The 115,788-nt window shown below is 39.7% G+C and overlaps 4 protein-coding genes, 1 long non-coding RNA gene and 1 pseudogene across 11 annotated transcripts; 3 read left to right on the forward strand and 3 right to left on the reverse strand.

Moving 5' to 3' along the window:
• Positions 1 to 11,747: 11,747 nt before the first annotated feature.
• LOC122008486 (putative E3 ubiquitin-protein ligase RING1a) lies at positions 11,748 to 22,691 on the forward strand. 3 transcript variants are annotated; one of them, XM_042564231.1, is made up of 10 exons: positions 11,748 to 11,964; positions 12,071 to 12,128; positions 13,439 to 13,497; positions 20,697 to 20,778; positions 20,911 to 21,031; positions 21,128 to 21,169; positions 21,255 to 21,785; positions 21,877 to 21,984; positions 22,078 to 22,275; positions 22,352 to 22,691. In XM_042564231.1, exons 1-10 carry the CDS (start codon positions 11,784 to 11,786, stop codon positions 22,382 to 22,384), a joined length of 1,413 nt encoding a protein of 470 aa, XP_042420165.1. In that variant the 5' UTR covers positions 11,748 to 11,783; the 3' UTR covers positions 22,385 to 22,691. The 3 variants fall into 3 exon arrangements, with proteins under 3 accessions (XP_042420165.1, XP_042420166.1, XP_042420167.1); XM_042564232.1 differs by having other exon boundaries at positions 11,748 to 11,961; XM_042564233.1 differs by lacking the exon at positions 13,439 to 13,497 and having other exon boundaries at positions 11,748 to 11,961.
• A 1,847-nt stretch (positions 22,692 to 24,538) lies between these two features.
• On the reverse strand, positions 24,539 to 27,257 carry LOC122008487 (probable protein phosphatase 2C 62). The gene is made up of 5 exons (XM_042564235.1): positions 27,035 to 27,257; positions 26,219 to 26,467; positions 25,831 to 26,107; positions 25,001 to 25,155; positions 24,539 to 24,861 (listed from the first exon to the last, which is right to left on the reverse strand). Exons 1-5 carry the CDS (start codon positions 27,065 to 27,067, stop codon positions 24,724 to 24,726), a joined length of 852 nt encoding a protein of 283 aa, XP_042420169.1. The 5' UTR covers positions 27,068 to 27,257; the 3' UTR covers positions 24,539 to 24,723.
• Positions 27,258 to 47,417: 20,160 nt separating this feature from the next.
• Positions 47,418 to 66,537, reverse strand: LOC122008488 (annotated as a pseudogene).
• Positions 66,538 to 88,901: 22,364 nt separating this feature from the next.
• Positions 88,902 to 92,239, forward strand: LOC122008489 (L-ascorbate oxidase homolog). Its single transcript, XM_042564236.1, has 9 exons — positions 88,902 to 89,442; positions 89,747 to 89,921; positions 90,019 to 90,128; positions 90,217 to 90,487; positions 90,569 to 90,668; positions 90,740 to 91,085; positions 91,160 to 91,525; positions 91,629 to 91,707; positions 91,868 to 92,239. The coding sequence occupies exons 1-9, from the start codon at positions 89,435 to 89,437 to the stop codon at positions 92,063 to 92,065; spliced, it is 1,653 nt and encodes a 550-aa protein (XP_042420170.1). The 5' UTR covers positions 88,902 to 89,434; the 3' UTR covers positions 92,066 to 92,239.
• Positions 92,240 to 92,415: 176 nt separating this feature from the next.
• LOC122008491 lies at positions 92,416 to 102,793 on the forward strand. 5 transcript variants are annotated; one of them, XR_006119301.1, is made up of 5 exons: positions 92,418 to 93,091; positions 93,191 to 93,311; positions 93,398 to 93,496; positions 94,138 to 95,098; positions 102,386 to 102,793. It is a non-coding gene; the product is annotated as an uncharacterized LOC122008491 (long non-coding RNA). The 5 variants fall into 5 exon arrangements; XR_006119300.1 differs by lacking the exon at positions 102,386 to 102,793 and adding an exon at positions 97,867 to 99,688; XR_006119303.1 differs by lacking the exon at positions 102,386 to 102,793 and having other exon boundaries at positions 92,419 to 93,091; positions 94,138 to 94,380; positions 94,467 to 95,156.
• Positions 102,794 to 103,117: 324 nt separating this feature from the next.
• Positions 103,118 to 110,917, reverse strand: LOC122008490 (probable tetraacyldisaccharide 4'-kinase, mitochondrial). Its single transcript, XM_042564237.1, has 8 exons — positions 110,575 to 110,917; positions 110,351 to 110,474; positions 109,309 to 109,542; positions 108,647 to 108,796; positions 105,945 to 106,154; positions 104,828 to 104,887; positions 103,557 to 103,637; positions 103,118 to 103,397 (listed from the first exon to the last, which is right to left on the reverse strand). Exons 1-8 carry the CDS (start codon positions 110,754 to 110,756, stop codon positions 103,242 to 103,244), a joined length of 1,197 nt encoding a protein of 398 aa, XP_042420171.1. The 5' UTR covers positions 110,757 to 110,917; the 3' UTR covers positions 103,118 to 103,241.
• Positions 110,918 to 115,788: the final 4,871 nt, after the last annotated feature.

Consider the following 115,788-nt stretch of genomic DNA (forward strand, 5'->3'; position numbering starts at 1 on the left):
ATACTGTAGTAGAAACTTTGACGGCTAGCTGCTACAACGTTGTAACAGCTACTTGGAATGTTAACTGCTACTGTAAAATACCGGAAAATGGGGAATAATGATAAGGAAATTTTTCGGAATTTTTGGAGATTTTTCAGAAATTTTTCGGAAATCGTATGGACGAGTTTACGGGGATAAAACGGGGCCCCGAGAAAGCCTATTTAAGCTACCCATTTAAGTGAGGAAAAGTTTATTTTCTTTTTCTTTTCCTAATTCTTTTTCCTTTTCTTTTCCATTTTTCCCCGTGTCCTCACCCGAACCTCGCCCGTGCCCTCTTCTTTCCCCGCCGATCTCATCTGCCCTAACCGCCGCAGATTCCCTCTTCCTCCCCCTCTCACGGCGCAACCCGGGCTCATCTTCCCCAGCCGACGCACAGTCGCCCCCGAGCCTAATCGCCTTTCCCCTTGCCGTGGCCTCGTCGCCGCAGACATCTCAGCCACCGCCGAGGTCGAGCCCTAGATTGGGGAAGGTCAGGAACGCGCCGACGCTCCTCTTCGACGCCGACCATCTTTTCCCTTCTTCCTAAGACACCGTCGGCCACAGGAGCCCTAGCACGGACCCTTTTTCCTCTTTCGAGCGCCGACAGCCGGCCATTCACCTTTGCCCTGGCTTGGATCGCGCTGCCCTCTCCTCCACTATGTCTTTGCCGCCCTCCGTGGCCTTCTTCCCGATATCTCTACTTCTGCCCTAGCGCTGGTGCCGCCACCTCTTCCTCTTGTTCACCGATCGCCAGCCGCCTCCTCTGTGCCAGCCACCGAGTGTCACTCGACCTCTTCTTCATAGGGTCAACGATCGAGTTTTTCCTCTTCCCCTCTAGGTATTTTCTAGTTTTTGTGCCCTAATCACTGCTTCCTGCCACCAGGTTCTGTCGAGCCACAACTAGCCTCTGTTTTGCTTGCTGCCACCACCGGAGAAGAGAAAATTAGGTACAGACTTTTTGTACACTTCAACCAGAGATGTGGGATTTGGTAAATTACTGCTAGAATTCCTAACTAGTTGTGTTTGGGATTTGTATGTGCCAACCGTTTCTGGTTTTCGGTAGCAGATTTCTAGTAGCAAGGTTTTCAGTTGTGTATCAACAGAGAATTCTTCGACCTTGGATCAACAGTAATACATCAGGTGAGTTTTAGAGGTGATTCCATTCTACATTGAATTTCATTACTAGTAATGGATTGTATCAGTTGATTAATTTATATTGGATTGATAAATGAGTGTGTTGGATTTCCCATTTGGATAAATTAATTGATGATCTAATTAGGGTTTAAAATTGGATTTGAACTTTTGTTAGCTTCTCGAGGATTTGATTTAGCTAATTAATCTATATGTAATTAGCTAAATCTGGATATCATGTACTACAGGGCTTTGATTCGAGACGGTATCTCGAAGAGGGATTTATCTCGTATTGGACCTTTTTTATTGGAGGCGGGTACCTCTTGACTTATCTTTTATGATATTGTCAATTGGATATGCATAGTATTTTATAGCTACAAGCAATGATCATGTTTGCCTTTGGTATGTCACGGTTTGATACCCATAGCATGTTCTATTTTGTCGCTTGTTATGTATCCATGTTTATACCTCGTGATTATTGCCATGAGTACCTTAGTTCCTAGAGTAAGTGGCATACCATGCTTTATTGAGTTTAGGACTAGATTCTGGATTTTTATTATCTGGCTTGTGTACCTATATTTTTATATCATATCTGATCTGTGTACCTATACCCTTTTGCTTTGATCCATGTATATTGTTGGTACATATTTTATGGAGGTGGATATATTCAGAACCTAGGTTGTTATACCATAGAGGACCTGTATACCCTAGATCTGTGGATTTGACTTACTAGTACTATGATTCACATTTTTATATATATATATGGATTTGGTTAAGGATATTGTCATGCTTAGTGGCATGCACCATTCGCATGATTGCATGTTGCGTGATAGGTTGTTCCATTATTGTAGAGCATATCATCAGTTTCATCACTGTTCGGTGCTCCGTTGGTCTGCTCATGGGCAGCGTGATGCAGCGTGGTAACACATCAGTTTTGCTCTGTTCGATGCTCCATTGGTCCGCTCATGGGTAGTGTGACGCAGCGTGAAAGCACATCAGGGATCCCTCCCCGTCATGATGTACCGAGAGATGAGAGCATTGCACTCCCCCATTTATTATTTGGGGTAGGAGTATGTGTGTACTCCGACAGCATCCCGTCCACTCGGCCACTCATCAGGAGTAGTGACGTCAGGGTGCACAATTGTCATAGCCCTACCCACTCGGTCTCACCATTGTGTGTGAGATGGCTGACTGGAGTCAGGGGTGACCATGACATTGACATCATACGCATTAATGCATTTATTACTTGTGCTTGCTGCATTTATTTGCTGCATTTAGTTGGATGCATATGTATGACATGCATACAGGATTTATAACACTCTCGGTTTGACGACCTTTTGTTCTGGATAGGAGTTCCTGGTGAGTACAGCTTTCTCAGTTACCTTTCAGTTTTGCATATTTCCTATATATGATTAAGAAGTTGTATTCCATGTTTATTGATGTTAGATATATCTTACTAGGCATGTCTATTGGTATTCGCTAAGTTGTTGAATTCACCCCTGTGGACACTATATTTTTCAGGTACCAGGTTGTTTATGGAGTCGCTTGGAGCATCTTGTCTGTTGGTCCCCGTGTCACATCAGAAGATCTGTCTTCGCTGTTGTCTATTTGTACTTTGGTATTTATGTAGCTAGCTTGTGTTTCAGTTTTGTTTCCGGAGTGTTATGTTGTTGTGTGGTGTAAGTCTAGCCGACTAACAGTGTTTTGTTTGTTTTGTATGGGCTTGTATTTATGTTTTTTTTTCCGCTGTGTTAGTTTTGATTTCAGTCGAGTGGGCTGATAAAAATATATATAACTGCGTGGTTGTTGTTATATTTGTCCAGCCGTGTAGGCTGAGATTATTAACTGCGTGATTGTATATATATTTCAGCCGTATGTGGCTGATATATATTGTGTTTGTAGAAATGCTTCAGATTGTCACCCATACAGGGGAGGTGCTGCCGAAATTTCTTCGGACAGGGACTTTCCCGGGGCTTGACAGCTACAAAGGTATAGCAGCTACTTTAAGGACTAGTTGCTACAATGTTGTAACAGCTACTTGGAATGTTAACTACTACAATGGTATAGCAGCTACTTGGAATGTTAACTGCTACAATGGTGCAGTAGAAACTTCAATGGCTAGCTTCTACAATATTGTTGGAACTACTTAAAATGTTAACTGCTATAATGGTGTAGCAGCTACTTCGACGAGTAGCTGCTACAACATTGCAGCAACTACTTCGATGGGTAGCTGCTACAATATTATAGGAGGAACTTGAAATGTCGGCTTCTACAATTTTATAGCAGCTAATTACTACAATGCTGTAGCAGCTACTTCGACAATTAGCTATTATATCGTTGCAGCGGCTACTTCCTTTGCTAGTTGCTACAATATTGTAGCAGCTACTTCGACACTCCAAACAACCTTTTCTTACTATGTTTTGGTTCTATAATTTGCATGAAATTTGCCAAACATTATTTTTCACAAACCATTCAATGTAAGTTTTTTAAATTTAAATTGTAATTCCTTCTAATCCTAATATATATTATCATGCACGGCTAGAGAAAGCAAAAATATATTGTGCAATTATTATTTTTTCCTCAACTGCCGAAGTTTTAACCCTTCAACTGGGCATGTGACAAATATTTCAAAAAAATTTCATTGAAAGTATATCGGTCCCCCATAGTCTCTCCGTCAATCAACCTCACCACGACGACTTGTTTCTCCTCCAAAGTTTCGCCTCCATTGTAAGTATTTCATAAAACTTTAGTGTTTTGATTCTTCTCCTCTTGTTTAGGTGTTTAAATTTTTAGGATTTTGATTCTTCTCTCAGTTGCTACAATGGTGTTTAATGATTATAGATTTTTGGATTGGAGATTTACTTGCAGTGAATAAAGGTTTTAAAAAATGGCTGTAATATTGTAGTAGCTACTTGACAGTAGGTGCTACAACCTAGTTAAACCCTAATAACTGATACAACATAGTTAAACCCTATAGTCCCTATTGGCTTTTCATTATTATAGTAGCTGCTTGACCCTAACTACTATAACATGATAAGTAGTCATGTTGTAGTAGCTACTAATCACATTGTAGTAGCTAGGAAAAATTATAGATATTGTTATGTATTATATTATCGTTAAAAAATAACAATGTAATGTATCATATTATGGTTGAAAACTAATAAGATTGTAATGAAGCCAAATGATTATCACTAACATCTGATGTATTTGTTTGATAGAATTAAATGACAAGCCAGAGAACTTCTGCTTCCCGTGCATATTGTAAGAAAGTGAATTGGAAAAGTAATTATCCTCACTTCAAGGGTTTTTTTATTATTACTACATATAAACAACCGACAGATAGAGTTGATGAATGGAAGCCCAATTGCTTGGGTTGTAACCATGTTTGAAATTGCATATATTCGAAGCTTTATACAAAATATGTTTGACAATTGGGACATTGAAGCCATATATTTCATCTTTCATAGTAAGGAGATTAGTTTCACATGGAAAAATGTTTCACTGACTCTAGCACTCTCAGACCAAGGCGACTAAGTAAATTTACAACAGCATACAGCCGCGACCCCACTAATTCATCAACACTTCAGTAATATGGAGTGTACACAGAAGGAACTAGAGAACAAGATGATCAACCTCAGCAAACAACCTTCATCTGCTGAATCTGATACTCTCTTTTACCAATTCTTAATATTGTATTTCTTTGTTTGTATTTTATTTACTACTACTAGCAATATCTAGATTACCACTACAATCACTAATTGATTGTGTAGATGATTTTGAGAATCTAGGTAAGTATAATTGGTGTAAGGTTGTATATGACTATATGAGCCCACAGGTAAGAGCCATTGGTGTGATGTTTTCATAGAGGATGAAGCCAAAGAGCCTTGAGGAAAACCAAACTCACATGCTCGAAGGGTTTGCACATCTCCTCACTGTAAGATCTTAAATTTAATGATAGATTCATATATTTTATGCATAAAATTTCATATTTAACCATTTTTATTGTTTTACAGGTGTGAATGCGTGAACATATTAGAATAATGGATCCTTACAGACAATATGCCCTTCCAAGAATATGCAGATAGAAATGGTCAGGCTCACGTGTGGAGACAATAAAATCTAAGATTGTAGAACTACTTACTGCCAAAATAATTATTGATTTAAGTCCATCAGATCTGGAGACACATTTGCTCTCAAATGATTCCCTAGAAGATGTTGTAGAGTATATAGATCAACAAATTGCTGATGGGTTCATATCATCAATTTTTAAGGAAAATCCTGAACAAGTTCTTGAGAAATTTCCTGAATAGGTAGCTGAAGCTCAGGAATATACTACAGAATGTGAGAAAGAGTCGTGTACAATTTACCAAGCAAGAGGGAAAAAAATTGGTCATTTGGAGTCTCTAGTTGAGGGCGACGTCCAGCTCATTGCAAAGATGGAGATCAGAATAGTGAGTTAATTGATGAGATTAACATCTGCGCCAGTGATTTAGAAACTACAATAGCTGCCAAGGATAAAATAATTAATGAAAATGATAGAATTATAATTGTAAAAGATAAAATTATAGCAGAACAAGAAAGAAAATCAAGGATCTTCAAAGTCAAGGCATTAGCTACTAATCAACCAATGATAAGGGCAAAGAGGATTGCTATAAAGAGAATTACACCACCACCTGTAAAAGAGATTGAGGAAGTGCACGTGACCAAAAGAATTAAAAAAAGTCAGTTTTCAAGATGAGTATGAGACATAGATGACCAAGGGACAAGGAGAGGAAAATATTGAGCATCCTGTTAAAGTTCAAGAAGCCCCTGTCTCATCTACGAAGGTAGCTACCACATCTTCATCATCTAAACTCTTGCATACGCTTGTCAAACACAAATCCAAAATCATGAAGGTATGGTTTAGGTTGGTTAAATGTTTTGTCTTTTATTCCTATATCACATATAATTACTCATGGAGAAAACTTTTGTCTATGTATTTATTTAGCAAGATAAGTCATATTTTAAGAAAAATAAAGATGATTTGGTGGTAGAGACATTATTGAAACTAAGTCAGCTAAAGTGTTCGTTGAGTTATACAATTACTGTAATGTAAATATACGATGGATTATGTTAATACTTCTATTGTGGATACAAGGATAAATTACATTGGAATTGTCTTCTTATTGTATTGCCAAACAAATATTTCATAACGTTGAATAAAATCAACTACGCATATTTAGAAGTTGTTATGACACATATAATTTCCATAACTACTCTAATTGTAGCAGCAATAGGCACTAGTGTTGTAAAATATAATTTATGAACATGTTTTATTTTTTTATTTATGCATGACTATGACAAAGCCAATATGGTCTAACGAAACAATTTCATTGAATATGACATCTTTCATGACTATTTTTTATTGGATCGTAGGCACAAATGGTGATTGCATAAATACATATTTTGCAATCATTGCAGAGAAAGCCAAACCTCTAGCATACCATATTGGCTATTTATATTTTGTGCTGCTGGTTTTGTTGTAAGTATAACACCAACTATATCCAGTTTTTTTCTTCATATATTCCTCTTTCAATGTTTGTATGTATACAGAGGATTTATTTGAAATGATATCATATGAGGCATTTAGTCTATCAGCAAACACTGATAATGACAAGCGAGTCACATATATATTCTGTCTATTAAATAACACAGACGATCACTGACACCTACCGATCATAGACCTCCAAGGTCACTATATGAATTATAACTCCCTTGGAGCCTTATAACTATACATTTCTAATTTTCAAAGTTCTATAAGTACCTATCATGCTGAAGAAATCAATGCATATAGGCTTTTAGCGTGTATTGCTTACAAACTTCATCTTAATGCAGGTGGGCCTTTTTTAAAATATGGACCAATCTTACTACGATATGTTGTATCCAGGGCTACATTCGTTAATGTCAAGAGATTTTGACATATCTACAATTCTGGGTCCAATACAAGTAAAATCATAAGTATATATATATCCATATTTTTTATACATCTTTATATTCCTGTTTACAATTAGATTATTAACAATGTGAAAACAAACTCTATCTTTCATGTTAGATTATGCATTTTTTGTTATGTGGTACTCCGAGAGTTTAATGTACCGAAGACCAACAAATATTGGACAAGCCGGAATGAGAGAATTAGTTTTCATGTTGGTCATAATATTTTTACTAGCAGACACTAGATTACTGAAAAGTTGGTGTAAATTTATTGTAAAACTGATGTCAATATAAGGTACCACATCATTTTTGCCAAGGTGGTGTAAATATTTTGTAAAACTACTGTAAATGTATTGTCAAGCTTTTACAAGGTATAGCAGCTACTCTCAAGTAGCTGCTACACAATGTAGCAGCTAATATCAAGTAGTTACTACATGGTGTTGCGGCTAATATCAAGTAGCTGCTACATGGTGTAGTAGCTACTTCCGAGTAATTGCTAACATTGTTGCAGCTACTATATTCATGTTATAGCAGCTAATCGACGGTAGCTGCTATAACGTGTAGCAATTTATCGGGAGTAGCTGCAACAAGGGACAAATACGTTACAGTTTAACAGATGTCACTACATCATGAAACTGACATTGTAATCGAAATGTATTCTTATTGAAAATATTTTGTGAAGTTAGTCTAAATGAATTGTAAAACTGTTGTAAAAGCTGGTTTAATCTATTGTAAACCACCTGTAAATGTATTATCAAGCTGTCTAGTGCACCTTGAAGCAGCTAGTTGGTAGTTGCTGCTACAACATGTAGCAGCTACTGTTGCACGTTGTAGCAGTTAGTCAACAGTTGCTGCTACACCGTATAGTAGCTACTCCTGAGTAATTGCTACAACGTGAAAGTGAGAGTCTAATTACCCTTCTGCCCATGTTTCCATGACCACTACTAACCCATGTAGCCATACTAAGTTTGTGAGTTGTCACTATCGCTTTGTCTATCAACCTCCCCGCGACGCCTAGTTTTCGCCTTCAAATCTTCACCTAGCAATTAGGGTTTACACTTTTAGGGTTTATAAGATTTTGAATCGGCTTTTAGAATATCGTAGTAATTACTTCTACAAGAATTTAAAAATTTTCTCTATATTATATTTTTTTTCCCCCTTATTATTCTTCATGTACCATTGAAAGTTTTAATTTTATTTTCAACTAAATATGTCATTTTCTAGCAACGGAAGAAACCTGTTTTGATAATCAACTATACATTCCCTAAGTTGCTTATGATCGAAAACCAAGAATTGGTATGGAATTTACATCAATGGAGGGGGCTTTTTCGTTCTATAACCAATATACACAAGAAGTCAGATTTAGTGCCAGAATAGGCAATAGTAAAAAAATTAAGAGGACAAATGAAGTTAGATAAAATCTCTGAATCGATCGACCTATCGATCCAGAGTCATTCTGTGCGATCGCGAGCTTCTCCCAATCGATCCACTGATCGATTGGGAGGAGGCTTGTCGCGGGGACTCACCCAATCGATCAGCCGGTCGATTGGGCATGAGCCAATCGATCGGCTGATCGATCCATCTCAAAGTTTTTGCCCAAAACCAAGTCCAAAGTCCCCTAAACCAACATCCGGTCAATCATGACCTGTTGGTACATCATGCCTAACATCCGGTCACCCTCAACCTGCTAGGACTCCCTCACCAAGTGTCCGATCAATCCCTTTGACCCACTTGGACTTTTCTTCTCGTGCCAAGTGTCCGGTCATCCTTGACCCACTTGGACTTATCTCCACCAAGTGTCCGATCAACCTTGATCCACCTGGATTTTCTGTGCTTGGCTTCACTCACCAGGACTTCCATTCTACCTAGATTCACTCACTAGGACTTCTCATATGCCTGGCTTCACTCACCAGGACTTTTCTTATTGTCTAGCTTCAATCACTAAGACTTTCACCTGGCTTCACTCACCAGGATTTTCTTCTGCCTAGCTTCACTCACTAGGTCTTTCACCTGGCTTCACTCACCAGGATTTTCTTCTGCCTAGCTTCACTCACTAGGACTTTGCACAATTGTCTGGCTTCACTCACCAGGACTTTCTAGTCTGCCTAACCTCCTAGTTAGAACTTTCACCTGGCTTCACTCACCAGGATTTTCCAATCAAGTCTCCAGTAAACCTTGACCTACTTGACTCTTCTTCACAATCTCCCCACATGAATAATTGCACCTACAATCTCCATGTCTTGTCTCCATGTATTGTCAAACATCAAAATCCAAACATCAAGACTCGAGCTTGATCCAATTCAAGCTCAGTCAACCAGGTCAACCTTGACCTAGGGAGTATTGCACCAACAAATGAAACATCTACCAGTTCACCTACCTTACAAGACACAACTAGTTGGTCTTGTCCAGTATGATATATCCATTTAAACAGATTTTGAGAAAATTAAAGAATAATATTTGTAACAAAGTAAGAGTTGAGATGTCAATATGCAATGCTTATTTGGTTGAAGAAATATATTCTTTCTACTCATATTATTTTATTGATAATGGAAAATCAGACATTACAAGTGTCCTCTAAATTCTGATGATACTAAGTTGATAGACCCAGAAATGCTTTTATTTTCAAGTTTCCTAATAAACCAATGGGTGCACTTGTTTCGAGATGGTTAAATCAACAAAAATATCATGCTAAAGAACTTATATACTCCTGAATTGTGATGAGGTCAAACCCTACATAAGGTGAGCTGACTGATATAATCAAATAATTATCCCCTTATGTTTGTTGGTATCTCAATTGTCTTAAAATTAACTTTCATGATAGCTTATATGGATAACAACTACAAATATAAAATCCATCAATCAGTGCAAGTGAGGTAGAGAAAAAGCTAGAGATGGAATTTGCATCATGGTTTCAAATTTATGTAAGTTAGAGAATAAATTATTTTTCATACATCATCCCACCTAATTTATTCATAACTACTTTTATAGATGAAGTATCATAGAATATCAAATGTGCAAGATAAAAGAATAATCAATCTTGCATCTAGATCCCTCCATAAGATAAGAGTATACTCTAGTTACCATGTAATGACTTCAAATTCCATATGGTACAATGGGATTCACATAGACTAACCTTTAATTTTGATGTTTCCGTAAAAGGATCTATTAACAATAATAATTCTGAGTTTAATTATTATGGAAGACTTAAAAAAAATTATGGAGATTGAATATCCTATCTTACCCATAAAAAGGTGTGTATTATTCAAATATTCTTGGTATGATCCAACTCTAAGACTAGGTACTAGAATACATTCAAACTACAATTTAGTTGAGGTTAATACAAACAAAAGCTTCAACAAGTGTGAACCTTTCATTTTTGTTGTACAAGCGAGTCAGGTTTTGATGATGGAATTTATTTGATGATGGAATTTATATTCCGTTGCTAAGTAATATTAGCGATAGACAATTTAAATCTGTCACTAGTCAACCACGGAACTAAAATTCCGTCATTTAATGACGTCAGTGACTAATTTTATGGTGACGTAAATAATCGGTTGCTATTCACAAATAGATTAACGACCAACTATTCCATCATTAATTGACTTTTTTCTGATAGTGTTCTAAGTATTTTACCATTGCATCACCCATGGAGACAATCAATGGATTCCTTTTTGTTCAAACATTAGATAAAATCACACGATGATTTGCAAACCATCAAATATGTTAGCCTTTTGCATTTCGAGATTGTGGCTTATTCGTAAGCTAGTAATTCATGTATCTTGTTGGTACAAAAGGAAGCGAAACCTTGAACATAGAACGACTTCTTTCTTTTCGACGGGTGAGTGTTAGTTTGCCGCCTTCCCACTTTCTAGCAATGCCATGTTCGTATTGTTAACGAGAAATTAGATCAACTTCGATGGTGTTTCCCTCCTCTAGCTTCTCAAGCTAGGCATGTAGCTACAACTCGAGGGACCATTTAGTGATTGTAAAAAGGCAAAGTTTGAATCGCCATTAACATCATCACCGCCGTTCTTGCCCTTTGATGCTTAGCTCAACTATAAGGAAAGTGCTTAAATATATTGAAGAAAGACTATCTTAATACTCGGCCTTGTATCATGTTATTTATATTAATAAAAATTATATAAATTAATATATTTTACAAAATATTTTTAGATGGTTTAAAATTAATTAAACTCTCTAAATTATTTTGCTATATGAAACCAAAAGAAAAACATTAGCTTTTAAAATAAATTTTCTTAGTGAATAGGTGTATATTAATAATTAAAATAAACAAGACTAGGCCATGCTTGGCCTGTGGGACGGTTGTGGCCCACAAGCCTAGGTCATGCTTGGCTAGTGGGCCGAGTCAAGTCCAATTTTAATTATTAATATTAAATGTATAATTATATTTTTTTTTTGTAATTTCAGTCAAAACTCCTTATGCTAATCAGTTATTTAATTCTAATCAGTCTATTTATAAATTTGATTATAAATGGATGGCGTATTTGTAAATTTGCACAAGAGAAACAATACATGAAAAATACGGGAAAATGTGTAGACATATACGTATGCATACGTATACATACTGAGAACGGGAGGTCGTATTTAGCTTGGGACGCCTCGCTTCTCTGCGCCTCTCTATCTCGTCACTTCCGATCGAAATGCCTGCCCAAAAGCGCCCGATGCCTCCTCCGCCGCCGCCGCCTCTGCCCTCCGATGACGCCCCTCCGGAGCCCCCTTCGCAGCTGCAGCAGCAGGAGGATGAGGAAGAGGAAGCCGTGGTAACGGCGGTTAAGGAGGAGGAGAAATCGCCCTCCAATCTGCCTCAGGAACAGGATGGTAGTGGTGGCCACGCCTCCTCCCGCCTTCTCTCTGTCAGATTTTTTATTTTGGTCGAGGAATCTCAACCTTGGGATGCCGCGCGGGCGGCGTTTGTTTGGCTACGCAGGTTGCGAGGGGGAAGGTGGCGACAGCGAGTCGGAAGATGATGAGGACTACGCGGATGAGTAAGTGCCTCTTTTCCTTGTCGTTTAGTTATCTCGTTCTCTCTTTGGTTTCGTGGATTCGGGATGGTCTTGGTGGCGTTCGCTTTTTGACCCGTCGCCGGCGAACGCTTGCCAGCTCAGTAGATCTGATCTCGTCAAGGGATTTGTCTTCCATTCGATCGTGTTACCTTCATGTTCTCTGACGATATTTGGTTATGGTTGCGACTAGGCGGGCATCGTTAGTTTGAGCTAGCAGAGTTGGGAATTGGAACCTTGATGCTTACGTGTATGCTAAAGAGTAAAAATGTTTACGATAATACGCCAATTGTTATTGGTTATCTGTGACTGATGATTCTTGCACATCCAAGTATCGAATGCGACCTTCTCCTTGTTACTTGCAGCAGCCCCAACGTTAGCTCGCTCCTGGTTGTCCCGTAACCCCTGTAAATTGCTATAATGCTGTGAACTTCAACCTTAGAAAAGGGAGATGCGCAAAAAGGTAGCTAGGTAGGTTGAATTCCTTGACAATATACTTGTTATAAGAATTGAAGCGCTGTAATCAATAATCTAAAATCCCTTGGCATCATATACAGGTAACAGGTAGCTAATCTGAGTAATTCTTATATCACTTCCTAACTCTGTGGGGCAATCCATCACTTCAAATTACAAGATATAGAAAAGAGAAACAAATGCTTGACCTGAGTTTACTTGTGCAGCCTATGTATGTATTGGTATCTTTTGGATGTCAATTTTAAGGTTATTACAATTGTTGACACTCTTAGATCATTCTGATGGTCTGTGGAGGTCTTTTTAGATTCCCTCTCTTTGTAGCATTATCTGGCATTGAATGTGATCAATTCAGTTATATCTATCTGGGTTGAGTTTGTGGAGCAGATTACTCGACTTAGATTCTTTTCCTGAACTAATGCTGAATTTTGAAACAATGTGTTCAAATCCATAAGTGTACAAAAGTAATTGTATATTCTTGTTTGGAGTCTATAGATTGACCTCGTTCAAATCCATGATCTATCTTACAATTTTGACAAAGGTTTTTCAGCTTCAATTCAAAATGATGCTTAAAATTTTTATCAACAAATTTATAAATCCATTCATCTACAAAGAATTCCTGCCTTGTGCTGATCGTGTACCTTTTCCCTTGACTGAATTTGGCGATACTTTCTCATTCAAACTTTAATTTAGTAAAAATTTTCATCTTAACTTTATTTTCTTTCCGTGTTGTCTTTACTTCTCCTTCAGAGGTTGGTATGCTTTAGCATTTAAAGAAAATATGCTGCCTACATGGAATATGATTCTGGCCCCTTGGTTTACAGATTTGTCGTAGTGAAATTAGCAGACATACGCAAAGAGGTACAATGCCCTATCTGTTTAGGTATGCCCGCTTGATCCAAAGTTTAATAGTGGTACATGTCACCTTGATTGTTGATTGCTTCAGGGAAATTCTAGCTTTTAAGATTTTATCTGCATGTTATACTACTTATGTAGTTGCCTTTAGCTTCATAATTAACATACATTTTCAATTCAAAATCTTCATATTTATTTTCTAGTAACTTGAAAAATATCCCAATGTTGCATATTCGGTAGTTAAAGATGAAACAAATTAGATTATGTGGAATATTACGTTAAGTTTATGCTTCTGAACTCTCTCCTATTTATTTCTGCATGTTCTCTTTGGCTATTTGTTAAGAATGTAAATATACTAAGTTTGTTCCTTTCATAGTGCTCGAGCTTTTGTGATAAGTGATTAGCCAATCACTTTCACATGGTATCGAAGCAGGAGCTTCGTGCACAAATTCACCCATGTCAACAAAAAACTCATTGGTTGGTCTACAATACTAATTGAATTGAAGAGGTGCAACAGCTACTTTTATTTGGAAAGTGAGTTAAATTTTAAATGCAGTCAATAAAACTGCATGGTGCATATTAACAAATTACTTAACACTATTCTCTTATAGATTAAAAAAGGGGGCAGCCCGGTGCATGAAGCTCCTGCCATGCATGGTCCCAGGGAAGGATTCATTGTACGCAGCCTTACCTTGCTTTTTGTAAGAGGTTGTTTCTAGGATTCGAACTGTGACCTTTTGATCAAATAGCAACAACTTTACCGTTGCGCCAAGGCTCCCCTTCAAAAAAATTCACATCTATAATATAAAGATTATGTAAAAAAGAAAATGCAAATACAAGAACTTTTCCATTACTGCATTTATGCAGTTAAGTTTTTTGATGGGTTAGACAAAGGGTTTAAGTTAGATTTGTTGATTTATTTAATATGTGTGTGAAATTGTGTAAGATCTACTATGTATACAGTTGACTTGGCATGGCCAAGGTGATTGATGGCTTGATGGCTCAAGGTCCATAGAGATCAAAGAAGAATGACACGAGATTGTAGGATGAGGTTTGTGGAGATTAGAGGATGGTATGGCCATGGTTTAAAGTGTCGTGCCGAGACGGTCGAAACGGGCGAAACATCTTGTTCCGCCTGGTGATCGACACCGGCACGACCTCGGCACCAGACCCACGACAGCTGGAACATGTTGCGTGGCCCCGTGGCCATAGTGAAGGGGTCGCTCAACCTCGCAACAGCAGCGGAGGGGTCGCATAACCCTTCTACTGCTGCCTCGGAGGCATCGCGCCACCCTATAGCCACTATAGAGGGGTCTCATGACTACCGCAGTCGCGCCAAAGGAGGCACGCAATCCCCGCAACCTTGGCTGCAGGGTTGCGCAACCCCGCGGTAGTGTCGAAGTCACGCGAGCTCACAGTGGTGTCAAATTTCGGATTTTTTTTAATTAAACTTAGATTAATTATTTTAATCAACTTCTAGCTATGATGGAGATAATATAAAGAGGTTTTATTAAACCCTAATAAAATTATCTAATTAATTTTATATTTCTTTTATTTTAATTTAGAAAATGTAATAAAATTTTTATTTATTTATTTATCTATTTTCACATCTTTTTCTTTTTTTAAGATTATTTTTTATATATTTTTTAAAATATTTATGTTAAATATTTTATTTTTTAATTAATATATTTTATATTTAAAAAATACTGAAACTATATCGACACGGCACGATACGGTACTGAAACGGTATCGTTCCGGTCCAAGACCAAAACCTCGGCACGGGTTGAAATTTTAAACCTTAGGTGTGGCCATTTGAAAGACCGCAAGACGAGGTCTGTGGAGATTAGAGAAGGATGATGCGGACATTTGAGGGATTATAAGACAAGGTCCATGGAGATTGAAAAAGGATGACATAAGCATCCAAGGGATCGCGGGATAAGGAGCATCAGAGCAGTATAGAGCTGAAGGAAGAACTATGTAAGCGAAGGCATGAAGGATGACACGAAGAGGAGCTAGGAGCTCAGTGCATATGAAAGATGAGTAACTTGATGGGAGAAGACCTTAAGACTTGGAAAGATTCCATGAGAGATGCGAGTGGAGTGACTTGTGTACATGGGACAAGGATAGATGACAATTTAAGCAAACTCGACCATAGATATAATCGAAGTTAGGGTTGTCAATCGTATGATGGTTGGAGATTTGATAAATGATGATGAAAAAACTCGATACCCTAAGTGTTTCGGGGTATTGTAATTTGCCAGGTGGACTGATGATCCAATTAGTTTGTGGTATTGTGGTTGGAATAGTTGATTGACAATTAACTCTCATGTGACTCATCATTCGGCAAACTCATAGAATGTTTGCTAGTCGACTGAATAGTCGTAGGATAGGATAGTTGACTGGGCAATCAATTGATGGTCATGGACTGATTCAAATGAAGCTGAAGATGGAAGAAGCAACGATAGGATTCAGATAAGATGTTGGGATCAATTGACTAATGATAAGCCAACAGTCAACTAATGGCTGTCACATCAGCACGATAATAGAAAAGTTTAAATTCAATAAGAAGGCTATAAAAGGAGTTGAGGTAGCTGCAAAAGTAGCAATTCTCTATTTTCTAGCATAAAATTATTTATTTGTTCTTATATTTTGCAAATCTTGCACCCTAATATTTAAGAGGTTTTTCCACTTTCGGTGCTTAACTGAAGAGGAGAAAGAAAGATAGTGACATTTGAGAGTGATCCACCTAAAGCATCATAGACCGTGGATGGAGGAACCTTGGGAGGTTGCCAATCCATGTTAAATCATTGCGTATCTGTGTGCTTTTATTGTGTTCTTTACTTTCTGTTGTGTTTTTTCTATAGAACACTAACATTGTAGATAAGTGGTGTTCACCCCATTTACCACATCGGCACCTGATCTAACAACCGGGATTGAGCTTCCATGAGCAACTATGATGAATCTTCCATCAGCCCAACACAACATCTGCACCTAGCTTGAAACTATATTTCAAACCATGGTCATACCAGATCAAATATTGATCAAATTGGCATGATTTTTTTTACAAGATCATTTTACAACCAATACGGGAATCATATTGATGTACTGTACTAGTCAAACTGCTATGCTTACTGATTTGAAAAAACATGTAATATTTATGCAAAAAATCATAAATTAACAGGCAACATTAACAATCTTTTAGGAAGCATAATCATCATGTATTTTCTCAACTCATCAAATTCCTCACTCTTCATATTTAGCAATTCTTTTTTACTCATTCTAATGTAGGAAACAAATGAATATTGTTGATACTTGATATAACTCTCTTTCTTGTAAGGCTTTTGCAACCATGCAGTCTTGTTCCAAACCATTGACAAAATATCTTTATGATTATCACATTTTTTAGTTAATTGATCTCTTCCCTTCCCATTTTATCAAATTTTTATATATGGATTAATCTAGAGATAAACTTAACAGGTCAGCTTCTCCTTTACTTTGTTCCTATGGACATTAAGTTAGATTAAAATTGATGCAAGAGGATCTGAAGATTTTTATTATTATTTTTGGTAATTTTAATTCTTTTGGTATTTTAGGTCTTTTAGGTATTTTTGGTAATTTTATCTTTTGTATTTTTATATTTTGAGTCCGTTTAGAAATTTTAGAATTGTGAGTCTATTAATATTTTTTTCTTTCTTTTAGAGTTTCTTGTCTTTTTTTGCAAGTTAGGAATTGTAGTCCATATATGAAATTTCTTTTATTTATTTGGGTTTCAGGGTTTGTAGTCTTGCAGGCTATATAGAATTGTCCTCAAATATTAAATAAAATTTTCTTTTGCGAAAAAATGGCAGTGGTTCTCTTCTTGTCTTCTCCTCAATTCCCCCTTCTCTTCAGTCTGCAGTATAATCGCTATCCTGCCCGGTGTTAGTATCAGAACAGTCAAGTTCCGATTGAGAAAGTCGAGCGTCGAATCCAATGGAAGGTCGTTGTGGTCATGATCATAGATGTGCCAGGTAGGTTCCGGTTGAGGAAGCCTCATACCGTAGTCGTAGCGCCCAAGATGAGATTGAGAATTTACTAATGCAAAGTCATAAATTTAACCCAACGTGTAGCGGTGGCGACGCAAAATTTTAAAGATCACGAGGTACATGGTCGAAAAGATTGATATGGAGACCTCGGATTTCGAATTGATCTACCCGAATTTTCTGGTACGTCACAAACATAATTTTATTGATTGGATCAATAAAGTGGAGCGGTTCTTCGATTATAAGTAAATTCTGGATCAGATGAAGGTGAAGCTGATTACCATCAGACTCAAGGGTCGAGCATCATCGTGATAGGAGCACTTACGATATTCACGAGACAGACAAGACAAAACCAAGATCAAGGATTGGGAGAAGATGAAAAGTCAATTTCTTCTCTTCGATTATACTCAAACTTTGTTCAAGGAGGATTAGACTTCACTATGGAGGGTGATAACTTCAACGCCCGAGGTGACCTGGACGGATTTGAAGATGATTTAGAAGAGGAAATTGAACTAGAAGAAGTTGATGAACCTAACATGCTGCAAGTGGTGGAAGATGCTGTAATTGAAGAGGAATCTCGATCTCAAATTGGAGACGAGACTGAGGTTATTAGCGAGTCGGTATATGACGATTATGGAGCGGACAAAGTGCTTGATTATGATCATTTATTCATTCCATATTCATATTCTGTCCAACAAGGTAATTCTGAACCTTTTATCAAATTATATCAAGCAATTGATTGTAGATCATCTGAGGAAGACCTAGAAGCAAGACTGAAGAGATTTGCGAATTGATTTATAATGATGATGGAGTTGACGAGGTGCATCAACTATTTTCAGACTGTGCTGAATTTATCCCAGAAGATCTTCCTCCTGGAGTACCCTTGCGATAGTTGTTACCAGCATTGTCGTCATTCTTTGAAAGCAAGATATTGCATGGGATTTGCACTAGTGATTTCAAAGATTTTTACAACTTAAATTTGTCGGGAAAGGTGAGTATATGCTTGGTGATTAAAAACAATCATAGTGAGTTTGGTAATCTCAAGATAAGACATTGAACCAATGAATATACCTAATTTCAAAATTTTAATGAACGATGTCAACAGAGTTCTAGTACAACTATATTCGTCATTTGGATTGACAAGGATTTTCAAAGTCTAACAATTGCTAGTAAATTTTGCCGATTTGGTATCAGATAATCTTCCTCTTGGGCTACCACCTGAAACTACTCTAAACTCGATGACGAGTTCTTTCAACCCACAGTGATTGTGCAGGAGGATCCCAAGATTTTTATCATTATTTTTGATAAGTTTAATTCTTTTGATATTTAAGGTACTTTTTGATATTTTATGTATTTTTGGTAATTTCTATCTTTTTATATTTTGAGTCCGTTTAGGAATTTTATGATTGTGAGTTTGTTAATAATTTTTCTTTTCTTTTAGAATTTTTTTTCTTTCTTTACAAGTTAGGAATTGTAATTCATATATTAGAATTTCTTTCCTTTATTTGGGTTATGCAGTTTATATAAACCTCTGTTTAGCTTATTGAGGAATTATCTTCGAATATTAAATAAAATTTTCTTTTTCAAAAAAAATCTAGAGGACGATGATTTCTCTTCTTGTCTTCTCCTCAATTCTTCCATTCTCTTTAGTTGTAGGATAATCGCTATCCCGACGTCAGAAATAATAAATTGGCTCATCACTACCGGTTGAAAATCAGAAAAATACATGAAGTAAATGAAACCATATATGCTACTCACTAAAAGAAACAAGAATGAGAAAAAAAATATAACAAAACCCAGAGAGGTAAATTATGTGAAGGCGGATGTTGTGAAAAAGGGATTAATAGGACAAAGTGAGGATATAGATGGTTAGTGAACTTTTGGCCAGTCTAATCCATCCAAGAATGCAATAGAAAGTTGATTGGAAATAAAGTATTGTTCATCTATTCAGCAATAGATGAGTTGAATCAATTCGAGTGGAAGCATTAGAGGTAAATCAAACAAAACTCTATTCAATATAATTAAAAACAATTAAATGGATTTGGTTAGTTTTTTTTTTTTTTTTTGATAAAAGGTAAATATGTATATGGAGCGAAAGGGATATACAGCAACCTATGGCACATGGCTACCACTTATCATGTCCGGGCAAATACCAAATCGGAGTGGAATGTCCATAAGGCTGCCTAATGATATAGAAAGCACACAAGGAGTGGCACTTGTACATAGAAAGCACTATGTACATAGAAATTGATTTGGTTAGTGGCCTTGCATGAAAGGGAGCATTGGCGCAATCCTAAAGTTATTGCCGTGTAATCTAGAGGTCACGGGTTTGAGTCTCAAACACAACCTCTTGCAAAGCAGAGTAAAACTGCGTACAATAGATCCTTTTTTGAGATCCCATATTGGTGGAAGATTTGTGCATCAGGCTGCCCTTTTGTTAGTAGCCTTTCATAGAGCTTTGTTGTCCCTGGGGCAAACATGGTTGGATGATTTTGATGTTGGTAACCCTTATGGCTTCTTGTTATTAGGGATGTAAATGAACCAAACGGTTCGCGAGCTATTCGGAGCTCGATTCGGTAAAAAACTCGTTCGAGTTCGTTCGTTTATTTTATCGAGCCGAGCTCGAGCTCGATTTCGAGCTCGACAGTTTTATCGAGCCGAGCTCGAGCTTAAGGATATTCGGCTCGTGAGCTCGCGAACATGTTCGTTTATAGGCTCGCGAGCCAAAAAAATGAGCCTTAAATTGAGCCTTAAAACGAGCCTTAAACGAGCTCTAAAACGAGCCAAAAAAATGAGTTCTAAAACGAACCTTAAAATGAGCTAAAAAACGAGCTCTAAAACGAGCTCTAAATGAGCCCGAAAACGAGTCCGAGCTCGCTTAACGAGTTAGGCTCGTTAACTTTGATAATCGAGCTAATAACGAGCCGAGCTCGAACTGTTCGCGAGCCTGATAATTCTAAAACGAGCCGAGCTCGAGCCTTGTGATAAAAGCTCGATTCGAGCTCGAGCCAAGCTCAAGCTCGAATATAACTTAAACGAGCCGAGCTCGAGCCTGATACTGTTCGGCTCGTTTACATCCCTACTTCTTATCCTTAAGTGTGTTTCTGCTTCTTCTTATCGTGACAATGAATGTTTCCACACATTCCTACAGTCCCTCTGATGAGAAGTTTGTCCTTCAGATTTACTGAAGTCTTTTATTTTCCAGGTATAATCAGGAAAACGAGGACGGTCATGGAATGCTTGCACCGGTTTTGCAGGGTATGCATCGACAAATCAATGCGGCTGGGGTATGCTTCAAAAATTGTTTACTTTTTGAGCTTATACTGGAGTAAAATCCACTCTAACTGGTTCTGAACTAATATACCTAGCTTGGATGGTTCTTGCACTCAAACTAAGTTGAGATGATCTTATTCATTCAGGAACAATGAATGTCCAGCATGTCGTACTCATTGTGCGAGTCGACGATCTTTAAGAGATGATCCAAATTATGATGCGCTGATTGCAGCTTTGTACCCAGATATTGATAAATATGAGGAAGAGGTAAGTGATTCTGACTTTTGTTTGTACATCAGGTACTTTATGCAGTTCCCTTTTGCTGAGAATGGTTACTTCACTCTGTCAAACCTTTGGCTTTAGGAGCTATCTTTTCACGAAGAAGAGATGTACCGGAACAAGAAGGTACATTCTTATTGGAAGAGACTATGGCAAAGTTATTAATTTTTTAAGCTCCATACCTTATAGTTGACTTTTTTTCCCGTGACAGCTACAAGAATCCATAGCTGAGATATTTCGACGACAATCTGAGGCTGTTGGTAAGAGAAAATCAACAGCAAAATCCACAGCTGCAGCTTTTGTTAGAAGATCACAGGGAAGTTATCGCAACTATGGGAGAGGTGGTAGCTGCGGTCGTGATGTTACAGCTGCAAGCTCAGATGATGATGATGACGAAGCAAATGCAAATGATATAGTAAACAATGATTCATCTGCAGATGAGCCCTCTCCTGATAGAAGGCCCAAAAAAAGACGCAAGAGGTGGAGCACGCCACGATCCTCCCCTGCCAAAATCAATGCGGGTGCTGGCAGCGATGATAATGTTGATAATGAAGCTAACAGAGAACACATTGGAACATCTTTGCAAGCAGGGAGCAGAGATATTCTTGCATGGGGTAAGAATGGCGCACGTAGCCAAACTAGACATGGTAATATGAGCGGCTTAAATGGTCGGATGATCAAGGGTGGGCGAATAACCAAATTGGTGGACTATCTCCGAAGTCTAGATGACAATGACGATGAGGTACAATAACAGTAAGAACACTATCATTTTTCTTGTACCTTAGGTTGTGAATTTCTCAAAAGCTATATCTTTATCTAAATTCTTTTTTTAGCTCGATGTGTATCTGACCTTGGTTCCTTTGGACAAAGAGAGAGTACCAAATTTGGAACAGCTGAATCTTTGTTGTCGACCGACATTATCAATTAGACACCTCTGCAACGTGAGTTTCTGTTTCTCCTCTACCATTTCGATACCTGAAATACTTGTGTAATTCTTGATATGGAAGACGATAATTGTGGGTTCTTGTGTGCAGTATATTGCTCTTCAGACATCAATTCCATCTGAAGAAGTTCAGATATATACGAGAATACCGGAACGTGTAGCCTCTGCAACCAACCAATCGAGTTCCATGGATACAGCTAGTAGCGAACTATTTTCAGGCTTGCAAAAGTTAGAAGCGCAAGAATCACTTTTAACCTTGTACAATTCCTTCCTCATCAAAGGGGAGTTGGTGAGTTATTGCAACTGACAGTCGATTAGTTTCTCATGATGTAACTCCACTTCTTAAGTCCATCTTCACCGTTCAGGTTTTGATCTACCATACGGGAATACAAACATAGAAAGGGCTCACCAGTTCTTCATTTATTTCCTGAATTCAACGGCATCCAATCTAATCCCTTGGGATGTATATATTATACAGACAAGATTTCAGGAGGATTTGCCTTCGCTCATGGAAATTGCTTCAGGATTTCATCAAAGATGGGTGAAAGTAGGTCTTGTTAGTGTTCAAGAATTAACATGATCCTACCGATTACCTTCAAAGGTCTTCAAAATTGTCTTGTAAAAGGAATCTCTACTTTCAATTGGTATTCTTCACTTTGTTACAAAACATTTTCTGAGAATGATTCTCGACGAGTTGTTTCGCTATTGAATCTGTGTTGCTCTTCACAGTTGTGATTTAACAGTCTATGGAAGAAATATTGCATAGAGTTCGACGATAATGAGATATAGCTGATTTGTAATTTGTTGCAATTCGAATTGTCGTTATGGTGGTTGTTATTTTACCATAGATCCTTATTGTCCAAGTAGTTGACTTTTCATATAATAATTTAGTTAAAAAAAAAATTTACCCTTTCAAATTGGAAATGCCCCCTTTGTCATGAAAATCTTCTTTCTAGAGATGACAATGCGGAACATAAGGGAGTCGTCTCCATGATCTTTCCTTAGCTGTGAGCGGTTCAAACTCGGATCGACTATAAACATTGCATATCCGGATACAAAATGCAAAAGCTAAAACCTCGATCGATAGATCTAGTTCGCTTCTCCAAATGTACCATCCGATCTAGCTTCTATTTTAATATACAAATCTTAGCGATATCTAATCATTTGCTATTCATTTGTTCTTAGTTTGCTCAATGCAAACCAAACATACTTTTCCATAACATCTCATCCATTTACAAGAAGGTTGATGCGGCAGATATATAAGTGGTTCCCAGTTAGAATCAGAAAGTAAATCTTCTGGTTAATAGGATAGTCAAAGTCAAAGATAAGTCAACCCAAGAGAATGATTAATTGAGACATCAAATATCACCATTCGATCGGATCTCCAACTCATGGGGTCCTCCTCTATTATAACGTCCCAATCATATCTCTGATTCACGAGGCTCTATTCCCCTACATCTTCCCAATCTGATTTCCGACTCCCGAAGTTAAGCACCCTTCAACTCCCTATAAGATGGACATGTATATTAACAGATCCATCAACCTATGGGTCTTCCAACTCAGAAGCTCATTTCATAATTATTGTTGCACTTGAAATTATCATGGCATGTGGGACCATGTCTTTGTACAGAATACGAGATATAAATAACGTATGAGTGATGGGATTGTAAAATACAATAAAAATACACGAATTTGATATATCTCTTATTCTAATGTGACATTTAATTGATAAGGGGATTACAAAAGTATTATAAAAGGGTCCCTCCCCCATAGACGCAAGTGTTTTTTTTTTTTTACCTCCAACTCATCTCATATTCTTTTACCGTCCATCTTCTTGTATTTTTCTTCACTTCACTGATTTGAGCGTTGGAGTCGTTACACTAGAGACCCTTGATTTACTTCCTAATATTACTTCTTCTCGGTTCTACATGCTCTCCTGGTTCAAGGTCTTTTTCTGATAAACTTTGAAACTAACTCACGGTTCAATTTCATTGATTTCAGATAAGATCAAAGGTTAAGCTTGATTGATTTCAGATTGGATCAAAAAGTTAAATTGGGTCGATTTTCAGTATCAAAGGTCGAGAGTGATAAGATGAGCCATCCAATGGATCGAAAGAGAGAGACGAAATCCAATGTGTCAAAAAAGAGAAAAGAGAAAAGAAAGATCGAAAGAGAGAAGCGAAAAGAAAGGAAGATTATTGATTGAATACTAAACCAAAGTGAAGATGATTTTTTGGAAGAATATTAGTTAAGGGCAATTTGCCAAAATACACCACTAATAATTTTAAATTATCAAAAGCTGTCCTTATAATTATTTTTTTACTTAAAAAATATTTCTATTTCTAAAGTATGCTTGATTATGTAAAGCAAACTATTTTACAAAATAGCTCAGGAATAGATTTTAGATCAAAATTATTTTTTTAATAAAAAATAAACTATCTTACTTTTATTTCTGGGAAACAGATTTTGACCATTATAACCTTCATATCAAACATTTCTACTTTCTTGTATCTAAAAATTTCATTTAAAAAAAAAATCATTTACAAATATTATTTTAATAACAATAAATATCACTGGCATATAGTATCTTCATCTACAATATTCTACAATCCATCATTTTACATGCCATTTTTGTTTAACTTATTGCAGAAAATCAAGCCAAACCAGCAAACACAAACTAAATTCAACGAGAGTATTTGTATAGAACTGAAACATTATTTTTATTTTTTTTTTACTTTTAGTTGAATTTAACTACAATGCAAGAAATATCATCTTTGCTCTTCCTTGCAACAGCTTCTTCTGTCAAATTCTTGGCAGCTGTTTGAGGATCCTTTGCCTCTTTGATGAAATCCACTGCCTCTTGGTTCGACATAACCTGGTGAAACAAAACATTAAAAAGATTTTTATTCTGTCAATCTTTTGAAGGAGATGATGTTCTTGATTCTACATAACCAATATGAAGCACATACATTATGATTAAAGTCACTAAGAATCATTTTGGTTGAGTTCATTACCTTCCATAAGCCATCACTAGCCAGGATTAGAAACTCTGTATCATCGTCTACAGTTTCGTCGACAACGTGGGGTTCCGAACTCAGGTGCTTCTTCAAGCTCCCATCTCCGAATGCTCTCGTCACAGCCAGCTGCCCATCCACACGCGGTACGTCTCCTGAAACCGTATATTTATCTTTTTAAGGATAATACACTCTTTGATTCCAAAGTAAACAAGAAATTTCTCATACGCAAAGTCTAGAGCTCTTAACATTCGCTCAAATGAACTTATGGTTCATGACGAAGAAATTTAGTTAGGATATATATTTTACAAAACCTAATATAACTGATCAGCTGGAGATGCAGATGCAGCAGCGAACTAACAGGCTAGCACTAAAAGTATCAACTTCTTATGCAAAACTAGTTTATTTTAGTAAGTAAACAAATCATTAAACTAAAAGCAGCAAAATCTGAGTACTTTCCTTTTTCAAACTTCATTGTTTAATAATCTACAAGCAAAAATATAGTAACAGAACTTACAGTTCTATACACCTCTATTCAGTGCGTAAATAACAAAAAACACACTTTCCGTCTTCTCCACATTGATTGTCATTCTTCTCTCTCTTAATAAGTTTCCTTTCCTCAACGAATAGTACATGTTAGTGATCTCTTAATTATTGTCCATTGATCTTAACAATGTTAAATTTTTGGTTACCTAATATACCCTTAATCGAGCCAAAGGTAATGGGATCATGTATCTATAAAAGTAATTCAGAAATTTCAGAAGTATAAAAATCTGCAATATTTCTCAAGTAAATCTTCAACAACTAAATAAAAATAAAGCACAGCTTACCAGGAATGTTCGACACAAAACCACCCTTTTCTTCGACCATTTCTCGGTCCATGCTCGGTTCGTGATCAACAGAAAGTTGTATAGCTACTCCATTCTTGGAAAGAACTGCACGTGAATCTCCAACATTCGCCACCACAAGCCTCGAACCATTGATTAATATAGCAGTGACTGCAGTAGAACCACCTCTACCCAATTCAGCAGTTTTCTCCAATATCTTGTTGTCGGTTCTATCATAAGCTTTCCTTATTGCAGTTTCTATATCACTGAAAAATTCAGGCTGCATGGAACATAACTTTTACAAGACGTTATTAAAACTTTCTTGTTATGAACAACAAATTTGCAAAATCTCCAAATGTCTATGCGCAACAACGACAAAGAAACAAATTACCTCCTTCAGTATGTTCTCGAAAAGATGAGCACGTAGGTAATCAGCAACTGAATGGCCCAAATGGCCATCAAAAACTGCAAATAGACCCAATTCATTGTGATTGACTTTCTTAAATTCTGCCACTAGATAATCCTCCATTGGATGACTCGATTTCCCTTTCACCAAGTGATAGCCATGCCTGATGCTTCTTCCTGAGACTTTACACTTGCCCTTGCCGGTATCTGAGGATGATGCAAACCCGGCCTTGGCCTGAGAGAATCACATCCCCTTTATGTAAACCACACTTGCAACAACAAAAACTTTAAAACCTCCGAATGAAATGCAATGATAAAAATGTTTTTCATAGGAAAATTTTCAGGTGCCTCCTCAAGAATCTAAATTGCAAAGTTTTGTACTACAAAACTGGAGTATAATGCCAAACTATATTTTTTCAAAGACACAAACATGAATTTTAAGCCTTTTAAACAAGTTTTCAATGCTATTGGGCAGAAAATAGTTGCCTTTTCTTCAAACCTCAATTTACAACTCTCTTCGGACTTACTACAAACAACTAGAGAACAGCATCTATCAGATTAGTATCAACAAAGAATCGAATCATACTCTCATTTCCTAAAGCCCAACGACCTAGATCTCCACGAAATACACACGCATTCAATGCAAAAGCTTAAGGGGGGAAAAAGCTAAAAAGAGGGACACGATCAGATCAGAAATGATGCGTAAACCAAATAGGAGACCATCGATCACTGCTCTAGACAAAGCAATCAAATTTGCGATAACCAAAAGAAGAAGAAGAAGAAGAAGAAGAAGAAAAGGAACCTTTATCTTGTGCAAGATCTCCTTCCCTGTCATTGTTGCCGGCAGCGGCTTGCCAACGCTCCCGAGCGCGATTTCTTCAACAAAAAGAAGGAAAGATGGAAGCTTTGATGCGGCGATGTCAATAATAAAGTGTATTGAAGATGCCCTTTCTGATCTCTAGGGCTCGAGATGAGAGCGATGTGACGAAGAACCGATCGGATGGTTGGTGCGAGGGCGGTGGCCGCAATTGGTGAACACAGGTGTCAAAAATCTCCGGCGACCGTCGGATTGCCAGTTCCGTTCGAGACACCATTCACCATTCGGACAGATTTTCGTACAAATTATGGGGCCCTCGCTTATCCAAATTGTTTTTTTTAAGTAATGAAATTAAGAACCTGAATAATATATATATTTTTTTAAATAAATAATAAATTAATATTTAAAATTGAGTTACTTGAGTTAAAAAAATCTTGGAATGAGCTTTAAAATATGGTTAATTTGATTTTTCGTCAAATTAATTAAAAATTTTAACAATAATATATTTCAATTTCATTAACTTTTAAATTTTGGACTATAATTAGAGATTATATAAAATCACAAATTATCCCTCATTTAAATCTCTAATGATTATGATAATCACAAAAGGAGGATTGAATCGGTTTAATCGAATTAGAGATTTTAAAATGGACATCGAATCTAATCAATTATTTTTTAAAAAAACTAATTTTTTAAATTAACTGAACCTAGTTAGTTAATTCGATTTAATCAAACTTTTACTTGCCTTTAATTCCATCTATTTTTCTGTTACTAATAGATTATCACTAACTAGAAAAAAAATGTTAATCCTAATCTTAACTCAGAATTTCCTTATCTTCCAAACATGCTTTTATTTACTATGTTCTCTTTCAACATCCCTATCTCTCAATGTCTATTCAATACAATAACAAGTCTTTTTAATGCTTGTTCTATCGCTCTCACGTGCTACGTCGACGTCTCCATCTGTTGCTTTAGAATGTCATGCTCTGCCGCCTCCATCCACCGCCCTTTCTCCCACGTTGAAATCTCCATCTACTCTTATTCTTGTCACGTTGGAATCTCCATCTACTCCTATTACCAAATCCATAAATACTCTATCAGCAGGGGCGAAGCTAGGATTAGATAACGAGGGAGGCCAATAACGAACTGAGAAAGATCAAGGACACTAAGAAACTTCAACAGGTCGTAAAAGACCATAAAAACTATTGAAACCTTCAACATACATAAAGAAAGATCAAGAACTGTACCATCTTCCCTTTGTGCGAAGATCAAACGTCCAAATAATAGAAGAAAGAAAAGGGAGTTATTAGATATGGAATGAAAATACCAACCGACGACCACCTCTAAAAGAGCGAACGAGCTCAAGGTACATAGCCAGTGGCCCCAAACCCTAACTTGATTCATAGTCCTCGCCTTAATGCGGAGGATGACGCTTCTACCGAGTCTCTTATACAACAAACATGATCAAACCCGATAATAATTCAAAAACTTGACGGATCATTTGCAAAGCATTACCATTTAGTAGGACGAGGACTCAAGGAGGGATGGCAGAGCAGTACAAGACACCAGCGACCTAGCAAGACCACTTTGGTCGGCAATGTGACTGGTTCATCGCCAACGAGGTGAGCATATTTCTGAGGACGTTTTCCTCGTCCTCATAGCTAAAGTATAAAAAAAACTAGTCATTGAAAAAGCAAGTTGATCTCAAGATTAATAAGATACAAAAAAAAAATGAAGCCAAGGTAGAGCAATTAGAATGAGCAAAAATTCAGTTAAACTGAATTAACAAACCGAATTTAAAAGTTTAGTTCAGTTATTTCAAAAATTTTGATTTTTTTGTTAAAAAAGTATCATTTATTTAGGTTAATTCAGTCATTTTGCAATTATCACAATTGTTAGAGATTTGGATGACGGATAATATCCAACTTCATTCTCAAAGTTGTCACTAGTAATGATAAGCAAGCACATGTTCTCAAAGTCACCAACTTAAAAGTTAATTGGAAAAATGTATCAACAACAACAACCAAGTCTTATTCTACTAGATGAAGTCAACTATATGGATTCATTTACATCATTAAGCTCTATCCCCTACTATATTATCATCTATATTTTAAATAAAATTTATTTTGTTTTATTATTGCTAACCAAATTCCTTTTTGGTCTTCCTCTTCCTCATTTGATTTGCGTGTTTGACATAATTTCACATCACTTAACTCGAGCATTTATTGGTCATCTAAGTACATACCAATATCATCTCAAATATGTCTCTTAGAGTTTTTCCTCAATATATGCAACTCTGACTTTCTCTCTAATGCTCTTATATCTTATTTTGTCCATCCTCGTATGTTTACACATTGATCTTAACATTCTCATCTCTACAACTCTCATCTTTTGCTTATGTGCTCAAGTCATAATCCAACATTCAACTTCATATAATATAGCAAGTCTAACTGTAATTTTATAAAACTTTTCTTTAAGTTTTAGAGGTATTTTTGTTGCTCTCCTCTATTTCAATCATCCTACTTGTATTATATGTAAGACATCTCTATCAATCTCTCCATCATTTTATAAAAATAATTCTAAATATTTAAAGCTATTAATTTCAGATAACTCGTCATCTTCTATCTTAATAATTGTCGTATTAGATCTAATATTGTTAAACTTAAATTCCATATATTATATTTTAATTCTACTAAATCTAAAACTTTTCTCTTATAATGTTTTTCACCACGATTCTAGTTTAACATTTACTCTTTCACATGTTTCATCTACCAAAATAATATCATTTACAAACAACATGAATCACGGTACTATATCTTGAATGTGTACAGTGAGTTTGTCCATAATTAGTGTAAAAAGATAAGAACTTAGAGCTTATCATTGATGCAACCCTATCTTTATTGGAAATATTTTAGTTACTCCGTCTAAAATTTTTACTTTAGTCGTTACATCATCATACATATACTTAATTAATTCAATGTAGGTTATGCTAACACCTCTCTTTTCTAGAATTCTCTATATAATTTCTCTTGGAACTCTATCATAAGCTTTTTCTAAATCAATGAATATCATGTGTAGACCTTCTTTTTACTTCTGATAATTTTCAATTAATTGTTTAAGAAGATGTATAGCTTTTATTGTCAACCTTCCAAGCATGAACCCAAATTGATTTTCAATCACTGTGGTCTCCTTTCTTAATTTATTTTCTATTACTCTTTCCCAAAGTTTCATGGTATGACCCATTAATTTAATATCTCTATAATTTATACAATTTTGTACGTCTCCCTTGTTCTTATATAAGGGAACTAGAGTACTTACCTTCCATTAATCGAATATTTTTTTATATTTTCAATATCATGTTAAATAATTTTGTAAGTTACCTTGTTTCCCTAGGCACTTTTATACCTCTATCGGAATATCATCTAATCCAACAGCTTTTTCATTGTACACCCCATTTAAAGCTTGTTCTACTTTTGAAGTTTGAATTCTATTATAAAAATTTATATTTCTATACTTATTTAATTTACTTAAATTATCTAAGTTACCTTCATTAAAAAGTTGATAAAAATATCTCTTCTACCGCTCTTTTATTTTTCCATCATTTACTAGTACCCTATGACATTCATCTTTAACACATTTTATTTGGATAATATTTCTTATCTTCCTTTCTCTCGCTTTAACTATTTTATAAATGTCTCTTTCCCCTTCTTTTATATTTAGTTTTTGATATATAATCATTCAAAAATTTTATTTTTTTTCTTCGTTCACTATTTTCTTAGCATTTTTCTTGGCAATTGTATATTTTCTTAAGTTTTCCTCATTCTTACAAATATATAATTCCTTATAAGTTGTTCATTTTTTTTACTTTCTCTTGTACTTTCTCATTCTACCACCAAGATTTCTTACTTAGCGGTGCATGTCCCTTTGACTCATCGAGTACACTCTTAGCTACTATTTTCAACTTTGATATCATCTTATCCCATGTCATATTGGAGTCATCGTATATTTCACCTAATGCTTGTACTCCTACCTTCTCCTTAAATATATTTTGCTTCCTATCATTTAACTTCCACCACTTAATTTTAGGAGTTATATATATTTTCTTTCTATTGATACTATACTTGAGGTGTATATCAAATACTACTAACATATGTTGGGTAGTTAAGTTTTCTCTAGGGATGACCTTGCAATCTTTACAAATCTTTCTATCCCTTTTTCTAACCATAAGAAAATCAATTAGTGATTTATTATTCCTACTTTTGAACGTGACCAAGTGTTCTTCACTCATCTTAAAAAATATATTAGCTAATATAAGGTCATATGTTATCGTAATATACAATATAATTTTCCTTCTTAATTTTTCGTTCCAAACTCATAACTCCCATGTACCCTCTCATATTCCTCATTTTTCACTTCGGCATGCTCATTTAGATCACCTCCTATTAAAATCATTTCATTTAGTAGAATGTTTTATATTACTTCATTTAGGTCATCCCAAAATCTTAATTTGGTAGCTTCATTTAATCCTATTTGCGGTGCATATATGCTAATTATGTTCATAGTTTCTTTTGTTACTCTTATCTTAAGGGTTATAATTCTATCTCATTTTCTAACTGCTCCTACAACTTCATCCTTTAACGAATTATTTACAATAGTACCCACTTCATTTCTTATTTTACTTTTTTCTATGTACCATAACTTAAAATCTAAGTTCTCTATCATCTTTGCCTTCTCGCCAACACATTTTATTTCTTGTACATATAGATACTAATTTTTATCTTAATCATCGTATCTACTACCTTCAGAGGCGAATCCAACAATAATACGTTCCTTTTGGGGAACAACTTAGCATTGACATAATAGTTTAATAGATCCATTTATTGAACATTTGTCATAGTTTAACGTTGGTTGATAACCTAACACATTTCTCCTTTATCTGGGCTTAGAGACTGACCATGACTGATTTATCATGGACAAAATTAATTCGATTAATTCAATAAAAATTAAATTAATCAATATTTTACCAATCCAGTTTGTTTAATTTTATTAAAAAGTTTCATTTTGGTTAGTTTAAAAAAAATATTCATTTAATTTTGATAAAAAATCGATCGCTCAACCCGGAATTCGATTTAATTGAACTTTTACTCGCCTTTAATTCCATCTATTTTTTTTTGTTACTAATAGATTATCACTAACTAGAAAAAAAAAATGTTAATCCTAATCCTAACTCAGAATTTCCTTATCTTCCAAACATGCTCTTATTTACTATCTCTTTCAACATCCCTATCTCTCATTGTCTATTCAATACAATAACAAGTCTTTTTAATGCTTGTTCTATCGCTCTCTCGTACTACGTCGGTGTCTCCATCTGTCGCTTTAGAATGTCATGCTCTGCCGCCTCTATCCACCGCCCTTTCTCCCACGTTGAAATCTCCGTCTACTCTTATTCTTGTCACGTTGGAATCTCCATCTACTCCTATTCCCAAATCCATGAAGACTCTATCAGCAAGGGTGAAGCTAGGATTAGATAACAAGGGAGGCCAATAACGAACTTGAGAAAGATCAAGGACACTAAGAAACTTCAACAGGTCGTAAAAGACCATAAAAATTATTGAAACCTTCCACGAAGAAAGATCAAGGATTGTACCATCTTCCCTTTGTGAGAAAATCAACCGTCCAAATAATAGAAGAAAGAGAAGGGAGCTATCAGATATGGAATGAAAATATCGATCGGCGACCACCTCTAATAGAGCGAACGAGCTCAAGGTACATAGCTAGTGGCCCCAAACCCTAACTTGATTCACAGTCCTTGCCTTAATGCGGAGGATGATTGCTTCTACCGAGTCTCTTATACAGCAAACATGATCAAACCCAATAATAATTCAAAAACTTGACGGATCATTTGCAAAGCATTATCATTTAGTAGGACGAGGACTCAAGGAGGGATGGCAAAGCAGTACAAGGCACCAGCGACCTAGCAAGACCACTTTGGTCAGCAATGTGACCGGTTCGTCGCCGACGAGGCGAGCATATTTCTGAGGGTGTTTTCCTCGTCCTCATAGCTCAAGTATAAAAAAAAAACTAGTCATTGAAAAAGGAAGTTGATCTCAAGATTAATAAGATACAAAAAAAAAAAGATGAAGTCAAGGTAGAGCAATTAGAATGAGCAAAAATTCAGTTAAACTGAATTAACAAACCGAATTTAAAAGTTTAGTTCAGTTATTTCAAAATTTTTGATTTTTTTGTTAAAAAAGTATCAATTATTTCTGTTAATTCAGTCATTTTGCAACTATCACAATGGTTAGAGATTTGGATGACAGATAATATCCAACTTCATTCTCAAAGTTGTCACTAGTAATGATAAGCAAGCACATGTTCTCATAGTCACCAACTTAAAAGTTAATTGGAAAAATGTATCAACAACAACAACTAAGCATTATTCTACTAGGTGAAGTCAACTATATGAATTTATTTATATCATTGAGCTCTATCCCCTACTATCTTATCATCTATATTTTAAATCAATTTTATTTTATTTTATTATTGCTAACCAAATTCCTTTTTGGTCTTCCTCTTCCTCATTTGATTTGCGTGTTTGACATAATTTCACATCACTTAACTCAAGCATTTATTGGTCATCTAAGTACATACTCGTACCATCTCAAATATGTCTCTTAGAGGTTTTCCTCAATATATGCAACTCTGACTTTCTCTCTAATGCTCTTATATCTTATTTTGTCCATCCTCGTATGTCTACACATTGATCTTAACATTCTCATCTCTGCAACTCTCATCTTCTGCTCATGTGCTCGAGTCATAGCCCAACATTCAACTTCATATAATATAGCAAGTTTAACTGTAATTTTATAAAATTTTTCTTTAAGTTTTATAGGTACTTTACGATCACATAAAATACTTGCTGCTCTCCTCTATTTCAATCATCCTACTTGTATTATAGGCAAGACATCTCTCTCAATCCCTCCATCATTTTATAAAAATAATTCTAAATATTTAAAGCTATTAATTTCAGATAACTCGTCATCTTCTATCTTAATAATTGTCTTATTAGATCTAATATTGTTAAACATAAATTCCATATATTATGTTTTTATTCTACTAAATCTAAAACTTTTCTCTTATAATGTTTTTCACCAAGATTCTAGTTTAACATTTACTCTTTCACATGTTTCATCTACCAAAATAATATCCTCTACAAACAACATGCATCACGGTACTATGTCGTGAATGTGTACAGTGAATTTGTCCATAATTAGTGTAAAAAGATAAGAACTTAGAGTTTATCATTGATGCAACCCTATCTTTATTGGAAATATTTTAGTTACTCCGTCTAAAATTTTTACTTTAGTCGTTACACCATCATACATATACTTAATTAATTCAATGTAGATTATGCTAACACCTCTCTTTTCTAGAATTCTCTATATAATTTCTCTTGGTACTCTATCATAAGTGATCCTGTCCGAAAGCTGAATCAACGGACGCTGGGCACGTGGCGCTCTCCGGCTACTGACGTGGGTCTTCGAATGCTGGTGCGAACTTCCGGCGATCCTGCAAAGAAGTCGAGCCGGGAAGGGGTTCCCGGCGGCGACCCTCCGACGCTCAAGTCAGGCAAGCTAACAGTGAAGAAGTGGCTCCGAAAGTTGTAGAACGCGTACCTTCGGCGAAGTATAAGGCTCCTTATATCGAGTGGTGAAAGAGCTCACGCACACCTACCGAGGCAAATACGTGTCCTTAGCCCATACTTCGGTATGTGTTTGTCAGAAAGCTTACCTGACACCATACTGCTACAGTCCAGGCACGTCTTCGATGGGACAGCAGAACACCTTGCCGCCAGATTTGGAGTATGACCTAGTCATAGGACTTGACAGCTGTCATAAGAGGTTCCTTGTCCTTCTCTCCCTACTCCATGCCAGGGCGTCCGGCCGGCCGGCACTCATCTCCCGTCCGGTCAGCCGGCATTCATCTCACGTCCGGCCCTCCATATGCATCGGTATGCTGGGGAGATCCTCGATAAGGTGCTATGTGGGGACTGCTAGCAGTATGTTACCTTATGTCTACGGCCGGGCATAACTTCCGCTCGGCCCTTCGTTACTGTTCAATCGAGCGCCGGAACCCCGACTCCTATCGGGGCGCCTTTTGCCATCGGTTATTCACCGGTCGGTCGGCCGGGAGGTCGGCCCATCCTTCTCCGGTCGACCACCTGGCCCTTTGACTTCCACGTGGAGTTGACCCCTCAAAATGGGGGTCCCCTGTTCTAACCGCCGGATCACTTGCCTCCCCCTCAAGTCTAGTCGAAGGAGGCGAAGTCCGACTGACTGGATTGCCGATCTGACTGAGTAACATGAGTAAGCTCTCCTATCATCCTCTTTCTTTTGTTCTAACTAATTTATTCTTTGTTTCTGCAGCCGAAGTTATGTGGCGCGCAAAGGCTACCGAGCGGCTGAAACTACGAGCCGCTGAGATCGAGGCGGCCAAGAATAGGGAGATTGCCGAGCGGAGCTTGGACTCAGCTGGTCCGGCCAGCGGAGAGGGTGAGGGGACTCAGAGTGTCCCCGAAGCCTTAGACGCTTCTGCCTCTCTCGGCGAGGCTGCGGGCGATATAGAGCCTTCTACTCAACTCGGGGTAGAGGGTCGTTCGGCTGACGAAGCCCCCCTAGCAACTCGGAAGCGCAGACGGCCAGAACCAACCTCTCAACCAACTCCATCTGATGAACCGCAATCCGAGCGGGGCGATAAAGCTCCAGTGCTGTCCGGGACGGTCTCTATAGAGAGTACCCCCACGCCGCGCGGCTCTCCTAGGGCTACCTCTGAGGTGTCGCCCGCCAGTCCTCCTCGAACCATGCGTCGCCTTAGGCGATTGGGCGACCTTCCTTCCTCAAGTGGTGAGCCGTCCGGTAAAGCAGCTGCGCCCCAGGGTGATCCGAGCGGCCCGAGATTGATAAAAACTATCCTGCGCCTTCCGTCGGAGGAATATATGGCGGCTGCTGATCGGCCAGTGGTCCCCGAGCAGCAGATCACCCTCACGGGTCCTCTTGCCAAAGCCTGGGAGGATGCTCGGCTCCGAATTACAATGATGACTCCCGGTTAGCTAGGCGACAACAATCTACAACAGGCGACCAGGGTATGTTCTTTGCCATGTTAGTTATTTGGATTTAGTTTCTAACTTGCTCCTATCCGTTTGCAGAATTGGATGGAGCAGATTGTAATCAGCAATTGCCTGGCCGAACTGGAGGACGAGCTGAAAAAGCTCAAAGCCGCGGGAGATAGCAGACAGTCAACGGCCGCTCTGGAGAAGGCAAAAAAGCTACTGGAAGCCGAACGGGGTAAGTCTTCCGGCTTGTCGAGCGAAGTGGCTCGACTCGAGGCTTTGGTCAAGCAGCGGGACAAAGAGATAAAGATCGCGACCACCCGGAAGCGCCAAGCCATCGACGACATGGATATGATGAAGGTAGAGAACCGGGGGCTAGAGCAGCGAGTGAAGGAATTAGACGCCCTTCTCAAGACTGAACGGGAGGGTCGCTCGGCCGACCAGGTTAAAGCGGAAGGGGCTTTGAAAGATCTTCAGGCGGCCCTTGACGCTTCCGAAGCCACTCTTAAAGAATATCAAGATGGGGAGCCCGGTCAATCGGCGGAAGCGCGCAAAGCATTCGTCCGCTCGGATGAATTTGGCGAAAAGTTCAGCGACAAGCTGTCCTTAACTTTTGAAGAGGCGATCAAAGTGGCAGTGGAATATCTGAAGACCAAAAGCCACATACCTGTCGAGTTGTCCGTCCCCCCCGAAGATTTGGCGGCAATGATGGGCTCCATCCCCGACTCTCTCTTTAACTTTGATGATAGTGAATGAGGGGTTTATGTAATTTCTCTAAGTGTGTAATCTTTTGTATGCCTGCCGTTCGGGACGAATATTATAAATTTTGTTTGTCCTCTGTTCTGTGCAAATGAATTCTCTTCTTTTGTTATTTGTTGGTTCGACCAGCATCAAATCTTTAACTTTTGCCTCAGTCCTAATTTTCTTGCGCCAAGTATATTTTATAAGGGAGCCGCTCGGCCACACGCTGCCTTTATTCTCGCCTTATCGGCAGGCCCGATCAGAGGTCGGCCTTTACAACAGAGCAGGACCTTGCAGAAAGTTATCCGTCCGGAGGATTTATAGACTTCGGTTGCTTGCCTTTTAACGTCGAATTTTACCGTCAGCGCCTGACGACCTTCCGCTCGGCAGGTTTATAGACGCCGGCTCGTCTCTCGATTTTTAACGTCGGAGCTCGACGGTCTTCCGCTCGGCGGGTTTATAGACGCCGGCTCGTCTCTCGATATTTAACGTCGGAGCTCGACGGTCTTCCGCTCGGCGGGTTTATAGACGCCGGCTCGTCTCTCGATTTTTAACGTCGGAGCTTGACGGTCTTCCGCTCGGCAGATTTATAGACGCCGGCTCGTCTCTCGATTTTTAACGTCGGAGCTCAACGGTCTTCCGCTCGGAGGGTTTATAGACGCCGGCTCGTCTCTCGATTTTTAACGTCGGAGCTCGACGGTCTTCCGCTCGGAGGGTTTATAAACGCCGGCTCGTCTCTCGATTTTTAACGTCGGAGCTCGACGGCCTTTTAAGGCTAACTTTGAAACGGCCATTCGGCGAAGATATTTGCCCTTTAATCATTTTTTGCTTCTTGCATTACAAGTACATAGGCGGCCCAAAATATATACAAAAATGAGTTACATCAGTGCACCTTTCACCCAGCTCGATAAGGCTGGAGATGATTCGCGCTCCATGGCCTATCCAGTTGCCGCCCGTCTTCATCCTCCAAATAATAAGCGCCCGAGCGAAGCTTTTCGATGATTTTGAAGGGGCTCGCCCAAGGAGCTTCTAGCTTGCCGACGTCACCGACCGGCTTTACTTTCTTCCAGACAAGATCGCCGACCTGGAATGATCTGGGGATTACGCGCCGGTTGTAATTCTGCTTCATTCTTTGACGGTACGCCATCAGCCGGACGGACGCCTTGGCTCTTTCTTCTTCGACCAAATCCAGCTCCATGTTCCTCCGCTCGGCGTTGTCATCATCATAATTCTGGATCCGAGCGGACTCGACGCCAACTTCGACAGGAATAACCGCTTCGCCGCCATACACCAGATGGAAGGGCGTGATGCCAGTTCCTTCCTTCGGGGTCGTTCGGATGGCCCATAAGACACCTGGCACTTCATCCACCCAGCTATCTCCCATATGGTCAAGCCGAGCCCGCAAAATGCGAAGAATTTTCCGATTGGCTACTTCGGCTTGACCATTGCTTTGGGGATATGCCACGGACGTGAAGTGTTGTTCGATGTCGTAGCTTTTGCACCAATCTTCGAGCAATTTTCCTGTGAACTGCCGCCCGTTGTCGGAAATAAGTCGACGGGGGATGCCGAACCGACAGATGATGTTCTGCCAGATAAACTTCTTGACCATCTGCTCGGTGATCTTGGCTAGCGGCTCGGCCTCCACCCATTTGGAAAAATAATCGACTGCCACTAGTAAAAATTCCCGCTGCCCGGTCGCCATAGGGAATGGACCCACAATATTCATTCCCCATTGGTCGAAGGGACAGGACACAGTGGCTGCTTTCATTTCTTCTGCCGGTCGGTGTGAGAAATTATGATACTTCTGGCAAGAAAGGCACGTCGCGACGGTCCGAGCGGCGTCTGTTTGCAGGGTTGGCCAGAAGTATCCGACCAGTAGTATCTTTTTAGCCAGTGATCGCCCGCCCGAATGTCCTCCGCATGATCCTTGGTGCACTTCTTGGAGGATGTACGCCGCGTCTTCCGAGCTCACGCATTTCAACAACAGGCGGGAGAAAGCCTTCTTGTAGAGTTGATCTCCAATAAGTGTGAACCGACCGGCCCTTCTCCTGAGAAGTTGGGCTTCATGGTGATCGGATGGCGTAGCTCCCGAGCGGAGAAACTCCATGATGGGTGTCCTCCAATCACTTGGGAATGTGAGGGCTTCCATCCGGTCGACGTGCGCCACCAAAGATACTTGTTCGATTGGCGACTGGGTGACGAACGGCGTTATTGCACTTGCAAGTTTGGCTAACTCATCGGCTGCTTGATTTTTCGCTCGGGGTATCTTTTGAATGATGACCTCTCTGAAATTGGCTCTGAGCTTCTCAAAGGCTTCAGCATAAAGTTTGAGCCGAGCGTTGTTAATCTCAAAAGTACCAGAGAGCTGCTGAGCAGCCAACTGAGAATCTGAATGTATAGTCACCCGTCCGGCTCCCACATGTCGAGCTGCCTGCAAGCCGGCTATGAGGGCTTCATACTCAGCTTCATTGTTTATAGCTCTATAATCCAGTCGGACGAATAAGTGCATCTTTTCTTCTTGGGGAGAGAGCAGCAGTACTCCAATCCCGCTTCCGAGCCGAGTGGATGATCCGTCCACAAATATTTTCCACATAGCTTCTGGCTCTGAATTCTGCACCTTAGTCACAAAATCTGCTAAGGACTGCACTTTGATTGCCGAGCGGGGTTAATATTGAATGTCGAATTCACTCAACTCCGTTGTCCACTTAATAAGTCGTCCGGACGCTTCTGGATTCAATAATACTCGTCCGAGTGGGCTATTAGTTTTGACAATGATGGTATGCGCCAGGAAGTATGGACGAAGGCGCCGAGCGGCGAGGACCAGAGCGAAGGCTAACTTCTCGAGCCCAATGTAGCGAGATTCAGCATCTTTTAAAATATGGCTCAGAAAATATACAGGCTCTTCTCCGCTCGCCCTCACTAATGCCGAGCCGACTGCTTGCTCATTTGAAGATAAATAGATACAAAGAGGCTCACCTACGGCTGGTTTGGCTAGCACAGGCAGAGAATTCAGATATGGCTTCAGTTCTTCGAACGCCCGATCGCATTCTTCGTCCCAGTGGAATTTAGTGGCCTTGCGCAATATTTTGAAAAAGGGCAGGCTCCGGTCGGCGGTCTTGGAGATGAATCTGGACAGAGCAGTTATCTGACCGGTCAAACGCTGCACTTCCCTCAGATTTCTTGGAGGCGACATATCTTGTAGAGCTTTCACCTTGCTGGGATTTGCTTCGATACCCCGCTCGGTCACTATGTAACCCAAGAAACGCCCTCCTTTTGCTCCGAACAGACACTTCTGGGGGTTTAGCTTGACTCCATATTTCCGTAGCGTTCGGAAAGTTTCCTCCATGTCTTCGAAGAGATCAGCCGCTCGGACGGACTTGATAAGAATGTCGTTCACGTATACTTCCAGATTTCGCCCGATCTGCTCCTTGAGCACTTTGTTCATCAGCCGCTGATATGTAGCTCCCGTGTTCTTCAATCCGAACGGCATCACATTATAGCAATAGGTACCGTCGGCTGTAACGAATCTGACTTTTTTTTTATCTTCACGGGCGAGCGGCACCTGATGATAGCTTTGGTAAGCGTCAAGCATACATATCAGCTCGCAGCCTACGGTGGAGTCCACTAGCTGATCGATCCGCGGCAGAGGATAAAAATCTTTCGGGCAAGCTTTGTTGAGATACCGAAAATCTATGCACACTCTCCACTTGTTGCCCGGCTTGGAGACTAATACTACGTTCACCAGCCAGCTCGGGAATTGAACCTCGCGTATATGGCCGGCCTCCAAAAGCTTCTCAACTTCCGCCCGGATGATGACATTCTGTTCGGCGTTGAAATCCCTTTTTCTCTGCTTCACCGGCCGAGCGTCCAGTCGGACATGTAGCTCGTGCTGCGCTATGCTCGGCGAAATTCCGAGCAGCTCGTACGTTGACCAGACGACAGTTTCTCCGGAGGCATTTGATCACTTCCTGTTTCAGGCCTGCCTCCAGGTCGGACGCAACGAGCGTTGTGGCCTCCGATCGGGTCGGATGAATTTGCACTTCTTCTTTTTCTTCATAAACTAAAGAGGGAGGCTTTTCAGTTATAGCGTTCACCTCGATCCGTGGCGACTTCCGAGCGGAATTGGCTTCTGCTCGGACTATCTCGACGTAGCATCGCCGAGCTGCTAGTTGATCTCCCCGTACTTCTCCCACTTTGTCTTCGACGGGGAACTTGATCTTCTGGTGGAAGGTAGAGACGGCCGCTCGGAACTTGTTGAGCGTCGGTCGTCCCAAAATGACGTTGTATGATGAGGGAGAGTCGACCACCACGAAGTTTGCGGTCCGTGTCCTCCTGAGCGGCTCTTCTCCCAGTGAGATAGCCAGCCGGATTTGTCCGACCGGTAGGACTTCATTGCCCGTAGACCCGTAGAGGGGGGTTGTCATGGGCAGCAGCTCGGCGCAGTCAATTTGTAGTTGATCGAACGCCTTTTTGAATATAATGTTGACCGAACTTCCTGTGTCAATAAAAACGTGATGAATAATGTAGTTGACTATTACCGCTTTGATGAGCATAGCGTCGTCGTGGGGCACTTCAACTCCTTCCAAGTCCCTGGGCCCGAAACTGATTTCGGGTCCACTCGCCCGCTCTCGGCTACAGCCGACTGCATGGATCTGGAGCTGCCGGACGCTCGCCTTTCTTGCTCGGTTGGAGTCTCCTCCGGTCGGCCCACCAGCTATGATGTTGATCTCGCCTCGGGAAGTATTGCTTCTATTTTCTTCTTCCCGAGTGGACAGTCGAGGACGTTCCCTAGACATCCGGAGATTCTTCCGCCTCAGAGAGTGATGCCGCTCGGGAGTCTGTTGTTGTCGTCTGTCAGCTACCGTCCGATCGGCTTCACGAGGCCTCTGTCGCCTGTCGGCTGATAGCGATCGACAACCGCCGCCTCTGGGAACGGGGTGGGCGATTAGAGGAAGACTACGGCAATCCCTGGTGTTATGTGTGTCCGTCCGGTGGAAGGAGCAGAACATTGGGGTCCATCTCTTCTTTGGCTTGGGCCGCGCGGCAGCTACCTCTTGCACGTGGGACCTAGCATGGGAGGAGCAGATTGCTTCGGCCCTTTCGTTCGGCAGGAGGAGCCCGCTCGGCTGGAGTTTCTTTTTTCCGGGCCGCTTGCGCTTCCTCCACGTTGATGTATTCGTTGGCCCGGTGTAGCATGTGGTCATAGTCTCGGGGCGGCTTTCGAATGAGTGATCGGAAGAAATCTCCATCCACGAGGCCTTGTGTGAAGGCATTCATCATGGTCTCCGAGGTGGTCGTTGGAATGTCCATGGCCACTCTGTTGAACCGCTGGATGTAGGCTCGGAGCGATTCGCGGGCTTCCTGTTTGATGGCAAACAGACTAACACTGGTTTTTTGATAGCGCCGACTGCTTGCGAAGTGGTGGAGGAAGGTCGTACGGAAGTCTTTAAAGCTTGTAATGGATCTGTCCGGCAGCCTCCGAAACCACCGTTGAGCCGATCCAGAGAGGGTGGTCAGAAAAACTCGACACTTCACTCCATCTGTATATTGGTGAAGGGTAGCCGTATTGTTAAATTTACCCAAGTGATCATCCGGGTCGGTGGTTCCATTGTATTCACCGATCGCCAGGGGCACATAGTGCTTGGGCAGAGGGTCTCATAGAATAGCCTCTGAAAATTGGCAGTTAATCCGCTCGGGCGATGCGTCCACTCGGGGGGCTTTCCCTTTTCTGCTATCTCGTCTTGGCATTTCATCCGAAGATAATCCCCGATCTCGATTAGTTGTTGCGGCTTCAGGAGTGCGGAATAGAGCTCGATGGAATGGAACCGTGGCCTGTGGTGCTTCCGCTCGGCCACCTGATGCTGATGTGGCTTGCTGCTCAGGCCGCTCGGCTGGTGCCTTCTGTTTTTGTTCCACAAGCTTAGCGGCCCTCAACTCGATCAGAGCGTCAAGTTCCTCCGTGGAAAGCGTCACCGTGTGCTGTCGTCCAGCCTCGTCCATTGTTTCCGATCGGATGCAGGAGCGTTCCCACAGATGGCGTCAAATTGATCATGTCCGAAAGCTGAATCAACGGGCGCTGGGCACGTGGCCCTCTCCGGCTGCTGACGTGGGTCTTCGAATGCTGGTGCGAACTTCCGGCGATCCTGCAAAGAAGTCAGGCCGGGAAGGGGTTCCCGGCGGCGACCCTCCGACGCTCAAGTCAGGCAAGCTAACAGTGAAGAAGTGGCTCCGAAAGTTGTAGAACGCGTACCTTCGGCGAAGTATAAGGCTCCTTATATAGAGCGGTGAAAGAGCTCACGCACACCTACCGAGGCAAATACGTGTCCTTAGCCGATACTTCGGTATGTGTTTGTCAGAAAGTTTACCTGACACCATACTGCTACAGTCCAGGCACGTCTTCGATGGGACAGCAGAACACCTTGCCGCCAGATTTGGAGTATGGCTTAGTCATAGGACTTGACAGCTGTCATAAGAGGTTCCTTGTCCTTCTCTCCCTACTCCATGCCAGGGCGTCCGGCCGGCCAGCACTCATCTCCCGTCCGGCCAGCCGGCACTCATCTCACGTCCGGCCCTCCATATGCATCGGTATGCTGGGGAGATCCTCGATAAGGTGCTATGTGGGGACTGCTAGCAGTATGTTACCTTATGTCTACGGCCGGGCATGACTTCTGCTCGGCCCTTCGTTACTGTTCAATCGAGCGCCGGAACCCCGACTCCTATCGGGGCGCCTTTTGCCATCGGTTATTCACCGGTCGGCCGACCGGGAGGTCGGCCCATCCTTCTCCGGTCGGCCACCTGGCCCTTTGACTTCCACGTGGCGTTGACCCCTCAAAATGGGGGTCCCCTGTTCTAACCGCCGGATCAATAAGCTTTTTCTAAGTCAATGAATATCATGTGTTGACCTTATTTTTACTTCTGAAAATTTCAATTAGTTGTTTAAGAAGATGTATAGCTTCTATTGTCGACCTTCCAAGCATGAACCCAAATTGATTTTCAATCACTGTGATCTCCTTTCTTAATTTATTTTATATTACTCTTTCCCAAAGTTTCATGGTATGACCCATTAATTTAATATCTCTATAGTTTGAACAATTTTGTGTGTCTCCCTTGTTCTTATATAAGAGAACTAGAGTACTTACCTTCCATTGATCAGATATTTTTTTATATTTTCAATATCATGCTAAATAATTTTGTAAGTTACCTTGTTTCCCTAAGCACTTCTATATCTCTATTGGAATAGCATCTAGTCCTACAGCTTTTTCATTGTACATCTCATTTAAAACTTGTTTTACTTCTGAAGTTTGAATTCTATTATAAAAATTTATATTTCTATACTTATTTAATTTACTTAAATTATCTAAGTTAAGTTGGTCACCTCAACCTTCATTAAAAAATTGATAAAAATATCTCTTCTACCGCTCTTTTATTTTTCCATCATTTACTAGTACCCTATGTCATTCATCTTTAACATATTTTATTTGGATAATATGTCTTATCTTCCTTTCTCTCATTTTAACTATTTTATAAATGTCTCTTTCCCCTTCTTTTATATTTAGTTTTTGATATATAATCGTTCAAAAATTTTATTTTTTTTTCTTCGTTCACTATTTTCTTAGCATTTTTCTTGGCAATTGTATATTTTGTTAAGTTTTCCTTATCTTACAAATATATAATTCATTATAAGTTGTTCATTTTTTTTTTACTTTCTCTTGTACTTTCTCATTCTACCACCAAGATTTCTTACTTAGCAGTGCATGTCCCTTTGACTCATCGAGTACACTCTTAGCTACTATTTTCAACTTTGATATCATCCTATCCCATGTCATATTGGAGTCATCGTATATTTCACCTAATGCTTGTACTCCTACCTTCTCCTTAAATATATTTTGCTTCCTATCATTTAACGTCCACCACTTAATTTTAAGAGTTATATATATTTTCTTTCTATTGATACTATGCTTGAGGTGTATATCAAATACTACTAACCTATGTTGGGTAGTTAAGTTTTCTCTAGGGATGACCTTGCAATCTTTATAAATCTTTCTATCCCTCTTTCAAACCATAAGAAAGTCAATTAGTGATTTATTATTCTTACTTTTGAACGTGACCAAGTGTTCTTCACTTATCTTAAAAAATATATTAGCTAATATAAGGTCATATACTATCGTAATATACAATATAGTTTTCCTTCTTGATTTTTCATTCCAAACTCATAACTCCCATGTACCCTCTCATATTCCTCATTTTTCACTTCGGCATGCTCATTTAGATTACCTCCTATTAAAATCATTTCATTTGGCAGAATGTTTTATATTACTTCATTTAGGTCATCCCAAAATGTTAATTTGGTAGTTTCATTTAATCCTATTTACGGTGCATATATGCTAATTATGTTCCTAGTTTCTTTTGTCACTATTATCTTAAGGCTTATAATTCTATCTCATTTTCTAACTGCTCCTACAACTTCATCCTTTAACGAATTATTTACAATAGTACCCACTTCATTTCTTATTTTACTTTTTTCGCCGACCCATTTTATTTCTTGTACATATAAAATACTAATTTTATCCTAATCATCGTATCTACTACCTCCAGAGGCAAATCCAGCATTTAGGGGGGGAGGGGGCATCGGCGGTCCCCCCCCCCCCCTACCGACGATGAAACCCCTAGTATTATGGGGTTCCGCCGGTGGAGATAGAGGATACCACCCCTTGTTTAGTGTAAAAATCGTCTCTCCATGCTTGAATTCCTGGATCTGCCCTCCATTGATTTACTAATAAAGGTTTCTATATTCTATGTTCCAAATCTTAGACTATTAGTTTTCATAGAATATTTTTTTTTATCTAGCCTATGGTGTGAAAACTCTGGTCCATTTAACACTACACCTAAGTTTTCATGAAGATGTAGCAGTCCTTGCCGATATGTTATAGTCATGCCCTACAATGCAAACTCTTACGTATTTAGCTCTACATCCGAGTTCTGGAGATGTAACAGTACTTATTGAGACATTACAGTCGGACTCAATAATACGCTCCTTTTGGGGAACAACTTAGCATTGACATAATAGTTTAATAGATCCATTTATTGAACATTTGTCATAGTTTAACGTTGGTTGATAACCTAACACAACTCTTCTCCTTTATCTGAGCTTAGAGACTGACCATGATTGATTTATCATGGGCAAAATTAATTTGATTAATTCAATAAATATTAAATTAATCAATATTTTACCAATTCAGTTTGTTTAATTTTTATTGAAAAGTTTCATTTTGGTTAGTTAAAAAAAAATAATTTATTTAATTTTGATAAAAAAATCGATCGCTCAACCCGGAAACGAGGTATAAAATCAATGAAAAAAATCATATTTTTCACACATCAGATTCAATATTTAAAAATAATATTTCATACGTTACTATTCGTTTCGCCTCGTAAATGTATAATTTAATGGTCACAGCTGGTATTAGGGCATCCGTATTTATATATTATATTAATATATTTGTTTTCATTTTAAAATTAACATTCGTTATTTATGAATTTCATTATTTACTCATTCATGTTTATTTTTATTTTACATTAAATAAATATAATTTTAATTTTATTTACATAATTTAAATTATTATTATTTAAAATAAATAATAACAATAATTTTAAATATATTTATTTGATCAGTGTCATTTATTTAAAATTAAAATATTATTTGTTAATTTTTTATTTAAAATTTAAACTTTTTAATTTTTTTAATAAACCCATGTGCATATATATATATACACGCACCAAGTGAGATTTTTTTAATATAGATAAAATTTTATTTTATTATTTTTTTATAAATAAAAGCTTTGAACGCGTTTAATTGCTTGAACACGTACATAATTCATTTTAATACCAAAACTGTTTTATATAACACCTCATAACTAATACCAACGTAAAGGCTTAGTTAGTGATAAATGATTTAGCTAGCCGCGTGCTTACTTAATTTACAAGATCTGGATCTGGACACAATTCACGATGGGAATGGATCAGCTTTTTCCCACGTGGGACATACACATACAGGAATCTTATCCGTTTACTATTTCTGTCCTTAAATTCAACTAAAAGATAATTCATTCTGATTTTAAAAAACTCCTCTTATTTGTGTTATTTCAAAAGAATACTTAAATTTTTAAAAATATTAAAAATATCCTTGTTACATAATTTAAATTAAACAGCCTGAAGGTACAAAACTCCCGTCCCGTCAGTATGAAATTCAAAACAAAATCCGACTACATCGAGTTTATTATTGTATAGAGCCTTATGTTATAAGGCAATGGGTTGATTAAAGGACTTGAATTTGTAACTACAAGATCAATTTAAATAAAGCGCATACCAATGAAGATTTAGGGATAAATATTATAAGAAATATATTGAACATATACATATTTGTATAAGAACTCACCATGGACACATAACCGAGGTTAGAACATGAGTGAAGTTTATTGGAGTAAAATTGAATCCGTCACCTAGTCCTTCACGACCACACACTTTTTAAAATGAGATAAATCATATAGAATATTTGTTCTAACACAACGGCCCATTATTTAAAGGAGATGGAGCACCAGCAAAATTTATTGAACATTTAGAGAATTGTGGCCTGAGGGATTGAAAGAAACATCAATCTACTTATGTGTATTGCAAGATGATCACTTAGATGGTCATCGGATGCATTTTTCCACCGCTGTTAAAAGGGAGAAAAGTTCATCAACGGATAGATCAACAAATGGATCTTATCGATGGTGCGACTCTCTAATAAATCTTTTGTTAGCCTTCACATATCCAAGTCAGCTGAATCTATATATTGAATCATCCTTCATCCTTCAAAATGATCCAGTCATGTCAAAAACTAATGGATAACCTCAACCATGAAAGAAAAAAAACGACCACCGACAATCATACCATGTAAGTCACGCACAGTTTGTCCCCTCGGATGAATCTAGTGGTTAGCGCATGAAGTGTTGTCATAATGAGGTCTGAGGTTCGAATCTCGACAAAGTCGAGATAAATACCACCCTTATGTGCTAGTCACTATTTCAAAGATCAGTAGCCGCCCATGATTTACCTCCTCCGTGTTTACCTTGAGACGGGTTGACGGGGATGCTGAGGGCGAACGTATTCATCTTTTGCCACAATATAAGTCACGCGCACTTGCATCAAATTCGTATTGGGCAACAGCGAACGATGCGATACCTCTTCTACAATTTTTCCTCAGGAAGGCATGGAAGTAGTTTATAACCAACTTCTTTATCAACCATGATTCCTTTCTTGCCCTGATATCGCCGTGCCCAAGGAGATAACTAAGCCTGATTCTTTCGCCTTGTGTATGAAGGCGAGCTCCCGGTCAAGGTTGAACAAGCTGTGCATCTGGTAGAGCCACATCATGTGGCTCATCGAAAGAAGTACTCACTTTTGAGCTTGCCTCTTCAATGGGGCCATAACCAGCCAAGAGTGGCACGCTGAGAGAGTAAACACTATCATTGGGAGCTACAAGAATGTTTGCGCACAAGCCTGCTTTATCGAGATCTGTCAGACCGTTCCTGGCCTTCTCCACGTATAAACTTCTCCAGGCTTTCAATCAAAATCTGTTCAAACGTTTGATGATTTTCCTTGTGCACATCCTTGTATCCATATCTGCATTGAGCAAATAAAACTGTGATACAAGAATACAATGATGAATTGTGGGGGTACAATTGTTGATCTGGACGCAAAGTACTAAAAGAAAATAAACGATATGGTTAAAATGGGATAAGGCAATAGTAGTCTCAGTACAAAATGGTTAATTTCCATGATGCAACTCAAAATTCAATCGTTGTTTCTTACCGAGCAATGCAACGGAACATGCTATAGCTCTTGGGGCAGACCCGCCTAAATAGGAACCTTTCAGTCTGTGGCACAACAGGAACTGCGACATACTTTATGCATCATCGAGTGGATTGCCAGCAAGGTGGTCAAGAAATGACCAAAGATTGCAGGGACCCCTCTAACCAGCTCGTTATATACTAAGCCAATTCCAGGGGCTCTAATAGTACCCAGGTTGCAACCGAGATCCAACATCAAATCCATTGATAGCTTGTGTTTCACTTCGGTTTCATACTTAAGCTTGCTGCCATAATTCCATATGTATAATATCATAAATAATACGGCTACACTGCCCTAAACCGAAGAGAAGAAAAGCAATTCCAACCCCAGAAAGAAGGTTGAGAAGCATAATACAATCACAATATTGATCTGCCATATCAGAAGCATAATAATAGCTCACTAAGATTGTGGTCATGTTCATTACACCAAGCTCAGCGATGCCTGCAGAATAATACAACATTAGAAACGGCAAGCAAATAAAACAGAAATATCTGGAATGCTGATTGCTAACAGAAGAATAAAATAATATTTGAAATAGAAAGGAGTTAAGAGACATTACAGACTAAAAAATTGGGACACACACACAACTTTGCAAGGCATATTTTATGGTGAAGTTTCACGAATTAAAGTTTCATTATGCATCAGAGAAAAATGTCAATAGAACAATATAGTTAGCTTAGTGTAGGATATCGTATCATTGTTCTGATAGCACAAAACAAGATTGCGAGGTATGATATGCTAGAATATGAGTTGAGATGAATATTATATTACAGGTCATTTGTTATTTGGCCATGTGGATTGTGTATTTTTTCTGAAGTTACATCCAAGTTCCAACAGTAAGTCTGTTTGGAACCACCAGAAATGGCCCTTCGTTCTATCAACTGAGTGCAAACGTACAACCATGCTCCAGTTATCAAACATGTAAGTACACATTATATATATAACTAGCTAGCTAGCTAGATACAGGAGGAAGCAATGCCTTTACAATCTGCAAGTGAATAATTAACTAGTAATATCATATTGTCAATCCAATTGCATAAAAACTTTATCAATGATTTCCATTTTGTTATAGGATTGCAGCATGAAAACCAAGTCAATGAAAAGATCACTTCAAACAAAAAGGCAAAGGGAAAAAAATGAGAACCATATGCATTGCCGATCTCATATATGCTCCCAAAGGTAACAACGAAATGCCACACAGGAGACCAACAAAAACCAGTTTATCACTGGAATCTATATTTGGCCCATGAACTCCCGAGATGTGTGTATGATTTTAAGTCGGGGAAAACAACCAAGAGCTAATGATTGTTTGATGCACAAAAAAGTTGCTGTTGTCATTGTCCGACTTGCAATTAGTGCAGCTATAGTTGCTATAATGCATATAGGCCAAAAAACTTCACCAGCAAATGCATATTGTTAATCTAGTCATGAACTACAATTTATGAAAACATAAAATATAAAGAAACAATATGTAAATAAGTACATGACAACGCAGAGTTTTGGACAAAAAGTGATTTTTCAATGCAAAAGCATATTAGGTATACTGTATTCAGGACAGAAAAAGCTTTAATTTCTCAGACTTTTGTTTGGTCACTATTTTTTTTTATAAATAAAATTTGAGGAAAAGTACATGAATGAAAGTTTTAGACCTCCCCATAACAAGTACTGCTATATTCAGTGTTAAACAAAAAACATTTGGGTAACTATGTTCCGCAACAATCTCCTACTGGTTCTCAAGCAACGTGCCATAGTAAATGCCAAACCAAATTCAAGAAATGGTGGGATCTTGAACTACTTCCCTAAACCCCAGAAATCTTACTAACTTTTGTGGTCCTTATCAAATTGTTGCTGTGAAGATCACCCATGTTGAGGATTTAACTTATTAATCTCTCACAAAGCAGGGAGATTGGAGTCATTGGACTTTGTTAAACATCAATTTGATGGTTAAAGCACTCAACCCACTAGCAAGCTCACATATCAAATCCATCTAGGGTGTAATTAGAGAAGTAAAAAAGAAGTCACAAGAACTATTTTTGTAAAATAACTTTTCCCTTCAACATTACAAAAGAAGTATACATCACCCCCCAACTCTTTCTTTTTTGACTTTTTTCTATAGAGAACTCATAAATGTTTTCATGAATTTCTTCTAGAACATAGTTTTGATGTCATTCTTGGTTTTTTTGGTTTTTTTTTGGTGATTAATTAAAAAAACAAGCAAGATGATTGAAATGGAGGACAACATTGGGTGTTTCATGTAACCATAAAGTACCTCTAAAACTTAAAGGAAAATTCTACAAAACCACAATTAGAACTGCTATGTTATATGGAGTTAAATGTTAGGCTATGACACGAGCACATAAGCAAAATATGAGAGTTGCAGAGATGAGGATTTAAGGTGAATATATGGACATATGAGAATGGACAGAATAAGAAATGAGAGCATTAGAGAGAAAGTCGAAGTTGCATCTATTGAGGGAAAACTCCGTGAGACATGTTTAAGATGATACGGGCATGTACATAGATGACCAATAAATGCTTCAATTAGGCAATGTGAAACTATGACAAACACGTATATCAAACGAGGAAGAGAAATACCAAAAAAGACTTGGTTAGCAACAATAAAATAAGATAAAATTTATTTAAGTATAGATGATGATCTAGTAAGAGATAGAGCTCAATGGTGTAAAAGGATCCATATAGCTGACCCCACCTAGTGGGATAAGGCTTGGTTGTTGTTATTGTTGCTGTTGTAATTCTGTACTTCAATTTTAATTTCAATGTTGTTCTCCAATTTTTTATGTTTGAATATTCCTAAGATCATGCCAATATCTTGACTGGTTGATTTTATTTTCAACACTTTCCAACACTCCCCCTCAAACTAGTTTGAAGATATTTTTCATAGGCAGCTTGTCAATCAAATACTCGAATTGTTTTGATGACAATCCTTTAGTGAGTATCTCTGCAACCTATTCGGTAGTTGAAATGTAGGGCATACAAATCAAACCATTATCAACATGCTTCGTTTTGTCATGAAGAACCGGATTGCGTGCAATGGAGATGGTTGCTTTATTGTCACAATATATTTTCATAGGCAATGAATATGAGACTCCCAATTCTTCCAATAATCTCTTGATCCATATTTGTCTCACAAACACCAAGAGCAAGAGCACGAAACTTAGCCTTGACACTACTTCTAGCCACGACAGGTTGTTTCTTGCTACGCCATGTAACCAAATTACCCCCAACAAATGTACAATAGCCGGAAGTTGATTTCAATCAGTGACCCTTCCAGCTCAGTCTGCATCGATGTAAGCTTCGACTTGAAGATGTCCATGTTTTCTAAACAATAGACCTTTTCCTAGAGTTCCCTTCAAATACCTTAAAATTCTATAAGCTACATCGAAGTGGGTTGGACCTGGAGAGTGCATAAACTGACTTACAAAGCTAACTGCAAAAACTATATCAGGGTGAGTATGCGAAAGGTAGATAAGCCTCCCAACTAGCCGTTGGTACTGATCTCTTCTACAAACTTCTTTAGGTTTGGCTAGTTGGAGCTTAATATTAGATTCCATGGGTGTCTCAACTGCCCTGCAACCTAGTGGACCTGTTTCCTTGAGAAGGTCTAGAACATATTTCCTTTGTGTAACAAATATACCCTCTTTGGATCATACGAACTACATACCAAGGGAGTATTTAAATACTCCTAGTTCCTTGATCTCGAATTAATTGGCAAGCACTTCTTTCAATCTTCTAAGTTCAACATGATCATCTCCAGTTAAGATTATGTCATCCACATAGACGATCAGGATGGTAATCTTCCCTTCTTTAGAGTCTGAAAAATATGATGTGATCCACTTCACTTTAGCAATACCCTTGACTTTTAACAGCCTTCCTAAATCGCTCAAACCAAGCTTTTGATGACTGCTTAAGTCCATAAAGAGATTTCTTTAAGCAGCATACTCTATCTCTGCCATATTTTTCCTTGAATCCCAGCAACTCCATGAACACTTCCTCTTCTAAGTTTCCATTTAAGAAGACATTATTCACATCTAATTGGTATAAAGGTCAATCAAAATGTACTGCCAAAGAGATAAGAACTCGGATTGAATTTATTTTTGCAACTGGCGCAAAAGTTTCCAGATAATCGACTCCATGTGTCTGTGTAAATCCCTTAGCTATGAGTCTAGCTTTGTACCTTTCTACACTACCATCAGCTTTGCACTTAAGGGTAAACATCCATTTGCAGCCCACTATTTTCTTTCCAATTAGTAAGTCAACAACCTCCCAAGTGTCATTTCTTCGAAGAGTATTCATCTCTTCTAGAACTGTTAACTTCTAATCCGGGTGATCTAGAGCTTCCTGGATGTTTTTTGGCACAAATAGGTGAGTAATATTTAAGACAAAGGCCCTATACTTGTTGGAAAGCTTATGATACGACAAATATTTGGCATTAGGATGATTAGTACAGGTTCGAACACCTTTCCTAATGGTAATAGGTATATTATTGTCAACACAAAACATGGTTGCTGGAGCAGAAGAATTACCTATAGAATTTTGAGTGTTCAATTCACCCGACTCCGAAAGTGATGATTGAACTTGCACATAGATAGTTGAATGATCCTCACCCTTTTGACGAAAACGTTTCCCGCTAAAAACACGAAACTCAGGCAAATGATTAGGAATCTTTGGTAGTATTTCTCCTCCTGTCTATAAACCACCTACACTTGGCACCAATAAACTAAGGTTTTCTTTATTTTTCATTAGTTAAAACTCGTGGCTCTTGGTCTATTTCAGAATTTTGGTTGAATTCTGGAAAAAACACATTTGGCATAGGTACAGATGTGCGCTAAAATTGATCTTCACTCTTTTCTATCTCCCCTGAAAGATCATTTCTTTTTTCCAAAAAATGACATCCATACTAACTAAATTTTTTTGTCTTTGGATTCAAACATTTGTTTTCTTTTTTATTAGAAGCATAGCCAAGAAAAATGCACTTTTCAGCCCTAGGATCGAACTTTGAACGCAAGTGATTTGTATATGGACAAAAATAGTACAACCAAATACCTTTAATGCTAAATTATAAACGATTCTATTTTCAGAAAAAATATTTTTCAAACTCTGCAGAGGTGTTATATAATTTAAGATACGTGTTGGCATCCTGATAACTTGTTGTTAGAACTGCATCCCCCATAAATATTTTAAAACATCAATAGAGAACATTAGTGCTCAAGCAACTTCAAGTAAATGTAGGTTTTTTCTTTCAGCTAGTTCATTTTGTTGAGGAGTAACACGACAAATGAATTGGTGTTCAATGCTTTCCCTTTTAAAAAGGTCCCCAAACATTCGTTGAAGTATTCAGTACCATTATCAGTTTAAAGAATGCTTATTTTGGTTTGAATTTTCAACCATAGTGTGCAAATCTTTAAATAATTTTTCAACTTTAGATTTTTCACTCATCAAATAAATCCAACAAAGTCAAGTATAATCGTTAATAAAAGTAACAAACTATTTTTTATTCCAGATGATGTAGCAATTTTTGAGGGACCTCAAACATCACTGTGAATCAAATAAAATGGTCTTGATGCACGATAAGGCCTTGATTTATATGAAACTCGATGACTTTTTGATAAATGACAAAGATCACAATGAAAGAAAGTGCAATCCAATTTCATAAATAAATTAGGAAACAAATGTTTTAAATATGGAAAACTAGGATGTCCTAGTCTATAATGCCAAAGCATAATTTTTTCACAAACAAAGGTAGAATTAGAACTACCACTTAAGTCATGAGCTTGTTTGTTGCATGAAGAGTTGGCATCGAAATAGTAGAGGTCTCGTAATATCCTAGCACTGCCAATCATCATCCCAAATAGATTGCCAGAAAGTTTAGGAACATGAAGGACGAAATTCAATTCAATTTTTTCTGAAATTTGACTGAACCTGTCCCTGAAATAGGTGAAAAACTTCCTTCTGCAATTCTAACTTTTCTATGGCCAGAGCAAGGAAAATAAGACTCGAATAAATGGGATGGATTTGTCATATGATCTAATGCACCCGAATCAATGATCCAATGTGTGAAATTGAAGCCGTTGGATAGGGCTTTGGAAGTATTACTTGGTTGTGCAAGAGAACCACTAGGAATACCAAATGTCGGATTAGATTTAAGCAACTTCAAGAGTTGATCTACCTGCTCTTTGGTGAAGAAATTGGCCTCGACTTCATTTGCTAAAGCAGTCCAGAGCTGTTTTTGTCACCAGGTTTGCTGCCCTTTAAATTTGCTGATTTCCCATGAAGTTCAAGGAAGTATCTCGAGTATGGCATGGTTCGAGTATGGCATGGTTTATTGCAGTAACCACACCAAACTCGAGGTTTTCCTCCATATTTCCACTGATTACTGTTTGACCAAGTAGCGTTAGCATTAGCACCAGTTAATTCCGAGCTTTCAAGGGATCCACCAGTACCCTTTTTGCCCAACATGACATTTCGACGACTTTCCTCATGTCGTACTTCAGAAAATACCTCTCCAATGGATAAAAGGGGTTGTCTGCCAATTATTCTACTCCTTCATCAAATTCAACATTTAATCTTGCCAAAAATTTATAAATCCTATTATTATCAACCATCTTTCGATGATGAATGTAATCTTCAATACTTTTCCATTTATAATCATCAATAAACAGATCCAAATCCTGCCATAGGCCTTTCAGGATATTGACGTATCTCGTCACACTATCTCCCCCTTGCCAAATCTCTCCAAGACGCAACTGCAACTTATAAACTTGTGACTGGTTGCCAAGATCAGAATACAGCTAACAAATATTATCCCAAAGTTCTTTGGAAGTGGGGTAACCAATGTTTTAAATCGCGTAGCATTGGTTCATAGTGTTTTTGTCTTGTCATCGCGTAGCGTAAATAGCGAAGCATATAGGGCAAGCTTTTCGTGCATGTCAATTTTTAAATTTTAAAAATAAAATATACTTATATAAGTAAAATAAAAATAACATAACCAAAAATTAATCATAATAATTCATTACATGCTAAAATAATAAAATATCTAAGAACAACAATTTAAAAAGTCTTATAACCAAAACAACAATTTAAAAAGTCATATAATTGAAACATCATAACCTAAAAACAATCAGTATCATCCAACTCTATATCACTATCATTATCAATAGTGTCTATGGTTGGAAAATTTCCACTATCAAAAGTTGTTGGAGTTACTCCACCATAATTTTCAACATTAAGATGATTATCTTCCTCATCAACAAGACTCAACCTTGCTTGTTTGCCTTGGCTTCCACCGATTATATAATAGACACGACATTTAAGAATCAATTATAAGTGAAGTAGATATAAGTAAATAATTTGCATATGCTTACTTGAATTTTCAACAACTTTTTTATTTGAATTCGTAGGAGGAACTTCAACTATATTCTCAACATCTTCAACTCGCTTACTGAGTCAAAAAGACTTTCAAAGATAGCCGACGACACACTCACAATAGGATCACTTTCAAATAATTCATCATCTTCAACCCATTTAGTAGTTACGGGGAGGACAGGACCTTCTTTCTCAGTTATCCAGCCATCTTCCGAGTCAATTTCATTAACTACAATGGGATTCATCTTGTCTCTCCTCCTAATGCTTCTCTCTCAAAGCTTGAAGTTATATTTCACAAACACCAACGTATTTAACTTCGCATGTTCAAGTCTTCTCTTTTTTGTATGAATCTAATATTGCAAAGAAGAAAACCCATATAAAAAATTAAACAATGATATGAAAATTATAAAATAATTATAATTCAAGTAGAGTTAGAATATTCACCGATTCAAAAATGTTCCAATTTCTTTCACATCCCGAAGCATTACAAGTGAGACAAAGCACTCGAAATTGCAAATGTAGTAAACTTGGGTGTCTTACTTCCAAAACATTCCCACCACGAGGCTAATAACATAAAGAAAATGAAAATTACAAGAATGTATATATAATTTTAAAATATGAATGCTAGTATAAAAGGTTAAAAACTGAAAAGAGTATGTAAAGAAGTAATTAATTTTACCCAAAGTCTGCAACATTCTTCCTCATTTTGCTATTGGAGTTCCAAATTCTCCTTCAACTTTGTTATACAAGTTTAATTGGATGTCAACTTTAAGACAATCATTGGAAGACAACATCTTATCCATGCAAGCATACAATCCATCTCTAACTTCATCACAATCAGAAAGTCTTTCTTCATAATGCAATTGCGGGTTCAAATAGTACTCGGCCGCATGTAGAGGATGATGAAGCTGTGGAGTCCATCGTGAATTAATTTTTTTCCAAATGGGCTTGTATTTTCTGTCAACTCCCTCACAATTAAATTTTATTGTCTCTTTTGCCTTATCCATAAGTTCATAAATATATTCCATGGCCAACACACTTACAAGAGGAACAACACTCTTAACACAAAATGCAACATGTGGCTAAAGGTTGGGATTATTAACAACAATTCTCTTCACGACCTTTCCTGAGTTGTTTGAGATAGTGGTGAACTAATCCATTCTTCGAAAGCAAACATGTGTTCAAGTGGTTTTTTAACCTTATACATACTCTGAAGAGTGAGAAATGATAATAGCAGGACGGAGAATTTCTTTACCATTTGTATATTTTCTCATCAAAGAAAGTATAGTCTCATGACCATAAAGGAACTTCACAACCATCTTAACATGCTCCAATGTCAGAAAAAATCTTCAACTTTGCGATATCCTCCAACATTAGATCAATGCAATGTGCTACACAAGGTGTCCACCAAATTCTGTGTCTAGTCTCCATAATTTTTTTCCCCACTTTAATGCAATTCGAAGCATTATCCGTGACAATTTGAATCACATTTTCCACTCCCACCTCATCAACAATATCATCAAGATACTAAAGATCAATTCTCCATTTTTAATAGAAGTTGATGCATCAATAGATTTCAAAAAGAAAGTGCCCGGCAGAACTATTTACCAAAAAATTGATCAAACTTCTACTCTTCCCATCCGTCCAACTATCGGACATAATAGTGCATCAATATTTTTTTCATGCATTTTTATGCTCCTCATATATTAGGTTGAATCACCAACCTTAGCCTTAAGTATCCAAGTTCTTAACTCATGCATTGAAGGAGGCTTGAACCCTCTTCCGTATTCCGCAATACCCTCAACCATAGGCAACCAATAAGGATCATTCACAACATTAAACGGAAGTGCGGTAGAGTAAATAAAATGACCAACTCTACGCTTCACATCAACAAACAAATCTTTTTTGTATGTTGATTAAGGGTTGTTTGTCTAGGTTCCAAACTAACAAACCTATAAAGAGTACCTTTACCTTTTGATTCACCACTATCAGAAAATCCAATTGAATTTCCCCCTTCACTTCCAAGTCTAACTTTTAATGATAGTGTATTCATACTCTAGGGACCCTCACCAATCTCTCGTAACAATTTGGTTTATTTGCTTTTAGATGTTCTAATTTTGTCAAGTGATTCTCTAATTTCTTGCTTAATATCATCCGAAACACAAACACAAGGTGCAACCCGTTTATGAGTTTGAGCTAAATGTTCCTTTAAGCAAGTAATCCCTTCATTCAATATATGGTGACAAAATTTGCACCAAACATATTTTCACCCCTCCTTTTAATACAATACTTCCAACCAATATCTTTTTTATCTTTTTTTTGACAAATTTGTAGATATTGCAAATTCCAAATATACAATCAAAATCCTAGAAAAACAAAAGAAAAAAATCAGAACAATTAATTAATTAATTGACACTGTTTGATTATAAAAATTTAAAGCGAAAGAAAAACGAAAAGGCATGATTGATTATACAGTGCAAGTGAAAGAAAAAAACTTCTGAGTGTTGATTATAAAAACTTCACCGAACAAATCAATCAAACAAAAACCAATCGAAGAAAACGAAAAGGAAGGAGAAAACCTCACCTCTAGTCGTCGTCCCTCACCGCTCATCCCTCGCTGCTCTCGCCCCTCGTTGTTCCTCACCTCTCGCCGTCCCTCGTCGCTCGCAGCCCGTCGCCTCTGCCTTTGCCCTAGTTGCTCGAAGCTTGGGACTTAGCGGCCTAAGCTATCGCACGTTATGAGCCGCTAAGTAAGATAGCATACGCTATCGACGCTATTGTCCCGAATAGCATGGGCTATTTGGGACAATCACTAATCAGCGAACACTATGTAGCATTCGCTGATCGTAGCGCACGATAGTGTCCTGCATAGCACGCTATTCACTGCTATTTAAAACATTGGGGGTAACACATATAGTTGGCACTAATGTCTTCTTCCATAGAATTGACCAACCAAGCCATTACTATGGAATTCTCTGCATCCCAAGTTGTAAAGGTTGGATCTATTTTTGCAGGTGCTTTGGTTTCATTGGTGAGATATCCGATCTTTCTCCTCCCTCGGTTGTACATCCTAATTGATTGAGACCACCTCAAAAAATTACCTTCATTGTGTCGAATTGTGGTGATTTGAACATGATGAAACTCAACATGAGAATTCTTGGTTTCAGTGGTTTTAAAAGTCACAATAGGAGAGGAATCGAGAACTTCAAACATGGTGAAAGAAAGAAAATATGTCGGCTCTAGGGTTTAAAAAAAAAGATGAGAAGTAGCTCTAATACCAAAAAGATTGATGTATTTTTACATGCCCTGTATTTAAAGATATACAAAGGAACTAAAAAAGGAAATAGCTAATTACAATTAATTAACTTTGCTAAAAGCTACATATTGAATATTCCTAAGATCGTACCAATATCTTGACTGATTAATTTTATTTTCAGTACTTTCCAACAATTTCTCCACTTGGAAAATTTTTCACAAATAGCGTGTGATCAACTTGAGCCTGGAAGTAGCTATCTCTTTTAAGAACTTTAGAAAATCTGTCAAACCAAGCTCTAAGGTGATTGTTTGAGCCCATACAAGGCTCTCCTTAGTTTGCAAAAAAAAAAATTTGTAGTATCTATCTCAAAACATCCATGTAAACTTCTATCACACGATCTCCATTAAGAAAGCCATTCTTCACATCTAGCAGAATCAAGGGGCAATCTAAGTTAGCAACTATAGACAGTAATATCCGAATGGTATTGAGTTTTGCAACCAGTGCAAAGGTCTCTTGATAGTCAATCCCATAGGACTAGGTGTAACCTTTTGCCATTAGTCAAGCCTTGTATCTATTTATGCTTCCATCTGAGTTCTGCTTGATTGAAAAAATCCACTTACATCCCACAGTCCTTTTTCCTTAAGGTAGCTTAGATAGTGTCCAAGCCTCATTCTTTTCCAGGACTATGTATTCCTCTAGGATTGTCTTGTGCCATTCATGAACTTTTAGAGCTTCATACACAAAACTAGGAATACTGATCTTATCAAGTGATGTCACAATTGCTTGGTACCATGAAGATAAACGTGAGTAGGACATATAGTTGTGCATTGAATGAAGAGTACAAGATCTAGTACTTTTCTGTGTGCAATAAGCTGGTCCAATGTGAAATCTGTCCGTAGAATTAGTCCTATTAGATACTGCTACTTTTCAGGTTCAACTTGGCCTCGAGTTGACTCATGATATGACTGAATTTCGTGAAAAGACGCAAGATGTTTTCTCCGTACATAGACTTTCACTGTGTCATGGAAAGGTGGGGTTTTCTGTTGTGGTTCTGAGATAGGTGGGACATGTGATTGTAATGATGATGGAGAGAAAGGAGTGGATGGGGATGATGGAGTTGATGGAGGATGGGTGATGATGGTAAGATTGAGGAAGGGCTCTGTTCAAAAAGGGACTCCCAATCCCAATCATAATGCTGCAATTTAATTTTGTTCTCCCCCTAAATTGTGGTATTGGAGTAGTATGGAATGTGTTCAAAAACATGTGACATCCATAGAGTGATAAAATTTTTGGGTGATTCGAGAGAAGCACTTATAACCCTTTTTGTTGGCTGAATATCCCAAGAAAATGCACTTAGGTGCGCATGAATCAAACTTTCCCTGATATTGAATGTGGATGTGGACAAATGCAATACATCCAACAAGTTTCAGAGGGATGCTGGAGACAAGTCTGAGTGTAAGATACATATTTTGTAGAAAATGAAATGGAGTGTTGAATTTAAGAACCCAAGAAGGGAGACAATTAATAAGATAGGTAGATGTTAGGACTACTTCCCCTAAAATTTGGTTGGAACGTGAGCTTGGAAGAGTAAGGAATGGACTACCTCAAATATATGACGATTTTTCCGTTCAGCTACATCATTTTGGTGGGGTGTATCAATAGTCAACACATGAACTTTGTTCGACTATGCCATTGGATTGGAGATAGGAGCTAAGGCTGGAATTAAAGAAGTCTTCAGCATTATCTGTTTTGAGAATTTGTATGTCAGCCTAGGTCTTGATCATGACATGAAAATTCTGAACGATTTGTGTGGTCCCAAATTTTTCTTTCATAAGAAAAGTCCAACACAATCTGGTGTGATCATCAACAAAAAGTAAGAACCATCTAGAGCTAATAAGACTTGGATTTTTGAATGGTCCCCAAATGTGTTGATGAATAAGAGAGAAAGGTTGTGCTGGTTAATATTGACGAGGTGCGCAAGTGTCTGGTATGTTTAGCATAATGACATACATCACATTGCAAGAAATCAGGACTTTTATTGATAAATAATGAAGGAAAAAAAATGTTTTAAGTACATGAAATTTGGATGTCCTAATCGATAGTGTCACATCATAATTTCACTTTCATTATTGGATAGACTACTAGACCTAAAACTATGGATTGGCTGGCAGTTGAGCTCAGACTGGCTAGATATAGGAGAGGATTCAAGAAGGCCTACATAAAGTTTAGCACAAGCAATCATCTTCCCAGTGCTCAAGTCTTGAAAAACACAACAATCACCAAAGAACTTAGTTTCACAATTAAGGTCTCAGTTGAGCCTACCAACCGACATAATATTACAAGCAAGTCCAGGCACAAAAAGCATAGAATTGAGATTGACATTGCTTGAAGTTTTAACTATTCCCGCTCCAGCCACTTTGGTATAGGTGTCATTTGCTATACGCACCATTAGATGTTTGTCACATAATGTAAATGTTGAAAATAACATTCTGTCACCTATCATATGTTCAGATGCTCCTAAATCGATAATCAAAGAAAAGGACTTGCTTGTGTGCATTGTCATGGGATTGCTCATCAACGAGTTGGAATTTAAACTCTTAGACAAATTGGAAATAACTTTTGGAGCATATCTAGCTGCTCTTTGGAGAAAGGAGAACTCACAAATTTTGAATTTTCAACAGACACTTGATGTGCTTCTCAGCTAGGAGGCTTCTAATTGATCGATTTTCCATGGAGTTGCAAGCATTGTTCTTTGAGATGGTCGGGCTTTCGGTAGTGATTGCATCAAGGCTTGTTCTTCCATGGTCAACTGTCATATGCATTTCAAGGCTCACCAACGTTGTGGTTTGTAGTGATGGGAAAGAGACTGCCTTCTGGAGAAGAAGGCATGACGTGGGACATGCTAGAGGAAGTTCTTACCGTGTCTCGAACTGAAAAATCAGAGTCAGCCATAATCCTGTCATGCCTGAAAGTCGGCTTTGTTTGTTGTCGGTGACGTCGGAATGGAGGTCAACGTTGCTACTGCCGGAAGAATTTGTCTTGCGGCTAGAGGAAGAACCAGCTGCTAGGGTTTCTGCGGCTAGGGTTTTTGCGGCTAGGGTTTCGGCTCTGATACTATATAGTTTGACCGGGAAAAATAATCTCTTTCATAGGATATCCTCCTTATATACAAAATAAATCCCTTGAAATTTGGGATATGATTGTATGAGCTAATTACAATCCATCTAGGAAATAGATTGCAAAATAAATTCCTACAAAATAGGGATAAAATAACAAGTTGCCTAGTTTGAATTTTAACAAAATCACTTTACAATTTAGAGGAAGAATTTGAGATATGACAATAAGGAAATAACACAAATACAAGAAATAGATTGATCTAGCTTACGCGGGATGGATGAAAAGAAGACCCACTCATTTTGAGTTAAATTTTCCAAAAGCGATGCACCCTGACCAAGGTATCCCAAGAGAAGGCATGGTAGGACGAGAAATACAAAAGTGAACTGCAATTAGGAGCCAAAGTCTTAGAGCATGTAGACATGGAAATTTCAACTTTTAACAATAGTAAAAGGCAACAAAATATGGGAGCAAAAATAATTCACTTTCTTAGTGCTTTACCTGGACAGATCTAATCGAGAAATAGCAAAGGTCAGCAAACATTGCCTCAGAACCTGAAAATGCAATGTCAATCACTCTGTGGAGCTGGTACCAAAAGTAGTTTGAAAGGCACACAAATATTATGGTGAAGAAAATTTGTAATTCTATTTATCCATTACTTAATCTTCATAATATCCCACCTGTTGGAGTGTGCTAAAAAGATTCAACAGATGTGCCATGTCAGTTACTATTTCATACAATATGAATATCAGACTAGGTCCTTAAGACTCTATCAACAAACAAGAAATGGCAATCTTACCAAATATAGATCCATCCTCTTTCATAACAATTTCTTATTATTCTGGGATTTTAGCTTAGGTTCACTTCCATTGTGTGTTGAATGCTACACAAAGTTTCTTTCATTTTTCTCATGGTGTGGACGATTCTATGCTGATTCTTTGAAAATTTAATGTATTACAAGCTCTCCTCATTTGTAATAATTCAATATATTACAAAGGAATGGCATTGGTCGTGATGGAGATGAACTGGTAGTAGTCACTGATAGCCACTTGCCACATGGACAGAAATATATTAGCATTATACAATTGATTATGACAAGTAATGCAACTTCTCCCTAGGTGTAGTGACAATGCGATGATACTCTTAAGTAATTGCACATATCAAGAACAGTTTATGGTCAGGAGTCCATCAAAACAGTGATAATTTGTCTGAATGTGGCAACTGGTAATCAGATCAAGACAAAATCATAATTATCAAAGGAACCGGAAAACTTAAGCATTTGACTGCTTAAAACGTAAATCAGTTTCACCCAACAAAGATCAAACGTCTTTGCATGGATGACAAATTCAACTATACAGGTAAAACAAAAAGTGGCCACACATATTTTGGATCCTGAGGTTACCAGTTATTACACTTTAGAAAAAAATGTTTGTGAAAGGATACAGCATAATGGATACGTGAATAAGTATTAGCAATTGGTCATTAAACTCTGACAGATGAAATGTTGAACTAATAATTTGATACTTTTTTGGTCTAATATAGGTTTACTTTGATATGAAAAATTACACAAGTACACAACACATGTGATAAGTACGATAAACACGATAAAGATTGACTTCTAAACATTTGTTATACCAAAAAGAAGTAAGCATGTTTTCAAGATGTAATTGGATGAAAAAAATTGTAATTCTAATAACCGAATAAAAGAACACCAATTTCAATGTTTCTTTGGAGGAAATTATCAATAATAATGCTTCTTACCTGTTACACAAAGAAGACAACCCCCCAAAGACAACCATGCTTCAGTTGGATTTCTTTTATAGTAGTTGTATATATAAAGAGGATTAAATGTTCTAAGAACAAATGTTCCATACTTTAAAAGTTATAAATTCCAATGCCTCCAAGTGAGCAAAACCATTTGAATAATGCTGGACCCACAGCAAACCCAACTTTGCTTGTTCTAGATCTCTGAACACTGAACAAGATCTTAAGAGATGCAATTGAGATCATCATCACTTCTTCTGTGAGCATAATAAAGTTAAAAGATTAAGTATTACAAGTAATAATAACAAAAATTTAAGTAGACAATGCAGTAGAAATTAAATAAAAGGAAAAAAACACATTGTATTCAAGAAAACAATTCAGATAGGCTTATTTCACCTAAGAATTTTCATCTTTCATGCACCAATTTTTTAAGAAAAAAACAGTGTCAAAAGAGACTGATACATGAGTTAGTTGTTATGACATTCTTTACTTGGTTATGGCAGGTTAAGGATACAAATTGGACTGTCCAACCGTCTGGCTGGCCATATCTAACAAAGAAAAATTTGAACTTATAGACCACACCACAAGTTCATAACTCATGATAGAAAATTATATATACAGTGAGAGAAAGATAAATATATATCTCAAACAAGATATCATGCAAGTTTCAACACCAGATGTCCATTAGAGCAAATAGAACTCACATCTCATCATTTAACAAGCCAAAACTCTCAGAATAGATGTGACCATCAGGATAATAGCAAGATGCCAGTAGATTACCTTGCTCAACGCTAGATATTCCAACTTTCAACCCATTGAAAGCTGACATCACTGTAAAATATATATAAAAAAAGATTATTGTAAAACAAATGAGTGATGGAAAGTACTTAAAGTTACTAGTCATGCGAAGTAATTCCTGATCCATTCTTATAAATTATATGGAATGGTTTCAAGGAAAATAATCACAACCTGACATTGCTGGGGTGACAACACCATCAGCAATCATCATAGAAGTACCAAACAGAACCAAAACTAACAGCAGCTTTTTTAACATTATTGACTTTTCAAGATGCTCCTTGATTTTCAAAGATCTTTCTAGCTCTGGTGATGGCACCTTTAGCCTGAAACTTGATATATGAACATCAGAAGGCAATTGATTTGGAAGAAGACTAGCCTTCACACTCCTGCAAATCAAAGAATATAATGCAAATGTTCCTCCTGCAAAAGGACCAGCATAATGAGAAGGCACTCAAATAATATACAATGAAAGACATTGACAAACCAAGCATATATAACACTTTGCATACCTTCACCATCATCATTAGCCCAAAGGACAACTAAGATATATTTCACAAGCGACACCAAGATCAAAGTATATAAAACAAGAGGGAGTGCTCCTAGAGCATCTTCCTTCTGAACAAGAGGATACTTATTGAACATGACATCAAAAGTGTACAATGGGCTTGTCCCGACATCCCCAAATACAACTCCAAGTGTCTGAAGAGCAAGCACTATGTGTCTTCCCAGACTAGCATCCTATTCAATAGAGAACAACACATTTAGAAAGCCATTATGTTCAAAAAAAAAATACACAGTCCAAAAAGGGGTTCTTTTTCTAATATAACCCCATGATTCCATACATCAATTGCTTGGTTAGTCAGAGAATCTACTTTAAATCCATATACGATTTTGGCAATAAAAAGTTTCAATATCGACATCAACGATACTCAGCACTCACCTGTAGGATATTTACCAAGCAAGTCAGAGTGATAACTTAGAGAAAGATAGCATTTTGGACACCAGTACGCACCTCAAAGTTATGTCTATGAACTCCGTGGATCTCGAGAGCTTCAACGTCGAAGCAATCGATCCGGGGGCCGGTTCGGATCAGACTCTGTTCCACATTGTCCTCGTTCTCATCCGACTCGAAGCTCATTCTGTGCGACGAATCGTCATCTCCCTCGTTCGAGTCGTCCTCCTCGACGCAGGCGACCAAACGCGATTCGGTGGAGTCTATCTTGCTCAGGTACCCCTTGCCCGTTCCCTCCCTCCGCCATCGACTTCCTCACCAGCGAACCGAAACAACGGCCAAGGCCGATTCCTAATTCATTGCAAATCCTAGAAAGGTCGTCAAGAGCCGATCAGAGCAGATCGAGCGACGGCGCATAGGAAGAAGAGATCAGAAATCGAAAAGCGAGAGTGAGGGGGAGAGCAAAGAGTTCGAGACACCGAGAGGTCGGAAATTTTCCATTTTTACCACCGGATATTATAAAGGAAAATGATATCCTCGGAAAAAAAAATTAAGGATAGACATATAAAATGATAGGATCGAAAAAAATAAAATGGTGGGTTATAACTTTTAGTTCAGATCCTCAGTCCTCATTTCTCTTTATCCCCATGTTTCATTATCGATCGAATAGATCAGATTAAATTTCAAGGCATCATGGTATCTTTAAAATATATGCAGTATCCTCGTGATATGTAAAGCATCCTTCAGATTTAATCTAATCGGTCTGATCGACAATGGGGCATAGAGACAAAGAAAAATAAGGATAAAAGATCTGAACTGCATAACTTTACATGTTTATCCTTAAACTTTACACATTTTATCAAACACGTAGATAAAATTTTAAAATTATGCAAGTTACTTTTAAAATGATCAAATTTGATATTCACTTTCTATTTTACCCTTAATTAATCTTCTAATAAAAAAATTTATCGAATCAATTTTATGTATGAAAACCAGTCAATAAATTTTTTATGTCGAATAGATTTTTCAAATATCAATTTAACCGAATATAGTGAGAACAATAATTTTCTTAATACGAATTAATTTTTGAATTAAATTTATATTTGAGAACATGAATATAATCAAAGGAAGTAGATAAATACATAGCATCTAATTTTATATCAATCCGAAGATATTTGGTCCATTAATTAATTTTACCTAAAATTAATTAAATAGATTTGGATTGACATAAAACTAACTTATATGTATTTATCTAATTTTTTTTATTATATTCACACTCTCAAATACAGATTTGATTATATATATATTAATAGCCATTATTTTTAAATATGAATTTATTTTTAAAATATATTCATATTTAAAATGTAAAATACGGTACCCCAAATAAAGATTTAATAATAAGGTTTAATAAACGAATAACCTTAACGGAATTTTTAGAAATTTTTAAAAATTTTCTGGAATCGGAGCTCGTATGGCGTATGATCCGGTGATAAGGACGGGGGACCCTCGTTGGCGGAAAGTCAACGACACGTGGAGGTCAAAGATCAAGAGATGCAACCCGGAGACTCGACCGACCGAACTGGGAGGGTCGACCGGCATTAACCGACCGTAATGAGATGGCCGACCGGCGGTAATCCCCCGAGCCAAATGAATGACAACCCGACTAGGGGTCGGGTTTCCGATGCTCAAAGGTAGAAAGGTTTCAAGGCCGACCGGCATGTCCGTTCGACCGGGGCACAAGGCAACAGAGGCAGGAGCAATCTCATCCGAGCATACGACCGGAAGTCCTCCCGGTCGGATCGATGCTTACAACCGGCGACAGAAGTGATACGCCTGCCGAGCGGCTGACCCGCTCGGCCCTGGAATAGTTGGCGACCGAGCCGTACACAGGATCATACGGTGGAAGCTTCCACCGTCACATCCGGGATATGCTCGGGCGATTGCGGAATGACGCCAGAGGTACTTTTCTAACACAGGCTCGTTAAGGTATGTTTGGGGAAGCGTGCACGCATCGGGAAGCGTGCACGCATCGGGAAGCGTGCCCGCGCTTCCCCGGGGTCCTATATAAGGACCCCCAGACGTCGACGAAGAGATGGGCAAATCTTTACTGTAGCCACATTACGCTGCCTCTCTCGTTGCCTGACTTGAGCGTCGGAGGGCCGTCGTTGGGAAACCCCTCCCGGCTCGGCTTCTTTACAGGTTCGCCGGAGATCTACACCACCAGTCGAAGACAGCAGAGCGTGCCACGTCCCCAACGTCCGTCGACTCAGCACTCGGACAGGATCAAATTGGCGACGTCTGTGGGAACGTACCTGAATCTGAGCCAAGAAGATGGAAGAAACTGGACGTCAACTTCTGGTAACGCTCTCTCCCGAGAAGCTCGAAGCACTCGTCCAAGCACGAGCAGCAAAAATCGTGGAGCAGCACCAGAAAGCTTAGGCCGAGCGGGCAGCGCAGCAGGCGACATCAGCCTTGGGGGGCCGGGCACCACCCGAAGACCGGCAGGAACAGCTCTCAATATGGGGGCAAAATAAGGGACCGACCGGCACCCAGATGAGGGCGCCACCCGCCCCGATACCTTTTCATCGGGCTCTGTTCTAGACGCCCTCGGAGGTAGCACAAGCTAATCAAGACAGAGGATCTTCATTGGACGAAGCACCCATCCGGGATGTCAAAAAAGGAAAGGCGCCCTGAACGGACGCGTCGCCCGAGCGGATCAACCGGCAGTTCTCAGAGGCCATTCTTCGCGATCCACTGCCGAGGCATTATGTGCCCCCTGCGATCGGGGAGTACAACGGGACAACCGACCCAGACGACCACCTGGGTAAGTTCGACAGCACCGCCACTCTACATCAATACACGGATGGTGTGAAATGCCGAGTGTTCCTCACCACGCTTTCGGGATCGGCGCATCGGTGGTTTCGGAGGCTGCCGAACGAATCCATCACAAGTTTTAAGGAATTCCGAACGGCGTTCCTCCATCATTTTGCAAGCAGCAGGCGCCACCAGAAGACAAGCGTCAATCTGTTTGCCATCAAGCAAGGCGCGAGGGAGCCGCTCCGAGCGTACATCCAGCGCTTCAACCAGGTGGCCATGGACATTCCAACGGTCACCTCGGAAACAATGATGAACGCGTTCACGCAAGGGCTCGTGGACGGTGACTTCTTCCGCTCGCTCATCCGGAAGCCTCCCCGGGACTACGACCACATGCTGCATAAGGCCAACGAATACATCAATGTGGAGGAAGCCCAGGCGGCAAGAAGAAAAGAAGCCTTGAGTGACCAACCAGCTTCCGCCGAGCAGAAGCAACCCATCAGTCACCAGCTACCCAGAGGACCGAGAGCCGAAGCCGCCCGTCCTCATCAGCACACTCGGTCGCACGCCGTCCAGCAAGTCGCGGCTGATCGGCCCAAGCCCAGGGGGAAGGTATGGACCCCGATGTTTTGTTCACTCCATTAGTCGGCTACTCACAACACCCGCGACTGTCAGAGCCTCCCCCCCCCATCGCTCATCCCGCGCCAAGGAGCTACCGTCGCCGATCGCCTTCACTAGACCGGCAACATCGACAACGGAGCCCCGTTCAAAGAATAGAAAGGAGATCCCCCGAGCGGCAGCACCGTCAGCAACCCGGAGTCCACCATCGGGCGTCGCATGAGCGACCAAGACCTTCCGCTCGGGAGGAGGAAAATAGGGACAACGCATCTCGGGGCAAGATCAACATCATCGCCGGAGGCCCGACCGACGGAGATTCCAATAGATCCAGAAAGGCACACGCAAGGCAGCTGAGGATCCACGTGGTCGGCTGCAGCCAGGAAAGGGCAAGCGGACCCGAGATCAGCTTCAGGCCTAGGGACCTCGAAGGAGTTGAAGTCCCACACGATGACGCCCTGATCATTCGAGCGGTAATAGTCAACTATACTATTCACCGCATTTTCATTGACACAGGCAGCTCGGTCAATATAATATTCAAGAAAGCCTTCGACCAACTACAAATAGACCGATCTGAACTACTGCCAATGACGACCCCCCTCTACGGGTTCACTGGGAACGAAGTCTTGCCGGTCGGCCAAGTCCGGCTAGCTATCTCGTTGGGCGAGGAGCCGCTCAAAAGGACAAGGACCACCACGTTCATCGTGGTTGATGCTCCTTCTGCATATAACGTTATCTTGGGACGACAGCGCTCAACGAGTTCCGGGCGGTCGTCTCTACCTTCTGCCAGAAGATCAAGTTCCCGGTGGAAGATCAAGTAAGGGAGGTGCGGGGAGACCAACTGGCAGCTCGGAGATGCTATGTGGAGATGGTCCGAGCCGAATCCAAGTCCGCTCGGAAAGTGCCGCGAGTCGAGGTAAATACTATAACCGAGAAATAGAGCTTTCAGACGGGCTAACCCGTGGCGGGGCGGGTCGGGGCGGGGCGGGCCAACCCGCCAACTTGACGGGTTGGAAAATTTCCAACCCAGCCCATTCTAAGGCGGGTTGCAGGTTTGGCGGGCCAACTCGTGGGCCCATCAAAAATTTTTAAAAAAATTAAAAAATATTTCATATCTTTAACATTTTACTTCAAAAAAGTTTTCTACAATTAAATGTATACATAACATGTATTTTAAATATAAATGAACACAAACAGTACTTATGTTGAATGAAAAGTAATATTTTTATTTCAAAATTATAACAAAGAAAGATAATAAATTGACCTAAAACTTAGTTTACATATGTTTTTCAATCCGCGGGCCAACCCAAGCCCGAGCGGGTCGACGACCCGCGCGGGTCGCAAGCCTAGGCGTGTCGGCCCACAGCGGACTTGGGTTGATAAAATTCCAACCCAACCCGCTTAAATTATTTGGCGGGGTGGACCAACCCAACGGGCTCAACCCAAATTGACGGCTCTACAGAGAAACCACCTTCTTTGGTTTATGAAGAAAAAGAGGAGGTGCGGATTGACTATTCCTGACCGGAGGCCATCACCTTCATAGCATCCGATCTGGAGGAGAAGCGGAAGGAGAAGTTGATCAAATGCCTACGGCGAAATGCGACGTCTTCGCTTGGTCGACCCATGAGCTGCCAGGGGTCTCGCCAAGCATAGCGCAGCATGAACTTCACGTCCGGCCGGGCCGATGAAGGAAAGGAAAAGGGACTTCAGCGCGGAGCAGAATATAATCATCCGGGCGGAGATAGAAAAGCTTCTGGAGGCCGGCCACATAAGGGAAGTACAATTCCCGAGTTGGCTTGCAAATGTGGTTCTGGTCTCCAAGCCGGGCAACAAGTGGAGAGTCTGCATCGATTTCCGGGACTTGAACAAGGCATGCCCGAAAGACTTCTACCCCCTGCCCCAGATCGATCAACTGGTGGACTCCACGGCCGGGTGCGAGCTGATATGCATGCTGGATGCATACCAAGGCTACCATCAAGTGTCGCTCGCCCGAGAAGATCAGGAGAAGGTCAGCTTCGTCACGACAGACGGCACCTACTGCTACAATGTAATGTCGTTCGGGTTGAAAAATGCAGGAGCCACCTACCAGCGTCTAATGAACAAGGTATTCAGGGAGCAGATCGGACGCAACTTGGAAGTGTACGTGGACGACATACTTATCAAGTCCTTCCAGGCGGCCGATCTCTATGCGGATATGGAGGAGACCTTCCAAACATTAAGAAGATACGGAGTCAAGCTTAATCCTCAGAAGTGCATGTTCGGAGCAAAAGGCGGGCGCTTCCTGGGTTACATTGTGACCGAGCGGGGCATAGAGGCGAACCCCAGCAAGATAAAGGCATTACAAGACATGCCGCCTCCCAGAAATCTTCGAGAGGTACAGCGTCTCTCCGGTCGGATAACGGTGCTGTCAAGGTTTATCTCTAAGACCACCGATCGGAGCCTTCCATTCTTCAAGATTCTCCGTAAAGCTACCAAGTTTCAATGGGACGAGGAGTGCGATCGGGCATTAGAGGAACTGAAGACTTACCTGACTTCCTTGCCCGTGTTGGCGAAGCCGACTGTAGGTGAGCCACTCCGCATTTATTTATCATCAACTGAGCATGTTGTGGGCTCAGCATTAGTAAGGCCGAGCGGTGAAGAACAACCAGTGTACTTTTTAAGTCATATCTTAAAGGATGCTGAGTCTCGCTACACCGGTCTCGAGAAGTTGGCTTTCGCCTTGGTCCTTGCCGCTCGGAGGTTGCGCCCTTACTTTTTGGCGCACACCATTATTGTGATAACGAACAGCCCGTTGGCAAGGGTACTTCTGAACCATGAAGCATCCGAACGGCTCATCAAGTGGACAACCGAACTTAGCGAATTTGACATCCAATATCAACCCCACTCGGCGATCAAGGCACAGTCCTTGGCAGATTTCGTGACCGAGGTACAAAAGCCCGAGCCCGAAGCTACATGGAAAATATATGTGGACGGGTCGTCCACTCGACTCGGAAGCGGAATTGGGTTCCTGCTACTTTCGCCTCAGGGAGAGCGAATGCATTTGTCCGTCCGGCTGGACTATCGGGCAACAAATAATGAGGTAGAGTACGAAGTCCTCATAGCCGGGCTGCAAGCCGCACGGCATGTTGGAGCCTGCCGGGTGGTGATTCACTCAGATTCCCAACTAGCCGCTCAACAACTCATGGGTGCCTTCGAGATAAACAATGCAAGACTCAGGTTGTACGCAGAGGCCTTTGAGAAACTCAAAACCAGTTTCACCGAGGTGGTGGTCCAGAAGATACCCCGAGCGAAGAACCAGGCGGCAGATGAGTTAGCCAAACTCGCAAGCTCGATATCGCCGGTCGTCATCCAGCAACCAATCGAGCAAGTATCTTTGGTAGCGCACGTGGACCGGATGGAAGGCTTCACATTCCCGAGCGATTGGAGATAAACAGCCATCATGGAGTTTCTACGCTCAGGTGCCACGTCATCCGATCGGGAGGAAGCCCAACTGCTGAGGAGGAGAGCGGGTCGGTTCACTTTCATCGGAGATCAGCTTTACAAAAAGGCTTTCTGTCGACCGCTGTTAAAGTGCGTCAGCTCAGAGGACGCAGAATACATTCTCCAAGAGGTACACCAAGGATCTTGCGGAGATCATCCGGGCGGTCGGCCCTTGGCTAGGAAGATCCTGCTGGCTGGATACTTTTGGCCCACTCTCCACGAGGATGCCGCTCGGACTGTCGCAACATGTCTTTCTTGTCAAAAGTACCATAGTTGTTCTCATAGGCCGACGGAATAAATGAAAGCATCCACAGTGTCCTGCCCATTCGACCAGTGGGGCATGGATATCGTAGGACCTTTCCCTATGGCGACCGGACAACGGAAGTTCCTGTTGATGGCAGTTGATTACTTCTCCAAGTGGGTGGAGGCTGAGCCATTGGCCAAGATAACCGAGTACATGGTCAAGAAATTCATCTGGCAAAACATCATCTGTCGGTTCGGCATTCTGCGTCGACTCGTGTCGGACGACGGACGACAGTTCGTCGGAAAGCAGCTCGAGAAATGGTGCAAGGGATATGGCATTGAGCAGCACTTCACGTCTGTGGCGTATCCCCAAAGCAATGGTCAAGCCGAAGTAGCCAACCGGGAGATACTCCGAATTCTTCTGGCTCGGCTCGACCACATGAGAGGAAACTAGATGGACGAGCTGCCGAGAGTCTTATGGGCCATCCGCACGACCCCTAAGGAGGGAACGGGAGTAACACCGTCCCACCTGGTGTATGGAGGCGAGGCGGTCATCTCAGTCGAAGTCGGCGTAGCGTCCGACCGGATCCAGAACTACGACGATGATAATTCCGAGCGGAGGCAGCTTGAATTGGACTTGATCGACGAGGAGCAAGCCAAAGCGTCCGTCCGGCTGATGGCCTACAGGCAGAGAATGAAACAGAACTACAACCGCCGCGTGATTCCCTGAGCATTCCAGGTGGGCGACTTGGTCTGGAAGAAAGTGAAGTCGGTCGGGGACGTAGGCAAGCTGGAGGCGCCCTGGGCAGGACCATTCAAAGTCGTCGAGAAGCTCCGATCGGGGGCCTACTACTTGGAGGATGAGGATGGACGATGGCTAGAGAGACCATGGAGCGCAAACTACCTCCAGCCCTATCAGGTCGGATGAAAGGTGTGCCGATGTAATGTATTTCATGAATATTCCGTTCGGATGTTTCATTTGGTTGCAGGAATGAAAGATATAAGAACAAAGCAAAGGAATGATCATGGTGCACCAAGCGGGTAGCTGCATGATGCCGTAGCCAAGACCCCGTGCTGTTCGGTCGGGCGTATATTATCCGAGACATATGCTCGATGGCGAAGACCCCATGTCGTTCGGCCGGGCGTATATTATCCGAGTCATATGCTCGATGGCGAAGACCCCGTGTCGTTCGACCGGGCGTATATTATCCGAGCCATATGCTCGATGGCGAAGACCCCGTGTCGTTCGGCCGGGTGTATATTATCCGAGCCATAGGCTCATTATTGAAGACCGTCGAGCAGCGACGTTAAATCTTAGAGTCGAACCGGCGACTATAAACCCTCCGTCCTGAAGACCGTCGAGCTCCGACGTTATACCCTAGAGTCGAACCGGCGACTATAAACCCCCCGGTCGGAAGACCGTCGAGCTCCGACGTAAAACCCTAGAGTCGAACCGGCGACTGTAAACCCCCCGGCTTGAAGACCGTCGAGTTCCGACGTTAAACCCTAGAATCGAACCGGCGATTATAAATCCCCCGGCTTGAAGACCGTCGAGCGACGACGTTAAACCCTAGAATCGAACCGGAAACTATAAACCCCCCGGCTTGAAGACCGTCGAGCAGCGACGTTAAATCTTAGAGTCGAACCGGCGACTATAAACCCCCCGGCTTGAAGACCGTCGAGTAGCGACATTAAATCTTAGAGTCGAATCGGCGACTATAAACCCTCCGGCTTGAAGACCGTCGAGCAGCGACGTTAAATCTTAGAGTCGAACCGACGACTATAAACCCTCCGGCCTGAAAACCGTCAAGCAGCGACGTTAAATCTTAGAGTCAAACCGGCGACTATAAACCCTCCGGCCTGAAGACCGTCGAGCAGCAACGTTAAATCTCAGAGTCGAACCGGCAACTATAAACCCCCCGGTCGGAAGACCGTCGAGCTCCGACGTTAAACCCTAGAGTCAAACCGACGACTATAAACCCCCCGGTCGGAAGACTATCGAGCTCCGACGTTAAACCCTAAAGTCGAACCGGCGACTATAAACCCCCCGGCTTGAAAACCGTCGAGCAGCGACGTTAAATCTTAGAGTTGAACCGGCGACTATAAACCCTCCGGCTTGAAGACCGTCGAGCAGCGACGTTAAATCTTAGAGTCGAAATGGCGGCTATAAACCCCCCGGTCGAAAGACCGTCGAGCACCGACGTTAAACCCTAGAGTCGAACCGGCGACTATAAACCCTCCGGTCGGGAAAAGATAATAAAATGGTCGACCTATGAGTCGAGAGGCCGATCGACCAAGTTACCAAAGGTACTTCGTGAACATCTAGCGGGGATTCCATTTAAAGAAGTGGGGGTGTTCAGGCGAGCGACCTAGTTACAGAGAATACTTCGTGAAAAATTCCTTTGGAAAGCAAGGCAGGGCGAGAAACGATTAATGAGAAGAAAATGGGGGAGACGCGAAGGGCAGTAGTTCGCGCTCCAATCGGAAGACACAAGTATTGACAAAAAAAGAGTAAGCTAATAAAAAGACGGCATATCTGCATTAAAATTCAGGCCCTTAGAGCCGATCGGAAGGGTTACAAAAAACACTACTCAAGGAAATCATAAACACTCCTCACTCCAAGGGCTCGAAGATGGACTCTGGAACAGCAGCTTCCAGCAGGCCGGCCATGTCTCGAGGAGGAATAGAGGTATCCTCAGGGAGATGACCCTTGACCTTCAGGTAGACAGTTGTCGCCCGGATGGCCTCTTCGAAGGACAGAACTAGCCGATCACTAAACTTGTCACCAAATGCGTCCGATCGAAGGTAGTTCTGTTTCAACACCTTGAAGCGGTCAAGTTCTCCGTCCTGGTATTCCTTTAGCGCCGCTCGGGAGGCGTCGAGAGCTCCTTGGAGATCTTTCTTATCTGCCTGAAGTTTAGCTTCAGTGGCAGATCGGCTCTCTTGCTCAGCAGATAGCAGATCGGTCAATTTTGTAACGCGCTGCTCCAGCGCTTGGACCTGCACCTTCATCGCGTCCAGATCAGCAACGACCCTATTTTTTCTGTTGGTGGCCACAGTGATCTGGTGGTCATGGGACTTGACTTGGACTTCTAGTCCAGCTACTCTGGTTTTCAGGCCGGAAGACTTGTGCCACTCGGTCGCTAGCAGTTTTTCTGTATTGGTCAGCTCGGACCTAAGCGTAGCATACGAGGGCCCCTCAGCTGGCGCCCCTCCAGAAATTTGGAGTTTCTTCAACTCCTCCTCCAGTTCGGCTAGACGATTGCTGACCGCAATGTTCTCCACCCATTGCTACGTTCAGATGGGATAATGTCAGGAACCTGGTGAAGTTGTCATACTAGCATGTTAAGAAACATACCTCAGTGGCTTGCTGCATATGACTGTCCGCTAGCTGACCGGGAGTCATCAGGGCAACTCGAGCCCTCACATCTTCCCACGTCTTGGCAAGCGACCCTCGGATGGTAACTTGATGCTCGGGAGCAGTGGGTCGATCCACCGCCAAAAGGAACTCCTCGGTAGGAAGATAGAGGACGAACTTGATCACTCGACGACCGCTCAGATCGGATTGGGAAGAGACGGCTCGGGTGGATGACTCGTCGAGCGGCGCAGAAATAATGTCCGAGCGTTTGAGCCGAAGGCGAACCCGGGGCAAAGAACTAACGGGTTACGCCCCAATTAAAGCTGCTGGCTAGTCGAGCTGGGAGGGAGTCCGATCAGACGAGATGGCCTCATATGCGGCGGGTAGCGGGTTGATTGCCTCTAAGGGGGCGTCGACTGGCCCAATCACCGGCTTCGCATGCGCAATGGTCGTCCGACGTCACTTGCGTATTATCAATGGGGAATCGCCTGCCGACCGCTCCGCCTCCTCTGACGTAGGTTGTTGACCGGCCGAAGAGATAGCATCCCCGGCCGCTCCAGTTGCAGGGACCTGAGCGGCAGACTCTCGGGCCTCAGTGGGAGTTCCTCCGCTTTCGCCCTCATGCGAGCCGACCGGCTCGATGCCTCGATCGGCCATCTCCTTGGCCACCACCGCTTCCATTTCGGCAGCTTTCAACTTCAGTCGATCAGCAACCTTGGCGCGCCACATGATGTCAGCTGCATAACAGAAGAATAAATCAGTTAGACCAAAAGGAAAAAGGACAAGGGAAGTGCTTACCCATGCTGCTCGGAAGCTTCGTTCGGATCGGGCTCAAGCCGAATATGTACAACACCCCCTCGTGAAGTAGCTTGTTGATGTTGAACCTCTGGCCGGCTAATAGATTGGCTGCATGAAGATAATCCGGCTGACTCTTATATCTACCGAGGTCCGGAGGGCTCGGCACAGTGGTCTGCCATTGGGTGCGAAAGGATGACAGTTCGGGAAAGCGAAGGTAAAAATAACTTTCCTTCCAGTGTTTGTTCGAGGTCGGCATCTTATCGAAGAAGACGAGGCCGATCCGCGACGAGGCCGATCCGCGATTGGAAGAGGAAAGTACCCCACTCGGACTGTTTGGGATAGTAGAAGTAATGGAAAATTCTGGGGACTAAGGGGATGCCGTGTAGCTTGAAAAGGATTACTACGCCGCACAGCAACCTAAAAGAGTTGGGGACAAGTTGGTCGAGCAGGATGCGGAAATAATTACAAACCTCACGGATAAAGGGATGTAGAGGGAAGCGCAGACCGACCACAAATTGGTCACGAAAGAAGCAAACGGTGCCAGTCGGCAGATTGTGGGGCCGATCGGAAGAGGTGACCAAAGCTAGTCTATGGTCAGGAGGAAGTTCGAATTCGTTAAGGAAGCGTCCCGCGTCAGTCTCGTCAAACCGGCTTACCATGGTCATATACCATAGGCCGAGAGAAGGATCCGAAGGCTGCGAGGTGCTAGCCATCGCCAGAACAGTATCAAGGAAGAAAGGACCGAGGAAAGAAGAATGAAAAGGTTGACGAAGGAGATCGAAACTATATTGAACGGATGCAAAGACCACCAGAAGGGAGAAAACGGAAGAAAGTAGAGATGGGAGAAGGCTTACTGGGAACGAAGCGTGAAGGAAGAGGTTGAAAGTTCGTCGGAGCACCGAGACAAGCGAGTGTCGGGAAGCTGGGCACGAGAGGAAGCACCAAAAGCACGAAGGCAGGAACGATGGAAGGAAAATTTGCGTCGGCGCTTCATAAACCCCGGGCTCAGTCCGCCATAACCGTCCGATCCAGGTCATCGAAACAAACGTTAGCATCGGACCGTCAGATTTGAACCGACGCCTATCCAATCGAAGCTGATGCCCTCGCCGTACGATGACGGCAGACTTGCCAAGTGGCAATCAGCGATTGGGCGGCATTTAATGAGCGCCATTACTCGCGCGTGGGCAGCTTAATGAGGATTGGCACGAATTTCGAGGAGACCCGACGACTCCGACCGCCCCCAAAACAGTAGCGCAACAAGCAACGAATGGAGACTAAAACTACAAGGCATAGTCATCAACTCATTGGTCGGCCAAGCGAAGATATACTTTTGGGAGTGGCAAAGCGGTGTTACTCCAGCCGACCGGGTGTCCAGTCAGTCGGACTTAGCGCCTCCTTCGACTAGACTTGAGGGAGAGACATGTGATCCGGTGATAAGGACGGGGGACCCTCGTCGGCGGAAAGTCAACGACACGTGGAGGTCAAAGATCAAGAGATGCAACCCGGAGACCCGACCGACCGAACTGGGAGGGTCGACCGGCATCGACCGACAGTAATGAGATGCCCGACCGGCGGCAATCCCCCGAGCCAAATGAATGACAACCCGACTAGGGGTCGGGTTTCCGATGCTCAAAGGTAGAAATGTTTCAAGGCCGACCAACATGTTCGTTCGACCGGGGCACAAGGCAACAGAGGCAGGAGCAATCTCATCCGAGCATACGACCGGAAGTCCTCCCGGTCTGACCGATGCTTACAACCGGCGACAGAAGTGATACGCCTGCCGAGCGGCTGACCCGCTCGGCCCTGGAACAGACAGGAATTGCAAGAGGACAAAGGAGACAGTGGATAACATCATCCTCAAGACGTCTGCCACTGACAGGCAGTAGAGTTGGCGACCGAGCCGTACACAGGATCATACGGTGGAAGCTTCCACCGTCACATCCGGGATATGCTCGGGCGATTGCGGAATGACGCCAGAGGTACTTTTCTAACACAGGCTCGTTAAGGTATGTTTGGGGAAGCGTGCACGCATCGAGAAGCGTGCACGCGCTTCCCCGGGGTCCTATATAAGGACCCCCAGACGTCGATGAAGAGATGGACAAATCTTTACTGTAGCCACATTACGCTGCTTCTCTCGTTGCCTGACTTGAGCGTCGGAGGGTCGTCGTCGGGAAACCCCTCCCGGCTCGGCTTCTTTACAGGTTCGCCGGAGATCTACACCACCAGTCGGAGACAGCAGAGCGTGCCACGCCCCCAGCGTCCGTCGACTCAGCGCTCGGACAGGATCAACGTATTTGGAGGGGATGCATTTATAGGGTTGGGAAAAACCCGTTTGGAATACCCAAAGATGAGAGTTTGAGAAATCAACTTAGGGTTTAATTAAATAAAACCTAAGTTAATTCCTTTTATTTACTTCTCCTCACGACTCCTCGCGCGCGCTGAACCCTTCCCCTCTCCCGAGCTCGCCACCGCTGCCCGTTCTCCTTTTGTCCTCTCTTCTCCCTTACTCGTGCCCTAAGCCTCTCGTCAATGCCGCCTCTCCCTCGCGGGACGCCAAGCCACCGCCGTCCCTCACCCGACCCCGTCTCCACCTCTTCCTCTGCCCAAGCGCCGGCCAAGCCTCTTTCTCCCCTCTTTTGGTCGTGGACACCAGGAGCTCGTCGGGAAAATCGAACATCCTGTTGGTGCAATCGACCTAGGTTTTGATGTGTGTGTCAAAGAGTTTAAGTTAGGCTTTCATATGTATTTGATATGTGTTTGAGTCTTGCAGGACTTGGTGGAACACATGAGAACTTGGTGCAGCCAAGTGTGGGAAGCTCATCCAAGGGCTCGGATCGTTGAGTCGGTAAAGGGTGGTGTGGAAGACATCCGAGGGACCGCAGGACGAGGAGCAATGGAGTGGAGCAGAGGGAAGTGGACTTCAAGGCAGCGTGAAGGATGGCACGGAGAGGAGCCACGGGCTCAGGTGCATCTGAGGGACGAAGGCCGAGGAAGAGGACTTCAAAGGTGACTCCGGAAAGGATGAGAGGAGTGAATGTACTGGGACCAGTCGACTGGTAATGGAACCAGTCGACTGATCCCAATTCACAGAATGCACAGAATGGTTCTGTGCTTGTCGGCTACGAGCATCAGTCGACTGGTCCTGAGACCAGTCGACTGGTCCTGAGACCAGTCGACTGGTACATCGACTGGTGCTTGGACCAGTCGACTGGTGTCGGGGTTTGAGTTGATTTGTGATCAACTCTCTCCTCTTATTTAAGGGGAGCTTTGGGGCATTGAGGAGGTTACTGATGCTTGTAGTTTAACTCTTATTCTGTGCCCAAAGCTCCCAAGTCAATTCTCTTCCTCCTAATTCTAACTCCATCTTGTAAAGAGGAAGAGTGCCCTTGTGAGAGGTTTGCTCCACTGAGAAGGAGAAGCTTTAGCCGGAGATTGCCGGGGACTGATCCACCAAAGGATCAAGGGCTCGTCCACCTCAAGGACACGTCGTGGAGTAGGAGCAAGCAATCTCCGAACCACGTTACATCGAGCGTGTTAGCGTTTGCATTCTTGTTTGTTTCATTGCCTTAGTTTTAGTATATTCCGCTGTGAACTAACCCTTGTGTAGAGAAGAAATCGATTTGGGGGTGGCCTAGCTATCTAACCCCCCTTCAAGCCGGCCATCGATCCTCCAACACATCCGATTTGTGCCTTAGCATCGGTCGTCTCCTCCTCTGTCTTGTTGGAGGATCGGTGGCCGGCTTGAAGGGGGGTTGGATAGACGGCACCCCCAAAAACTCGCTTCCTACGTATTCGTTAGTGCGCAAGCGGAAATACAAATACTAATTACGAATACGAAAGCTAAAGACAAAGAAAAGAACAAGCAAACCAATACACGTCGATGTAACGTGGTTCGGAGATGATGCTCCTACTCCACGGCTGTCCGTAAGGTGGACGATCCCGATCCTTCGGTGGATTAGCCCCCGGCAAACTCCGGCTACTCAAGCAACTCCTTGTGGGTGGAGAAACCTCACCACAACACCAACCAAGAACACTTGGACACAAGAGACCTTGAGCACTTTGGTGACTACTAATTAGGCTTTAACCAAGTCTAATTTCGTCGCCTTGGCCGGCCATCCCAAGCTCCTTCTTATAGAGCTTGGGGAAATCACCTTTGATTTGCTACCGATCGTCCATGCACCACGGTCGGTGGTGCCACCAACCAAGACTCTATCACCGACCGGTCCCATGACCACCGACCGATCCCAACCATTTCGCATGTACATGCTCACCACCGACCGGTCCGGGACCGACCGGTACAACCCTAAACTTAGGGTTCCCATCCCGAGTACATTTCACTGCTCGGACCCTCACGACTCACTTGACTCTTCTTTGCAGCTTTGACCTCTTGCCTTCAAGCCTACTTCCTTTGGCTCTCGTCCCTCGGATGCATCCAAGCTCGCGGCTTGTCTCCAATGCCATCCTTCGCGTATGCCTCGAAGTCGCTTCCCTCGGCCCTTGTCCTTGCTGCCTTGTCCACGATCCCTCAGATGCATTCAAGCCCGCGGCTTGTCCTCAATGCCATCCTTCATCGGACCCGAAGCCGTCAACCTGAGTCAAATGTGTCACCTGCAGTCCTGCACAACTCAAGTACACATATCAAATAACGAGGGTAAACCTAACTTAAACCCTTTGCCCAAACACCAAAACACATGGTCCCACGAACCATTGGGATTTCTCCAACAATCTCCCCCTTTTTGGTGTTTGGCAATACGTTTAAGTTAGGGAAAACAAATAGCAAATAAACATGCTAATACAATGGACTTACGATGCCAAGGCTACACACTTGGACTTACTCCGCCGAATGGACTTACGTTACCAAGGCTACACACTTGGCAACCGCCGAATGGACTTACGTTGCCAAGGCTACACACTTGGCAACCGCCGAATGGACTTACGTTGCCAAGGCTACACACTTGGCAACCGCCGAATGGACTTACGTTGCCAAGGCTACACACTTGGCAACCGCCGAAACAATGCACCAAGCATTGGAACCATCCCAAGGCTCCCCCTACACCTACGCTCCCCATTGAGCTAGGATTTTACTACAGGGCTTTTTAAGAACCTATCCCAAGGCTCCCCCTACGCAAAGGCACTTAAGGTTTTCCCAATTTAAACCTTACTTCTCCCCCTTTGCCTAACATCCAAAAAGTTCTCCAACAATATCCCAATTGTTGAAAACTTATCATCTAACTGACCCTAAACTCATGTATTAATCCCCCTTGGATCCCATACATCTAACCGAGTTGACATGGTCACATACCAATGCTGAAAACAGTTTCAGACTGGTATCAGTCGACTGCCCCAAGTGCCAGTCGACTGCCCCTCTTCGACAGAACCTTACAGAAACATTCTGTGGTCGAAAAACACTGTTACCAGTCGACTGGTACCCTATTTCTGAAAAAAATCAGCCTTTTCAGGCCAACTTCAGAAATGCACCAATAATTCCCTAGACCTCCAAAAATTCCCAAATTTTGTGGAGAGGTCTATTGTACCAGTGTCTACTTGGGAAAAATACATTACAAAATGTATCTATCACCAATCCCAAGATTGACACAAAATCCAAAACTAGCTAAATGGTTCAATTGAACCTTGACCTAAAGTCCTAGTTTTGCCTTCCTTTTGATGTATTTGCCCATACTAACCCACAATGCATCCCTAGCATTGGTTTATATGGCATCTATACATCCAAAACCAATTATCATGCTATATGACCCCAAATGTCATATTTCTTGCATGAAACACAATCCATGTGTGCCAAATCCCTAGGTTTGAGACTCAAATCCATCTCCAAACCATTTGACACACTCCATGGCTCCTCTAGACTCCCAAGTAGAACCCACCTGAGATCCATTGGCCATGGGTCCCAAATTGACTCTTGGAGCTCCCCCTAGAGCTCTTTACCTTAGTCACCTCCCTAGGTGACTCATCTATTGTGACCAACCCACAATGATGTCCCTTAGAAGATCTCCTTATCTTCTTGACCTTGGACACACCATCCTTGCCATAATCATATGCAACCCTAGCATATTTATTTTTATTGGCCTTGGATGACTCTCCCTTGCTTTTATCATGTGCCACCTTAGCACATGGACTCTCATTGACCTTGGAGACACTAGATCGGTATTCCAAACCCGATCTATCATTGTTGGGTTTTTGACTCCCCAACACCATACTTAATCCCTTAGATCCAATAGTGAATCTCTTAAGGAATTTCTCTAAACCATCAAGCTTTGCCTTCAAAGCTTGATTCTCCCTTTCTAGGTTCCTAAACCTAGAGTCAACATGTCCACCTTGGACATTCCTAGACCTACCCTTTCTAGGCATGTGTCTCCCCTTCTTTGGATTAATGCCTTGGGCCTCCTTAGGTCTACCATTCCTAGATTTATCATTCATAGATTTCCTAGGGTTATGATCCACATTTACCCTATTCCGATCATGATATTTGAAACCAAAATTTTGCATGGGCATATAATGATTAACATTATTTTTCCTAGCATGCATGGAAGAATTTAAATTTGACTTCACCTTCAAGTTAGGGTATACCTCCCTTACCCTTGAAGCTCCCCCTTGACTCTTGCTTCTCTTCTTCTCCCATTTCTTCAAATGCGCTAGCTTCTTAATTTCTCCCTTCTTGGGGCATTTTGTGTGGTAGTGGCCCTTCTCTCCACACGTGAAGCACACTATGTGCTTTTTCTCCTTCTTCTTCCTACAACTCAAATTAGATTCAAAATGAATTGAATTGAGTTTAGAAGCTACCTCTTTCTTACCCATAGGACATCTACTCTTATAGTGTCCCTTCTCATTGCACCCGAAACAAATGATGTGATCTTTTGACTTTGCTTCGGTGGAGGTGCTCACTAGGTTGACCTCCAAGACCTCTTCTTCATCCTCTTCACTTGTCTTGGACTTTTCTTCAAACCTTGAGGATGTAGATGATGTCTCATCTTCCTTCTCCTCCTCGGATGTTGAGCATGACTCAACTTCCGGTTGCTCCTCCTCCTCTTCTTGAGCTACTAAGCCCATCTCCTTGGGCTCTATCTCCTCATGTGTAGGGAAAAGTTCTTCTCCTAGAACTTTCTTTACCTTGCTCCACAACTCGTGGGCATTCTTGTATTCACCTACACGACTTATCACGTTAGAAGGCAAAATTTCAATCAATATTGATATTACCTTTGAATTTGCCTCCGATCGTGTCGTTTGCTCCTCCGTCCAATGTCGTGGTCGGAGCTTCTTTCCTTTCTTGTCTCTTGGGACTTCAAATGGTTCCTCGACGACCATCATTGTGTCCCAATCCGTGTCGAGGAAGCTCTTCATCTTCACCATCCAAAAGGTGATGTCCCCAAGGCTTCCTCCTTCAAATTTTGGAGGGACAATAAACCCGGCCATCTTATGCTTCCTTGGCGGTTAGTCCAAAGGAGAGCGTCCTCGCTCTGATACCAATTGTTGGAGGATCGGTGGCCGGCTTGAAGGGGGGTTGGATAGACGGCACCCCCAAAAACTCGCTTCCTACGTATTCGTTAGTGCGCAAGCGGAAATACAAATACTAATTACGAATACGAAAGCTAAAGACAAAGAAAAGAACAAGCAAACCAATACACGTCGATGTAACGTGGTTCGGAGATGATGCTCCTACTCCACGGCTGTCCGTAAGGTGGACGATCCCGATCCTTCGGTGGATTAGCCCCCGGCAAACTCCGGCTACTCAAGCAACTCCTTGTGGGTGGAGAAACCTCACCACAACACCAACCAAGAACACTTGGACACAAGAGACCTTGAGCACTTTGGTGACTACTAATTAGGCTTTAACCAAGTCTAATTTCGTCATCTTGGCCGGCCATCCCAAGCTCCTTCTTATAGAGCTTGGGAAATCAGCCTTGCTGATTTGCCCGTTACCAGTCGACTGGTGCCAGCCCAACGGCACTCCAACGGCTATCTATCAGTCGACTGGTCCCATGACCAGTCGACCGATCCCAACCATTTCGGGCACAGAATGCTTCATGCTCACCACCAGTCGACTGGTACAACCCTAAACTTAGGGTTTCCATCCCGAGTACATTTCACTCGCACTCGGACCCTCACGACTCACTTGACTCTTCTTTGCAGCTTTGACCTCTTGCCTTCAAGCCTACTTCCTTTGGCTCTCGTCCCTCGGATGCATCCAAGCTCGCGGCTTGTCTCCAATGCCATCCTTCGCGTATGCCTCGAAGTCGCTTCCCTCGGCCCTTGTCCTTGCTGCCTTGTCCACGATCCCTCAGATGCATTCAAGCCCGCGGCTTGTCCTCAATGCCATCCTTCATCGGACCCGAAGCCGTCAACCTGAGTCAAATGTGTCACCTGCAGTCCTGCACAACTCAAGTACATATATCAAATAACGAGGGTAAACCTAACTTAAACCCTTTGCCCAAACACCAAAACACATGGTCCCACGAACCATTGGGATTGCTCCAACATGTCTTTCCTCTTCATTGAGCATCGCGCCGCCGACGCCGCTGCCATCCCTCGACCCGAGCAACACCGCTATTCCTTTTTACCCTAGCCAAGCCTGTCGTGTGAGAGCCACCCCGATCTTCTTTTTCCTCCCGAGCTGCACACCGTCGCCTAACGCCGCCACCCTCTCCGACCACTGTCCAGTGCCGAGCCTTCCTCTCCCGATGCTCTTGGTTTCTCCTCATCTCACACCGTCGATCCTCTCGATGCTGAGTTCAACAGCCGCGTGACCTAGGCTCAGTCGGAGAGGGAATTGTTGATTTAGGGTAACCTATGGTTGATATCAGATTAGTAGAAATTGGAGTATCCAGTTGTTTGATGTCAGGCTGTGGTGTTTTTCTAGGTTTCCAGCAGCAACTACTCTTTCCGGCAGCACCCTCCCTGACTATGGATTAACAGAGGTAACTTTATGATTTTAGGTAAGGTGTGTTTTCTTTCGTTGTAGCCTACACCCAGATTAGAAGCTAGGGAAGATTAGTAATGAATTGTTCTTAATTTGATTTAAGGTTGGGTTGATTATGTAAAGATTTAAATCTAATTAAATAGTGGTACAATTAGGGTTAAGGAAACTAACCCTAGTTGACCGATGGATTAAATATAGTTAGGGTTAATGTCTATGATCAATTAGGTTTTTCCCTAATTAAGTTTGAGTATTTTATTTAGTTGTTTAATTCATATGAATTTAACTAAATAAAATATATGTATTGATTGATGCAAGACTCTGATTCGAGTCGAGCGTCTCGACGACGGATTGGTTGATTCGATCTTCTTTTTTAGGCGAGTATTTCTGACTTATCTCTTGATATAGTCATGTTATATATGCATAATAGTTTATCTCTAGTGGTAATGATTATGTTTGCATCTATTTTGATATGCCACAATCTGATTCTTGTTGTCTGCCTATATTCCTACCTATTATGCATTCTTACTTATATTTACTTTGATTGCCGCCATGTGCATCCCTGTTCATAGAAATAGTAACTTACATTACCTACTGTGTAGTAGTCTTGTTGTTCATCATATCTAATTCGTGTACTTAGGTTTTGATACCTAGACCATCGTATGATTTATTTCGTTTTGGTGCATTTTATATTGAGTTGTATACTGTCAGTGTCTACATGTTAGTGTCATGCACTATCTTACATGATTGCATGTTGGCGATGGTCGACTCCATTATTGTTGAGCGCATCATCGGTTACATGATTTGCACACACAAACACTCATGGGATTAAGGTAAATCAGGCAGGGAGTGTATATTTTGCTCTGTCAGGACTCCACTGGTCCGCTCATGTGTAGCGATAACTGCAGTGTGTAGCGGGTATGGATCCCTCCCCTTGACCATGATACAGAGAGATGAGAGCATTGAGTTCCCCTACTCTGTTCGGGGTAGGAGGATAGGTGTACTCTGATAGCATTCTATCTACTCAGTCACTCAGGAGCAGTGATGGCAGAGTACATAGTTGTCATAGCCCTACTCACTCGGTCTCACTTTCGCGTGTGAGATGGCTGACTGCATCAGGGGTGACACATGTCATTTTTGCACCATATGCTTAGATCACATTTATTGTTTGTGATTGCTGCATTTTGGATGCTGCATTTGTTTCGTTTGCATATGTTTGACATGTATAGTATCTGGTCTGCCGACCCTTATATTCAGATAGGAGGTCCTGGTGAGTACAGTTTTCTTCAGCATTTTCAGTTTGTATTTCCTACTTTTGTTCAAAAAATTGTACCACATAATTATTACTGTTAGTTATATCTTATTATGCATGTCTATCTGGTATCCGTTGAGTTCTTGAACTCACCCCGTTGATCATTCTTATTTCAGGTTGAAGCCGTCAGGAGATTCCAGCTGCTAGCCCCCTTGCTGCAAGAACTTTCGATTTGGTCTTTTGGTTTCTAGTTATTTGCTTAGAGTCATGTTTCAGGCTTGTATTAGTTTTGCACTCTAAATTTTATGTGGTTTACCTTTAAGTATTGTACTGGTTGGGTTTTTGCTTGCTTGGTGGATTCGTATTTGTTATGTTTTGCTATGCGTCTGCCGATCGACAGAAGAGATAAGTTTTGATGTTGTGTTTTGCTTTCTTTTGTATTGTGATGACAGTCGGAGGCTGTTTTGATATAACTGCGTGGTTGGTTTAGTATTTTTATTGTTATTGTTCCAGCCGTGTTGATCGAGGTTAGTGTGGCCCGGAGGGCTTATAGTAATATCTCATATTGTCATCAGTATAGGGGAGATGTTATCGAAATTCTTCTGCCAGAGACTACCTGGGGTGTGACATAAAAAAATTATTGCTCTTGATGTATTAGATTAAAAAAATACTGTTTTTAATTAATTTTGATATAATAGTGATTAGAATTCAAATTTTATTCCATTCTTTTGAAGATTTAAGATTTGTTTATAATTATATGGCAATAGCTACTGAAATGCGAAAAATCATATATTCCATTTTTAATCTAAATTAACCTTAAAAAATACTATTATATTTAAATAATTTTTATCAATTTATTAGGATTACTTAAACTTCCTTAAAATCATTTTAAATGGTTCAAAATCATTTTAAAATAATTATAATAGATATCTAAATAGCGGTAAACAGTCATATTTTAATCATAAATTCTAAAATTTTAAAATTTAAATTAATATTATTATATTAAAATACTATTTGTCAACTTAATCAAAATTATTTATTTATTTTTTATCAAAATTATTTTAAAATATTTATAAAAGCTACTAATTAACTTTGTAAAAGTTTACTACAATAGAATTATATTAAATATTATACATTATAACAGATACAAAGTAGCTACGGAGCAATGGTAGTACAGTGCTCAGACAGTTAATCGAACATCTAATCCCAAAAACAACCAATTGCAGAATTAGGGACGCCTATTTGATTTTTAGTATATAAAAAATGATTTTTATTATTTAAAATGTTATTTTATTACTTTAATTTAAGTTTATTTTTTCATTTTAAAATAAATATTTTTCATTAATCAACTGGACAACTTGATACCTTTCTCTCCCTAACCCGTTGCCTTACCGGCAGCTTGGCGTGTTCCGTCGTCGCCTACGGGACCTCCAAGGAGCTGCTTGACCCTATTGGCCTTCACCCAGCCCTATGACGCTCGTCCTCTAACTCAATGTTGGTCCTGAGTGGTCCTCCTCCGTCGCTTCCGGCGCCCTCCTGATCGACTCCAACGTGAAGAAAGGGACTCACGCGGAGGTAAAGCTACTGACCTCCGCCCAACCACCGCCGCTTCCTCCTCCACTCCAAGATTCAATTTTTATGCCTCCTCGAGTCGATTGCTCCTGTAAAAATCAAATTTTGAGCTTCTTAATTCTTCCCCACGCCCAACTCCCTTTCCAAACTCGGAAGAGCACAGGGTGGAGCTCGCTAGACGAGGAGCGAAGAAGGTGTGCAGGAAGGTGGAGGAGGACGTGGGAACTTTTTTACTGTACTGCTCTTGCAAGGATACTGTGCCAGAAACTCCAAGAGACTCTCCAGACGCAAGAACTTGGTCCATGCAAAGGATGAGGAATGAACAGGTAGGTACCTAAAACAAATTGACAGAACACAGAAAATGACTCAATTTTGTTTGTTTGTTGTGATCATCAATAACCTTTCTGCATTAGTGTTTGTGTACAAGTAACAAATGTGTACTTTTAGATTGATTGTTCTCTTGTCAAACGCAAAAAATTTACTATCAGATGCCTGCCTCTTTAGGCCATATCCTTGCTTACAATTCATTCCCCTTCCTTGTTTGTTCTCCCCCACACTTTGTTGATAAGCCAAATCCTAACGAAGACAATTGTTGCTTCTATAAAGATGAAACCTCTTCCTTCTCTTCAGCTCGCATCTAGCTCCCTTCATCACAATGAGGAAAGGCTTTAGGATGAGCCAAAGTGGCTTCTTGCTTTGTTTGCTCTTCTTCCTGCCCTGCTCTGTGTTTGGGGAGGATCCTTACAGGTTCTTCACTTGGAATGTGACTTACGGTGTCGTCTCCCCTCTCGGTTGCGAGCAGCAGGTTCTTCTTCTTCTTCAAAACTCTTGTTCTTCTCTTCTTCGATAGGCCGAAGATGAGGATGTTTGATAGTTTTTGTATTGTGGCAATGCATGTTTAGGGAATTTTGATCAATGGCCAGTTTCCAGGGCCACAGATTGAGGCAGTCACCAATGATAACCTCATTGTCAATGTCTTCAACTTCTTGCCCGAGCCCTTCCTCATCTCTTGGTAATCACTCACTCGATGAGGTTTACGTAGTCGAAACACAGCTCAACGATCGTGAATTGTTAGCTTATGGAGCTTTTTGATGATCTAGGAACGGAGTGCAACAAAGAAGGAACTCGTGGCAAGACGGTGTTTACGGCACCAATTGCCCCATTCCATCGGGCAGCAACTTTACATATAAAATGCAAGTGAAGGACCAAATAGGTAGCTTCTTCTACTTCCCTTCCCTTGCCTTTCACAAGGCGGCTGGCGGCTACGGCGGCCTTAGGATCTCGAGTCGGCCGATGATCCCGGTGCCATTTGATCCTCCAAAAGCCGACTACACTCTCTTGATTGGTGATTGGTATACGATGAATCACTACGTAAGCACCTTTCTTCTAATACCAAAATAGAAACAAACACGACTTGACGATGACGATAACTTCGTAATCTTCTTCGATTAGGACTTGAAGAAGATATTAGACGATGGCAAGGACCTTCCTTTCCCCGACGGTGTCCTAATTAACGGTCGACAATCGACCTCGACCTTTATGGTAGAGCAAGGTATTTCTCACAGATATTTAATTATAAATTATTTGTTTTTTTTTCAAAAAAAAATATATATGATGTTTCAGGCAACACATATCGACTCCGAATCTCAAATGTGGGAATCGCGACGACATTGAACGTAAGGATCCAAGGACACAAGATGTTGCTTGTCGAAGTGGAAGGCTCGCACACCATCCAGAACACTTACGACTCGCTCGATGTGCATTTGGGTCAATCTTACTCGGTCCTTGTCAAGGCCGATCAGCCGCCACTTGAATATTACATCGTCGCCTCGACTCGGTTCACCAACACTGTGCTAGTCGCCACCGCCATTCTCAGCTATAGCAACGCCACCGGAGGGCCGGTCGGCCCAATTCCGGCTGGGCCCACGGTCGAGCTCGATGTTTCGCTTAATCAAGCGAGAACAATTAGGTAGGCACCGTTCGATACAACTTTTATTGAGTTAGAATTGAGTCGAAACTAACCTACTCGATGCACCAAACCAGGTGGAACTTGACGGCAAGTGCGGCGAGACCTAACCCTCAAGGATCATACCGCTACGGCCAAATCAACGTAACCCGATCCGTTTTGCTCGCGAACTCCGCACCCGTCATCGGCAAGAAACAGCGATATGCTGTTAACGGCGTCTCGTTCGTTCCAGCCGACACACCGTTAAAGCTTGCGGATCACTTTAACATATCCGGAGTGTTTAAACTCGGGAGCATGCCCGATAACCCGAAACCCGGGCCTGAACATCTCGACACGGCCGTCATGGACTCAAATTTTCATGATTTCTTTGAAATTATTTTCCAGAATAATGAAAATAGCGTGGTGACGTGGCATATCGACGGCCATTCGTTTTGGGTCGTCGGGTAAGTGGATTTATGGAGGCATATATTTTATTTTTAAAAATAGTATATGGAAATTTTTATTTATTAATTTTAATAAATTTAAATTGTGGTTTGGGAATTTTAGAATGGATTGGGGAAAATGGACTTCGGCAAGCAGACGAGAATACGATTTGGGGGACGCAGTCTCTCGTTGCACAGTTCAGGTATTTATTTATTTATTTTATCTTTATTTTATTCTCAATATGATAATGTATTACGATAATGTTTGGATAAAAGTTTTTTTTTTAATAAAAATAGGATGCGATCTTTTTAATTCTTAATTTTAAAAATATGATTAATGATTTTAGTATGATAATGTGGCAGGTGTACCCTAAGGCGTGGTCTGCGATCTACGTGTCCTTGGACAATGTGGGGATGTGGAATATTCGATCGGAGAATTGGGCTCGTAGCTACTTGGGCCAACAATTCTACCTCCGCGTCTACACTCCTTCGCAATCGCCTAGAGATGAGTTACCCATCCCCAGCAATGCCTTGCTTTGCGGTGGTGCCGTGCAATTTTAATGCGCTCGATATGAACGATCGATCACCGTAGGTCATTGGATACTTGTTACGTTACAATGCGATTGTCTACTAAGTAAATGTTGATTTTTTAAATAAAATCTCTTAACTATCAAGAGATATTTAGTTTGAAATAGTTGTAATATTATTATTCCTTAGGGATGAATGGCAAAATTTAAAAATATTGAGGGTTTTTTTTATGATTTTAAAATTTTAAGAGATATTTATTTTATATAAATTTATACCATATATTAAAAATGACATATGTATTTTTTAAAAAAATTATAAAAATTATACTATAAATACCTACCTTCCTCCTCGATCAAAATAAACAAATAAAGAATTTTTTTTTTCAATCCATTCTCTAACTCCTTAGTAAACAAAGCAATAGAGCTGAAATAAAAATCTTCGAGCTCATGTTGATCTTGAGGAGGGTAAGGAACAGGGTAACGAATTCGAGTGCTCTAAGTTCATTAATGTGTGATGACACTAGTAAGGAAGGGTAAGAGGCGGCCAGGCAAGGAAGACGCCGGACGGCGGCCGGTCGCGCCGCTCTCCTCCTCGCCTCCGCCACGCCCTTCTGCTCCCTGCTGACCCTTCTGAGGCTTTGCCGACTTGGACGACTCCGTGGATGATGATGCGGAAGAGGGTGAGGCGGAAGATAAGAGGAATCCTGTTCCAACCGCCGCTGAAAGGGTGGATGGCCAGGAGGAGGAGGAGGATAAGAGGAGGCATCGTAGTAGGATTCCCGTCATCTTCTTCCTCTTGTGGTTGACCGTGAGGAAGGTTAGGGCGAAGTGGATGAGGAAGGGAACCGATCAATCCTCCAAAAAGCGCAGCTTTCTCCTAAGCGAGAAGTATAGTGTTCTGTTCTACCTTCATTCGCAAGCTGTTTCTTTGTTCCCTACACTTCATTTTCTTCCCAATCCAGTCTCGATCAAAATTGATGAAGTGGAGTACTTGTTGATGGGAAATTGGACATCTTGCAGATTGAAAATGTCCTCTGAAGATTGAAAAGGCCTGTTTCAGGTAGATTCTGAATGTCTCTTCCATCATTGTTATTACATTTTACTGATGTCTGAGGATTTTACTATGTTACCAGTTGATGGTGTAAATTTTTTTACTCAGGGGTATTCAACAATGCAATTTTGATCTTCTCTTTGTATTTGTTGTCATTGAATCGAACGTTTTGGGTGGTGGCAGAAAGGATACTGGTGCGGTTTTTGTGCAACCAGTGGATATCGAAGAGGTTCGTTGCTGTTATGACAGAAGAACCTTTGAGAGAAGAAGCTGATTGGCTTCCTTAAACTTACTATAATGTTGATCCTCTTTCAGCTTCCTGATTACTTTGATATGAGTGAACATCCAATGGACTTTGGGACCATGCAGAAGAAATTGGCAAGGAATTGCGTTCACTCTTTTGAACAATTTGAGGTAATCCATGCACAGAGATTACTAGCGTAAGTCATGTTTTGTTTCACATGCCTGGATGTTTATCTAAACTACAAAGAAATTTGTGAATTACTGAAGAAACCGTCTTTCATAGTAGAAGCTACTAAGAACTGTAATAATAAGGTTTTATGCATTCATTGTTGAAAAAATTTATAGCAAACAAGCTCATGTAGCAAGGTTAATGAGACATTTTAGAACATCTTAATGTTGGATAAACCGTTTTATTATTTCCAAGTATGTTCTAATATTTTCTTCTTCTCCATTAAGATTTAGAAGGTATGATTCCATAATTCAGCTTTTATCTTCTGCTGTTAATAACTGTATGACATAAATTTATGAGGGTGTTCTTGGCTCAAAAAGTTTTCAGGAAACTTGGAGATGCATGCCCTATATTACACATAGTATCGATTAGGCAAATCCTTATCCTTTACTCTTTTTGGAACTCAATATTCATAGCTTTAATAGAATCTTTTCATGATATGTCCAAAGGAAGTTAAATGAAAGTTGAAAATGTGAGCGATAAAGGAAGACCAAATAAACTATTCTTGACATAGTTAAACAAGATATATATTAGCTGGATGTCACTAACCTTGTATTAACTGTAGATTAGTAATCAATGACAGGATGATGTCTTCTTGATCTCCGGCAACGCTATGCAGTATAATGCACCAGACACAATATACTTTAGAGAGGAATTAGGTGGTGGTTATGATCTTTGCCTTTGGTGCCTTCAAGATTAATGGTTAGCTAGTCGAACATTTCAAAGAGTTCTGATTCTTCTAAAGCTTCTCCATCAGCTGTTCCATCAACCTGCAGAATCTACCAGATTATGTTGCTACTCAAACATGGATAGCGGCCGGATCTTTGTAACAATTTAAATGAATCTGTTTCTATGGTTTCCTATGACTGTTGGATGACACTGAACTCATGCTTTCCTATGTCTCAAATCCAGACAGTTGATTTGGAACATCAGGCTATTGATAAAGAAATAGTTATCTCCCCTCAACTAGTCACAGACAATATATCAAGATTTTGGAATCAGAGTCCGCAGCAACCAGCAAGGTCCAGTTCCATGAACCACAAACAAACATAATAAGTATATATTTCCTCCAGATCTTAATATTAGTTTCCAGCCTCGACCTCCTGGATCACCTGCTTAGCTGCTCTCCACTCCTGCGATTCATAAGAACTCTCAGCAGCCAGACTTAGCTTTGCAACTCTGACATACCTTGTTTGATTCTGCAATATCCTCCATGCAGGAAATTGTTCTTGTCATGTGATGCAGAAGGAATGTTAAAATTATTAATGCTAAGATGCTTTAACACCCGATAGAGTTTCTTTATGCCTGGAAGATCGGTAAGGTATTGGAAAAGAGAACTCATCCTAACAGAAACTGCTTAATCACCTGATCTTTGCTTGATCATCACACCTTTGGTTGGAAATCAATTCTTGAGCTATGGTCATGACTCAGGATGTATATAGTGAGATGAACTGTGTGTTAGCTGTTGGTTCTTGGTGATATTGTAAGTTTTCTTCCTTCATCACGGAATAATCGTCAAAGATATCTTCTTGGAGTCAACTATGGTACGAAAATTTACTTGGGCAATTCATTTGATCTAGCTTTGCTTTAAGTGTTCCTTTTTATAATAGTTAGTCTTTAACTATTAAGAGTGAGCTACATGAATCTTATCGCTTTATTGAACTTTATACAAGACTATATAAATATAATTAATGAAATACTTTTTGTTAGATTAACTAACCAAAAGTGAGCTACATAATTATTCTTAGACATTAATATTTTATTTTTATTAGAAATTTCACACATTCATGTTAGCATTTTTTATCTTTCCTATGCATATAGATGAAATTGTCAATCATATATTTATGGTAAGATTTGCACTTGAAAGAGATTTAGAATATCTTTAAGCTCGTAGAAGGGAGAGGAAAGGAGAGACGAGGAAAAAGAAGTGCATATTTTGAGATTCTCTCCCACCTTAACTTCCCCTTAATAGGGAGGAAGAAGCTCTTCTGTCTTTATGTAAAAAGATGTTGGAGAAAAATTGTGTCTATTGATGCGGGCTATTCTTTGCTAAACCATGGAGGAAAATCTCTTTTCCTTTCATCTCTAGGGATATATGAGCTCGATAGTGGGTAAAAGGAGGTCGGTAAGGGTTTAGGTGTGGGTAGGAGGGATTGGCGAGGGCTTGAATGAGGTTGGCAAGGGTTCAAGCAAGAGAGATCAATGAGGTTATGGGCATGAGTGGGGGTTCAAGCAAGAGAGATCAATGAGGCTATGGCCATGAGTGGGAAGACTGATGAAGATTTTGTAGGACCATTGGCGGCCGGCTAAAGGGGGATGAATAGCCCTGAAAAAGAGTTAGAAAAATTCTCTAGCTTTTAAACTTAGTAAGGATATAATATTAATTAAACACAAATAAAAACATAAACAAATAAGTAAGAAACTCGGAGATTTACTTAGTTAAAACATAAATGATTGTTAATTCAAGGCAGTTTAACGATGTACTAAAAAGGCTCCTTCATTGAAAACGGAGTGGCCTCTTATAGAGTTTGAAAGCTCAAGAAAGAATAAGAAAGTTATTACAGTGATTGTTGTTCTTTCTTCTAGCTCTAAGATGCTATTTATAGCCTTCTGGAAAAAGTTATCATTTGCTGACGTGGCACTAGAGGTACTGGAGGTGCCTCCAATGTCATCCAGGGTGCCTTCAATGGATCACCAATATCATCCAGGGTGCCTTCAATGGATTAAATTTCATCCACGCATCCAATGGTCTTCAATGGCTCTACCGCGTTGGAGATGTCTTCAATGTGATTGGAGGCGTCTCGGCTATTGTTCATCTGAGGCGCCTCCAATCAACTGAGGCGCCTCGGGTACTATTCATCCAAGACACCTCAGGCCCATTAGAGGCACTTCAGGTCGAAACTGTCGAAACTCGAGGTGGCTCCAAAGCCATTGGAGGCGCATCGAGCACTGTTCATTTGAATGATCAATTGTTGTATTGACCATTCTTTTCTCCATCTGGAATTGAGCTCACCCGAACTTAACTCCGGCCTTCTCCTTAAGCAAACTTCCTCCCCGGCTTCTTGTCCCTCAGATGCGCTGTGCGTGTTCCTTTTCGTCCACCAGTGTACTCTTCCGCAATTTCTCGTCTTTCGGATGCACCGATCCCATCGACTCGCTTTCTATATCATTTTTCTTGCTTGTTGCATCTTCTGTTCGACTTCCTGTGTTCCTAAGTTCCTGCACACTTAAACAAAAGACATCAAAACCGTAGGACCTAACTTAACTCGGTTGACCACATCAAAACTAACCCGGGGTATTTATAGATTTAAGCAAAGTTGACAAGGGTTTGAGATGTGGTCAAGGAAGGTTGACCAAAGCTTGAAGGAGTCTAACAAGGGCTCAAACTCGTGCAAAGGGTTGGTCGATAAAGGCTTCAATGGTGGTGTTGGAAGGAGGGCAAGGGGGTTTCATGGTGATGCGTGTAGGATAAGCAAACGAGGAAGACAATGGTATTTTGGGGATTCTAGTTTTGCCCACCCCTTTCTTTCTTCTTTCTTTAAAATAGGTAAACAACTCTAACCAATTACAGTTTTTCTCCTTTTCTCTTTTTTTCCTCCTCTATTTTCTTCTCTTGCCCTCCCCCTTCAGAGTAAACAAAACCTTAATGTACATATATGCAAACTCATTCCTGATTTAATTGAATCTAAATATTGATCAATTAAAAGAACAACCCAGTGCATGAAGTTTCTCTCAATCCAGGGTTCTAGAAAAGGATTGGATCACATTAGGTCTATTGTACGCAGTTTTATCTTGCATTGTACTGTGACCACAAGGGCCCCTTCAACATCATGATCAATTGATTTAATTAAATGTAGTTTAGATTTAAATTCGATCCATTTAGTTTGGAATAATAGGTGATTCAATTAGGGCTTAGTTGGATCTCCATTAAGTTGATTTCGAGTTCAAGTTTTAGTGTGCTTTGAATTGAAATGATGTTAGTGGATTGAATCGTCTCAATATAGGAATCAACTCCACCGTTTGAGCATAATCAGTGTGATTATGGATCTAGTTCGAATCTCCTAACACCATTTGCCTTTGCTCTAAAATCTCATCATGGCGTGCTTATACGAATGATGGCCATGCCGACAATTGGCCAAGGCATAAGTTGTCGCTAACAGAGTCACTAACAAGATTAGGATGTTAATGCGGAGACAATGGACAAAACTTAGGTGCAAGTTTATGTCATGTGCATTTATTACATATTTTATCATCGTTTATACAATTTGTATCTCATTTCTTACATGCATTTATTTTCCATTTTGCATTCAAGGTGCATTTGTCGTGCAACCTTTGAAGAAACCAAAATTGTAGGAAAGGGATATTTCTCATTGTTAGAGCCCTAGTTGAGTTTACTTGTTGGCATTCGGTGGTCGATCAAAGTCTTCAAGGTGAAAGAGGTGACCATGGAAGGCTCCTTAGGTCATGTTGTAATCAGTAATTCACCTCTCATTCTCTACTAATGTGGAACCTCATTTCATCATATTCCAATCGCCAAACGTGTATTTTAGATGTTGTTAGAGCCAACTTATCCTGTTTTCTGAGATGGATAAACATTTCACTCATCTTGAGTTGAGTGTGTGCTTAGAGTTCGATCACCCGTCTTGAAGGTAATAGTGGTGAACTCATTTTGATAACTAAGATTGTTTGTGGAGATGGGCAAACATTCGAAATATCTAGCCTTTTTTTAACGATAAGAAAAAACAGAAAAAATACCTGGGATTTCGAGTGATCATAAAGGAGAGATATTGACGCGGCTCAATCCAACCACATGGCTTTCTGCTCTTCTTCCAAGCCATGCCTTCAGATTGAGGCGCACCAATACCTCTCTCGACTATCTAGAGTCGGCTATACAAATCTTCCTTTTTGCCTCGGTTTGCGGCTGTCTCCTCCTGTAGATTTCCAAAAGAACTTGATATACCGACTTTCAAGGCTTGGAGATACCTGCTTAAAGTCTCAGATTCCTCTTCGAATATGAGGAAGAAACAGAGAGGAGGAGAAATGGATAGTCACGTATGAGTTTATTATTGTGAAGGTTATGAATATGGTGATTTATATTGGTGGCAGAAGGGAGTCGACTAGCCAAGTTGTCATGTTTGTTTGCTTCATGGGACATGCAAGTAAATGTTAGATTCTCTAAGTGTGCATAAGTTGAACTCCGAATTTATCGGATAGACGAATCAGGAAACCTAATTTACCGTTAGGATTAGTCGGGAGAAGCGTGTACACTTGGATTATTAAAAAAAACGTTAGATTCTGTAAAAGTGAAGTGTTGTTTTAGTCTCGATCATGAGATGAGATGTCTACTTCCTTCTTCGAAATATTTTTAGAATTTTAAGATCATGGAAATGAGATCTCTTGTATTTTGAAGAGTCCTGGCATTTTTTTATCTCCTCATTTATTAATATTGCTAAATTACTCGATGGTTTAAAGGTGCTAATGACTAGAGAGTAAAATGTCAAGAGTTTTTTAGAGGCAAAATGTGAGACAAATATTGCGCAAGAGCAATTAATGAAAGTACCTGTAATCCAATAGTGCATATTTTTAACTAACTTGGTTCAACCTAGCGAAGCTTACCATATAACATGAGACTTCAATTTTGCACGCAAGGCTACACGCCGACGATAGCAACATGTAGCCCATGGCCACAAACAAGTGAAGTCGAAGAAAGGAATGTCGGTCACATGGGAGGAATCACTGTCATTCATGCATAGCAATTAAATGTTTGTGTATATTCCATCATAACTAGGTTATTTCTTTGAACAATGGCTTAAATTACTAGGATATACACTTGGGATACAGCTTGTCAATTTATTGAAGTGATTTGGAGAAAAGTAAATACAAGCTCAAAGCTCTCTCAAAAGAGTTTTAGTGCATTTATTCCCCCTTTTTCTTCAATTTGCGTAGTCTCTTCTTCAATATCAAGTGCATTCTCTCCATGGATAGTTTCACGGAAAAGAGCTTACACGATGAGTTGTAATAGATAGAGGTCAAATCCCTGAAACAAACAAACAAAACACAAATGAAAGTGTTTAAGTACAAAAGCACAACACTATTTGCTAAAATTAAAAATTGACAGTAAAAGGTAAAATCGTCACCTCGGCGACCTCTCTAAGGTGACCTTCCACTGTCGGGAAGGAAGGTAAATTAGGAGAGCTTTACTCAACAATAGCAATGCATGCAAATAGGAGTTGAGACAATCAATAGGACATTTCACACCGTTGAGAATTAACCTCAGGTGTATTAGTAGCAACACCAATATGAATTCAACTGTGCCAGCTTGCTAAAACTAAAAATGAAAATAAAGGAGAGAGAGAGAGAGAGAGAGGGGCCATGGGGAAATAGAGTGCAGTTATACGTGTGTTTAACATTGCCAAGATAGATCTATGGGAAAAAAATGGTCTCACATCCATAATGAATACTCTGGGTTGGTTGTAATGAATTAGGGTGGTGCATTAATTTTCTCAAGGACCATCATCCCTCTGCCCCTCTGTGAAGCCACAGAGAGCATTTAATCCCTTCAGGGGGGATTCCTTTTTCTTGCTGCTCATCACCAAACGCAGCTGATGAGCTCAGACTTGGTCTCCATCAATGCTCTCCTTGTTTTCTATTGAACATTTTTCCAAAACAAAACATCTATTATTTTATTTTATCAAAGAGCACCATACATCTATTATTGATCAATCATACCTTTGGATGTGATGTTTGCCTCCACAATGTTGTAGATGCAGCATACGGCTCTTTTAACTTTGAGATAGGCTAAGTTAACCATTTCAAACTTCTTAACTAGCTTGAGAAAATCACAAATTCATCACATGTTTAGCTTTGAAATATCCTAAATTCATCTTCTATGCTACTTTTCTCACATCACAAACTAATTTACAAATCAATTACAAGTTGAACACAAAATTTCCAAGCATCAAGTCCTAAACGTATCACAGATTTTATAATATTATGTCATTTTCATATGTAAGACTTCACACAGCCCAAGCTAATCTATAAACATAAATTTATTTCATGTGGTTGTGATGCACTATTTCAAACTTCCAAATATCCAAAAATTATAGTGTCAGTGCTTAAATTGTGCCAGCCACAAAGTGATTTACAAATCAGTTTGCAACTGCTTCTGGAGGGAAAAAAATATAAGGAAAAATGAATTTGAAGCGCATTTTTTTAAAATATATATATATTTATTTATTTATTGATCCGGCAGTAAGGAGGGACCCCCCTAAGCAGGGTCAACGTCACGTGGAAATCAAAGGATCAAACGGCCGACCGGAGAAGGGGAGATCGGTCGGACGAACGGGGTCCCAGTGGAATCACAAACAACCCGACGGGGAGTCGGGTCTCCGATGCTCATGGGGAACAGGGTCGTCGGGCCGATCGGGGAGCCCACTCGGCCGAAGGCATAAAGTAGCATTACTGTGAACAGTCGGTAGAGCACACGACCAGGAATCTCTCGAGCGGACCAGTACATACGACCGGTCGGACGTGAGGGGACTGCCGACCGACCGGACGCTCGGCATGGAGTAAGAAGAGACAAAAGGACAAGGGAACAGCTTCTGACAGCGGATATGCTCAACGACCAGGCCATACGCAGGATCTTATGACAGAGGGTTCCGTTGTCCCATCAGAGATGTGCTCGGACTATAGCAGTATGGTATCAGGTAAGCTTTTCTGACAAGCACATACTGAGGTATAGGTTGAGGACACGTATTCGCCTCGATATGTGTGCGTGAGCCCCTTCACAACTCTATATAAAGGGCCTCGCACTTCACCTGAGGTGCGCATTCTCCGATATTGAAAGTCACTTCTTTGTTGTCCACTTGCCTGACTTGAGCGTCGGAGGGTCGTCGCCGGAAACCCCTTCCCGGCCCGACTTCCTTGCAGGTTCGCCGGAGGTTCGTACGACCGGTCAAAGATCTACGTCAGCAATTTAGAGAGCGCCACGTGTCCAGCGTCCATTGATTCAGCGTTCGGACATGATATATATATATATATATATATATATATATATATATATATATATATAGTAGAGGACACATTTTGATCTACGCCAATTGTGAAGGATGCCTCTGGTCAAATGCTCTCTTGTTTTAAAAAATTTTTTATTGTCCTGCTCTTTCAACAATTTGAGTGAATTCAGTTGCCGCAGAATTAAAGTGAATATTGTACCGTACCCAATGTGAACTTTATGCTCTCATCCTAATCAGTGTCCTTTACTACCACTGTTAAATTAATTGACGAGATTCCACTGATAAATACTTGAGTTCAGTTATGACACATGAATGAAGCTCTGAAGATTGTCGTGTAGGCTTTATGGAGCTACATATTTTCATCTTAGTGCCATTGATAACAAGAGTAGGAAAGACGATCATTAGTGAATCTCAAATCAACTAATAAAGCTCAGTTCATTTCTAAACTTATTCATTAGAATCTCAGCTGCCATACTCTTTGATCTTTCCACAGTCCTAGCTCAACCTTGACTCAAGTATTGATTTACATGCAAATGAAAAGCCTAATTCATCAATTAAACTGTCAGTAATAAGTCTATTCTTATAATTCATGTTTTCAAGTGGATGCTTGACCAAACTTACATATGTGATATTTATTGTAGGTGATACAATAGATACAATTGATAAATAAAAAAAAGAGATTTTGAGAGTGTTGTATTCAGACATTTTCCACAAACAACTCATGATCCTTTTCACAATTTTCATTGTGTGTAAAGACGGGGAGTTCTAAATTTTTTTTTGTAGTAAATTGGGTTTACCTGAAATCTTCTCTTGTAGGACTAGGTATTTTCACTGGACCTGCTTTGCTGACAAAATGTATAACAGGCAGAGCAGCTCAAATGTAAGAGTTGAAATACAAATCAGTAATAAGAAATCAAGAAAGTAACAAAGTGCCATGGCTGCCATAACCGAATTGATTGCAGCCAGGCTGGTACAAGGGAAGCATTTAATGGCATCACGCAAGGTGTCATCTACTCCGGAGCTGACTCAGCTCATTTCAGTAGCATGTTCATTGCAGGTTGAAACTTGTGTCGACTTTAACAGATAATTGTACCTGATGCTCGGTGAAACTTGCAAGGTCAATCACTATACAAGCTGAATATGTTATAGTTTGACTCCAGAATCCACCCTTGATCTATATATATTCCCTGTCGTGGGCTTTCAAGATGCATTCTCCGCAAGAATAATAGATGAACAAGAATTTGGTAATATGTAAATGTGCATATGTTCCAACCTGTGTCATGGACACTGTGGAAGTGAAATCGCCATCTTCATGATTGCATATTTGTCTTCCTCCTCATCCCCAGCATATGCATTATGAAATCTTGCTCTCGGTAAATGAAACAAAAGGATCACATAAGGTGTTAAACTACAACCCTCAACAGCAAGGCATACCAATAAATTTCAGAAGGTAGAAGTCTGATGGTTAAAAGAATTGTGATAATAATCACAATAATGTCTTTCTTGAGGCCACCTGTAAAATAGGATATGCACAAAATGGACCAAAAATGAGCACAAACAAAGATCTGTAATCGTAATCAGAGTTTGTCTTTCACAACATGGGGAATGGCGCTCCTTAGACCAAGTAAGCTGAGGCTTAACGAGAAAAGAATGATAATTTGGAAAACATGGTTTATCCTCCATGCTTTGATATTAGCAGCTCCTTGAGCTTTATCTTGAAGCTCTCCTCTGACTGTCCCTTCGTTGTCATGATGTGGAGAGAACAACAGAGGACCAGGACATCAAAATCATGTAGCTCCGTTAGAATAAGTGGATCTCGATCATAGTCCTGAGCAGATGAGAGTCAAATTGTGAGGGTGGTATTGAGGAATGAAAGTAGAAGGTAACAAAACTACACAAAATTGCCTCAATTATCTATGTAAAAGTTATTGGTACACTCTGAAATATGATCTCCTAGAATGGAAGTAAACCAAAATTACAAGTATACCTTTTCAGTCACCACTACAATAATTTTTTCTTTGAATCTATTCGCGAGCTCCTCTAGTCTCTCTTTGATCAACTTGATATCCTTCAATGGAGATCCAACAAATTTCAGGTAAACTAGATGAAATCAAACAACTGACAAATAAAACCAGTGTTTCTTCAAAAATAAATATGTTACATATATCAAATAAACTAATTATAATTATAGAAAACTTAAAAAGGTTATGAGATAAGTCTTCTAAGTTCTGCTATGAGTTTTGATTACACAAATTGGTAAAGTGAACCCATTTCACAACGTCCTCACTTCTGCTACTTGCAGGGCAAATGTTTTATCGTAGGGGAAAAAATTAGAAGCAAATTTAGTCAAACTTGTCGATGGCTTTCTCCATGTGAACAGATACAAGAGCATGAAACACTTAAGAATGTATAATAGATCCTACAAGCAATGGCAATCAGTCATGTTTTTTCCATACCTTGCCCGCCCAACCTGCTAAAGTATGTTTAGATACATATTAGTCTCCACGATAGTCAGTAAATACCCGTATCCAATCAGACCAGGTATATATTTGGTTAAATTCTTGGGTACCTAAGATATAAGCACAAATTACATGCATTTGAATCAGGTGCCCATGGGATTGTGTATCCATAAATCCTGCTTGAAATTAAGTTCAAATATGCAAGTGGATAATTGACCTTGTATATGGTGTAAAGGAAGTTTGTGACACAACTTGTATCCTCATACTGCATAATATCTAAAGTAGCAAAAACAACTTATTTTATACAATCCATTGTTTGTCAAATACTGTACAAACCATCCATATTGTTATCTGTCAACTAATTTGATTTGTATTTGTTAAAAGCTAGCTGGTGATGCTCAACTTTAGTGTTTTATGCCAAGTCCAATATGTTACATTTTCTTATTCATAAATTTCAGTATAAATAAATAAAAAAAGATATGCTTGGACAAGTATGGACTTTTGCCAGTTTAGTTAACACAATTCATATTGATAAAAGCAATTTATCGAACCCTCCATGATATAGTTACCCAATTTTTTATAAATTAATTGTAAAAGATTTTTTTCAAGTTCTTCAAGACAGGTAATATATGCTAATGCATTGCATATCAATAACTTCATGTATATGTCCTCCACGAAAAATTATAAATGCCTAAGAGTTCTCCAATATCAAGTTCTTCAGCAAAATATATTTCTTTATTAGGGATTGAACAAAGGGATACATGATCGTACAAACTGTGGGGAATAAAGCTGCACTCACATGAAATTGGATGGAGTGATGATCATCAAAATCTAATCTATCAACATATGATGGCCCGATCTGAAAAATCCAGCATACAAATTTAAACAATTATTCACAGAAACCAAGAATGGTTTGGCCAATCAGTCTAAAAGAAATCTGACACCAAAAAAATAGATGACAAAAAGCTTACAACAAAGTGTCAAAAGAAATACATTTTTTTATTTCAGAAAACAAATTGACATACTATAAAAAAACCAAGAGTACCGAACAAGAATTTTTATTGCAGAAAACATATCAGAAACTAAAGAGGAAAAATACACCAACTGCACAGTTAAAAACAACAGCCATCATTTTTTTTTTCCTTTTATTTCAATTTAACATTCACAAGTGCAGTGAAACTGAGGATGGCATAATGGCAAGACATCATATCAGTGACCTCCAATAATTGACATATATGACAAGAATTAGTAAACTCCTCTCGGAAGATAAAAGTATCGAGCATGTATCGTTGCATGCATGGACTTCATAGATATCTTTAATCTATTTTCTCTTACATTGTTGTGCTCTATTCAAGATAGTTCTTTCATAAATTAAAGGCATGGGTAGTATATCCCCAAGAGGCAGAATATTATAGAATTATGACAAAGTAACTGACTGCATAGGTTCATCTACAAATGCCCATCTTAGATACTGCTGAAATAACATTCATAGCGGAGTTGAGCATAAGACAAAACTAACTACACAATAAAATTGTGGGTGGCTACTTTTCAGGACACATAGGAAGTCTAATGAAAACAATGAGTGTCTGATGTAGGAGGGATAATAGCATAAGCAAACACAGAAATATAAATGTTGCAAATAAAAAAAAAAACTTCATGAAAACAATCAAAAGTTTTGCAGCATGGCTGCAGCTATTGCAGAAGAGTTAACAAGAATGAAAAATGTAGTTCTCAAGCCTAAACTATCTTGATCTTGAAACGTGTTTCCTCATCAGGATAAACATCATAAAAGAACTTGCCGAAATTTAACATCCCCTGCTACAATGAGCTATGGCTGGAACTTAAGATATTGGACTTCCTGATGCAATGAAAAGCAGAATATGAAGTTAATAATGGGAAAAGGAACAAACACACACCTTACCAACTGCTTGGGCAAAAGCACATGGGGAACCAATTCCAGAAACGCATAACACAGTCCTGTTAAGCACCAGACCTAACGGCAATATGGAATGCTGATTCTTCACTTCAAAAAAGTGAGATGGTGCCAATCTACTAAAGAATATCGTAGAACATGGATTGATGATCCGAATCTTTGTCTCTATCATTTTGAGCTTCCCTTCAGATAACTATAAATAATGAGCTAGTAAATGCCACAAAAAAAATGGAACTTGATTAGCTACTAATACACACACAACTAATAACTTAGTTCATGCTTGATATTATCAATAGAAATAGACTAAAATACAAAAGCAGAAAATCGGATTATTCATGAATTCTGCTTGTCAAGGAAAAGATACATAGTCCAAAGTGAATTATGGGAGTTGTTAGATAAGAAATACAAAGCAGAGAATGTAAACTTGAAGAAATTCATAGTTGAGCGATATGTGAACTAAAATATACACCCACCAACTGAGGAAGATAGGCTTATTTTCTCTACGTGATACTTGAAACAAATGTGAGGGATACCCCAATAAAGTGTTGGATCCACTTAACACATTTGTGTAAATGAGGAGATGTTCTTCTCGTACACTTTGTCTCTAGACATAATCTCTTCATGAGCAACTCATCAACATCCAAGATCATCGGCCTTGACAAACTAGTGTTGAGATAAACTTAGGAAGAGAGCAAATGTTCATTGATGTTCCCGATATTCGGAAGATCATACTAATATTTGAAATTGTTGTTAGTCAAGACCAACATCAAGCTCGTATTCAAGGCCAACAAGGTGATACTTATGAATATTAAAACTTTGTGGATAAGGAATAACTAGAGAGATGGTTATTCAAATTGAATATAACCTTTATTAATGTAAAAAAAAAAATTGAGAAATAAGCTATAGGACTGAATGAATCATCAGAATTATAACATGACCAACAGACATGCCAACTTCAATACTTGCAAATTAGTAAAATTGAAATTATTGTCACATGTTGAGTTCAACTCAGGACACAAGTGTGATACTTGTGTGGAGGCTAGACTAACCAAGTTTCCCTTCCCTTCAGCGGAAAGAAGCATATGATATTTGTGATCTAAAATTCATTCAAATAAGAAATGAGAAGTACTTTATCACTTGTATTATATAGTAGATATTGTTACGTATACTTGCTAAGGAGGATGGAAGAGCCTCTTAAAGTGCTTAAACATTACAAGAATAAGTTGGGAATAACTTTAGAAAAACAATCAAGATCATCAAAAGTGATAAGGACAATAATGGGCTCCTTTCAAGGAATTTTCTTTTTTCATTGAATGATAACGTGTACTCTTTTCAATCTAATGGTGTTAATGAACACAAGAACCATACATTGAAAGAGATGATGAATATTATATGTTGATAAGCTTGGGGTTATCCTAGAACTTGTGGAGGAAGCTATCCTCTCGGGGAACCACATTCTTAACAAGTTATCCCACCGAAGTAGAGATGAGACTCACTACAAACTTGTGGAAAGATCACAAACTTTCCTACAAATACATAAAAGTAGCTAAGCCAATAAATAAAAATAAAGCTCAAAATGATCGACTATATATCACATATGTGAGTAACAAATACACATATCATTTTCAGATTCACAAATTACAATAAACATACATGAAAGTACAATTATTGAATTGAGAAATGCAATAGTTGTCAAAGACGTCTTTTCACACAAAACTGAGAGAGGTAAGTTCTAATAAAAGAATTTATTAGTAATCATCCAATCGATGAAGAAATAAGATGCAACAAGAGGTCCAAAGTAGATTAAATTTTCGAACCTAATTTTCTAACTTATATGTTAGCTCCACCTTGACAGAAGGCTAAAATCCATAATGTAAAAATCATACCTTAGAATTAGTAGGCCTCCCACAAGGCACAAGGTAATAAGTCGTTGGGCTATAAATGGGTTCTAAAGAGAAAGCACAAGGTTGATGAATCGATTGATTGATACGAACACAGCCCAACTTGTAACCAAGAGCAATTAATAAAAGGAAGGTTCTGACTATCTTGATACCTACATATATGTGATGAGGATAACATCCATTCAAGTGTCCACTGTTGTAACGGCGATACACGATCTCAAGATTCAAGCAATGGACTTGGGACCACAAGCCTGGAACTGCTAGACAAGTTTACCATAGCAGTAAGTAGGTACAAAAAAAGGGTGGACTAAGTGGTGAGCAGCAGATATGCAATGATCCTTTGGCCTGGAAAATTCCATTTTTCAGAATCATTTCATCTCAGGAAAGATTGACTGAGTTGAGTTGAGATGTTGACAACTTTGAGCCCATGGTCACTTTGCTGATTAAAAGCAGGTCATTGTTCACTAGGGGATCCACCCCAGCACAACACACTTCTATATCTTCCTTCTCTTCTTTTACATGCTGTATTGCTATAACATTGGATGATTTTCACCGCTACTATAAGCTATTACATTACTATATTAATATAAGCTATTAGTGGGACCTCACCCACTAAATAATCAAAAAAGGAAAATCAGCCTGGGTTTAACTTTTAGCCAAAGAGAAAAACACTAATAATCCTATAGTGCATATGAACATAAGCCTCCAAGGCTCATACTTGAATCATTCTTTATTCCCAACAAGTAAACCACAAACAAAAGAAATTCAATGGTATATACCATACCAAATCTGCATGGTGAATCACAGTGATGTCTGCTCTACAAAGTGCATCCAATGGTTCTCTCAGGGATCCGCGAGGCAGCAGATGGTTGTTTCCCCATGGTATCAAGCCATTTATCATTACCATTTCCACATCACGCGACAAGCTCCAATGCTGCATATTAAAAGAGTAAGAAAAAGACAATCAGTTTAAATCACTCAGGTGTTTTCTAGCATATTCTAATCATATAAGAAGTTTTTTCTAGCATAATCAGATAGGAACCATATAAAATCAGACACTACAAAGGATATAAACTGTTTCCTGTTTATCAACTTGTCAACACAAATAGTTTGAGATATCAAAGTTGCATTCAGTAGGCGTGCATTTAGTATTTATAGTGTGGCATAACATTATTGCTGTTGAGATTGAATTGATTATGCCAATTCTTGATACTTAATTTAGCAAGCTTACTAATGCACTTTGTGGGCTCATACTTGTCAGGTTAGAAAAGACTAGCTTACCCTTAGTTACATGTGAGATATAAGTTTTGATTACTTGTTTGCACACCATTTGCCTCCCTGTGTCATATTGATCACTTAAAGAGTAACTAAGAAGAAAGAGACAACTAATTTGGAATTTTTCTAGTAAATACCCACATATAAAAATTTGTAAGTTTCAAATAAAACCTGCATTCCATCATCCAAAATTGCAACAGCCACTTTGTCATTTCCAGATGCAAGTCTCAAATGCTGAGTACTTGATAGTTGTTCTGCAAACAATGTGCTATTGAACTTCATGTAACCATGTTGTCTGAATATAGAAGCTGCAGTTGCACTCCTATTAGCACCTACACCGATCCTAGTAGGTGTCCCTGCAAGGTGTCTCTGAATCATTTTAACTTCATCACCTCCTGCATAGCCCTGCAAGAATGAGAGAACATCAGAAAATAAGACATCAACTTTGTCATGTTAGAATAACATATACAACGTTTACATTAAATTGATTCTAATAATTTGGCCCCACAGAACAACATCTTCCATGTTAGTAATCTGTATTGAATTAATAAATGTATGAAAGCCTTGCTGTCACAACTGCTTGGGTCAGCCACAGCATATTTCAGCCATTTAGTTCTCGTGAAGACAACCTTTGTTTACTCGTAGAAAGAATGGTCACAGAAAGAGAGATATTGAAGGTCCCAAGTATTTGGACCTACTCAATGGTAAAGAAAGTTGAACTGAAATTGTCCTGTATTATAGCGGCAATAAAGTGATAACCCTCACCCCGACCCTGTCCAGAAATTATAGCTTATACAAAAAATCAATAGTTCCTAAGAAAATTCCTAGGCACATCTACGCAATCAATCATGCCATTATGAATGCGACCGAAGAAAGATTTAAGCTAAGTAATCAACATTACAATTTAAATTAGCGTATCACTAAGACAATGGATGATAATTCACTGAGTAATTTATCAGCAATTAAAGCCCAAGAACACATGCCTTTGTCCAGTAACTGGTTTATTTTTCTACGGCCTGTGTCAGCTTCTACAAGAATGAGCTAAGAAAGGCTTCCTCAACCTTGATATGGTATAGGAAAACATTAATCAATTGTATTCCTGAGATCATTTGAGTATACTAGACTCCTTCCGAACGAGAGAGAGAGAGAGAGAGAATTGCCACCAAAATGCTAGATGATGTCCACTCGACACGGGAGTGCATCATGAGGTTACCCTGGTTAGGATGAGCGGCGAGATCCCGGCTTCCAAAAAGTTCCGGGCAATAAATTCCACCATAGGAGTCTTCCCGTTGCCGCCCCACGTCAGATTGCCAACGCTGATCACCGGCACCGGCAACCTGCAATATGGAATAAATAAGAACATCATCAATCTCACAAGATCACCAACGAGAGAGATATATACGATCAAACGAGAAAATGGCCAGTGTAGGGCAATGCCTTTGCCGGGAGAGGAGTCCGAGAGCGTAGACGCGGCGACGGAGGGCGAGGGAATGGCGGTAGAGGGAGGAGGCGAGGGAGAGGAGAGGGAGCAGAAGGGAACGGTGGAGGAGCGGGAGCTCCCGGAGGCGGCTGTCCGTGGTGGCGGCGATTTGGGCGACCGCCCTCTTCAACCGCTCCATTCAATTTCCTTCGAGAGAGTTCGACAGAGATCTTATTTCGTTTTGCGAAATATTAAAATGCTTGATTTTTTTTATTCAATTTAGAACTGTGATAATTGGATCGACAAGTAAATATCTTAATTTTTATAAATTAATTTAAAATAAAAAAATAAAAAGGCCCTGGTTTTCGATTAATTTTCAGTGATGATTTATATCAGATTTATTCTGATCCAATATCAAGATATCAAGTCTTCGGTTGGGTTGGATTTAATATTTTTTCATATCATGTTCATACATTAAAAAAATAGTTTGAGATTTAGAAGATTGAAAGAAGGGATAAAAAGAAAATAATATTTTTTTTAATAATTTTAAAATTAAAGTATTTTTTTTTGTTAAATAAGAAAATGTGACCGTAGTAAGGAAGTTGAAAATTGAGCTTTAGTTAAAATTATTAAATATAAACTGTAAAATAAAATTGTTTTAATTTTTTGTTAATGAAAATCCTTTTTAATAATTTTAAAATTAAGAGATGTCTTTTTGAAGTTTTTTAAATATCCCGTCACACTTTCAAAGTTGCCATTTTACTCCCCCCGAAGTTCGAAATCGTCAAGAAAATTACCCTTCTTCCGTTAATTTTGAGCCGCTATCTTTTATGTTTAAAACCTTCAAACAAAATTAGAGTTTTTGGCCACTTTGAGAATGGCAAAGAAAGCATATTTATTTATTTCTCTTTAATCTAAAAAACTTTTATAATAAAAAGAAAATCAGTTCTAATGAACAGGACTTCGAACAAACCTTCTTCCCAGCGGTTCATCTTCCCACAAAATCAACATTCCCACCGACACAATCCACAAACTGGAAGAATAACTCCAAAAATTTACAGAAAAGCTTCAGAAGCTCGAAAGGTTCCTTGAAGTCCAGTACTTCTCGATCTCCTCCGCTGTTCTTCCCGGAATCCTCCCGGCGATCAGCTTCCACCTACATTCCACTCGACCACAGAACGAGAATCAGCAAAACGAAACAGCAAACAGAGCTGGAGCTGTGCTCGATCAGCAAACCTCTCTCCGACCAAACTATACATCCTGGCGATCAGGTCGTCCTCGTCCTCTGAGAACTCCGCCTTGGAATAATCCTGACTGTGGCTCTCTGAAAAACGAAGCGAGCACAGAGGTCAGCGTCAGTGGAAAGAGAGGAGGAGCTTTGAAGGACTATAAAGTACCTACCTTTTGAATCGGAGGAAAGAGCATCATCCGATGATTGATCCATGCCTCTCGTGAATATACACTGATGATGACGATGGTGATTTGGAGAATCAAATTCCTATATATACATGGAAAAGGAGGTTGGGGAAGAATGACTGGTGGGAACAGGGACTGGTAGTTGGCAAAAGAAAGAGATGAGGTTTGATAGGTTGGTGAGAACCTTCTCTTTTTTGTTTGTTTTTTTTTTTGGGCAAAAATCAAAAGACCCCTCTGAATTATGGAAATCTTCAAGGGGGGGCACTTTTCTAATAAAAAAAATATTCCACCGTATATAAAAAATTAACTATCTCACCTTAATCAAAATTATTATACATCGAATTGATATTATATCAAAAATACTCTTTATTAATTTAGCTATAATTATTTTAAATTAATTAAAAATCATTTTAAATAATTATAATAATTATTGAATAGTTACTCCAATATTCTAATTGATATAATATCGTAAGAAAGAATATTTTGTTTTTTTTTAAAGAGAGAGTATTTTTTTAATGATTTACATAATTTCAAGTGTTTTTTAATTTTATCTTTTTGCATTTATATCATACAAAAATTATTTTTTATTATAAAAAAACGCTGTTCTTTAACTAGTCTAACTTTACTTTTATTATTATTTATTTTTAATCAATTATCCGGCTTTTCGAATTGACAGGACATTAAAATTTCTTATCAAGAATAAATTCAAAAAACACAGGTAAATTTCCACAAATGACCTTAACTGATCTAATTTTATATGGCAAAAGGTACAGATGACCAATTAACTAATCTAACTTTAGAAATATAAATAAGTGGTTTAATAACTCAATTGTAACTTAAATACCAGCAACTTAAAGATAATGTTATTTTATATAAAACAACTATAAAGTGTGTAATTTTGAAAAATAAAATTATTCGTTCAAGTAGAAGTGATAATCCTTATCCCAAGAGACCTTTCAAAATTACCCCATAAGATATGGAAGGGAGGTAATTATGAAAAACTTCATCCAACACAATATCTCTTTGTGTGAGGTAAGATAACCTTTGATATATTTCACACGCATTGAAACTTGACCCATAATTTATTGTAGTCATATCATATATAAGTACCAACTAGCTCCCGGGATTATGGTGTTATGGTAAGATATTTGGATTATCATCCAGATATTTACGATTTGATCTCTAACTATAACGTATTTGTAAAAATGCTTTCTCTAAATAGGACAAACAATCAAAGGATGTTGGGTTCTGGATTACCCATCACATGTATTTTTTAATTTATTCTTATAGTTAATAGAAAAAATTTATAAGACTAAACTGATAATAGTCAATAAAATTAATTAAATTTATCATATATAAGTACTAACTAAGTCAGTTCGTGAAGTCGGATAAAATTATTTGTGCAGAGTGATATTAGATATCAAATTATAGGTGAACATCATTATTTTTAACCTATCATGAGCAGTGATAATTAATTTAATAAGGATTAAGGAGTGAACTAATAAGGATTTGAAGATGTCAAGAGACAATACTGAAAAAAATGGAAGCTTCAAAATGAGGAGCATTTTGACTAAAAAAATAGAGTTTAGGGTAAAATGAAAAATGTTGATTTCTAGAGGCGTATGTAGCATTGTTTCGAAGGATAAAGATATTCCCAAGCACGGAAAGGGATTGAAGACGACATTTGATAGGAGATGTCTCCAAGTTGATAATCATTTACTTTTTTGGGGTGTAATTTAGGAGTTCGTTAATTTGATTGGTATTTAAATGAATGGTGCCCATTGAGATAGGGAATAACGATAAAGGAATAAATGACATGGTATATAGTGCAACGGTAAAAATATTTAATAGATTGATAGAATATCATGATTCAAAATTTAACGGGAGCCAAGTAGATTTTAGATATGTGAGTATTATAATATTTAAATAATATTACAAATTAATATGAATGGATATTATAACATTCCCATATTAACAATATTCAATTTTTTAAAACTGAGCAAATGTTATATAAAAAAATTTAAAAAGAAAAAATAAATTTTAAATATAAAAAAGAATAAATAAATGGATAATGAAATACATAAATAATCAATATTAATGTTCAAATAAATGTGAGTATTTTAATAAAAGGGAGATATTAATATAATAAATACGTGATATATTATTTGAAAATATGGCATATATTAAGGTTCAAATCAATATAGATGCCTTTGTAATAGATTTTAAACTTTGGATGTTGGCTATTGTGTGAATTGTCACTAGCATTTTTGGATTTATCATTTTCAATATTAATTAGGTGCGTAACATTCGAATACCTAAATTAACAACAAAATTAAAAACTATAAGTATTAAAAAAAAAATTAAACATATCCTAAATTATTGTGTAAAATAAAAAATAAATGTAACCTTATAAAAAATTAATAAAATATAAAAATATAATGATTAATTTAAAATAATTATATTATTATATGTTATATTCTTAGTTGAATTTTGAATATAAATCTATAGATTAATTCTATAAAAAGGTAAAAAAAAATAATAATAATTCGGTGCATGAAGCTCTGACTATGCGGGGTCCGAAAAAGGATTTATCCTTATCCTATTTTTTTGTAAGAGACTTCATGATCTTTTGATTACAAAATAAAAATTATAAAATGATATTTTTTTTAAAATTTTATTAAAATAATATTTTACAAATAATTTAATAGGAGAAAAATAAGAAAGGAATGGAAGGACTTTTTTTTTTTCATTTATTACGAAAAGAGCCTACATCCCGTTACTTGTATTATTACTATATATGACTCCTATATAATTATAGGAGCTACAATCCTATATAATTGTATGATTTTATAGTTAATTACAATTATAAAAGATACAAAATCATAACTTCCAAACACAATATTAATGGGTATTGATCAGAAATAATGTATCAGCTTAATTAGTGTGCTCATTTTATAATAGTTATATAATTGTTAAATCATAACCTTATCAGTATTGATAAAAATTAAAGTATTAATTAAAATAATTATTTTATAATAACTATAGAATTATAATTATTACTAGTGTGATTGTAATATAATAATATATAAATTATTTGGGTCTTTGAAAATTCGAATTGTTTGGATTTTCTAGTGTCACGTTAGCGAATCCCAGCAATAAACTATTGTAATGACCTTCCCTATGTAAAAATTATTTTAATTTAATATTATACTTATCTTAATAAAAGAAACTAAGAAAAGTATATTTTTTAACATCGTCGGCCTAAAATATTTATTGAAGCTTTTTGATCATAGTGTTGTCAATTCTAAGATGTGTAACTAAAGAGAACTATATTTTTTATATAAAACAACCAAAGAAAATTATTAATAAACCTTTGAATTATTTTTAATGTGAATAGAAAAAAGGATAGTAACGCAAATTCATTTTAGACTTCATCAAAGTTAGATAGTAAAGGGGGAAGATTTTTAATAAAATAGTAAAATAGTAAGATAATTGTATAGTAGTGATGAGTTTGTAGACCTTACAATAATGTCAAAAACAAGTATAATTTCAAAAGTCAAATGTGGCTAGTGATAAAATAAAATAATTTTGTTATAATAAATGAAAAGGAACACCTTGATTCTTATAATATTAAATAACAGAGCCATTTGATTTTTACTCAATTTCATATCCAAACTATTTCTCAATTGTAATAAAAAAAATGTAATTATACTTTCCAAAATACATTCAGTAATTCATTACTAAATTATATAAATAAAGATAAATTATAAAATTAATTTATAATCGATCTCAAATAACCTGCGAGGATATTTTAA

Source organism: Zingiber officinale, chromosome 8A (genome assembly GCF_018446385.1).
Source record: "Zingiber officinale cultivar Zhangliang chromosome 8A, Zo_v1.1, whole genome shotgun sequence".
NCBI classification, from domain to species: Eukaryota; Viridiplantae; Streptophyta; class Magnoliopsida; order Zingiberales; family Zingiberaceae; genus Zingiber; species Zingiber officinale.

Excerpts from the sequence above, each read along its gene's own strand:
- LOC122008486 (XM_042564231.1), top strand. The coding sequence starts at position 11,784 with ATGCCTGCCCAAAAGCGCCCGATGCCTCCTCCGCCGCCGCCGCCTCTG. Across the intron at positions 11,965-12,070 it reads GCCTCAGGAACAGGATGGTA|GTTGCGAGGGGGAAGGTGGC; the intron begins GTGGTGGCCACG and ends TTGGCTACGCAG. Across the intron at positions 13,498-20,696 it reads ACAATGCCCTATCTGTTTAG|GTATAATCAGGAAAACGAGG; the intron begins GTATGCCCGCTT and ends TTTATTTTCCAG.
- LOC122008487 (XM_042564235.1), bottom strand. The coding sequence starts at position 27,067 with ATGACAGGGAAGGAGATCTTGCACAAGATAAAG. Across the intron at positions 26,108-26,218 it reads TCGAGAACATACTGAAGGAG|CCTGAATTTTTCAGTGATAT; the intron begins GTAATTTGTTTC and ends TGTTCCATGCAG. Across the intron at positions 24,862-25,000 it reads CTAGTGATGGCTTATGGAAG|GTTATGTCGAACCAAGAGGC; the intron begins GTAATGAACTCA and ends TTGTTTCACCAG.
- LOC122008489 (XM_042564236.1), top strand. Across the intron at positions 89,922-90,018 it reads CTCTCGGTTGCGAGCAGCAG|GGAATTTTGATCAATGGCCA; the intron begins GTTCTTCTTCTT and ends ATGCATGTTTAG. Across the intron at positions 91,708-91,867 it reads TCTCTCGTTGCACAGTTCAG|GTGTACCCTAAGGCGTGGTC; the intron begins GTATTTATTTAT and ends ATAATGTGGCAG.
- LOC122008490 (XM_042564237.1), bottom strand. The coding sequence starts at position 110,756 with ATGGAGCGGTTGAAGAGGGCGGTCGCCCAAATCGCCGCCACCACGGAC. Across the intron at positions 106,155-108,646 it reads TGATTCACCATGCAGATTTG|TTATCTGAAGGGAAGCTCAA; the intron begins GTATGGTATATA and ends CATTATTTATAG. Across the intron at positions 103,638-104,827 it reads ATCACTCCATCCAATTTCAT|GATATCAAGTTGATCAAAGA; the intron begins GTGAGTGCAGCT and ends TCTCCATTGAAG.